The 144,179-nt window shown below is 37.8% G+C and overlaps 2 protein-coding genes across 4 annotated transcripts in view; both read left to right on the top strand.

Annotated features, from left to right (window-relative positions):
* The window catches only part of TBC1D19 (TBC1 domain family member 19), a 46,495-nt gene extending 42,428 nt beyond the window's left edge, over positions 1 to 4,067 (top strand). The window contains exons 18-21 of the mRNA XM_027686507.1: positions 850 to 941; positions 1,674 to 1,789; positions 2,619 to 2,689; positions 3,701 to 4,067. Coding sequence (XP_027542308.1) covers positions 850 to 941; positions 1,674 to 1,789; positions 2,619 to 2,689; positions 3,701 to 3,775 — 354 coding nt within the window. The 3' untranslated portion in view covers positions 3,776 to 4,067. The remainder of the gene's footprint in view (positions 1 to 849; positions 942 to 1,673; positions 1,790 to 2,618; positions 2,690 to 3,700) is intronic.
* Positions 4,068 to 20,825: 16,758 nt separating this feature from the next.
* Positions 20,826 to 90,860, top strand: STIM2 (stromal interaction molecule 2). Of its 3 annotated transcripts, XM_027686436.1 has the most exons (13): positions 21,342 to 21,429; positions 56,930 to 57,060; positions 69,021 to 69,135; positions 74,706 to 74,817; positions 75,480 to 75,595; positions 76,840 to 77,017; positions 77,929 to 78,106; positions 78,674 to 78,841; positions 79,041 to 79,141; positions 79,397 to 79,635; positions 83,176 to 83,380; positions 83,653 to 83,801; positions 84,183 to 90,860. In XM_027686436.1, exons 1-13 carry the CDS (start codon positions 21,345 to 21,347, stop codon positions 84,218 to 84,220), a joined length of 1,815 nt encoding a protein of 604 aa, XP_027542237.1. In that variant the 5' UTR covers positions 21,342 to 21,344; the 3' UTR covers positions 84,221 to 90,860. The 3 variants fall into 3 exon arrangements, with proteins under 3 accessions (XP_027542238.1, XP_027542237.1, XP_027542236.1); XM_027686437.1 differs by lacking the exons at positions 21,342 to 21,429; positions 83,653 to 83,801 and adding an exon at positions 20,826 to 20,912; XM_027686435.1 differs by lacking the exon at positions 83,653 to 83,801.
* Positions 90,861 to 144,179: the final 53,319 nt, after the last annotated feature.

Consider the following 144,179-nt stretch of genomic DNA (forward strand, 5'->3'; position numbering starts at 1 on the left):
GGGGGTAAAATATATGTATACAGATATTGTTTCAGTGATATCAAGTTAATGTGTGTTTGTTTAGCGAAGTATCTTGGTATGATGGCACATGCTTTTTAGCACTACTAGATGAATTTAAATAGTTTGGTTATGTTTATGACCAGGACGTGCTGTCTTGAATGTAAGACAATTGTAGAAATTGGCTTATCTTCAATTTCTGAGGAATAAAACCTAGCAAATATTATTTTTTTCCTTCAAAAAGTGCAGAAGAGTAATATTGCATTTTGAAAACATTTCCTGGTTAAAAGAAAATCCTTTCCTTGATATATCATTTCAAGGCTATGCACTGTGCTTTCAATCATTAATAGCAGGGAAACAGGTCAAATAGAATCTGTTCATTTATATTGTAATTTTAAAAAGAAAATTTAAAATGTGTTTCTATCTAACTTTTTTGTGGTTATCCCCATTGCTGTTTGGTTTTAGTTATCAGAGATACTTTTTCTCACATCCTCTGTTTTTTAGTGCAGCTGACGTCTGTTTCATCAGAGTGGAAATATTTCAAGTAGTTCATATTATAATAACCCACTAAATATTTATATCCTGACATACAAAACGATAAGTAACTTGGAGCTGAAAGGGACTATCAGAACATATGATGTTGTTGATGCATAGATAGAATTGTAGGAGCAAAGCTTTAGTGGCTGAAGGTATTAGAGCTGCTTGGGCCTTTTGTACCTGAGCTGAATATTATATAATTAATAGTATTCTATTGTTTGAATTAAAAATTCATGCATATTTACCTGCTGATACTGTTTTCTTGGATGTGACAGAATGAGTGTTAGTATTGTTTCTTTATACTTGTTTCTTTAGGGCATTGTATCATTGTGTTTGCTTTTTGAGACTCTTCTACAAACTCATCTGCCCCAGCTCTTTTATCACCTCCGAGAAATTGGGGCTCAGCCGTAAGTACTTCTTTCTGACTTCTTACAAATGTTGCAGATTGATTGTTCTGAAAACGCTGTTCTGTAGTATTTAATTTAAGATCTACGGGAAATTATTCAAAGGTGTGAACATCAGTGTGCCATTTTTTCTTGAAAGTCAGCTGGAGTCCTTTGAATATCTGTGCTTTGTGCATTTCTTCTGTATATTCTTTGAAAAAGAGAGGAGAATTGCTGTAAGACAAATGCTGCATTATTCAGCTAAGTTTCAGTAATTCATGTCAGATCTGATGGAACTAAGTGACTTATGTCCTGGGGGACAGAAGACACAGAGATGTGTTAGTTACAGGAGAAGGTACCAGAGAGCAAAAGGCTGTCACTGGATAGTGAACTCATGGCACCAAGTGCAATAGAACCTGAAAACCCTCTTTGCCATAATTGGTATCCATTTTAATAGCATAATAGCAGAGAGGATGAAACACTGAGGGTGATAATAGATGAGGATCACTCTAATGTGATTGTTTGATCAGAATGATAATGGAAAAGATAGTAGCACTTTATCAACTGAGGTGCTAAATAGCTTTATGATGTCTGTTGCAAATTAAAATATTGATTATTAATGCAGCAAGAAAAATGGCTGTTCTTCCTGGAAGAGAAATGCAAGAGGATAATGAAATGTTTTTAATTTATAGAGGATTCTTCTGATCATTATGGGAGGCAGAAATATAATAACTGTTGTTTATCCCTTGTTTGCAGGCTACGAATTTCATTTAAATGGATGGTACGAGCATTTTCTGGTTATTTAGCTACAGATCAGCTCTTGCTTCTGTGGGACAGAATCCTGGGATACAATTCTCTAGAAATTCTTGCTGGTAATAGAATTATTTTTACAAAACATTTTAAATCTGGGTGGATGTGGGGCAGATACATGTTAGATTCAATGTATTTTGTGACAAGAAGAAAAAAGCTCTTTGAATGCTGAAAGCAGATTACATACTTGTCAAATAACATACTTTTAGAAAACTAGAATTGCATAAATACTGCATCTCTAACTAAAAATATGCAAGATAATTTTTTTTTTTTTGGTAACACTTAAAACATGCTTATTGGTCTCTGAACAGAACATAGGATATTCTTTGGTGGTTTTGGTAAATGAGTTCATCACCTTTCACAAAATGCAAGATTCATGTTATTCATTTATAGCAACTACTACTTCAGTACTTTAAGTGACTGAGAGTCCCTCTGATTTTGCTGAATGATTTCTTCCTTTGAAATGGCATCTTTTAGGAGACTTTGAGAGTTTTGTACTTAAATAATGCCATCATATTTATGAAGGTTTAAGATGGGGGTTTTAAAGAAGACATGTATCTTCAGTGGGGTCAGTTTTTAAATATGAAGGAGTTGAATAGAAGAGTAAAGGTTTTGGTTCCATTTGTATATATAAGACAGCTTGTCCTTTTAATCAAAAGCTAGTCATCTTAAACTCAGGCATTTTCACTCAGACTAATCTGAAAGAATGTTGTGTTTTTTCTGTCTGTTTAAAAGTGGACAAAGAAGCTCAAACACAGCCACTTGTTTTACGTTATTCTTCAGAATCAAAATGATTAATCTAAGGGAGGGAAAATTGGTATTTTACATCAAGATTAATTCTAACCACTAATTAACAGGTCAGGAACTTAAATATTGGGCATTTTCTTTCAGTCCTGGCAGCTGCTGTGTTTGCTTTCCGAGCAGTCAACCTGATGGAGGTGACGTCACTGGCTGCAGCTGAAGTAAGGATAAGTTTCAGTTAGAGGAGATTGAAATAGTTTCTGATGCTTTGCCAATAGGAGTAACTTAAGCTTCACGTGGCACATGGTACATAGTGCAAATCTTTCTGTCTAAATTCTTACCTTAGGTACAAAGTAAAGAAATTGTGAATATGCAGTACATAATGCTGCTTTTCTGGAGTAAAAGGAAATAAAGGATATTTCCTACATAAATGCAGTATTATAAAATTATTTTGTACAATTAGATTTTTTTTCTGTTTTAGTATATAATCTGTGTTTGTGGGGTATATTGTTTTTGAAATATTGTAGGGGTTTGTACCTTTTTCCTCAGCACATTTTAATGGAGTTACCTCTGTGCTACAAATTACAAAGATTTTACAAGATTACTTTGTCAGTATGAATCTGAAATTTCACTGAGCATATGGTCATGGGAAATGAAGGAAATTAAGTCATTAAGATGAAGATTATTATTGTTTAATAATTAGTTGGTTTGGGGTTGGTTTTTTGTTGGTTGTTTGTTTGTTTTCCACAAAAATATGGTGATTGATTCTTTCCAAACTTTGAAAGTTTGTGATCACTTTCTTCGGGTTTTTTTTAAAACATAATTCATGAGAAGACTAACTATTTGAGGTATTATGCTGGACTTACTTCACAAGTACTAGCCAAGCCACAGGATAAGGATTCTTAATTCCCAATTATTTTTAGAAGCAAGTTGAAATGTTAGACCTCTTGTTCACCCATGATGCCATGTATATTTGAAGTAAGGCTAAAGGCTAAAATAAAGTTACTTGGGTTATATATGTAAACATATGCTTTTTCTTTGAAATGTTAGAATGAAAAATAATGCAATAAAGTTCAAACATAAACCAATATAATTTGTTTCTAGCAAGGTCCAAATCAAATTATTGACAATAATAAAGTCAGTATTAGAATCTTTTTCTGACTTCTTAACTTGCTTTAAGGAAATTTGATTCAAATGTCAAGTTTAACAAGCCTTTTTGGTTTTCCTCCTAGGCTGTACTTGCTGATCTTTCAACCCTGAAAGTTATGCCTCTTCTTCAAATCTTCTTGTTTGCTACTGTCACTTGATCTGCTTCAGCAATACTGGTACCACATTGCAGTCTTTCAGGAGAAGCTAAGCATCAACTATGCAATGTCTTCATAAAACCAAAATTAAACTCTATAATATCAATTTAGAAATCATTACCTTAAAATTTTCTAACTGAAAACAATAACTTTGCACACAATTGTGTGCAGTGCATGCTAATGAATTTCACTGTAACAGCAATTACTTGTACATTGAGAATGACTACTTCTGCAAATAAACAATATGAATCACTGTCTAAAATGCATGTAATAATAAAGTAAATGTAATTCATGATCTGAGTTTTGTGATGTTAATTTCAGAGTTGTAAATTCTCTCTTTTAATATGAAATTACTTTTTCAAGCTCACAGCTCAGAGGATATCAGCTCAAATACTGTCAGTTGAGAAAATAGATACTTAAACTTGCAAGATCTTTTTTTTCTCATTTTCTAAGGAAAAGATAGGATCATGCACAAGTTCTGCTGTCTCTACCTTATTTATTCTTTTCACAGAAATTTTGTCCATGTTCTTTCTCGTGTTGATTGCTCCTGTTTATTCTTTTCTTACCCAGAGATGTAGTCACGCGTTCCCCATCCACCTTTGGTTAGGTAAACAGCCACCTCAGGCGTCTGCTAAACTCCTACCCAGAGTCCCATCAAAGGCCCCGTGTCATAACATATGTTCCCCTGCTGAGAAGGCCTGAGCAAAGCTTCCTTCAGAACTTGTTGGAGCCAGTCCTTGCATGAGACAAAATATTCCCCTGAGAATGATGCCAAGAGTCCTTTTGCTTTGCTCCATGCCCTCTTTGGTACAGCAGTGCTACGCCTTTGACAGTTTTCCAGCCTCTGTGATTCAACAGCTCAGGCTTCAGTGCAAGATCCAAATGCATATCCATGTGTGACGGATTGTCACTACACTGCCAGGCTGGCATCATCTGTTAGCTGTCAGACCTTTTTGTGAGGTCTTTCAGATCTTTTCCACTGATACGTTTAATACCACAGTTGGAATCAATTATCTGATTTAAGTGCATCTTTAAATGCAAAAAAGGCTCAAAGTCAAAAAGTCTGTGATTCTTGTTGTCTATGTTGTCTTGTTGTCTCTGTCAGGATAATGTAGTAAAAACATACTGAACTTTTATAGACTGGTAGTAAATTTATGAGGCAAATTTTAAAAAAGGTAATGTTGTGGACTCGGTATGATCACTTCTTAAAGAAAGAACCAAACTGCTTAACAGGTGCAATGTATCCAGTGAGAATACTTGGGGAAATGTTGTTCTGGATAACAGAGAAAATTGATCTTTTCCTTAGTATTTGCAAGAAATGGTTTTGACCATTTAAGTAGAGGGTTTTCTATGGCAGTTTTTAAAAAGGCATGTGACAGCTTTTATCCTTTACAGCAAGTATTGCCCCTGTTTTATGTATGGGGAATGGAGGCATAGAAAGATTAAGTGATTTGCTAAAGATTACAGTGTAAATTCCTAAAAGAGGTAAGCAGTCTCTCTTCTCCTGAATTCCTGTTTACACTTCTGAATACTCAGTTTGTGTATTACTTAGAAGACCTTATTTCATCTTCAGAACAACACATAATGTACATCTACCTGTAGAAATGCAGCATTTTGCATCTTTTAAAATCTGTAAGACTGAGTAGCGATTTAGAAATGATAATGTTACAAAGCACTCACAAGGATTGTGGCTCAATAAGGTCATTACAAGGTTACCATGGCTTTTTAGAGAATTAAAAGTATTTACTAAATAGCAAGGGAGATTCCCTACAGGCCTGCTGACCCTCTAATTCCCATCACTGTGTGCAAGTACATGGTGCAGAATCCAAACATTACCCTAACCCACTGTCTGTACAGCCCGGAGAAGAGGAGACAGAGAGGTTGTAACTCATTGCAGTTACAACTTCCTTGTGAGGGGAAGAGGAGGGGCAGGCACTGATCTCTTATCTGTGGTGACCAGTGACAGGACATGAGGGAATGGCCTGAAATTGTGTTGAGGGAGGTTCAGGTTGGATATTAGGAAAAGGTTCTTTCCCCAGAGGATGGTTGGGCACTGGAACAGGCTTCCCAGGGAAGTGGTCACAGCACCAAGCCTGACAGAATGTGTTTCAAGAAGCATTTGGACAATACACTTGGGCACATGGTGTGACTCTTGGGGATGGTCCTGTGCAGGGCTAAGGGTTGGACTTGATCCTTGTGGGTCCCTTCCAGCTCAGCATATTCTGTGATTCTTTTTTTTTTTTTTTTCATTTCACCTTCCCCACTGGGGTACTTCACTCCTGTTCCTGACCCCCACCAATGTTTCTCCCGATGGCTGCACAGGGACCCTTATGCTCTACAGCTTGTGTGGGTCACCACACCCTCGTCCAGGCCACTGGTGTGGCTGCCTGAGTGGCTGTTCCGTGTACCTGGAGTGATGCTGTTCCTCTCACCTCTGGGGTGGCCAAAGGCCACAGGCAGCGCTTCAGCCAGGACCTGCTATAGCAGCAAATCTCTTGGAAACCTCTGCTGCCTTTTGTCAGGTGTTGCCTTTTTTGAGACACAGAAAGGTGCCTACAGACAGAGAGGCATGTATATAGGAATATTGAGTATAATTGCTTTAAAAATGAGATTAAGTTGAGATTAAAAAATGAACTAGTTCCTCACCTTAGGCTTCACCTATACTGTTAGATTTTTATATCTTTTTAAAAATCTGTTTTACAAAGTTGCTTTTACTGAAGTGATATTGTTTTCATGTTCCCCTCAGTTTCTCATTTAGTTCCCACAAAATATTGTGTTTCACATTCTGGCCAATACTTGTATTTTTAATCTCCCTTGCTTAAATAACGCCCTTTCTTTTAAATAGTTTATTCTTCAAATAATAAAATGACTGGTTCCTGTCTTGCAATGAGATATTTCTCTTGAATACATAGGTAGTATCAATTATTTAAGTTTTAATTCTTTAACTTTAGAGATCAGTTCAAACTTATTGATGTCTGTAGTCTCTTTTGACTTCCAAATTCCTAAAATTCCTTTTTCATTTTTGCTGTTTAAAGTAATGGTCAGATATGATAGTAGAATCATGTCTAAATTGATAATTAAATTGGTTTAGACAGGCTCAGTTGAATGTTCAGTGGGTCAGTTTAGTCAAATTGTTTTTCTTGGTCTGTTCTACCCTCTCATCTGAAATCAATATAAAGAAACATTTCAGTACAAGAACAGTTGTCTCCATATTTATAGATAAAGATCAATTTTTTTGCTGCTTACCTTAGGACTCTGGCTATGGTCTGTCAGGGGTTTCTTGTAATGTCAAATATACTGTTGTAAAAATGCAAAAGTAAATAGGCTTGTCTAAAAATGTACCCAAGTTGTCTTCGTTCAGTACTTCCAAAAATATGTTGAAGCTAAAATCTTGATGGCTGGGTAATGGAACAGTTGAATAACTAGAACAGTTTATAATTTTTAGTGGAATTTTTTTGTCATAGTAACAAATTTTATTATGAGAAACGGAGATAATATGAAGACTGTAAAACAGATATCCCAGTAAAAAGAAAAGGCTGGAAAGAGTCTCCAGTTTAAGACACATTTTTACTTGTTGCCAGAAACCAGAAAAAAAAAAATATGGTGAAGCTTGTGCCTCTTTTCCACCCTTCTGATGAATTTTATAAAATTCTTCCAACAAGACTGAAAGGATTCCTTGAAGCAGAATTGCTGTATAAAAATCAGTTTTGGGAAAGCAGTATAGCAAGCTGCTTATTAACACTAAATAAGCATTTTATAAAAAATACTGAAATACATTGCAAAACTGAAGGGCTATATCTTCAGTGAGGAAGGGGAAGAGCCTTTCAACATATTCTAACAAATCAGTAGAATATGCTGTCCAGTATTTTATGTGAGGAAACGGGAGGGAGGGGACGGATGCAGCCAGGGTGGTGGGAGCTGCTGGGTGCTTCCTTTTCCCTCCTTTTCTCCAGGCTGTTCCCGTCCATGCCTGGCTGCTTGCAGGTGCCGCACCAGTGGCTTCCATTCCCACAGCCCACACAGGAAAGGCAATTAGCCGAAGCACATATTTGAGATCAACAGGCTTCCTCCAGCCCCAGGAAGCTCTCTGGCTGGGCAGGGGAGTACAGCAGGACGGGGCCACGGCCAAGGTGAGGGCCCCTGGGAACGACCAGCAGAGGGGCATTAGCCAGCCTTCCTGTCGGACCCGGCAGCACCAGCAGGAGAAACAACCCCTGTGAACAGTTCCCCCTACAGTAGCCATAGGAACGATACTGAGTTTCAGAAGTGCTGAAGGGCAACTGTGGTGGGGTTGGGGTTCTTTTACGGGTGTAGGACTCAGTATAGGAGGGAAAAAATACCCCTTCTGAAGGCTTCAGGCTTTTAGCACAAGGCCACGCTTGTTGTGAGAGACTGCACGTCTGTGAGATGTTCTTCTGCAAGAACCATTTATTGTAAATAAACACAGAATAACCTGAAATCTCTAAAATCCAGAATAATCTGTGCTGCTATTTGAGATCACGGAAAGGTGTTTTTTCCTGCACACTTCATGCTCAGCTTTTTCAGTACCTTAACAAAATTGTTAATGCAGGGAAGATCATCTTGACCCAGTAGTGTGACAGTTGTGCTTCGCTTTAAAACAGTGTTAAAATGTCTCAGCTTAGTGTCTTTTAAGTAGGCAGTTAATAGTATGCCTACCGAATGATGGCATTACTGGACAATTATGATTTGGAGAACCGTCTCGGGATACTTGTCTCTTCTGTGGATGACACAGTGCAGTACAAGTCAGCAGATGTTACTGGGGGCAGAGTGAGTCTGTGGTTAGGACAGGATGTTTGTCTTGGGTTTACCACGCTTGGTAAGACTGCAGCACATAATCGGTGGTAATGCAATCTGACTGTGCTAAATACTGACAGGGTATCAGCCTTAAAGGGACCCCTGGTGGCCTAGTGGTTAGCATGCGGGACTCTCACCACTGCAACCCAGGTTCAGATCCCAGTCCCCCGGGCAGATGGAGCTTGTTAGCCCTGTAAGGCCATCCATCTATGAGAAGGTCACTCTAAACAAACCTACGTCCTGAGGACCTCACTGCCATTGTCCAAGCTTGCTTGGCCCCGGCAGATGAACCTTAGGATTAAAGGGTGGGCTCAGTTCAGCGCATGCTGTGTCTCACCTAAAAAACCCATTGCGCAGGCTGGAAAGGTAAAAAGACCTTTCCCAAAATCTTCGTTCGCGAAGACTGGCCATTATTATTATCAGCCTTAAAATGAATACAAAGGGAGAAATACTGCTTTTTGGCAATTTTTTTTTTTGAGGTTTGTTTAAGCCCAGGGAGGTTCACCTGCTTCTGTGTCTTGTCAGACAGTGCTGGTTATAGGAAGTGAATTTGAGGGTCTCTGAAGAAGGATGCAATGGGGCCTCTCGCGTGCCCACATTTCAAAATCAGCATGTTGTTGTAGATGTTGGACTACTGATATGTGCAAACAATTATCTCTAGAGAATAGGCTTTATGGAGGACCACAGTGCTTTGCCAAATGACATTGTATTTGGCTGAACAATTTGAACAAATTGTTTCTTTTGGGATTATGACCAAAATAAATGGAATACTTATCAAAAGAGTTAAAGATCACAATTTGTTCAAGACAAAGTGTATGACCAATTTCTGTGCTTTGTTTTAAACAAAAAAGTCTGTATCATGTTGCTAAGAGACAAGTTGGAACTTGATAGTCAAGAACAAAATATTATGTTATAGCCACCTAATATGTTTTAGTAGGTATCTGATAGTCCATTTATTCAAGAGTCATGTGTTCCATGAATGGTACATTTTATGATTTTTTTTCTGAAAAGGTCTACCTAGGATAGCTACAGCCTGAATACGTCCAATTATAAACAGTATATCAGCACAAATATATGTTGTAAAGATCAATAATATTTAATTTTCTGTCTGTTCAGTACTATTTATTATCTAAATTTTTTTGATTATAAGTCTAGTGTCACAAAATTTTCCCTTTTCTCCCATTCTTTTCCAAGTGCATCTGGGTTACAAAAACATAAGCGTTGCTTTGAAGCCCAATCATCGTTCATTAATGTTAACATCAAGTTCTAACTATGGAAAACTGGCATAGCTACAGCTTGTGAAGGAAGTTCCAGTTGCTTGCAGCACTCACATTAGTGGTGAAGAAATTCTCTCCATAATTTCTGACAATAAGACATAGTTAGATATTTAATTTTAGTTTGTGATACATTTGAGATATTCTAACTATAAGCAGTTTCTGAAGGCGTTACAGTTGACAGACGGGAAAGTGGTCTTATGAGTATTAATACCTCTCACCACTAACACATAGGCAGGAGAGCCTGTCTCCCAGCTCTGCCTCATGCTCATGGAATGCACTTCCACTATGGGGAAAGCTACTCTTGAAAGAAAGGATGTGTGGAAAAAGATGCTCAAACTCTGTAGACTATGACATCTGCAACACAGAAAGGGATCGTTTGCTATTTGTATGTTTAACAAAATCCACTTTGTTCTACTGATTTTATATTGCATCTTTATTCAACAATTAAAACTTATGCCAAAAGGTAAAAAGGTGTTTCTGAATTCTTTATTTTTTTATTTTAAAAACTCAAATAAGTTTTGTTGATCATATGAAAGATAAAGTGTCTTTTTGGTATGTTCATATAAATTTTGAAATTCAAACTTGTACCACTCTTTCTGTTCCATAGCTTTATCTTCTCCTCTCTTCTCTTTTTACGATATTCAACAAACATCCTTACGTAGTTTTGCCTTATCTGGTTTTCCTGTCTTTGTGAATTACAGTTTACAGCTTACAGAAAATATAATCCTTTATGATTAGGGCTCTTATCTTTCCCTGAGAAATATTATGTTTCTATTCTGTGGTGAAGGAATCCTGGAAAAACTTTAAAGTTTTGGTATTAGTCCATTTCTGCATTAGGTGGTAATAGGGATAAGGGGTAAGTGCTATAGTGGAGAGTCAGTTTACAGCAGGTATTATTTATTTAGGGGGGTAATCAATATTCAGACCTGAAAACACACAATTAAAAGATGGAAGTAGTAGATGCTTGGGCTTGCAACACTCTAGGTTAATAAAGACTAAATAAAGGTTTGAAATCTTAGAAAGCCAAATCCATCAAAGACCTTCCTGTCAGTGCAGTGCTCCCAAAACAGTAGGGACTGATGCCCGGGATGTTTTCTTGAACATCCTATGCCACCATTCTGAATGCAAACACTGGAGAAACTTTGCGGAAAAGGGGTGTGCTGCATGTCTGCCAGGCTTTCTGTTAGAAGGGGATAATGAGAGAGAAGCATGGAAGTTGCAGACACCATAGTAAGTGCAAAATTTCTCAGGCTGGATGTTAAACTATGTGCTCACTCAAAGGTGGAAAAAACCTGTCAAAGACCTCAGTGATCACCTTTCCTTTGAAAGAAGTCACACACAGCAGTGTTATGTACTAACTTTCAAGCAGGTAATGGAATATATTCCCAGAAAACTCATCCCTTTTACTGGACTTGGGTTGAGGGAAGGGCCAAGATGGTAGACTGCACAAATAAATTTCTTTGTTTTGTATACACTAGATCTTTACACAGTATTCTAGAACATGAGGCTAGAACAAAATAAAAGTATTGTTTTCACAGAAAAAACCAGAATGGTGAAACCTGGGCAAAGAGAAAGCCAAATATCATCTTACATGGTATGTACAATAGGAATCTGTGATGTTAGAATCTTTATGCTTTTTTCTATTTTGTCAAACTTTTCCTCGTCTCTGCAAAATGGTGAAATTGTCCCCCTGAGGTTTTTCAAAATATTTTTTTTGTAAGTAAAATGTAGGGGTTTTTTTAACATAAAGAGCAAGAGTCTCTCTGACATGTAAGGCCCATCTTTGCCTATTCAGATGTGATTTTTTTGTTTTTGTTGAATAACAAACTTTGTATATTATTATATGTATTTGTATTTTCTCTAGTTTAAAAGCATTAACTGTAATCTCACAGTTATTCTGTGTTTTCAGCTCAAGGCTGCTATTCTTCTAGCTAAGCAATTCTGAATGATATTATAAAATCTCAGTTCAGTCTGTTTTACTTTTATAAAAGAAAATATCACCTTTTTTTTCAGCAGCTCAAACACATATGCAATGTAAAATGTTATAGAAGAAATAGCCCCTCATAGACGCAGTTTTTTTGTTCACAAGTTCCAAACAGTTTAATGAAAAATATTCTGAGTTACATTGGTTTTGTAGTCCTGCTTTTGTAGAATTTACTGCAGATCTCTCAGGAACTGGGCACAACCCAACCGAAATGAGCATGTTCTCCATGTAAATGTAAGCCACCTTTACAATTTTCTCTAGACTGAAATGTTGCCCCTTTTTAGAAAACACCATGGTGAGATTATTAAATGACAAGTGCAGGATAAATTATTCTTTCCTGACTTCAGCCCAGACATTTAAACACAGAGATGGTTACTGATACTGCTCAGGAAATTGTTCCAATGCAAACAGGTCAAATCTGCTTTTCGTGGGACTGGGCCATTCAAAGGCAGGGCTATTATGGGACAGAAACATTCTTTCAAGACTCCATGCTCTATTAAAATTTTAGTTAGGATTAATGCAAGCATTCAAGATTTTTATTTCCTCCATAATGGATTATATTTTAAATTTTGACTACCCCCCCCTTATTTAATTGTGAGTTTTCAAGACATCAGTTAGATCTAAAAGAGGAAGTTGATAGAATTTAAGAAGTACATCACACATTCTTTATGGCTTAAAACTTAGGGACAAGGCAACTGCTCCACTTTAAGGAACAATACCCACTACCATACCTTATAGTTTACTGCACTCTCTCTCCAGTAACTCTGGTGTCACACCTGCCTCAAGCCTTTACAGTTCAGAAGCCATTAGCAAACTCCTAGATAACCTTTAAGGTCTCTTCCAAGCCAACCCATTCTATCATTCTATTAACCTAATTTTTTGGTTCTTGTAGCTAACTGTTTCTCGAGCTTGTCTATTTTTACAGATTACAAAAATATAAAGATTGAGTAGAAGGGACTAGCCCTGGAGTAATATTGAAACTTCCAGTATTGAATGATCACAGACACTGATTCCAGGTGAAGGAGAAGACTGCTGGTGTTAGCACAGCCAATCCCACTGGGAATACATCTTTGCAGCCAGATACTTTGCTGAGTCTCTCTCTAGTCCTTCAAGATTGGTTCTGAAGATATTCTCTGAAATTACTGCAGTGTAAATATGAAGGCAGTCAATAAATAATTAGGAAAAGTTTACCTATTGCTATTGGATATTCATTCAAACTCCTTCATGCTGTGAATACTTGCCTTTATGGTTGTTTTCTAGTTAGATCACCCCAGTAAGGCCCCTCCCCTCCTTCTCCTCCCCTCCCCTCATGTTTGAAAAGTTGTCAGATCTTAGATGCTTATTTTAGTAAGAAATGAACAACCTGAAGTTCCCATCACTCTCTATTGATTCTAAAGGGATTAGGAATTTACTGACTTCGATTTAGACTTTTAGTTGAACCCTTCCCCATGTTTTCTATTAACTACCATGAACAATTTAAAAAGAACTGCTAAAACTCATTAAATAGTAGATAAATAGTAAAAAATATGACCTGTCCTATACAGATCATATCAGAGAAAGCTAACAAACTTCATTGAATGCAGAACTTTTTTGTCCCACCCCTAAGCAAAACTCTCCCAATTTCATCATGAAGGCAGATAAAGGAATAAAGAAAAAGTCCAGATCTAAGCTTGTTCAACTCCCAGTGCTCAAGGATTGCATACAACCTCTTAAGTACCACAGCCTGCAAAGCAGGAACAAAAATGAACTGTGTGTACTGTTTCTGAAAATGTAAACAATGGATGAAATTTTACTCTCTTCCCTGAGAAATAGAGCTGTTTGTAGTAAGTCATAACGCCAAATGCCCAAGGTTGTGTTCTGACAGTAGCAAAACCATGTGTAATCAATGACCTTGTAACTAAGCATATGGTCTCTGATGCTTTTTCTCCGTTACCCAAATCAAAACATATAAAAATTGAGGCAGGGACAAAATACCTGTTATGTGATTTTCTCAGCAGTGGTTTCTACATCTCCTTCAACTTTCTGGGTGATTTGAGGCTACCTGTCTCTGCCTCTGTAGAATGATCTTATTTTTTATGTGCTGTGTCACTCACAGTACCTGGCAGTGCATGCCATGAATCTAGAGAGCTCCTGTTTACAGGATGTGCAACTTGCCTGCAGAAATTCCAGGAAACAGTCTGCTTGCTGTGACCTTAGAGCAGCCATTTCAATTTACCACAAACCATCAGACAATAGAATTGTATTTACACGATACATATGTTCACTAGGCTTTTTATTACTCCCTGTTAGTCACAGATCATGAGAATATAATCTCCCACTCACTGAAGCTCTGGCCTCTGATTGAGTGATTGCTCATTCCACTTTTCAATCAACAGCTGCAAAAACTACCAAAACCACACTTGAAGTAAAAGCTCTGGTCACTTTCTTCTTGCTTTTTCATAAGGTCATAAATATTCTTTGTTCTTATCCCAAATTGTCTTAAAGGGGGAAATGATTTCCACTGTAAGGCAGACTCCATCCTGACAGTTCCTGTTACTAGCAAGTAGGAACTATTTTTTCTCTGAGTGAAAACATACCCAGACACATCCCAGGAGGCAGCCTTCAATACTTGCTGCAATCATGAGTACATTATTATGTCCAAATGATATTTGTTAAAAATTGTGATTTTTATTCTATTTTTTTTCGCACAGTTGGTCAGTACGCTTATTATAAGATAAAAGCTACTCGTGTGCAGCAGTGACTTTCATCACCTCCTGATTGTGCTTTTCCTTGTTTCCTGTCTACCAGGAAGGGAGGGAATAAGAAGACACAAAGCACTGACTGTCTCTGCTTAGGTAATGGTGGATTTAGAGATTTACTGATTTTCAGGGAAGGTGAAAGAAAGATTATGTACATACTGGAATCTTTTTTTTTTTACATTTGGCAATGAAATGATCTGTACTCCCTTTCCTCTGAGACAGCCTTTTTCAGTGAGTCACCTCTATAGCTATCACTTCTGTGCTGACATGGATTGAATTCTCACATTGCTTGAAAACTGAAAAAGGGATCCAGCAAATTATTTTTAATGTATGGATTTGTTGTGTTAATATTGCTGTTCATTAAACATCAGGAGTGATTATATTGATCATTTAAAAACAGTATGAACTACAAATGAACCGATTATGACTTTACTGTAGATGCAAAATTGCCACAATCAAAACCTTCTTAAAATTTAATAAGATGCCCAGACTTTTACAGTCTGGCAATCAATTTTGGAAAAACCAGTTACCGTGAGGTATGTTCTGGGTAGATCAGATGAGGAGAGGAACTCTGTTACATCATGACCTCCAAGATTGTACCTTGGCAGTTTTTAACATACTTCTGATCACCTAAATCTGTATTGTATTCATTCCACAACCATTTTTGTGTTACTCCAAATGCCCTTTAACTGTCAAAACATCACTTTGTTGTAACCTAACTCACATGCCAAATAATACTGAGTCAGATGGCAAGATCCCTGCTCCTGCATCACTGGTAAGATTGTGTCCTGGCAAGCTGCTCGGCTCCTACTATAGATTCCAGAAATCAAAGTGCTGCCTGAAAGGTTTTATCCACTCATTCTGCCATTGTTTTCCTTCAGACTTCCTATCTCCGGATGTGCCTCCAGATCTTGTATATGCAGATTGAGTCTTTGTTTATTTTTGAAATAAACAGAATCCAACCACAGTCTGCCTAGCCAACATCTTCTAGCTGGAATGGCATCTTTTTTCCCATAAAGAATTCAACAAATTGAAAAAAGAATAACCAAAGCTTCCATGAAAATAGGAGACTCAGTTGCAATGAACATTTTGCTGAACATTGTATGCTCCAAGACTTCTTTTACATTTGTCTTTACTCCATAAATGTTATAGAAAAAAAAATCTTCTGCAATACTAGTGACAATGCTGATTGAAAAAAATATCTAAAATTAGGAGACAATCAAAAAGTTCTTTGCACCTCTGCAGATCTGGTTTTCACTTAATGACTGCTTTTTCTTGCTGATTGAAAGATGTTTTCTCATTTTCTTCCAGCATTTTAGCCTATTACCAGGCAATTTGCTCATTTGAGAGATACCCAGACTCTTAGCCATTGATAAGAAGATCATAAGTGCTAATACTCTCATCAGATAATGAAGATGTTTCATTCACTTCCATTCTCTCTGTTCCAATTTCATTATTGGACTGCGATAGCAACTATGACCCATAGTTTCTTAGTCCATTAACAGCTCGGAATACAGCACTACTTAAAATACTTGGTTAAGTTTCCTCGAACTAACGACTTTCCCTCTTCAAAAATAAATTTCAGTAACCCGGAAACAATTGAGAAGGGGTTTCTAAACCAATCTTCTCATCCTGACAAATACAAAGCCTATAAAATTCCATCTTCATCAGAGGTTGTATCAGTGCATGAAATCCGAGAACTAGAAAGTTTTGTAATTTGGGTGCAGATATGAGTAACTTCTCTAAACAAGAGAAGACATTTGAATTTTACTCTCAAGCCTGTTCAAAATTAATGCTTCTTTTCACATAATTTGTAGATTTAAATGTTTATTGGACAATTTACCAGTAATCTAGTGCCCATCGCTTATCGTAATTTGAAGTTTGTCAGTTTGTATTTGCATTGTTTTTTAATAAATAAATTTCATTATCTGAATCTTCCTTTCTGTAATGTGACCTTTCATCATTTTTTTCAGCTTGCGCTTTGTTTCTGTTTTGCCAACAAGGTTTCTTTCTCCTCTTATTATTATTATCAGCCTGGTTTATATTTTTGCTCATTAGTTCTCACATCTACCCAGAGGATTCACAGCTTGTACTTTAGAGATATTGTAAATAGCACCAAACAGCAGCAAGAGCATTTTTTCCCTTTATTCTACCATTCAAACCTGCTTCAGGGTTATTTTAGGAATGGCTGAATGTATATATTGTAAAGCACTATGGGCATTAAACAACTCTGAAGATTGTTTCCTCTCCCTTTTTCTGTTCAGATAAATCAATGTGGTGATTAAGGCTAGGTGAATGATAAGATTGCTGACAGAAATGGCAACTCAAAGCAGTAAAATACACACTAATGAAAAGAAAAAAAGGTTTTTGCTCCAAAGGTCAATGGAAGGATGGAGGACAGGACTCAAAAAAAGTCTCTCATGTTATGCATACAGCAAAGTACACTCAGAAAATTCAACCAAGACTGTAGGAGTCCATTAATACTGAGCAGGATTCATGACAGAAAATAACATAAATGGCCGAATTCTTAGATATTGAGACCAGTTTTCTTCCTGCAAAAGATAAACATACCCACTTGTGGGAAATACTGTTGCAACACTCTATCAACAATGTTGCACAGGCCAGTGCCAGACCTTTCTGCAGCGAAGTTGGATGTATTTAAAGCAGACCAGGACATGGGCTTCCATGAGCCTGTACAGCATCACAGCAGTGGTGACCAGGCTGCCCATGTGCCACAGCCATGTCTATGTCCAGATGCTGTTAGGTCCAGCATCCATTGCAATTACATGGGAGGGAAGTGACACTGGCTGTGAAGATCTCCTCATGACTTCTGGGTTCTTCTTAGGCTGGCAACCATGCACAGATTTTGAATATGCCTCTTGGTAGCCTTTAGCAGCTGATAGTGATCAGTGTCCCCATCCTGTCACACCTTGGTGAGTCATCAGGGTTTCTTCATTGCTCTTTTTCTCCAGAAAGGGGTGTCTTGTGAAACTCCCAAAGATGTACTGGGTGATGACCTGCTAATCGGGATCCCAGTAGCATAGTCCACGCTGAGAGCCCTCTCCCTGTTGTGTGCTCCATCCAGTGCCCCCACACGCAGATATTACCATTCATACTCCATTCACACCAATGCCAGCATTTCTATCACAGCTGTCTACACCCAGAGGCAGAGAAAACCATCAAACCAGTCTCATTACAAGCAAGCAACCATAAGAACCACAGGCTCTGCTGATGACTGGGCAGGTGACCTAGCAATGAAGGACCGTGAAAAGGCTGACATACTCAAAGCCCTCTTTCCTTTGTTCTTTACTAGCAAGGTCAGCCCTCAGGCCTCACAGAGCTCTATTTGGCAAAGTCTGGAGCAGGAGACGACTACTAACTGTAGAGGAAGGTTGAACTGGGGACACTCTAGCAAATTAGATGTTTGCAATTCCTTAGGACTGGACAGAAGGTGCTTGTGAAGGTACTTGTAAAGGTGCTGAGGAAGATGAGTAATATCATTAGGCTGCTTCCTATCACCTTTGAAAGGCTGTGGCAATCAGATGGGATTTCCAGTTACTGGGAAAAAAAGCAAATGTCACATCTATCATCAAAGCAAAGTGCAGGAAACTACAGAACAGTCATCCTTACCTAGCATCTCTCTTAGAGGAGATAATGGAGCAAATCTTTCTGTAAGCCACTTCTGGGATGATGAAAGAGAAGTCAATACAGAAAAACAAGTACAGTTCTACCAACACGATTGACTTCTGTCATGAGATGATTGGCTCTATGGTTGAGGGGATAAGAGTGGCACATGTTATTTTTAGCAAGGTTTTTGCCATGTTATTCAGAGCATCTTTGTAGTCCTGTAGGGACTGGGTAAGTGGATGAGGAAGGTGGAAAACAGTCTGAACCACTCTACTTGAAAAGTAGCCATCAACAGTCCAAAATGAAACTGGCGTGTGGTTATGAGTGGTATTCCTCAGGCCTGAGTAGGGGGGTTATATCAGATGAACTCAAAAGGTCATATATTTTTCTCTGATTCTGTGATCAAGCCTTATAGGGCACTCAGCAGAATTTGTGTCCTCATATTGAAACCAGAAGTTGATTAGGTTACTGTGGATTAACGGGTTAGGCTGAAGCCCTTCCTTGATTCTGAGCTCATGCAGCTGATTCTGCACAATATGAAGTGGCAGTGCATCATGAGGTGTTTCCAGCTAATATGCTTCTCCCTGTGAGATCTTCTGCTAGAATAACCTTCCTCCAGCTCCAGAACACAGGCATTGCTTGAAAACAATCCTTTTAATGCTTCCCGGTTTGGGTTGTAGTTGAAAGCAAGAGGTGAAAATGAACCGATATTGAAAGAGGATTTTTAACAAGGATAATTTTCTATTTCAGGCCCAGGGCATTTTCATTGAAGTGCTCTCCATTAATTCCCCCATCTCACAGCTATTCTAATGCATGGTTTTTCTCCATAGGACTCATGAAGTCCATATCCTTTGACTGCAGTGGCTGTCAGCTAAAATAGTTCACACTCCAGGAAATTTGCCTCTTCATGTACCCTTTATGCATACCTCTCTCTTTGTATTTTAAAATTAACTAATTAATTAAGTTAACAGCTGGTTTCTTCATTTCCAGCTGGGAAATTTACTCTGCTCCAGCTCCCCTCCCTAAAGTTAAACAACACTGAACAAGTTTTCTTAAGATACAGGCTTTACATTGTTCTCTTTGCACAAGATCTGCTCAGATACTGTTGGTCTCTAAAGGCTGTTGTATTAACCAACAGAAATAATAAGGCTATGCACAGACTTCACAATTCAAACACAACTCATTAGGTTTAGACACATTTTCCAAATCTTCATATGATTTACGAGTATTTTAAGTTTTGGTATTTTTTTTCCCATAAAAATATGGTTCAGCTGGGATGGAGTATGCACACCAACTATGTTGCTAGAGAAACTGTTTCCCGCTGCATTTAATACTATTATAGGATTTCACAGCTAGCTTCACAGATTTTGCTGACCTGCAGAAGTACCTTGTGCCGTTCCATTTCATGTTCCTGTCTGCTTAGGGTCTATGCAGTCTGCAAAGGCTTTTCTCAAGACCCTTTCAATCCCCTTCGGTTATTTCTTAGGTAATTGCGACAGTTAATAGGAAATGTAATGTTTATATAGCTTTTGGCATCCGTGCTGCATTATTTTCTCATGTATTGTGTACCTAAGATATTAGATTGAATTTCATCTTTAAAGGCTATGTTATTCTCGTTAAGTGGCTCTAAACAGAATGGTGGAAAGTCCCACAGGTTTCAACAGGAGAAATAGATTTTATTCCCATTCAGTGACTTGATGGATTCAGTGACTTAAGCAAAAGCCTTTTTTTTCACAATGAAATCAGGGGTTAATCACAATGAAATCGGGGTTTAATCTCTGTGAAGACTTAGTTTTGTTGATTTCAGTTTGTCGGATCAGATTTGAAACACCTCTTTTTTTTCGTTTTGTTATTGTTTCGAGCGTGCTGCAGCACACACCGAAACTCCTTTCGTACTTCCCGTTCAGAACGCTCCTCTCAGGAGCCTGACCGGCGGCGTAAAAAGAGCAATTTAACAAAGTCCGAAGTCTCGGTTTTGCGCTGTAGCCCAAAATGCTTTGTTTTCCCGTTGTGCCTTTCCTGAATTCGGCCAAGCACCCGGTTTGCTCTGAGGGGTTCAGCGGCCCGGGAGAGCGGCCCCTCCGCGGGGGGGGGGGGGGGCGGGGCCGCTTCTCCCGCAACCGGACACAACTTTACCACCGCCCGCCGGCACGGCCGCGTCTTGCCACACTCCGGGCGCGCCGGTCCGGTCTGCCCGGGGCTGAGGATCGGGGTCGAGACTGGGACCGGGACGGGAGCCGGCACTGGGACCAGACCCGCGCTCCACCCACCGCCCCCTGCCGGTGACGTCACGGCGCGGTGACGTGTCGCCCGGCGGCGCGGGGGCCGCCGGAAGCGGCGGGTGGTGGCGGGGCCGGCGCGGAGCGGGTTCGAGCCGCCGGGGCGGCAGCGGCGCAGCCGGAGCTCCTGCCCCTTCCTTCCTTCCTTCCTTCCTTCCTTCCCTCCCTCCGTGCTTGTGTTCCTGCCTTTGCTCCGCTGCAGCGCGGCACCGATGAGCGCGCTCCAAGCGCCCGGCGTGCGGCCGGTGCCGACCTGGCTGCTCCTGCCGGGGCTGCTCCTGCTGGCGCTGCTCCTGCCGGGGCTGCTCCTGCCCGGCGCCGCCGCGTGCGCGGGCTGCGACCTGGAGGCTGCGGCCGGCGGCGGCGGCCGGCGGGGAGGACGGGGAGGTGCCGCCGCCTCTGCGGCGGAGCCGGCGACAGGTAACGGCCCCGCGGGTCCCACTGGGCTGCCGGCGAGGGGAGGGAGCCTTTCCCGCTGTGTCCGTGGCGCTCCCGAACGTCTCCGAGCCGCCCCCTTTCGCCGCGGGGCAGCCGCGGTGCGGCTCTGCAGAGGGCGCCGGGCCGGGCTGCAGGGGGTCCGGCTGCGGCGGCGGCGGCACTGCGGTACTGCCCGACGCGGCCCTTCCCGGGAAGGAGCCCGCCGCAGGATGTGTGCCGGGTCCTGTTGAATAGCGATATTGTTGGGAGCCGGAGCCTGCGCTTCCGCGTTGGCTGCCGCGGTGCCGCCCGTGCGGGGTCTGTGTGTGAGCGCCGAGCGCGGCTGCGGGGCCCGGGGCCGGCGCGGTGGGACCCGCCCCGGCACCTCGCGGGTCCCGCGGTATCGGAGCGCAGCCCCGCGCTGCACAGGCAGAGATGTCCATCCCTGCCCTCAGGGGCGTTCAGTTCTCCAGGAAAGTGTGGAAAGCATTCCAGCCTTCACTTAATTCTGTTAAGAAAAGTGTGTATGTTCATACTGAAGTACTTTAGGGCAAATGGTAATGCCTGCAGTTAAAACCAGCAGTTGGGCTGAAAACGTTTAAAATAATCTAATTTCAGCAGGCTTTGATGGTTTTGAATTGTTTATACGCATTCTGAATCTGTCTTGTAATGAGTAGTAGGAAGCTTCACAGTTTTTCAGACAGTTCACTTAGGAGAATGGGATTTGCATGCAGGGAAGTGCTGTAGGAGTTTGTCATATCTCGTAATGTGCTTTTTAAAAAGCTCTGTAATTGGAAGGAGGAACATGGAAGGTGGAAGAAAAAGAATAACCCGTACCCTTTCATAATCACAGTAGTGTGGTTTCTTATCATCTTATCTGATGTTATTTGGAGTAGTATTGACACCCTGAGCTAAAATTACTGAACTTCAGTGGATGGGACATGCATGGATTTCTTCCCAGCCTAACACCTTAAAAACATGAATTTTAATTATAACTAATGAAACTTCAGCAGTATCCACGAAATAACTCTGAGATGGAGATGCAAGGCTACGTGATCTAGCAGTCTTGTTTGAGGACATGACATTTCTGAAATCTGAATTGTCCAATCTGTTGGCTTGCTGTATAAACTAAGGAAGTTGGAACATCCGCAGTCAGTGAAGCAGCAGTTGTATCTCCCAAGGGTGCTGTGAAAATGCTGTATTGGAACAACTCACTCTCTTTTGTTGGTTTTTTTTTTTTTAATCGTTATTAGTCTGGTTGTAGGTGGTATTAAATGTTTCTTACTATGTATAGTGCTGACGCTTTCTACATTTCATACTTAATCAATTTTGATGTGTCTGTATGGAAAAAAGTAATTTTTTATTTTATATTTTATGGACTAAAATACTGAGATGCCTGTCAGCCATGCCCCCTCCCTCTCAGCAGTGAAGAAATACAATCCTTCTTCTCTAGTGAAGAAATACAATTATTTGAGAAATCTAACATGTTATATGTGGGCTTATTGTATTACATAACATTTTGGTCTGGAAAATAAATATGGTTAAAAGCCATCTTAGAATCAGTTTTAAACTTTAGGAGGTTTCAATGTAGTTCTGTGTTCATCTGGTTGATCAATATGGTATTTCAGTTGGTCATATAAGTTTGCCTGTCAAGTAACTAATCCCCAAATAGCTTTAAATTACTTTTTGCAAAGCTGGAAGATCTCTTGAAGGTTGGGAGAAAACCAGATGACTTGTTCTGGAGGTGATTTTAGTTATATTGTCTGTCATTTTCTTGAAAGTTAAAACTTGCAGATGTGCCATTGAGTTAGGAGGGAATGCCAGCACTTGTCTGGAGAAGAATAGAATAAACTTTTAATTCAATAATTTTAACAGGTTTGGGAAGTACAACCCAAAAGTTAAAAAGCTGCTATGTACAAAATGCCACACTAGGAAGAGGCTGTAGGATGCTCAAATACAGATGTTTGGGAAGCAGAGGTGTAGGAAATAATTCAGGAGTCCTAGTCACAAATTGGTCTGTGAGCAACATGTAGATGGCAAAAGTGGATGTTATCCTTGGATATGTGGAATCAGTTTAAGTTACAGAAGGCTTTTATTTCTTCTTTTTGATTGCAATTTTGTGTTTAGTCTTGAGTATTAAACAACCCAAAAAGTACAGAGTGGATTGAGAGGCTCCAAACCCATGAATAATTTCTTTTTTTTGTCGAAGTATTGCATTATTTTGGTGTGGTGGAAAAGGCTGTCGGATGGGTATGTATGTATGCAAGAAATAGTTCACACAAGCACTGTTTTCTTTTTAAACTTTTTTTCTTTTTTTTTTTTTGTGGTTCTGATGTAGATTAAGAGGAAGTAAATTTTAGTGGGTGAGATTTAGATTAAATATAGGCTGGAAAGTTTTTACCTATAATAGTCAAATTACATAGATTTTTAAACAAGTTCCCATTATCAGAGGTTATTAGTGGGTTAGAGCAGAAGCTGGCAAAGATAATCTAAACACTTGACAGAAAAGAGATGTAAAATGAATTTTAGGACTAGGGAAGAGCCCAAGATTCTATTTTTGACATATTTCCTCAGGTATTCAAGGATTTATTTAATTGTTTATATAGATTATCATTACTGTTGTTTTGCCTGTGTATACGTGCCTTTTTAACAGTATTTTTAAATGACAGCTAAATAGGTAACATCTGACACTGTGCTTGAAGGTGTTTAGTTGTGGTTATGAAAATCGGATCAACAAAACTGTCTCCACTGGATGGAACACCATGAGGCTGTTTCCCTACTCTCGCTGGCTCTGCTTGTTCCCTAGTTAATTTGGTAGAAAGTTTTAAGGAACCTTCTGTTCTGAGCCTGCAGATGACACTGGGTTTTTGCATGCTGTGTATTCATTGACTTTTAAGTTGCTTTGTAATTCTGGATAATTTTGGATAATTCTGGATTCTTTTCTTGTTTAAAGTTAATCCATGATTGTGGATTAATTTACTGCCTTTGAGGTGAGACAGAGAACCTGGACCTGTATTTAGCTAATAAATTTCTCTCAAATTATGTCTTATAATATTGAGCTAGATCAGTTTTTAATACAGCACTACATTGTATTTACTGAAGAAACAATGCACAGCACAACATAACCTTTTGTTTAAAGTAATTCAAAGATTTTTCTTTTAATTGAGTTTGTATTCTGGAATTAGCCATCATCTTAACACTCTGAGCTCTTCAAATTAATCAGACTTTGGCATTTGAGAAGCAAAGGTTTCTGGAAAACGTGTTTTTAGCTGCAGTGTTACAATTGGCTTGAGCCATTCTCATGTGGGTGACTGTTGAAGTGTGGCTTTTTTCTCTGGAGTTGACCCCAGCTGGCTATGCAAGCTATATTGTTAGCACAAGAGAATTAGTAGGAGTAGGCATGCTAATCCCACTACTCGAAACCCACGAGGAGGGAAGGAGTTCATGCTCCCTTTCTGCTTTGTACCTGGGTTGCCCCTAGTGCCGATGAGCGCTGTCTGTTGCTTTAACTTGCTTGGATGTGAAAAAACCACAGGCAACTGGAAAAATTATGAATTTCTTATCCTGACTTGCTTTAAGCACTAACACCAGTGCAAAGAAGAGGGAGGACCGTGTGAGTGGCGGTCAACAGGGGTGAACAAGGATGGTCTGCTTCCTGTGATGGCACCAAGTGATGGTCTGAACAGAACTGCCCATAGAATTGTATCACTAAGGTGACTGAAACTGTGACAGTGACCTTTTGAGGCTTGAATAATACATTTGCAATTTGGTGGTTGTGTGTTAGACTTCATGTGTGGTGGACTAATATAAAGAGGATGATGAATTTGGTCACATAGCAAAATGCTTTTGCATGATTATTTTGGCATGCACTGGTCTTAAAAGTTTGTGAGCTGTGAGATTTCTGCTGCTTCCTTAGTAAACTGCTTTTTACGGCTAGTAGATTTTGCTAGTGATGAAAACTCAACATTACAGGTTTGGGATATTTTTAATTCCATTACTTCTGTTTGTTTGTCTCTAGTTAAACTTATCATGACCTGGTCTTACCATTTCTGTTGAGAGGACAGAAATTTCAAGTCCTCTCTCCTCTAAAGGATGATGACTTCAAGCTATCCTTTACTTTTTGATAGCATCTCAATACAGTCACCTGTCTTGGAAATCTAATTAGTTTCTCAGTTTAATTAAGTTTTTAGTTTCTTATCATATTCTTTATTTTTAGTGATAAAGAATAGGAGAAATAGGAGAGATCTGTGTTTGGATAGCTCAGTCAGCAATTGACTTGTCGTAACTATGGCATATAGCTAAAAAAGCTGGAGGTGGCTGGATTTGCAGAGGGTTTTGAAGCAAATATTAAAAAACAATTAACCAGGAAAATTCTTGGCCTTTAAATAGCTGAGTGGCATTGGACTCCCACACAGAGTTAAGATATCAGCACTTGTAACTTCCTTTGCCCATAGTTGAGTATTTTTGTCTTACAACCTTCCAGTGTTTTGACTGTAACTCTTCTGTGCTTCTGCTAGTGCATTCTGCACCTTCTGGTGTCCTGTGAGCTTTTTTCCTTGACCATCAGCTTCACCTCTTCTGAAGATTTGGTCTTACTGTTGTGATTTAGCAAGGTTAGTTAGCTGGTATTTTGTTCTCGTCTTACAGTAGTCATCTGTAGTGGACCCTTTCTTAAAACCCCTGTCTCCCTGAAACATTTGAACTCTGTGTCATCCCTTCCTCAGCAGGTTTTTGTGTTGCCCTTTTCAGCTATAAGCTTTCTGAAGACAGCTCTGCTTTTCTGAGGACCTCCTACCAGATTCTGGCTCCCTGGTCCTACACAACTTGGGCATGACTCATTTTCTTCTACCTAACTCCAGGGATACTGATCTATCATGACTAGATTGAGCTGCCATATGTTTGTCAAAGGAGGACTGTACCCAGTGACAGGAGCAGTTGATCTTGATAAGATTTCCCATGATGATACTATCACTATGAAAAACAAAAATACAGGGGTTTTCTAATGTTTGTGTGAAGTAAGCAGTTTGATATTCTTTAATTGATTTTTAGCTTACCTGCTCTAACTTGTATGTCTTTTTTGTATCTAGGATCTGTTTTCAATCAGCATTGAGGAACATGTTAGAAAGAGTTGTGATGTGCGAAAGCTAAGAAAATCAGTAGTGCTCCCTTTTTTTTTTTGTTTTGTTTTGTTTTTAAGGCATTGTCAGAGAATGCTCAGAAGTCAAGAATATGTTATTTTAGACGTAAGTGTTGAGTAATTTACTGCAGAAATCCTGATGTCTGAAAAGACTTCATTGGGATTAGTCTGTAACATCCTATCTGTGAAATGGACTTTTTAAAATACAGGGATTTCAGATGTTTATTTTGACCATAATAGGGTGTGTGTAAAGAATAAATAGCCACTGTGTTTGTTGTCCTAAAATAAGCACATATACATTTTAGAAACCAAGGTGAGTTTCAAGTTATTACATAAGTTAGTGCTATTCTGCCTTTGGTTACTACTAAGTCTCTCCTGTTACTATGGAAACAGTCTTCGCATATCTGAAAGGGGAGGGGTGAATAAAATGATAATGCGTTGTTAAAATTTAGAATCAGCATAAACAGAATGTGATGATTGTCTGGGTACTAGAAAATTTGCATTTGTTTACTTCATTCCTCTGAGCACTTCAAACTTAACTGAAGGGAGTTTTATTTGTGATAGCTTTCTTCCCCCTGCCCTTTTCTTCTGGATCTTGCTCATTTTCTTTCAAATCCAAAAACCGTGGCATTTTTCAGAGACCTGGTACAAACATCTTGAAATCTGTGTAATAAGAAGTACTCGAAGAGTTTTAACTAAAAACTGTCATGGAAATTGAAGGTAATGTGCTTGTCAGAACAGTTAAGAATTTGAGCTCACAGTGCTCAGAACTGTTGACTCATTTGATTCAACAGAATTTGAATTAACAGGTAAGAACCACTGACCTTTTAAATCTCATTCCTGTGGTCCCTTGCAAAGTTCTTGAAGTATATCTGGAGAAAATTTACTCTCTATGCAGACAATGTTATGCTACTGCAGGTGCATCTTGCTTCTCCAGTGATTCCTGGATGCTGAGGTGGGAAGGAAGCCCATCACTGACTTATTGCGGCTTGTATTGCCAACCACAAGCAGCACCACAGAAGCTTGTGTACACTGGAATGGTTGTTGAGGCTACTTGGATTGTGTGAAGCTTTAACTTTTGCAGTAACTCAGAATTTATAGGAATGCAAAGATAGATTTGATCTTTTTCCTCTAGGGAACACTTTCTGTTTTCTGCCTTTTCTTCTGCATCATGAAGCTTTTAAAAGCTGTCAGCAGCCCAGCCCTCTGGGTACTGTCTCCAGTTAAAATTTTAATACCTGATTTTTTTTGTGTGTACCATATTTCTGTGGTTAGTGTTGATTTGTAAGTAATTGGCGTGTTCTCAGCTTCTGCAACTGAGATGAGCAATAAACAGTAGTTTATCTGAACCTATTTAAAGCTGTGTTTAAAAGCCAACAAACCTTGTGGTAGAGTATTAATTTAAGCAAGGTTATGTTGAATAAAAAACTGATGAAGACATTTTGGTTTTTAGGCTCTGTGTACTTACTCCTTGAAAAGGGAAACCTTCCATACCTGAAGGTGTTGTATGAATGTTTTCTTGCTTTGTGGGTTAGAATAAAGTAAGGAGTTAATTGTATGTAATTATTAAGCATGTGTAGTAATGTGACACAGATAAAGGAACAGTTTTTCTCAGTTCCATCTAGTGTTTCTGTGTACTGAATTACTTAAAATTCAGAGTTTTCTGCAAGTTTAATATGTTATTTAGAAAGGAAATTTTCACACAAATACTGTTTTATTCCTAATAGTAAATACCTCCTCTTGGCTTCCCCGGAACTTGGTCAACATTAATTCCTGAATGTTTCTTGTTTGTGTGTTTTGGTTTTTTTTCCCATGTGTAGCATTTGATGAATGAGTGAATGGCTCAATAAATGATTTTTTATTTTTGAGATTTATTCTGTTTACATGTAGAAATATGTTCAGTCAGCTTTGCTAGGAAATTATCAATTTTGACTAATAACTTTTGTCAATCTGAATTTTTTTTTGCCAGCCACAGATTTTTACTTGAAATGCATTCCTACCCCCTGCCCTCACTAGATGCAGTAAGCAGGTGAATCTTTTGTTTGTATGCCCAGATCTAAAGCAAATAAAAAGAATGTCTTATGTTGTTTCTCTCTAGTAGTCTTAAAATGACAAGCTTGATTAGTTTTTCCTCATTTTGAAGTGCTACACAATATTTTTATTTGAATAACAACAAACAAGAAATATTATAGTGTTAACAAATAAAAACCACACCCAAATCATGTGTTCTGGGATGATTTTGAAACAAATATGAAAGGTAGTTATTCTGAGTAGGATACTTCCCTCTACTGTAGTTTTAATTCTAGATTGCTATATATAGAAGGTTGTGAGGTAACTTGCTGTAACATTGTATGCCTATGTGAAAAATACCTTTGGCTTAGTTATTTTCATTGCCTGAAGTATTAATAATTACTTTGAAGTAAAAATGAAAAGACTTTTTTAGTGCCAAGTATTGTTTACTGATTTTCTAAATATGAAAATTGGACTATATAGTGTAATGTAGTTCCAAAATTTATATTGTCATGTGTCAGGAAGGGAAAATATATTTATATCCTTTCCTACTTGTGGTTTTTAGTTGCAGATGAAATGCATGAAGGCAGCTCCATCTTTTTCAGCATGTATTTTTAATTTTTATTTCAAAAGCTTAACTTTGTCAGTAATTTTTTTGAACACGACTGCCTCAGTCTCTTGTTCATACCTGGTTTGTGTTCCCTAAATATATTTACTGAAACTATCAGTGCCATAGAGGGTATTGTAGTTACTTTGGAAACAACACAGCGATATGTCAGTCTAAAGTACAGATAAGAGCCCATGAAATGGATTCTATTGACTTCAGTGTACAAACCTCTATTATGTATTTATTCACTGGCATTTCATTCTAAGGCTGCATTTTGGTCTTGTGAAACTCCACTTGCGATAATTGGCCTTACTGCGTTAGCGTTGCAGGCAGCGGTGCCAGACCTGTAGCTCTGCAGCCTTTAAAGGATGTTAGTTCCTTACTGGTTTAACCTGACCTTGGAGTTGGTGGTTTCTCAGAAAGGGGTGCTTCTGCTTTCTGCTTGTTGCTTTCTCTCTCTCCCGGCCTATTCTGTGTGTTCCAGTTGCTGACTTATCACATCTGGAGTTGGACTAGTTTGGGGGAATTAATCAAGATGAAAGTTGTGACTGATTTTTTAATTTTTTTTTTTTCATCAGTATCAGGTCTTTGCTTCAGTTCAGTGCACAGCTGCACAACAGCATCTGTGAGTAGGTAACAGGGCTGGAGGAAGGTATAATTAACCATTTTAGTGGAAGCCCACTCATGGCAAGTAAATAGTGACTGAGAAAGGTGGGTAAGGGAGACTTAGGTACTCACAAAAAGGAATGTTTTACACATCTCATACCAACCGTGAATCTGAAAAATGACATTCAAAATTGATAAGGAAATACCGAACTATCCATAATATTTGCAGAGGGAGACTTTTAGATTAGCAGTAGAGCCATGATTTTAGTAGGGCCTCTTAAAGAGATTAGTTATTCTAGATGATACTAACTGATGTTAGATGATAGTAGGTAGTAAGCTTATGTAAAAATCCATGCTTTGGAATAAAACCTGTGTTTCAGGAATTAATTTGGGTTTTGCCAGTTGATTTATTGTAATAGAGGTCACTCTCAAAGCTAAAATTGCATGTCTGGCATAACTGTTTACTTCTATAAAGTAAAACTGATGAAATATGATTTTGTTAATACAGGATAATAAGAACATGCCCCATTCTGATTCAGCTGTAGATGTTTGAAAGAAAAAAATTCCACCTATCTGAACTCTAAATGCATCCAATTGACTACTTTTAAACACTCTTATAAATGAATCCAAGTAAAACTGGTTTGTTTTCTCTATGAAGTAAACATCCTAAGAAACTATGCATCTGTGATGTTTCTCTTTTGTGTCAGAAGCACTGGGAAGCTTGTTTTATGTTGCCTCATGTCTGTTTATAGTATCCTATGAACAGTAGTCAAGGCTCTAATTTCTCTTGATGTTGACGAGTGGTAAGACTTCCTTATTCCAACAAAATGGAACCTCTGTGTGCAACCTGGCCTGTGATCAGTTTAACGGAAATCGCCATTTCCTTACGAAAGAGTGATGAGCAATCCCAGGTACAGCGTTATCTTAATGGAAAGAAAAAGGATGCATCTTCACAGAACTAGAAGGTTACAAATGGAGCATTAGAAGGGAATGAAAGTTTGGTGTGTAGCAGGATGATGAAGTGGGACTCAAGGTAAACTGCTGTTGCTTGCAGAGATCTCTGATATTTCACAGTATGTGTGACTGTGACAGGATGATGAGATGGTAGTACTGAAGTGCAAAAAAGTGGTGTAGGGACAGAAGAGAGGAAGGAGCTTACTTTAATCAGTACTTTCAAACCACTAAGTGTATACTTGGACTGGATTTAACTGATTAATTAGATCTCTGATTAGCTGTTATACTTGAGATTTTTTGGGCGTAATAGTGGATTGTTCTTTGGAAAAAGCCTAGTTATTGCTCAGGAAGAAATACTACAAATTATGTAGACAGGGAAATAAAATGCTAATCATTGTCACTTGAAAGGATATGTAAAACTAGAAAATGTTTGAATACAGCTTGCCAGTCAGTGTTTTTATATGTATGTTTTTGTTAAGAAAAGAAAGTAGGACTTCTTGGTGTTAAAAGACCTGCCCTGTGGCTGTAGTTCTTCAAAAGCTAAAGACATGATGTGTTGGTGGCTGTGGTTTAGGCCTTCAGCCTGTCCTCTTCCTCACGCTGAGCTATTTCAGTTTAGTTGTTGGGTTAATTTTTTTCTGGAATAATATGCTGAAATTAGCTAAACAAAGGTTGAATGAACAGTGGACTGGCAGCAAGGAAGGCCAAGGAGAGGTGGAGGGGGGGGATGGAAAAGCACTGTGGCAGCCAGATGAGTTTTGGGTCTTAGGAGGTGATAGCGAGGATGTGGTAGAGCTCTTTGAAATCTTGAATATTGTAAAGGAGACAACTATAGGAAGACTGGTACTTATTTTCATGCCGTGAGGCCTGGAGGCATTAACTGAAAATCAGGAGAATGTTTAAAAATAGATATATCCCCACCCCACTTCCCAGTTTCCAGGGCAAAGGGGCAGAACATGCCTGCATGAACAGGTAGAATTGAGCTAGAAAACTCATTACAGCAGACTCTTTTGCAAAATAAAAATGTGTTGTTTTGGGGAAGGTTTGTACTTCCATCACCCTTTTTACTGCACCATTTGGTGCTAACTGGTCCTCTGCAAGGCTAAACTAGATGGACACCTTTGAGTCAGTGTGGCCAATTCACATAGTTGTGCTAGTCGTCTATGAAACTATAAGGTATGGTTGTGTTGTTTTAGACAAGACACTTTGACAAAATAGTTGCTCTTTCCATTAGTACTTCAGTTTTGTTTTTGTGCAAATGTTTAAATAACTGCTAAAGTGGAAAGCATAAGGATAAAATGCTTAAAGGAGAATGTCATAATGTTGTGGTAAGCTGCATCATAATTTATGTGGTTAGTTTTTGGGAGGTGTAACTAGGTGGGTGTTTTCAATTTGAGGACTGGCAAAATTTTTGCTGGCACTGGCTCACTTTTTAAATTGATTTTATTGAACTGTGTTTCTTTTGTTGATTTATATTGGTTTTCAGTCTCCTAAGACTGAAATTTCTTTCCTGCCAGGAGTTAGCAAAATTACAATGACTTTTTTGGTTTTGATTTTTTTTATCACAGTTAGTTTTCTGTGCCCAAAAGGTTGTCAGAAGCAGATTAACATTCTTACAGAATCCAAAGAACAAGACAGCCATTGTCTTGTTACCCAAATTATTGCTTTTATTCTTTAAATATAAATATAATAGTTGATTATTCATTTAAATTGAATTTTTTTGATGCTTTAGTACAAATGTTTTATAAAATGCTGCTTTAATTTTAGTAATTTGTTGTTTTGATACTGTATTTTTGGGATCTGTGAAGTGTTTGAGAAGGCTTTAGGCAGAGGACTAATCATACCAACTGAATATACTGAGTTTTCAGAATACTGTAATAATACTGTAATTTTCAGAATACTCACTTAAAGACTAGATATTGTCCCTTGCTATCTGTGATGGGAGAAGCAGTCTCTGGTTTTTCACCTTCTGATCTGACTGTGGGTGAAGATTTTAGGCAGCTGTAGTGTTTTAGATAGTAGCGTGGCAATTTTAGAGGTTGATCAACCCATTTTTGAAGATCATTCATCCAATTTGCTTTGGAAAATGGGCATTCACTCTGTAGTTCCTACCAGGCCACTCTTATTTGCAAGGTGTTGAGGGAAAATCATTAATTGTTCAGACTTTGTGGCCTCTTGTATCTTTTATTCCCAAGGCCCCCCCCCCCCCCCCCCAAAAAAAAAAAAAAAAAGGTTTAAAAGGCTTCTTGGAACAAAAGTAGTTGTTTCACTGCTTCTTGTATGATTGTCAATACTTGAAGTGAAACTGTCTGATCTTGCCTTGGGTTCTGCTCTGAAAACCGACTGCAGAAACGTTTCATGAATGTTTAGTTTGCCTTTTTCAAATTTTTTTGGTACACGATTAAAACAAAAGTGGAAGTGAAACACTCTGCTGGTAACAAGGACATCCTGCACATGAAAATTAAGAAAAGTATGGTGTTCCAAGGAGAGAAAATTGAATTTGCTTTTTCAGGTCCGTGCTGTATTTTTAATGATCGTAAAGGACAAGCTTAATTCTAGTGTGTTTAGTTTATTGGGAATGAAGTAAGAGACTGGTTAGCAGCTGGAAAGAAGCATGTATTTCATAATAAAGACAGAGCTATAATTATATTTTCCTTGACAAGTTTTGCATTCGGAATTTTGAAGAAGACTGACTTATGTATAAAATTCTTCAGTGCTTTTTGCACACGGATGAAAACAGCAGCTTATGTCCTGGGATCAACACAGAGGCTGCCATTTGTACAACTGCTTGAATATTTCAAACAGCTCCTTTTGGTTGGCTGGGTAGTGAATTTAACATCAGAACTTGACTACGGAGCATTCTGTATTGTGTGGAGCTAAAGCATATAAGGCATTTCTTAAAGTATTTTACTTAACCCCAGGGTTGTTGGACACCTAGTGGAGAGCGTAGTTCCTGAGTATTTTCTTGGTGTTGGTATGTGAAGTAAGTATAAGTTAGAGATGTCGTAAAGGGTGAATTATGATGTTCATACTGGTGTCAAGTAGAGCTGCCAACACCAATAATGAAGTTCTCAAAGTATTGCAGTTGTAAGTGTTAGGGCCAGGTAAATGCTGTACTTGTCCTGTGCATCCTGTCCAAGAGCTGTAAGTAGCCTGTAATATTTGCATGAATCCTGAGCCATTGGCTCTGACATGTTCACGTGTTTTATGAAATACCCTCACCTGATGGTCTCGGATTTCTCGCTTATAAATATTTTGAAACTTACTACCTCTTTGGCCTATCTTGAACTGTTGTTAAATAGAGAATACTTCAACGTACAAGTTCGAGTTGGTTTGTTAAATAGGAGAAATCCCTTGATTTCACTGATTGTAATTTTTTATTTAGCAATTAAAATGGATATGAAGTTTAATTGTAATGAAAGTAGCTTCAATTATTCTTAACCTGAAAGATTTTAAAGACAATAGGTATACCTATATATCTGAATATTCGTTAAATACTCCTATGAGAAATTATATTTTATTTTTCTTAAGGTGTCATCATCCAAAGGATGGCTTTCATGCCTCCTCCAGCTCTTGTCCAATTGTTCCTTTCAGAGGAAATAGGGAAATAATAGTGTGCATTTGGCAGAGCAGGCAGAAAGTTTTGCTGTTGGCCTCAGTGCTGGGTGAAGCATTTGTGGTGGTTACTGGTGAGGTACAGGGCCCAGAGTGGAGGAAAGCAGCCAGTCCAGCAACAGCTGTTACTGCCCACGCTGGATATATCCAGCAGCGAGCCTGCTTCCTTCTCCTTGGCTTTTCTGAATGGCCGTAGCTCATGCCAAGGCTATTGTTGTTATACTAACGCAGAAAGAACCGTGTCTTGCAGAATATACCACCTAAGGAGTCCTTCTGCTGTGCCTTTTGCAACTGGACGTGTCTATCTTGTATTGGCCTTTTTAGCCACCAGCGCGCTTGTAACAAACGTGGGTAGAGCCCTTCCCGAATCTTCGTTCGCAAAGCCTAGCCATGAATGAATAAGACTTTGAGAAAGCCAGCATCATTTGGGAGATGGTGATTCAGACCATGCAAACTTCAAGATGTGGTCAGAAAAACATACTTAGGTAGCCATTATTATGCACAGTTTCTGCTTCACCTATTCATATTACTTTAATTTGGTGTTTAACATTGTCAAGTTTGTAGGGCCCAGAGGTGTTGAAGCACATACCCATGGTGTTACTTGATCAGAAGCTTTAAGGATGGGATTCATTTCACATCTCTTGAGGTGTCACCATCTGGGCTCCTTCTCTAAGAGAGCAAACTTATTTTGCCATGAGGTAGAAAGCCCTGTTTCGACATATGGATCTTGTCACTAAGTCTGCTCACTGTTAGATTTCTGTTGAGTGTGAAGAGGACACTTAGTTCAGATACAGTGCAAAAATATTGCTCTTCTGGCTTTATATGAGAACTGTTCTAGAAGCAGTGCCTTATTCTGTTTAAGGAGCCTCTAATCTGTTTGGTTTTATATGTAAACTTAAACTCTTTTTAGTCAGGTATTTTTGTCGTATTTCTTTCATGTCTTTAAGTTTTTTGAATGCTACAGAATGAATAATTACTGCTCAGGTTGGATATTAATTTGATATTTATGTTTGCAGTGCTTTCTAAGTGCACTTAAGCTTTGTTTTCTATGTGATTTAGCTTTCAAATGCTGCAGGATAAGGTTTCAGCCAATCAGTAATACTACCTAGGAAGCTATAATTAATATGTTACTCAGGGAAAGGGAGGTAGTGTTAACTCCTTCTCCCCATCTTTGATAGCCTTGTTAGAAATAATTTATCACTTTCGGAAGGTTTGAGACTTCTTAGTATATGACTTATTTACTAGAGAAGATGATCTATGTTTGCATTCACTTCACCTTTTGAACTGTTTTACTGACTTCATCTGAATGTTTGGGTTGCAGCATAAGGACAATTTTTAGTATGTAATGTTTCATAATATATTTGGTAAAATTTTTAAAAAATGTTTTATCTCTTGCATTTGCCTTGCCTACTTCACCACAACAAATCCTGTGCATGTTTTGTATGTTCTGATTGTGTACCCCAACTCTCCTTAACAGGCTTTCTCAACTCATTTGATTTACCCCTTATTTTTTGTTCCAATTTAAGAATGGAAAAGGAATATTGAAAAGCTAAATACAGCGTTTTTCTACTGCTAAACTTTTGCTGCAGGAGTTGTGTGGGTCTTGTAAGATGCTGGGTGCAGTAGTACATAACTGAAAATGCTGTGTAGGTTCCAGAAAGAATTTCCTTGCTTTGCTAAATTTATTTTTTTTGTGGGTGTAAGATGCACAGCTGGTGCTGCCTATGTTCATAAGGAATATCAGAAGTAAAGAATAACCATCAGCTAGCTAATGTGCTTCTGAAAACTCTTAACAGAAATATTTTAGATCTGTAGATAAGACTGAAGCACAGCTATGGAAAAAGAAAAGAACAATTCCACCTCTGCGTTAATTGCATCAGGGAAATTCAAGTAACACTTTGTACTTCGTAGCAGAATGTTGTACTAAATTAGAAGTAGTGATATCCTCGCCCACAATTGTTCAGTATCATGCAACTGTGATTGGTTTAGTCACAAGCAGAATGCTGTGCTGCCTACTCTGCTTTTGAAGCTACCGTAGCCCTGGAGTTGCTCTTAGTGGTTCATTCCTGTTCGAACGTGTTTTGCAGTTTGAAGGATGAGAGTTGTGGGCAATGACTTTTCTTCTGATGGCATAGACTTGTCTTTGAAAGATATCAGAGAGACAGAGAAAACCCAGAATCTTCAAGAATGTTCCGTGACGTATAATCTGAAGCTTGTTAGGAGGCTACAGTTGTTCTGCCTTTGAGGACCTTTTAGAAGTTGTTGGGAATATTTTATAGAATTCTCCTGAGTGTCTGTTCATTTTTTTGGACTAACATTGGAATCTGCAGAGAAGTCTTATCTGTTATCTCTGATTAATGCAAGTTGTAATAAATGAACACTTATGCTTAAGTTCTGTTCTTAAACACAATGCTTTTGAGCACAGCTGAATGTGTTTCATGTAATTAAGACTTCTAGAAATCTGCAGGGTAACTCTTTATATGCAAATATTTTAATAACTAAATAATATATTTAGAAATACTGTTTTTTCTAGTATAGAATGACTTATTCTGTCATGTAATTTTTTAACTTAATGTATTTTATTTTTTCCTTGGGCAAAACTCTGTCTTTGGGTGCCTGTCCAACATGACCTTCACTTTTGGTCACACCCGTTATTTATTTCCTCAGTTGAATGTCCAGTGGAACTTGCTAAGCGAGGTGTTCAAAAAATATTCCAGGAGTAAATTTCTACACAGCTTTTGCTTTTATGTTGTTTATGAGGTGGTTCAGTTCAGATGGGGGGTAAATGATGTGATGGTGAGTACTTGAGAAATCCAGAGCTTTTTCTTAATAAATATGATGCAAAGCAATTTAGATTAGTTAAGGCCTCATTACTGCCTGAACTTATTTTGACTTTTTGTGATTTCTGCCCAATTAGTGAATGCCTGTATCATTGCAGTCAGTTTGATGATTGACCCAACACTTAATGTTGGAAATGATTTTTGTGTTCAGTTTAACACAATATATGCAAAAGGACCTTTATATGTTCTGTGACTGTGTTAATATCTCCTCTGAACTGGGACCTTACTTAGGTACAGTAATACTTGTAAATAACTGAATATTCCATGAATATTAAATATTCTGTAATTAAAAGTAGCATAGTCAACTTTCAACAAAAAGTATATCAAAGTTAAGTCTTCCATTCTGTCCATGCACTTGCTTGGACTAATATGTGATGTCCCAAGCAGCTGTCACTGTTGCCCTACCAGACTGTAGAAAGAAGAGAGTAACTAAGGAGAGGTTGCCAGTCTGGCCTTATGAATGTTCAACAGAAGATGGATACTTACTGAGCATGGATAGAGAAACTAAGTAAAAGTTGCCAGTGGAATAAGGGATGGGTCGAGAAAAGCTCTATAAAGAGAGGGTAGCAAAGATTGTCCATGATGCACAATCCATTGTTAAAAGGCTGCATTTGTTTAGTAAAAAACCCTCTTGGCATTAACAGCATGCTATCCTAGAGACGTGCAGGTGTTTAGGATAGCAGTGGTGACAGATTTGATCTGTGTAGGGTTTAAAGGGTTTCATATGCAGTTCCCAGCAGTAAACAAGTCAGGAAGCTGTGAAATGTTGCTCAGGATTATTCCTTGTCTGTCATTCTTTTGGTGTGTTTGTTCATGTAATTAAATAATAATTTTTTAGCTGTATAAAGTTTATAACTGCATAAGAAACAATTATAAAGCAAAACAGAAGTGCTAAATTAAGAAACATCTTTAATTATGTAGTTTATTTTTATATGAGAAATGTGGTGATTCTGAAACTTTCCACTCCGAGGGCGCCTGGCAGGTTACATTTTGTATTCTTTATTCCACTCATGGCGTAGTCTTGCATACTTTTGTTACATGACTGAAAGTTCTTAGCTAATTCATTGACAAAGCGCCTTTGTTTTTAGGGTAGGTTTACTTTTTAGAAAAACCCTTCATTTAGCAGAATTTATGTTAGTGTATGCATGAGAACAGATTGTCCAAAAATTACTAGTACTGAAAATACACTGCAAAAAACCCTAAATGCTTTTTTCACTTTTCTGTACATAATTTAGCTTTACTTATGACTATTTGCCTCCAAAGACTTGGATAACAGACAAGGAGGATGCACGTATCACATTCTTCTCGTTTTTTAAAAAGTATTAATGGAGTCAAATTTTGGATGTGATTGTAGATCTTCACAGACTATCAAAATATTGTGTTCAGAACAAAGTGGTCTTGGGCAATATTTTTACTGCTTTCATAAAAGAGCAAACTTACTCGCATTTCTACAGAGCATCTATCACTGTCTGTTATTCAGAACCATATTGGTAAAATTTCACTTCCTGTTAGGAGAGAGGATTCAATTCCTGTGGGATCAACTTTAACTAAAACATTGGTGTCTGCTTCTTTAAGCTAAAAGCCATGTATATTATCCATGATGGTGTAATGTAGAAATCCATGGAGACTCCTCAGGGAATTGTATTTTTTTCCAAAGACTGCTCTTTCAGACAATAATTGATGCTATTCACAAGTAGGCTTTTAGGCATATTATGGTGTGCTTCTCCCCCCTTGCTGGTCCAGAAGTAACTGGTTAAAACCTTGTTTAAGAACCTAATAATTACTTTACAAATTCAGAAAAATAAATAGCTTATCTAATATCTTGAAATAACCTCTCCCTGGAGCTTGAGAAAGGATATGGCAGGAAGTCTAGCACATAGTTGCAGCACAGCAATTTAATATAACTCTTCCTAACAAAAAACATTGACTAGTTGCCTTGTGTCCTAAAGTGTGAAGACTTGTTCCAGACTGCTTGATTTTTATCTTATCTAAAATAAACATGGCTTTATGTTCCAGCATGTAGATCTCACTTGAAAACAAGTTTGATGTCTTGGACATGATGATCAATAGAACTTATTGTCATAATAGTGTATTACACCATGTAAAGGCTGTTTGTCTCTCTCTCTCTCTTTTTTTTTTTTTTTTTAAATTAGTAGCTTTTTTTAAAAAACCTCACTATTTGGTTTACTTTCCTTTACTTTGTTTTCTATCATATGCTTTTTGCATATGAAGACCTTTCCTTTCTTTCTTAGGAATTATGCTCATTCTGTTTAGAGATGAGCAGAACAGCACATAGTAATCAAGCAAGGAAGGTGTAATTACCTCTGCTTTTCTCTGTTTAGCAACTTTTAATAGCTGCTTATTAAGCAAATAACTTTAAGTAGTTAACACCAATTAGCAGTCTTTCTGGTAAGAAGTTCTCTAAAACATTCCAATATGTTTAATTACCTTGGGTGACTTAGTGTGGAGATCAGCAGTGGTCAGCTGTTCTGACCCTTCCCCTCCACATCTCCCTCTGCAGCTCAGGCTTGGATTTCTCTGCAAATTGTCATAGATGGCATTTTCTGTTAACATACTTTCCTTTGTCAACAGCAAAACTCAGTAGGAAGGAAGATCATTATTATGCTCGATGTCATTTCTGCAATTGAACTTGTAGCTTTCCAGCACTGACAGGAAAAAAGGAAGTCTCAGTGTATGTTTCAGGTATAAACTGCATGGTTCTAAGCCTCTGAGTACAAAAGATCTGCTCCATATGTTGTGTTCAATATTTTTCTTCTGCATTTATATCCTGTCTCTGAAAATTGTCTTTTGTTTTGTTTTACATGTTGTACTCTCTCTTCTGTGGAGTACAACAGCTTATGACAAGGATTTTGTATGATTTACTGGCTGTTGAATTTGTCTTCAGGTAAAATACTATCTCACCTTCAAGAAACGAAGTTGAAGCTTTTCAGGCAGAATTGAATGTAGCTGTTTTTCTCCTAGAATACATTTATGCAATATTTATTGTATTGATGAGCAAAGAGAAAAACTCAAGGCACTCTGGTAGGCTGAGTAAAAAAAGGCATTAAGGGGAGAGGTAATTTTCCCATATTTGGTAAACATGTTAAATAGCAAACAAATGGAGGACATCATATCAGGAATCTGTGGCTCTGTGTGTCCAAGAATTCCTGTGGATTCAAACTGAAACAAGGCAAAATTTTCTTGATTTCTGCTAATAAAACATTTTACATACCAAATGAGGAATGGTATGTTTGGTTCTTTTTTTTACTAACTGCTTTTAAGAAGCAACATTCTATTTACATATTATGCACATTTTTCACAAACCTTCTTTGGTGATGTTACCTAGATTCCAGTGAGTTACAGTATCTCCAATTAAGTATGTAATTATGGGGATATTATTTCCTTTAGTTTCAACACATTTCTTGTCTCTCTTGTCCCCTAACAGAAGAGAAAGTATTTTCCTGGCTATGAATTGAGCATTGTGCAAAACCACAGGCTGGTGGTTCTAGTTGTAGACTGCTCAGCGATGTGCTAAAAGTGATTATGTTCACTTCGTAAGTCCTGCCTGAGGCGTGTGCAAGCTGAGTTAAATATTTGCACCCATACAGAAAATCTCAAGACTGACTTAGGAAATCATCTTTCTGTTATCTTCCTGATTAGTTACTGACTCACCAGAGACTGCAGCTTCAGCTTGGACTGGGCTTGTGCTGCAGTTTGTTCTCCTGTCTCGAGCTTGTGCCAGGGACCTGGGAGTGTCTTGGCAGTGGCCGGACAGGGAAGATGCTAATGAGAAGAGAGAGGTTTTTGAGTTAGCTTGCAGTCTCAGAGGTGACAGGAAGACACGATGCAGCAGACATAGCTGTATGTTTGGCCTGATTTCCTTGTTTTTGCTTGAAGCCTCTCTGAGGTGTGGCTTCTATCTGCCACATCTTCATGTGGGTGGGTAACTCTCTACACTGCAGAGACAGATTAAACTAATGTAGAGTGTGCAGGCAGAGCTGGGGTGGCACTTCTAGGTTTGGATCAAGATTACGGGGATGACTGAACAGATTCTAAATGGCATTTTTTTGGAGGAAAAATGTAAAATGAAACTGTTGCCCAGGTTTGTTCTTTTTAAGTTGCCATTTGGCCTAATTTTGACAAGGTGGAAAACCATTCTTGCTTCTGTGTTTTGCTGGGCTACTGCAGGTGTTGTTCCCATGTAGGTCAATGGGCCTGTGCTCAGATATTGTTGTATGAACTTGGCATGTACTGATGTCGTTTATTGTGTAGCAATACCTACAGGAATAATAATAAAATATTTTGAGGAAACATAAGCCTTCAGACCTCATTTGCATCAAGATGTCCCTGTGAAAAACTGGAGCTAAAATCCTGCTTGTCTTCATTTTAATTTTGTGCAGTTGCTTGTGTTCTGTTACTTCAGATATCTTTTATTTAGCAATTGTCTACACTCTTATTTGTCCTGATGAGTATACTGGGTTTTTTTTGTGCATACATAGAATTATACTATTCTGACAAATGCTGATCTAACTTGAAAAGTGCAAGTGGGTGTTTAAGCATATAAAAGCTTATTTCTTTTTATGACAGCCCTCACCCTTGTGCTGTCTCTTTTTTGGAGTCATTTCAAATAGGCCTGCAGGTAGAAAGCCCTTTCAGATAAGAAAAGCGTGTTCTTGTGTTCATTTAAGGAGTTTTTTTTTAAAGTGAATATATGATGTTGCATATGATGGAGTGTGGGCAGGAATTACTTGTTACTTGTTTTTAGAATAAATGGAATACTTGCTTTTAAAATAAAAGGGTGTAAAAATCCATGTTCTGGAGCTGGGTGTTTCATTTGTCACCTCACTGGTGTGCATTTATGGAATTTCCTGTATTTGTTTGGCCTATTCTGGAAAAGTACTGTAAATGATGGTATAAGAAATGATTTTTTTCAAAACTGTGCTTTGGTAGCAACATAGGATTGTATTTTTAGTAAAGTAGATTTTTTTTTTTATTATCTCTGCAGGTATTTGCGGAATTTTGTTGTAATTTGAAAAATTGTACTTTGCTCTCAACTTTCCTGTTGTTAAAGTTAGGTTTTTTTTTTTACTTGTTTGACAGTTTCTGTAAGTTTTTGGTATTGGGTACTTGGAATAGTATATACTTAATTTTTGCTGCAGTCTGGGACTCTTGCAGTCCTGTCTATGGCTTTAAGTTATGGTATAATATTTATTTTAATTGCCAAGCTAAAGGAATTCTAATAATCAGGTTTTACTACAACAGATAATCCTTTGTAAGGGATCAGTAAATCAATAACCATGTGATTTTGTATGAAACAAGGGAATTTAAAGAACCCAAGTGTTTAAGTTTGTTTGTTGAAACTTCTGTTGAAATAATTGCGCTTCTTGGGGGAAAAAATACCACAACAACAACCAAACAAAGAAACCTTTAGTGCTGAGATTAAATTTTACTGTGAGTAATTTACATTACCTACTGACTTCTACATTCTCCAAACCTTTAGATTTAAAAGCTCAATGAAACTTGCAGTTGTTTACACCATTACATTTAGTAAACTTAAGCAATGTTTGCTGCACTGATTTCTCTGTGTTAGTTTGCTACTTGAGACTGATTAAATATTGGTACTTAAAAATGTTAATAGCTTTATTCTGCTTACTAGGTAAGCTATTCCTGGCAAGTGTTAGAGAAAAGGTTTTAATTGATTGCATTAAAGCCTACCCTTAAGTAATGCCCAAGTTCAATGTGCAGTTACATGGAACAGCTGATGCTGTTCAGAAAAGGTTGGAATGAATTCTTGTTGGTGTTCTGTTTAAGCCCCGAATGTGTTTCAGAGTTTGCACCTTCCCTAAGATGATGCTGTGGGTAGTTACACACTACTGAACTCAGTATTTTTCATGCTGAGGTAGAACTTGTTTCAGCTTAAGAACTGATCTATTGGAATAGATTTGGATACCTTTTCAGAGTGTTGGTTGCATTAATTCTGCATATCTCCTTAATTTCACTTCAGTTTATCTAATTTTGATTGTTTCTCTTTATTAGTGCAATAATATATGCAATAATTTCTACAGCTTTCCAGTCAAAATATGGCTAAAGTCTGTTATCTAAAATTGCAAATAATTATTTTTTGTAAATATGTTAAATGTTTTTTGTGAGGTGGTTTTTTTACACTGCTCTAAGTCGATTAGTAAAACTGATGATTTACTATCTTATCCACACCCTTCTCTTTCCCTTCCCCTTGCTCTTAACTGCAACTTAGCTAACAGCATCTTGAATCTTATTTTTGATCAAGATTGCAGTTGTAGTGCAGTAACTTATGTAACACTTTTTCATTAATTACTTTTGCAGGTTATAAAAACAGTAAAAGCATTTTGAAAGAACCCTGTCTTTTCTTCCCTTCTTCTGCATATGAAAATTGCTAATGATTCTCAAAATATTTACCTTTAAACTTTGTAAATGGCATACAGCCGTTAAAACTTTTTTAATGTATTAGTCCCTAGAGAATCTCAGATGTCTCAATTTTTAAATCACTGAAAGGAAAGGTGAGGCTTCTTACCAAAACAACATGGAATCTTACCGGAGCTTCAGAAAACTAACCGTGACAATATTTCTTTGCTCTAGCCATGGCACAAATGTGTAGACTTTTGCAATTGATTTCACTTAAAAGTGTGGGTTGTCGTTCATTTGTGGCTAGACATGGCCATGTAAAGTAGATTTCTAGCTTTTTTGCCTTTTATAAGATTGTGTGTACGAAGTGTCTCTTTGTGTAAAAAGTATTTATTATGGAACTACAAGATGCTAAGTAATTTTATACAGCATAGTGTAGCTTTAAAAAACCCCTCATTCTTGAAACGAATGTGCCTGTTCTTGTTGAGATAAATTTTCAAGCTCTAGGCTTCTATGGGCATAATGATTCTTGACACCCTGTTCTCCTAGCATGCTTTAAGTTCAGCTGAAACTCATCTCTCTTCCTTATATACAATATACTGGTTATAGCTGATGTGATGGTAAAAACATAGAGATTTTACAAAGGCATTGCTTAGGAGAAGTTGATTTGTATACATGAATACTTACTATTGACATGAAGAATACATATACATGTTGTAAGGAAGTAAAACCTATGCACAGATGATCCTATTTGGGATTTAATCAGGATTTTCCAAGGGCTTCTTCAGAGTTGCCTTGTTCTTTCTTCTGCTTGTTATCATTAGGTATTTACTTCATACTTTGGGATGTAAATGTGCTGGGTAAGCAACTTCTTCACTACAGAGTGCTTCCTAGAGCATCCTAGGAACATAGGGTGAGGATACAATTAAGATTTTGTAAATAAGGTTGACTGCTGCAATTACATGTTTATTTGTATTTGTGAATTGGAGCACCCAGTATGGGGGGAAGAGAGCAGGAGTGACGATTACCCACAGCTGTTATTGTAGAATCGACCTTTCAGAAGAGATGCTGGAGATGCTGATTGAAGAGGGACCACTGAATGTCAAACTTGTGCTTTGAGCAAGAGTGTCACCTATGTGAGATGATGTCATCTGGCCAGGTCCTGAAAGCTGAGAGAAGTAAATCTGTAGACTTGTTTAAAAGAAAGGTTTCAGATTGAATTTCCGATATGCCTGGATGGAAGACTTTTCCTTTAATGCTATGAGACTTCCTCCTTTACATATCTTAAGAATACCAAATTTAAATTTTAAGCTAGAAAGGAAGGACAAATTGAGAATTTAACTGATAATTGCTAAGCTAGTAGAGAAGTGGGTCAGTAGCGTAGTCTGTCTGGTATAGGCCGTGTGTAATGTTATCATAGGTAAAGGGCATGAGAAAATAATTCTGTGAGATTGTTGTCTGCTTACAATATGGTGAGCAAACTAAGCTTTTGATTTGTGATGCTACCACTTTGAAGTAAACTATGAAAATCATGGTTTTCAAAGTTGGGTTCTGTTCTCTTCTTGTCACATAGACACATATTGCTGTTCTTTGATCTGTCTCCAGCATGTTTTTCCAGAGAGAATTTCTGAGTAGGAGGGAAATTTTCCCTGAACATATCCTCCTAGTTTGAAAAATTTTAATTCTTTTTGTTTTGATAATGTTAACTGAGTAAGTTTAAAAATATTTTAGAGGCAATGTTACCTGGCTTTGGTTTAGCATAGGTAGTAAAAATTCACTTGCATGAAGAGAACTTCAGGAAATGTTTTAAATGTCAGAAGAGGGGTTTTTTTATGTTTCTCTCTTTTCATGGTAACTGGAAACTTTTACAAGTGATACCTTACAGGTGTTAATTTAAATATTAGTAAAGTAATGAAATTTAATGAAAGGGAGAAACTATTTCCTTTGTGTTTTAATAGAACAAATAGAGAACGTAGCATTTTGTTTTGGAGAGTAAGGCATAAATATGCTACCCATTTTCTGGTATTCACTGTAGGTCTATGGTACTTGGTATTCCTCAGAAATACAGAATAGAAAAACACTGGCCCCCTGCGCCCAGCTGATGACTTGGTATAAAAATTGCTTTAAAATTGTTACAGACAAAAAAAGATTTAAAGCAAAGTTTTATGACAAATCACTGTGTTAATATAGAAAATATTAAAACATTTGTGCTGGTTGATAGATATGACTGACATTGAATACTTGATTTTTGGATGTCAGTTCTGTCAGGTATTGCATTTAGGGCATGAGAGTAGGCCTTGGAGATAAAGCCTGGAGTATATATGTCTTTGTATTTGATTAAACCAAAGTGAAATTACAGAGCAGAATAGTATTACAAAACATGCCTTTCTGAGATGGGAATGAAGAACTTCAGATGCACTTCATTGTCTATGAAAGCCATAAACCAGCAACAGGACACCTAACAAAACTAGACAGAAACCCCAACACTAAACCCTACTGGTTTAGTAAAGGTGTTTTTCTATATGGTCTATTTGTAATGTGTTTCAATGGGAAGCAGAAAGTGTTTTGTGAAATTAACTTCCTGGGTTTTTGAAAATGAAATCTAATTGAACGTATTGAAGTAGAATTAATCTTTCATGGATCTGGTTTGTTTTTGTTTATGTTTAATGGCAAATGACTTTTTTTACTTTATGAGGTCACTTGATTTTGATATTGAAAATTATGGACTGCCTATATGTGTTGATATTTGATATATTAAGACGTGGAAACACTTGTCTCTTGCAGTTTGACTCTGTGCCTGTTTTCCTACTACTGTCTGTTATGTAGAGCAAATAGCAACAGAAGCATTGGTAATGCTGTCCATGATACACATAGCTCAGCTCTGTTCACAGTATGTGTCCAGCAGAGTTTAAAAAAAAAATTAGGATATAAATTTTCATGCTTTATTATTTTCAAATATGATAGATACAAATCAGTATTAGTGTTTAAACTCTTATGTAAGAGTCTAAAATATAGACTGATATTTTATGTTTAAATAATTTATATGTATATATGTCATAAAGTATTTGTAATGACTCTAGGAAGTAAAAGTAGTCATCATCTGGAAAAAGCATACTACCCTTCATTTCATCTGTATGTCAGGAGCATAAGACGTAGGACTTAAGAGTAGATTATATATCACTTAGTGACTACCTTTAAAGATATCTTATACCAATTTTTTTTGCAGTTGGTTGTAACCTCAGTTATCACAGTCTTAAATTATAAAAGATCTTTATACTTACTTGTTCTTCCCTTTAAGCTTTCCCTAAGTATATTTCTGGCTGTTTCTTATCTTCAGAAAGCTGTCATCTCGTGCTGCCAGTAATAAAAATTTAAAAAAGGCTCCGAAGAAAGCAAAAAAAAATCCCCAAACACAAACTCATTTGGCTTTGTGTAGCCAAGTGTCATAGTTTGTCAGCCTTGGGATGGATTCTACTATGCTGCTTTTTTTATAGTCCTGTGTATTTAATTCTTAATGCATGCTCTGGCGCCAAGGTTTTGGAAAATGGATCTTGAATGAAGGCACAACATAAATTACAGCAGTATTTGGGGCAGACATGCACTTAGCAGACACCTTGAGCTTGCTGGTATGTGTTTGTAGAGATGTGGTGTCTCTCAAGACCAACTGTTTATGATGTGGGACTGACTGCCACCAAAGCCGGCTATGCCTAGAGCGTTTTCCAGGCTCTTGGGGAGAGCCTTGGAGAAAGGACAAATTCTGATTTTGCTGACAATGGTGGTAGAAGTTGTTTAGTCAAATGTTGTGGAGTTTTATTTGTGTTTGCTATTACTTCATCTCCTATAGCGTTACACGAGTCTGTTTTAGGCTTTATAAGGCTACAAAATCCTTAAAAAAAACTCAGAAAAACACTTGATAGTTAGTTGCAACAAGTTGTCTCGGAGACAGCCTCGTCCTATGCCTCCTAGTAGCAAAACCCAGGATCTAAAAAATGAGGTGGAGTTTTTCGCTCAAGTAGTGTAGATGTTGTTCCACTACAGTAATTCAATTTTTTCAGTTTACTGGTCACCTAGCATGTTGCTGGTTAGATTCAGTTGTAACATGGGGCACGTCAGGACCAGGGTTCAGCAGCAGCACTGGCTGTAAAGTGCACTTCTCTCTGCTTCTGCATGGATTTCCTCCTCCTCCCCTGCACAGTAGCTGTCACAAGTGTTTGTGCAGGCACAGAGAGAAAAAATTCAGACAGAATCAGTTTCCTGATCCTTCTTGCCACATGATTGCACAAATGTGCTTGTATTGGTACAAGAAAGGAGATAGTACAGAGACAGGATGGATGGTGGGGTGGTGGGGGCATGAGCAGTTAGGAATCCTTTTAGCATTAGTCTTTGGCTTATTCTGCCTTAGAGTATATGTGAAATTATTGCCTTGACTTTTCCTTGCATCCTGAATATGCTTGTGCTGTTGGGGAGCACTGACTGTGTTTGAAACTGTACAAGTAGTATTTGGCAATGTGTGTTGTTCAAGCAAATGCAGAGTTTTTGGGGACCTTACTGTTTCCTTCTCTATGCAACGACTTGAGGTTTATCTAGAGGTGGAATACTACTACTTTAAACTTGTATCCAAATGTATCTAACTCCTTTTGATGGGAAGAGCCATGTGTGAACTCGTATGAACTTTTTTTAAAAACAATCCGTCTGAGCTAAATCTCTAACATGATAGGACTTATTCTAGGTTTTGGAGTTCTTATTTAATTGAATCGAGTTTCTCTTTTTCTACTCTGAGTGATTCCAGTGCATGACTTTATGCACAGAGTATGTGCTGAGTGTGTGCTAATTCTGTAAGAATTGCCTTCTGTTTTATTCACCACTTTAACAGCTACAAAACACGTGTTGGAAAACTACAACATTTCCTACTGTTTTTATGGGCCCAGAAATACATTTGTTGGAACCGTATCGACCAAGATGTATCTGAGATATGTGCAACTATGGCTTATTCTAACATTCTGATAATTGTAAATCTTACTATTTGTGCTAAATTTGAGCCTGAGCATAATGATAATATGTTATCTCCAGAGATGTGTGACTATCTAATTCTTAAATTTTTTTTGCTTCCTTAAAAGATTGTTTTTTTAAAAGGCTCTTTAAATCTAATTTGCATCAAATAAGCCAAGGTGAACTGAGACACCATAAGTAGATTTGTCAGCCTGGTTTATCACTTGGTGAAATTCATCATGAGAAAAATATTTAGCAGCATATTAGTAGGAGCAAAACTGCCAGTTATGCAATCTGGAGTTGGAGTGCTAACAGCAGAGCAGTTCACGTAAGCTTCTGGAAGTAGGATAGTCCTTAACTAGCCAGCAATCTGTACCACTAAATTTTCACATAAGCTAATAGGACTATTTAAAGAAACTGATATTTATATATACTTACAATTACTGATATATTGAATGGTGCTAAAAGGAAGTGTTTCATTATGCTGTTATTGATTAAATAAAATGAATCTATGCACTCAGTGCCTCTATATTTCTGAAAGTATAAACACAGGCTGGCAATTTAATACTCAAATGCTAGAATCCTAACAGACTGTGTCTTAAAAAAAGGGCCCTGATGCTTTATTTCCATCTTCCTTTATTGTTAGTACTATGTTACATCTTTTTAATTTAGGTTTCAGTTGTATAATTCTGATATGATCTCTTAAAGTATAAATACATCCTGACAACATGTTGTTACAGGAACTTTGAGGGAACGGATGATGCTACAGATGGTGCTCACAGAGGATTAAATTTGATTCCTTGGTTGGAACAGTTAATAATATGCGTACTAGATCAGATGGTGTAGAAGAGTGAAGCAATTCAGTAATGCCAGCAATGTCATGCTTACATGCCTGATTCATGGATATAGGATATGATTATGAATCACATGTGAAAACAAATATATCAGAGGAAACAATGACGTGATTAAAACTTTAAGTTTAAAGTTATATATATAAAACATTTTATGTGAAAATAATTATTTTGACTTTATTACACTCCTGATTTTAGCAAATTTCACTTTATTTGTCTGAAAGTGTAAGATGGCTTTTAAATCTTAAAAACACATCTGTAAAACTTTTTATACCTTTTATTACACTTTTTACAAAAATTTATAACATGATAAAATCCTTTTCCAGTGCTTCTCCCCGTCCTCTTTTTCAGTCCTAAAACTTGTGAACTACCTTTTCAGTATGAATAAAAAAAATTGTAAATTTTTAAATCATCAGCTATACTGTCATAGTTGCTGTATTCGGCATATCACTGTCTTCCAAAAAGGAATTTAGTGAGTGCCTCATGCTCTTTTTAGCTCTTGAGCCATATCTGAATAGAAATTAGTACACTGAATATTGACTATAGGCTTTCACCAGGAGGCTGAAGATCCAGCTTCCAGATTAACGTGTTAACAAGGATGAAATTCTAAGCAAGAAAATGAGGTTCTAGTTAGAAAATGATTACTAGCAAGTTTGCTTTGGAAATCACATGAATATATTATCAGTCATTTGGAGATCACCTGTATATCAGTCCTCTGATTTCCTGGCCAAATTAAGAAAGTGGCTTAAATGCTACACTGCTGTTCTTTCTTAAGAGCTAAAAGGTTCTTGGGCAGATTACAGTATACCATCAGGGATATACTGCATTTTTTCCAGCTTCCTGCTGTTAGAAAAGGGAGGAAATCATTAGAACAGCAGTAAAATATATAATCAGACCTAAAATATATAGGAATTTAGGTCATATTCAAACCCCTGTAATTTTTTTTTTCTTGCGGCTATAATAATTTTAGCTGTTGATAATTGCTATAATGTGCAAAGAATACATCATACATTTTTAATGATGCATAAAGTAGTTTTTATTACCAAATCATAAAAACTTAGATTTAAACTACTTTAAATACTTCCCCTCTTGGTCTTGTACTAATAAATATAAGTAAAGTGAAAAAGACCTTACTATTGCTGAGAATAAGAATGAGACATCTGGAACTTTTTTTTTGCACTGAATATTCATATGTGTTTGCAGCTTTTTATAGTAAGTATCATAGAAGTACAGGTAAGGTTGGAAGGAGGAAAAAACAGAATTTTAGAGAGCTTGCGTAAGATGCATCTACCAGTTTCCTCTCATCCTGCTTTGTTAGGGTTGGCAGGAGTTCCTTTTCTAAATCAGTCTACTTTGACCATTGTATACAATAATTGTCCAACTTCCTCTTCCCTTCAAACTGTGTCATTGCTCAGGGAGGGTGTGGGAAGGAGATGGAAAAGCCATGAATCCATCTTCTCGATTTTTATGTAGTCAGAACAGTGTTGTAATTTTATAATTAATTTCCTATCAGTCTAAATGAAGTGTTTATACTGATATTTTTGTCTTGTCAGAATAATCCTTGGCATGATTAACATATTCAAACCCTTTTTGCAATTTTCTTTTAAAACAAGCATTGCTGATTTGGATTAGTTGCTTTTAATGCAGTTAAATTAAAGGAAAATTAGATTTGCCATCAAATATAATTCTCTGGAGAATTCTTGTCGTATCTTTTCCTTTGAGTAAATGTTTTTCTGGCTACAAAGTTCTTAAATAGTTATCTAAGATAGCGTAAGATGTTTTGAATGTCTTAACAGGTGATCAGAAAGTTAAGTGTCTGCTGTTCTGCAGTTTGTTTTGAGGCTTTTTGTCTAGGAAAGATTAGAGAAGCTTTAATCTAAACCTGTCTTAACACTTGATTTTGCTAATGACATTATTTGACTGAATTTCTGCTTTAAATAAGCTGATCTCACCGATTTCCCCCCCCCCTCCTCCCTGTGTATAGAAAATGAAGCTGAAGTTCAGAATTAGCCAGATTTTTTGTGGGTGTGGAGAAGGCAGAAATGAGCTAGTGGTGATTTAAGAAAAAATCAAAGCCTTGCTTGTCTCATCAAGTTTCCATGTGGGGGAAAGAGGGAAAGAATATAATTGATCTCTATATATTAAAAGATACTGAATTAGCAGAATAAATGGACGCTTTTCAGTAGTGACAAAACCAGGTTTGGCTCCCTCATGCAAAGATCACTTGTATACATAGTGAAGTTGTAATGATTTATTTTAAGGTTGTTTGACATGTCATTTTTTTAAAATGAAGAATGTTTAGTGCATTTTAAAAGAATCATGTCAACTTTCATGGGGCCTGACTGTAAATAGGTGGGATTTTTTGGTGGGGGGTGTGTGTATATATATATATATTTTTTTTTTTTGTTGTTAAACTGCAGTATTACCAGTTACTAAGTACTACATCTGTATTCAGAAATAAGTGCTCCATATACCAGACTTTGCAGTCAGGAGTTTAATTTAGGAGTCTAATCTGCTTTTATTGAACGAGTTTACAAACAGTTTGAGAAGTTAGTTCAATTTCTAATACAGAGCAGCAGAAAAACCTAATGTGAAACTTAACGCTTTCAAATTTTTTCGAGACAACATTGTTCTGAATCTCCTTTCCTGTTGCACCCCTTCCCCTTGCCCTGCTGTCATTAGGGTTATTGCATTTTCCTCTTCAGGAAGCTCAGTCAAGTAACATCAATGTTGTGATTAGAAGACAAGGTACTCTATGCTTTTTGTCAAAATTTTGTCTGTTTTTTAAACTGTTTTTAGTGGAAAGATGTGTTGCAGTGATGAACTTTTATTGAAATGATTGGAGTGAAAAATAATGCCATGAATTACTTTGTCAAGTTAACTGTTAGATCCTGCTCAGCCTACTTGCCATATGGAGGAGTTTAATTATTAAGAGTAGGAGTGATTTGCTTTGGGAGCTTCTAATTGAAAGATTAAACGAAGCTCACTGTGAGGCTGTGTCTCAAGCATTTGAAGATTTTTATTGACAACTTATGTAAGGGTTTAAGATAAAAACATGTTTATTGCCTTTACTGTGAATAGCTGTTTGAACATCAGGCAAAATTCTTGAAAACACTTGCTGTTTTTAGTAATTTCATTAATCCCTCTTGTGTTTAACACTCAGATTTGTACTCAGGTCTTCAAAAATTTTTGTTCTTTTACAGGTTTTGTGCGTTGAAAGGAGTCATATTTTGAATTGGTGACAAAACTGTAATGTGTTGAAGTAAATGTAAAACTAAAGCACAACAGAAATATAAGGAAATAGAAATTCTAGTTAGGCGAAGATGCATTTGGTAGGGGGTTGGGGGAATCGCAGATACCTGCTTTGTCTCTGGAAAATGCAAAGAAATCCACTTCTATCATCATGGCATGCTGGAACATGGTTATTTTAAGCTGAGAGTATGTACTTAGGAAACTGACACTGTATAGTGCTTGCCTTTTCTGTGAGGCTTCCCTTTATTCCAGATGGCTCTTTAGGAATGAGGAATCATAAACCTAGCACAACAGTGCTGAATTCATCAGTAAAAGGCAGTCATGGAAACACTGCGTGTTTCCATAGGACGGCCATATGTTATCGTAAAAACAGTGCTCTTCCTTGGTGAACACTGAACATCCTCACAGAACAAAAGGGATGTGTAGTAGTCAGTCTCTTCAAATAACTTCCAACTGCTAAGTTGCTCTGAGTGAACTAATGGGAAAATTTAAAGGCATTTAAATCTTAAATTTGATGGTGTGTACCTGATTCCAGGTAGCCCTGAAAAATCATGAAGGTTTTGTTTGTCCATTCACTCTTAAAAAGGCTCTTTCAGGCATTGAAAACACTTAAAGGCTCAGGCACTTTGGGGCCAGATTGGAACTGCAAACACCTGGTTGGGGGTCACTATTACAGGCTTTGGCACAGACATAGCTTTTGTGCTCCAGGGTCCACATGCAAAGGAAGCGTGTGAGAAAGAACTGCTGTTTGTTGGTCTGTCAGTCCTTTTCATTCTGAAGTCTGTTACACTCGCAGCAGTTTAGGAAAAAGTAAATGCAGGATAGATGAAAGACTATACAGTGCATATACCCTTTTGATTTGGAACCATTTCTAATGGTGTATCCCTAAATAAATTTCAAGGGCTTTGCTGACATGAGCTCTTGAAGATATCAGTGTAATTAATTTTCCTTAATGTCTTGTGTTGACAGTGTCACTTTCTAAGTTTAACTTCTGTTGTATTCAGGAAATGGCATAAAGGGCTGTGAATCTAAAGTTGAGGGGAATTTCAAACTGAAGTGTTTCCCGGAGTCTCGCTTTATTTTAGCCTCATTGAATAAGAGAGAAGGGGGAGTGGAGAAAGGAGGGGTGGAGGTAAGGGTGTGAAGTGTTATTTTCCCCTTGCCTGTAAATACAAAGTTTCCTGTATCTTGGGTTCGATAACTGTGCTTTGTTCATTATCAGACTGTCTCCCATGAGAGACTCTTGTGGACTGGTGAAGACTTTCTCCCCCTGCCTTAGAGCTGAGAGGCAGTTACTGCCTCAAGGCAGGAGAGGGGTTTGTTTCAAATTCCTCTGCCAAGTTTGTTGAGCCATGAGTTTGGCATTTAGTTTTCAGTAACAAATTGCCTCCTTATTATGACCAGTAGTTCTGAAACTTCCTCACTTCTGACCAACATGAAAAATTAGGCTGTAAAATAACTGGTACCTGGAGTGACATATGCTGTGCTTTTATGCCTCTTGTCCACCTTCTCTCTTTTGTTTGCTTTGCTAATTCTTCTGTGCTTTTTGTTAAAGGAAGGCTCAAATTCCAAGCTATCTGTTCATTCCATGGGCGAATTTATCATCTCTGCTTTTTTCTGTGATAATCATTTTGGACTAAGTGTATTTATGACAACACACCAGAATAGGACAGAGAAATTGGTCCAGACATGAAATTAGGTTTGTTCTTAAAGTACAGTAGAAGGTTTGGAATCCCAGAATACCTTCAATAGGGTGGATTCAAAGTGAAAAATAAATTATCAACTAGTCTTATGACTTGTTGCAGGGCCTCAGAGCTATATCTATGGTGTTTGCTGCATCTTAAGACTTTTCCTCTGGGCTTTTATCTTGGAAACTTCCCAAGTATCCAATTAACTAACCATACTTCATCTAGTATTAATTTGAATTGTTTTTACCATACAATTGAGGCAAAATACCGCATGATAGAATATTCTGCAGAGCTGCAGATGATTAAATTTCCATCAGCTGTTTTTTGGATTTGGTAGGGCTCCTTAGGTGTGTTTGTGAAATGCTTTTTCCTCGTTCTTTAGATTGGAGTGGCTTTCTAATTTGTTTTTGTTTTGAGATTGTTCTCTGAAGAAGGGAATGATGACCCGTGTTGTCAGTCTGGGAATGTTTAATTTTACCAGCTTCACAATAGTAAGTAGTTTCAAAGTAAATCTGGATTCCGTTTTGAGTGGGTTAATTTTTATTACAGTTAACATGTGGTCCTACTCTGTTTCTCAGTCCCAAAATGAGCAATTGGCACTCTATCGTTTCTTAAGAGAGAGATCAAGTGTTCTTGGAGCCAGCGCATGGGACATTTGAAGCACTAGCAGCCTGTTTACTTCTCTCAAGAAGAACCATAGCTCCTTGAAGTGCCTTCATGCTTAAATATCCTAAAAAGGCATATTTAAGATAAGTACTGTGATTAAGGAACTGATCAACCTCAACTGTGTGAAATTGTACTTTGAGAAAACCTTTTTGATTTGAAAAGCTGGGCTTTCAGCTGAACAAAATGGAAGAACATTTGAGTGGGTTCTTGCAAACTGTGAACACTATCTGACGTTTTCTTCTATGTAAGAATAGAACTAAATACAAATTAAGCAAGTTGGGTGTGTTTGGGGGACCTCTTTATCAGTTTTTGATGTTTATGCTTTCTTCTAACTTAAAGTACAGTATAGATCTAAACATGTAATACAAAGATGGTTCTTCTAATATATGGTTGTATTTAAGTAAATTCATATCCCTTGTTCATGGCCACTGGAATTTAATTACTAGCAGAGGTAATTCATTACGGTTGCAAGGGAAGCCTTTCTACAGCATTTCTATATAATCCTTTATTTCAGGGCTGAGTCCTTTAATGCCCCTGGCCATATTAATGTTTTAATTGCAGGGCAAAAATTTAAAGGCTGAGTATTGCAAAATTAAACCTTTTGTGATAAAACAAAGATGCAAAAATAAAATAGATATTTTTTTAAAGGTAAAAAAAAAGTTATTTGGTTTTTCTTAATAAAATATTAGTTGCATTCCAAAGTTGAAAATTATAGTTTGTGATTCGCCTGGTTTAATATTTAGTAATGAATTATTTAGTAATATTTAATACTTAGTAATTTAGTAAAGAAGAGATTTAGAAATTTGTCTTTCTGAATTACATAAATTATTTCTAAAAGCAGCATCTCTGTTCTGGGACAGTGTCAGTGAGGTGTTTGAGTTTTTTTAATGTTGATTTTTTTCTTTGTGTTTGGTTTGGTTTTGGGTTTTTTTTTTGTTCATGGACATAGATGACAGATTTATGTTAATTTCTGTATCATAAAACTTGACCATAAAGTAGGAATGCGTTGACTTGCATCTAGCCTTGGGAATCAGTTATGTTAATTATGCATCTGAGATTCCAACTATGTTGCAGTTGTTATCTTCATTCTTCTACTTTGTAGCCTTATGCATTCCATTATTTTTGATTTTTGATTATTTTAAAATTCATAATAGAAAAGCAGAATCATGATAATCCAACTAATATGAAATAGTAAAACAATAAATTAGTTTTTCTGTGCAAACTCTTAATTCTCTCTATTTCTGTATATGCTTCCTTTACATTACTTATATAAATGTGCCTTTTAATAAATTCTGTAGCAATATGAAAGCTTAATCCTCTGATAGACTAGAAAAAGCAAAAATTACTCATATGTTGCCTCAATTTGTATTTGCATTGATTAAAGTGTAGTGCACCAGTTTATGGGACTAGTCACTGCATTTTTATAATGGCTATTACAGTGGGAATTCAGTATCTTATTAAAGCTGAACTTTCAGAAAATGATTTCTATATCCTTCTCCACATTCTGTTCTTTGATGGTGTTGGGTACATCAGAATTAATGAAATAGTTAGCTATTAGTTAATGCCAAGGTCTGTGAAAGACCAGTGTAATGATGGTTGATCATCATGCACTGCAGATTTTTGGAGCATTTGGCATATGCCTTGTAGAAGGGAAAGAAGAGAGACTTAACAGGCTGATGTGGTGCAAGCCGAGCCATAAGCTGTGCACAAATCATGAGCCTTCAGTAATGAATGCAAATGAAAACGTACTATTTTTGATTTGGAAACCTGCTCCACGGCAACTGCCGTTTGTAATCAGAGGGTACATGAGTGATATATCATGTATTACATAGTCATATAAATACATCAGCTGAAATTTTTTTGCAGTGCACTTTCTTCTCTTGCAGTCCTCTTTGAATATTTTGTGTTCAGTAATACTACTGACTTAGATTTTTATCTGCAATGTGATTACCATCCCCTTGTTATCTGTTTATGAAGCTATGATTGTATGACATGACAGTTCTTTTCCTTCTCCTCTGCTGCTCTCTCTGTAGCCCAGAGGTTCAGAAAGGAGGCTGGGAAGTGCAGTGGCTTTATTTGCTATTGTAGTGACATATTACTGAGGGTGGATGATAGAAGAAAAAATGGAAATAGTAAGTTACTGGGGTGGAAAAAACAAAGTGTCAAAACTATTCCAGCTTATTTTTCGGGATTCCTTCGTGGATAAAAAAAAGAGTTGATTTACACACACACCCCTTTCACTTTTTTTGGTAATAATTATTATTTTACAGTTAAATTTGACGTCTATTACCTGGTGATTATGTGCAATGAAGTACAGATACACAATACAGAAATGTAAACCCTTTCTTCTGCTTGGGAGCATTATATTCTGGAGTGACACTACCTAATGTTTCTGGGTTTTTTTGTTTTTTTTCCCCACTTTAGATCCCTGCAGTTCACTTAGCCCACCATGCTTTACTGAGGAAGACCGATTCAGCCTAGAAGCTCTCCGCATGATCCATAAACAAATGGATGATGACAAAGATGGTGGTATTGAAGTAGATGAAAGTGATGAGGTACGAATAAAAAAAAACTTCACTTGTGCATGCATGAGATCTCTTTTTCCCCTTCATTGTTTTGTATAGCTGCTCTTTATCTTCCAGCACTTGAGTAGTCATTACTGTTTTTCTAAATTCAGCCCTTCCCTCAGCCAAATATGGAAGGAAAGTCTAGTTTCTATAATTGTCTGAAATGGCATATTGTTGTCCATTGTTCCAGCCTACAGGAAAGTTTTGTACGACTATGTATAAAAGGTGTTATTTTTGTGATTGGTGTAAGAAGTAGGCAAATGGTGTTGGCTTAGCTTGCAGTGAGGTTGATGTGTTACTGTGGTATTACATTTTCTTTGCTCAAAGTTTTCTTGCTTAAGGCATCACTGGCTTTCCTATTTGCCTTTATCTGTTGCAAGTACTTCATGGTGCAAAGCAATACCTTTTACAGACAGCAGTTTAGAAAGATTTCTGGTTTCGCTTACATTTTACAGGCAAGTAGTAATCACCTCCTGCTATAGGTTAATGGTAGATTAAGACCTATGAACTAAGGAAGGTTATACAGACCTGCTTGAAGTTTTTTGTCTGTGTTCAAATGAGTGTGGTAGGCAGGCTACTGGTGGTCCTGGCAAAGGACATGCCCTTGCCCTTACTTAACTTTACCATCAGGATTCTCAAAATTACTGGTAGGAGTGGAAATATCTGTGTAGTTTTGTTGTGTTTACTTTGCATTCTGGCAGTTGTTAGGCACAAGCTTGAGAAAGGAAGGAGAGTGAAGATGTCCCCTAAAAATGAGGGTATTGTCATGTGGCTCTGATACCCATTCTCGCTGTAGATGAATGGGAGAAGAATCTTGCCCTTCTTTGTCATCCTTTTTTATAACATCTTGGGGAAGATTGCTCTCCCTGGATGAGTTAGGTTATGAATTATCATTTGTCAAGTTTAATATGATGCTACTTACTTTTCTGTGTGCCTGTGTGCAAACAGCATCAACAGGCCCCATCCAACCTTACCTTGAGTTCTTTCAGGGATGGGACATCCACAGCTTCTCTGAGCAACCTGTTCCGGTGCCTCACTGTCCTCTGAGTAAGGAATTTATTCCTAACATGTAATCTAAATCTCTCCTATTTTAGTTTAAAACCTTTCTCCCTTGTCCTATCACTACTTGCCTGTGTAAAAAGTTGTTTTCCCTCTTTTTTATACCCTCCATTTAAGTACTGAAGGTCACAATAAGATCTCCCTGGAGCCTTCTACAGGCTGAGCAATCTCAGCTCTCTGTCTGTCTTCGTAGGGGAGGTGCTCCAGCCTTCTGAGCATCTTGGTGGCTTTCTCTGGACTTGCTCCAACAGGTCAATGTGTTTCTTGTGCTGAGGACCCCAGAACTGGATGCAGTAATCCAGGTGAGGGTCTCACAAGAGCAGAATAGAAGGGGAAAATCAACTCCCTTGACCTGCTGGCCACTTTTTTTTGATGCAGCCCAGGATATAGTTGGCTTTCTGAACTGTGAGCGCTCACTGTTGGCTCACATACAGCTTTTCATCCATGAGAACCTCCAAGTCCTTCTCTGCAGGGCTGCTCTCAGTGAGTTCTCCCAGTCAGTGCTCATGTCTGGCTTGGCCCAACCCAGGTGCAGCACCTTGCACTTGGACTTCAGGAGGTTCTCCCGGGCCTACTTCTCAGGGTTGTCCAGGTCCCTCTGGATGACATCCCTTCTTTCTGTTGTGCCAACTGCACTGCTCAGCTTTGGGTCATCTGTAAACTTGCTGAGGGTGCATTTGATCTCACTGTCTGTCATTGATGAAGATATCACAGAGCACCTGTCCTGACAGAAGTCCCTGATGGGCACCACTCATTACTGGCCTCCACCTGGACATGGAGCCATTGACCTCAACTCTGGCTGTGTCCATTCAACCAGTTCCTTATCCACCGAATGGTTCCACCCTTTTAATCCATCTCTCTCCAATTTGGTGAAAAGGATGTTATGTGGGATCATGTTAGAAGCCTTTCAGAAGTCTGGGTAGACAACATGGGTTCGTGTTCCTTCTCTGACCGCTGCATTCACCCTGGGGCCACCAGGTTGGTCAGACACTATTTGCCCTTAGTGAAGCAGTGCTGGCTGTCTCCAGTCACATCATTGTGTGTGCCTTAACATTGTTTCCTTGAGGATCTGCTCCAGGCACAGAGCTGAGACTCACTGTTTTTTAGTTCCCCGGTCTTCCTTTCTTCTCATTTTAAATAGGAGTGATGTTTCCCTTTTCCCAGTCAGGGATTTTGCCTGACTACCATGGCTTTTATAATATAATAGCTCTGTTATTGCAAAATGTTGGGTGGTTGTCATTAATGTTTGGGATAGGCACAGTCCAGTCTGAAAACTGAAACATCAGTGATGGAATGTGATCTTCCTAATGAACTTCCCAGCACTTTGATTGATTCTTTTGACTTGTACTGCATTTATTATACATGGAAGCTGAGAAAGTTAGAAGAAAATACAGAAATATTTATACATTGGAAACTTTTTATTAGTATTCAGAAGATCTGTCCTGGTTTTCAGTGGACCATCTTTATATCTGACCTTAAGTTTCTTCCTGTTGCAGAGGAAGCAACAGCAGCTACTCTTAAGACCTGTTTAAGTGGCTGAAATTAGAACAGTTGATGAGGGATGCTGTTTCAGCTGGGGTAGTGACAGATGAGTGAAACTGTGTATTCAAACTACTCATTGTGCATAAAATAAGATGGCTGAAATGTAGCCCTTGTTTCTGCTAGTTCATTTTAAACTATTGAAGAAATATTTAGTAACCCCCTCCCTGCAAAGTAGCTCTACACATATTTTCCATGCAAATCAGTGATGAATATGTATTTGCATAGGGTGTTTTCTTCTAAGACATTAAATACAAATCTGAAATTATTAAGAAATGCAGTTTAATTGCAAGTTCAGCTAGTAATTTGTATGTTCTTCTATTACTTAGTAGTGCTTTTACTGGATCTTTACAATAATCTTAAAAGATCTACATTTCAACAACATAGTTACATAGTTGTCTGATTACAGTAGGTCTGAATATATGCTAAGTGTATCCTAATATACACTATTTCAGAACCAGATTTTTTTTTGTTCTGTCACAGTGGGTAGTGCTGCTTGCCTTGATTAAAAGTGAGGACTGATAATTAAAAAATCTTTATTAGACGTAAAGCTTACATAAAATGCAGGGATTTTACTTAACAGCAGGGAATGGATTTTCTGTTATGCTGCATGGTTTTTACTTGCAAGACTCCTGGAAGAGCGGCATATTGAGTATGTTGGTTAGATATTCATCAGCTTTTTCTTTGGCAGGAAGAATGTCACAAAGTAGAATAACTTTCTGCTGTTTTACTAGCACTACAACACTGTTACAAGTGTATATTTACACCAAGGAAGGAAGTTCTTGTAAATAAGTTATTTTGAGAGGGAAGGTAAAAAGAGCTAAAGGTGAACTATTTATTTTAACTATTTTAATTTGCTAATCCAGTTAACTCCCAATGGTGATTTCAGACACTTCATCTGCACACAGTTTATTTTTCCTAATGTTTTCATGCCCTGTTTTATGTTGTGGTTTGTTTTTCCTCTGTAAAATGAAGGCTTACATAAAATCATTCTGTAGAGAAGGAGTTTTTTTTGGATATAAGAAAATTTGAACTTGTTAGAAGAAATTTCTTATTTTCTCAGAAATGGTCTGATACTGGAAGCCTGTTGGACCTACTTTATATGGGCTGGAAAGAAGCTTGTATTTGACCTTGATGACATTAATGTGGGGAAACCTGATCTAAATTTTTAGCACGGGATTTAATAGTTACGGAAACACATGAGGGATTTGTTGAAGTCTTCTAAGGAAGTTAGAGGGGCTCTAGTCTGAGCATAGACTAGTTAGATTTTTTTCTTCTTTATTTTTTGGTATGGTACAGCAGAGAAAAGGAAAAAGGGGAAGGATGTGAAAAAAACCCCAAACCTATGCTTATTGTTAGGGCAGTCTAATATGAATTTTTCTATCAGATCTAGGTCCTGCTATTATTACTTTATTATTAATATGTACAAGATTGCAATTGTTTAAACTGGTTTCAAGAGATAGGCTGTAAATGGGTAACTGAAAGGGAGAATGTAATATTACTAACTGAGATTTTAGTTGTGTTGTGGGAGGTTATCTGCCTCAGGAAGCATCTGTTGCACCATGTGAACGTGACTTGTTTTAATGATGAGGAGGCACAAGAAGTAAGACAGACTTATCATATGTTCACTATTTACGTAGGTTCTTCCTGTTTCCAAAGAACCTCCATATGTAGGTCCTACATGAAGTAATTTCCTCAAGGAACCTCTCTATAGTACTAGAATAAATCGACGTTTTTGAAATATTAGTATCTTACTGTGTGTCTGATGTCACACCAAGCTAATGCCACAAATTTACACCTTTGCATGGGCTATTTGGGTAGGTCACTTAATGTATTCATATTTTATTTAACTTTTTTTAATGAGGGAATTTGCATTATTACTTAACAAAAAAACCCCCAAAACCAAACAAACCCCACAGAAAACAAACAAACAAACAAAAGACAAAGTACAGTATGGAGAGGAAAAGACTGCAGCATTGAAAGCATTGAATGGCTTTTAACAGGATGGTCAAAGAAATTCAAACTGCAGAGATGATATACAGAAGTGCCTGACTTAAAAATGTTGTCTGGAGACAAGAATCAAATAGAATCTAGCTTTAGTTGCCTAAACCAGGGAAGATGATTGTCTTCTATACAGTGATTAAAGCAGGAAAATTAGCTAGTATGATCTGATCTGGAATAGTAATAGTAACATAGCACTTTGGCTATAGTAACTCTAACAGGGGCAGAATGTTTGATAACCCAAGATCTTCCTTTTGAAGGGACTCTTTCTGAATGGATGGGCTCTGTGAAGATAATTGTCTGAGGATTTGTGTTCATATTTGCATCCATGATGTAAATAATCTGAGTGGTTCAACAAACCTGATATCTTGAGAGAGAGCATGCTTTGTTTTTTGAGAGAAGAAAAAAGGTCAAAGGAAGAATCCAGAAGGAAATAGAAATTGATAAAATACAGAGGTCGAGTGTAAACAACTCAGTTAAAAATTTAATAATTTATAGAACTGGGGTGAGTTCAGAAACATATGCTTCAGTATATCCTGCCTTTAGTGCTAATTTGTGATGCAAAGTTTTATAGTAGAGAAGAATCAGTCCATGCTCGTAATACTTATTTTTATTACGTAATTAATTTGCTAGTCATATTTTTGGTTGTTTATGCATCCTTTCTTTTAGCAGTTAAAATGGTACATGCACTGGTACATCACAATCTATTTTATAAGCTTACTAAATTAAATTATTTTGCACCAGCAATACTATTTTTGGACAACTCAGAGAAATAAAATTTAACATCTAACTTTGCAATGTCAAATTATTTTCTGAATTACTACTGAAATAGGTCTGCCTATTCAATTTGTGTGACAATAAATTGGTGATAGAAGACTGTAGATATCTTTGTTCTTTGTTTAGTTCCTTAAGAGATATAAAAAACGAATGAGACATGAATTACTACTTTGGACCAGAGACCTATTCATTTGAATAATCTGCTCTGGACAGTAGTGAGCACCAAACACTTAGGGCAAAATTGCAAGAAATTCCATGACGGGAAATCATGAAGAACTAGATGCTGAGATAGTGTGGTGCTCCCATTTTAAGTACGTGTATTTTGGATATCAGGAGCATAAAGTTGAGGTGAAAAAACATTTTGAGAATTTAACATTAAACTTGGAATGATGCTAATTGAATAGCCCTTCTGTCTTATTGAACAGAAGCAAATTCTTGTGCACAATTTGTCTTTCTTTTGATCTTGGGGGGAGTAAAGATTTAGCAGAAGATTTTGAAGAGGAGGAATTACTACTATGTATGGAACAGATGTTAAAAAGTAACAGATGATATAGTTCAGAAGCTTGATTTCCATTTCTTTAGTGCATCTTAGGCCCTGGTTAAACTTCAGGAGCCTACCTCAGGTGTTATTTCAGCTGGGAGAGGTTCTGCTGTAGGCCAAGTTCTTAGTTCATTTTGTTCTCCGCAAATATGCTCTCATCAAGATGTTAAATGTCCTTTAAAATTCTCTTAGTATTCTGGTTTTGTCCTTGTCATTTATATAATAAAGGTCCTTAAACTGGTGTTCATATTTCTGTAAACTACTTTGTATTTCAGTGTCAGCTGGTTAGGCAAAATTCTGCATGTGGAGAAGTACCTGCTGCAGTGGTTCAGCAACTGAAAACATCAGAACTGTTCTTTTCATGATACTGGGATGGCTCTTGAGCATGTTTTACATCTCACTGTGCAAGAACATTCTGTTACAAACACTGATCATTCAAATAAGTGTTTTGAACTTCCTAACCAGTGTCTCAAACCTTTTCCCCCAAAGCTGTTTGGTTACTTTGATTCCCTTAATTTATTGTGACTCTCTTAATAGAGGCCTTTTGTGCATTAATTTTTTTCATTCAACTGCAAATGTATTTGTCCCCAGGCAGAGTGTCTTTTAGTCTCCTGAAGTTTTGTGAGGAATTCTGAATGTGTCTACACTGTTTTTTCAGAGCAAGATAAGGAGCCAGCACTTGTCTGAAAACATTATGAGTGTGTTAGTTGACAGCTAAGTTGTGCTAAGTCCTGTAGAGAAGCAGTGTGTGTTATCATGGGTACAGTTGCATGGAAACCTGTTCCAACGTGATTTGGATCAGACCTACCTCATGCCTTGCCTCCTTGGAGGTACTTAAGCTAATAATATGTAGCTGTCTGCACCTGTTTATGTAGCACTGTGGGCATTTATTCCTGCTACAATGGAATGCCCCCTTGGAAATTCTTTGACTTTGAAGGGTTGCAAAGTTTACTTTGCAGTAGAATAGCTGCAGTTTGTTTTGACCTGCAATAATCTTTTTTCAGTAGAATGTGTAGATTACTTAAGATATACTTGTAGAACTTTCCTTATTATGTCCTACGTTTTTCTAGTAATGTTTTTATTATGCTTGAATACATTTTCTTATTTTACTGTGTAACATCTTTAGAAGCCACTTCTGTAGGGTAGGCAGTTGCAAAAGCTGTCGTACCTGAATTATAGTATGTTGCCTTTTAAAAGCACATTTGCCATTATTCAGTACATGTGACATTTCAATAGCTGCAACAAGTCTGGTTGCAATAGATGGGAAGGCTGTCTAGCAATGACTTGGGTATGTCTGAAGGTTTATAGGAAATCTGAAGGGTTATAGGAGAACTGAAGTTGTAACTTTTGCAGGTTTCAAGGAATAAAACTGAAGGAAATAACACTGCTTGAGGAAGAGAGTAATACTTAGCCAGGAAATATTATTAATTACTCTTAAAGTAAACTTGTCAGTTAGAGGGTCTATTTTAAGTTGATGAAACTGAAAATCATGAATTTGAGCCTTCACCTAGAACAAAATTTAAACAGCATATGAGTGCTTCCTGCTGCAGCGAGTGAGCGTGGTTAATTTTACTTTTCTGCTGGCATTTGCAAAAATATGCAATTTCTCATTTGCTCTTCAAGGAGCATCTCTTGCAGGTTCCATATTTTAACTTGAGTTTAGTTTGCAAGCACTCTCTCCGATACCAGTCAAACCTGTATTGGATTTTGGGGTGTCTTTTGACCTCTTTTACAATGTTCAGATTTTTTTTTTTTTGGTGGTTCTTGCTTCAGGTTGGTCTTTGTTTATGAGTTGACTGGATTTTGGTGAAAGTTACAGTACTAAAGGCTTTCTGAAGAGGAAGGAAGGTGGCGTGTACCTGACTCTGGAACTTCTCCAGGGCTCCACAAGTCCTGTCCCCTCCAGCCAGGAAGAAGTTTCCTCTCTAGCTATTACACTGCCGAACCTTGAACTTTAGGATGTTGATCTTTGTAGAGGTATAGTTGTTATGGAGTTTTGGGATCAAGACTCCATTTCAAGTCTAGGTGTGGTGTTTTTTTACAGTCTACTTGTTTTTGAAGTAACTACACTGACAAATGATTTTTTTTCTCACACAGTTTTTAGGTAACTTATCTATTGCTTTCTTGGTTTCAACTTTGTAGTCTTAAAAGGACTTCTCCTTCCTGAGTAATTATGTTGGCTAAGATAATCCCTAGATGTGTTTTTGTTAGAGCTTATTCTTTTAGCCTCCCTATTTAGAGTTATTTTTCTAACCTTTTCTTTGTATACTTAATGACCAGGGCAACAGAAGAGAGATTAGCTGCCATGACAAAGAACAGAAAAATCCTCTTTTTACTAGAGTTGTTCTGTTTTTGTCTTTCTTCAGTTTAGGACACGGTTCTTTTTCATGAAGAAGTACTTCCATATTAGGCCAGTTTCGAAACAAAGATCCTTTAAACTAAAGAAAGATGTTTGATGTTGTTATATACTTCCTCTTTAGTAAATGCATTCATTCTTGGAAGCACGATGGCCTCTTTCTAGATATGTGTACTCTTAACTTTAGTGCTGGGACCATGTGGTGCCAGAGAACCTTGTTGAGGAAGCCATCGTGAGTATTTTCACAAATCTGGGAGCAGTGTGGGTAGGACAGAACAGAAGAGGGGCTTTTCACTTGGAAGAAGTTCTCATTGGTGTAGAACCTCTCCCCCTGAGCAATAACTGTACTGGTTACTGACTGCAAGCCGCTCACAAGTTTGAGTGCTGACAGCCCCTTTTTAAAAAAGGACGTTAGTCAAATCCGTCTCTCCATGTAAACGAGGTCCACTATCACTCTCTCCTCCCGGGAAACGCCGTGCTGCGGGCTTGGATCCGTGCTTCCCGTGCCGCTGCGGGCTCGGGAGCGCGGGGGCTGCTGCGCCCTCTGCGGGCGGCGGGGCCGAACGGCAGGAGCGGCTCCGGGTCTCTCACGCTGCTGCCGGCGCTGCTCGTCCGGGTGCCGAGGCAGCCGGTGTCCGTCCCGTTTTTAAATCGCAGTGCTCTCTTAAAGTTCCTTGTAGTGTTTAGTTTGGGGTGAGGTGTAACACCTTGAAGCTTTTCTGTTTATCATTTGGCATCTTCCTTCTGTCCTTTACTTCTGACCACGTATGTGGCATTGTTAACAGCAATTAAGATTTTCCTTGACAGCACCTCTAACTGCACAAGTGTTCTCATCCTTCAGTTTTACAGCCTTTGCTGACAACTAGCAGTAAAGATAGGAGCAAGTTTGTACAAACAAAACTGATCTGAGTTTTAGCAGAGAAGATGCGAAATGGGCTTAAGCCTGTACATGCAACATATGTATGTGTATACATTCTGTTCCTCTTTAGAAATGCCATCACCCTACAACAACAATTTGTTTTTAAAACAAATGTCCATACCTGACATTTGGAGTCACCAAGGGCAGTCTTATCATCATTCACTAGAAAGCTAAAGAGTGTTAGCATTTACCTTAACCCCACATGAAGAGAGACAATCTTTACAGGGAGGGACATAGAATATATTTTTTTGCTGAATATTTAGTATATTTTTTCCAAGTTCACAAAAGATATGCTGGGGATGTCAGCTGATAGTAGGTACTTGCAGTCTGGAGGGAAAAGGTGAGGTGGGCAAACATCAATTCTTTCCTGATGTTCCAGCTGTGAGGCTACTTTAATTTGGAAAGACTTACAGACCCAAGTGGATAAGAATATTATTTTGCTTGTTTTCTTATTGTTTAGTTCCTGCTTTTCACTTTACTCTTTGATAAACATGGTATGGGAACGAATAAGATAATCCATCTTTGGTTGCACATTGAATGATGGTTGTAGAATTTTCCAGCTTCATGGTAGTATTGCCAATGTGGGAAGGTTTCAGAGTTCCTGCTTGGACTATGGAATATGCAGCAGATATTTCTACGTTTGCATTCATTTACAGCATACAGTTCTGTGTTTATTAAACACTTTTACTGCTGCTGGTTTCAGAAGTTCTGTAATAGCCCTTGCCCAACAGGCTGCTCTTTTCAGTTCTCATATATTTCATAAATTTCTCCTATATTTCTCATGGATATGCGTGTTTGCGTATATATTTTTTTATATCTGAATTTATGCCATTCGCATGGGGAAGAGGAGTTAAAAATGCTTGTGCAGTTTGTATGGGCTAAATGGAGCTATTTTAGGAATCAAAAGGCATAGAAAGCTAATGTCTGACAATCAAAAAAAGTTTTGAAGTAATAGATAAATGAGAGAAGATTTGCATCCAGTCTGTATATGGCTCTATGGTTGGCGTAGAGAAAGCAACTAGTTTTGTATCCCAAGTCAGAGGAGAAACTAGAATCCTTTCACATAGTTTTACATTTCCTTACATCCTAGTAAAAATATTTTAGTAAGGGAAAATTGATAAGTTTTAGCTTTTGCTTGCATATTTCTGCTGTCATACTCTATATCTTGTTAATAAAGAGTTAATGTTATGGTTTAGCATCGGCTACTTTTCAGTCTCTCCTGCAGTTTCTTGAATTGTATAACCTCTAGATTTGTTAGAAATAGGGCCTGTGCAGGAAGCTCTGTACATAAATTATTACTTGGACTAAATTTTAAGAATTGGGCTCTTCAGCACTGCATCACTAACTTGTCCTTCTTCCTCCCTTCTGCTTGAAGTGGTGATGACATATGACCAGCCACATAGAAAAGCTGGTTTTTACTTAGCTGTTATATTTGTCTGTTTTTAGCCACCAACGCGCTTGCAAGAAACGTGGGTAGAGCCCTTCCCAAATCTTCGTTTGCGAAGCCTAGCCATGATGATATTTGTCTGTAACTGGTTTTGTTTGAGCAACTTCATCCTTCAGGAACTGAAGAAAGCAAGCTCTCTACTGTGGAAGATTACTTAGTTTTCTGGTACTGTTTGTACCAAATGTTAGTTTTCTGATATGAATACTAAGGTCTTCACCCACGGAGACTGCTCATACTGTGATTTTAGGGACTGATACCTATGCAAGGTTTCCACTATTAGTGGGAGCTTGTTTGCCAACTGCTATTCCAACTTTTCTAGGCCTGTATGAAATAAAAATAGAGTGGGTTTTACGGTTCCATGGGGGGGTTTTCTGCATGTATTTGGAGAACCTGTTTGTAGTGACTTGTGAAACACTAGTACAACACTGCTGTCATAAAATCATGGAATGGTTTGGGTTGGAAGGGACCTTAAAGATCATTTAGTCTCAATCCCCGTGTTGTAGGCAGGGACACCTTCCACTAGATCAGATTGTTCAAAGCCCCATCCAACCTGACCTCAAATACTTCCAGGGATGGGGCATTTACAGCTTCACTGGGCAACCTGTTCCAGTGCCTCACCACCCATTATGTTTGACATGATTACATGAACTTCTTTTATCATGTTTACTAAAAGGCTTCCTGTTAATTACTGAAAATGAAGCAGCTTTATATAATGCTTCTGTGCTTGGAGTGTAACCACTAAGGAATGATTAGTGAGAAGAAAATTGGCCCTCAGATGGCTTCTGTTGTTTAATTTGATGAAATAAAGTCAAATTTTTGTTGTCTAATCAAAAGACTTTACTAATACTTAGTCAACAGTTTACTTTCATCCTCAAACAGTTGGATTTAACTGGTGTAGCAGGATTCAAGGATTACTCATCCATAAAGGACTGATGCACTTTCAAATCTTACATGGTCTTATTTTCAAGTAGACGAAGTTGGTTAAATGTCTTCAGAGTACAAAAGTATGCAGTATGACTTGTGTGGTGCATTCTTGTAATCACTGTCAATCTAAGGCATACTAAAAATGTTGTTAAATCTAGTATACTAGCAACTGAACCTTCAGTTTTTCTAGGATGTGATCATGGTGAAAAATCTTGTAAGAGTATTTAATGTGCTTTCTAAGTCTTTTTAGAGAACTTAAATGAATTCTGTGTTGCTCGCATGGGGAAGAGATAGCAAAGAAATCTTGTCTACCTGATTTCCTTCTAGTTTCTGTTCAGAAATTATTATTTTGGCATTTAAAATGATGTTTTTCCTTTTTCTTCAGTTTCTAAGGGAAGATATGCAGTACAAGGATGCCTCTAATAAACATAGTCACCTGCACAGAGAAGACAAACATATCACCATTGAGGATCTGTGGAAGCGCTGGAAAACATCTGAAGGTAGGTAAAGAAGTATAGCTAAAAATGATGGTGGTTACTGACACAGACATAAGTCAAGAATTTTTCCACCAAGTATAGAGTAGTAAATGAATGACTTGAAGCATCTTCATTAATCCATTTTGATACTTTTATTTATAGGCACATGTAAACCTGACTAAGAACTTATTTAGTACAGCTAGTGTTAATTTTCTCTGCATGTGCTTGGTGCATTGTAAGTAAACTAAGATAGCTTACACACTCATCTCTATGATGTTCTAATTTATCAAGGTGACTGGTGCAAGTGCTGAATTCCAGATTAGCATATTTTTAATTTAATAAACCCTATGGGTTGCTCTCAAGCTATTTTTAAATATTTATTGCATGTTGTATTGAGTTGAAAGTTCAATGTACTTCCACTTCAATGTAAATTTTATTTGGGTTATAAGGAGCTAGAATTCTTAGTCCAAAGCATTTTTGAAAATCCTTTTAAACTTGGGGCACAGTAAAATGGACTGACAACACCACCAGCCCTCCCTCATGCTGTTTTAAATGAAATAAGTTGAGCCAAATATTCCAAGTATCAAAAGACAGTATTTAATGTACAGTATAGTGTTCATTGCCAAATATGTTCCAGGATATAGTGATTTAAAAGAAAATTCCAGATATCTGAAATGTTAGAATTGTTAGGAGAAAAATACTTAACTTTTTTTTCCCCTCACACCATTCTGAAGGTGTTGTGCTGTCCTGGTTCTGGCCAGGACAGGGTTAATTTTTTGCAGTAGCTGGGAGGGTGTGTGGCTAAGGCCCCTTATGTTGTCCATATCCCCTAACATTGTTGCTGGGGGATGGGAAAGGAACTGTCTCTCTTCTGGGGAGAAGGGGCTCCTTCTATGAGAAATGTGGGGGATGGACCCATATTTGTTTATTGTGGGGGGGCTTTCTGTGTAAATAGTTTCTTTTTTTTATACCTTTTGTTATTAATATTGTTGCTGTTACTGTTAGTTTTCTTATCTCATTGCCTCTTACAGTAAATTGTTCTTATCTCAACCTCTGACTTTGCCTTTTGTGCCTCCAATTGGAGCAGTAGGGGAAACCAAGTACTATATTTGAGAATACCATTCCTAAACTAGGACATGTGCTAATGGTGCACATAGAGAGATCTAAAAGTTGGTATTTGTCAAACTAGAAGTAGGAACAAGAGAGGAATGGAACTAGGATCATGCCATTGTTCATTCTGTTTATGTAGGAAGTCATTTAAGTGCAGTCTGAAGTAAGAGGTGTTTGCTATGTAATAAATATCTGTTTTAACTAGTGATTTTTAGCCTCATCTCTTCAAATATTCTGTAAAGACTTATTTGCTGAAATTCTTTTCTATGAAAGTATTACAACTGAATTATCAGCAAAAATTATCTCCCCATAATTGTTGGTTTAACTCATGAGTAACTCTTCAAAAATGTAGGCTATAATGATCCCAGAAGTATCTAATTTGTCTATTGCGTATAGCTTTATTTCATGTTTCTTGAATATAGTGAGTAGTGTGAGTAAGACTCAAAAGACTTTGAGAGGAATGTCATGTCTCATAGTGTCTGCATATAGTGGCTTTACTGGGCATGCTGTTGAGAGAACTTAAGTTGCACCACAGGGAGACCTTTAGAATGAGACTCCTGAGCTGTGTTACCAGTGCTGTGCTGACTGTTAGAAAGCAGGAAGCCCCTCAGAAAATGAACTACCTTCATTTGATTTTAGGTGACATGGAAAGTACTGGTTTTCCTTTCTAAATGTTTTAGGAATTTTGATTGATTTGTTTTCTTATGTGCTGCTGTTTCATAGTGCCAGTTTAATGCAATTTGACAACATTAAACAAGAGGAGGGAAGGTAGTGTAAATGACAGTATCAGTAATTTGAAACTTAAGTACTCTATTGAGACTGTGTGAGAATTGCAAGCTCTAAGTAGTGCTCTTGACACTGTATGCAGAAACATCTTATGGATCTATTGCTGCCTAGTTTATGCTGAGTAAATTGCACATTCGTTGACATAAAGCTTGCTTTATGTGAATGTTTGTCTTAAGTATTTGTCAAATAGCTTAAAGGTGCTTTCTGTTTAAGATATTGGTGATGCAAGACAGATAAGATTTGAGGGAAGAAAGTGAAAACGTGCCATTGCTGTTTGGTGTCTCTTTTTAGCATTAAGGAAAACAGAGTTTCCTTTTAAGTAATTGCTTCAGAAGGATCTTATACAGTGAGTAGAACCCTGAGGATTGGCTCCATTCAAAGCTTTAAAAATTGCCTAATAAAAGAAGGAGCTTCAGAATATTGCTTTTTAATATTCCTGACACTGAGCAGGCTTTTGGTGTCCTTGCCTGGTGCAGAATCTTCTAGGCATAGTCTATGCTGGTGCAAATTAAAGGAATTTCAAGGCTGCTGTAGGTTTTACCTGCATAGAAGGAATCATATCATAACTTGAATCAGCATCCAGATTTTGTTGCTGTGTTGCCACACAGTTTGAGTCCTTGAGTACAAAACAAGACTTTAATTTAATTTAGTTTAGTTTAATTATAATATGCTTTTTGTGACCTTTGAAATCTTCTAATCTCATAGTCTGATTCCACAGAGTGCTTTATTTAGAGGAGTGACTATGACCTAGCACACCTGTTTAAAACAGAAAACACTACTCTCTGAGTCATCTGACTTACTGTGTTACTGCTCTTTAAATGTAAATGCCAGTATATGCTTGTTGTATTCTTTGACTGCCTTGTCTTCTAACTAAGCAGTATTTATACATGCACTACAGAGCCCTTCAGCTGTTCAAAAGTAATAAGCTTAGTAGCTACTAAGGTTAAAATCAAAGGAACATCTTCAGTGCTTTTTCTGCTAGAGCCTTGAAGACCTAGAGGTTTTGAGTGCAGACAAGGAGGCAGATGAGCATTTGTTTTGATATCTTAGTACCAGTCTTTGTACAATTATCTTTGAAAGTTCTCTCACTCAAAGGTGCCTGCCTTCTCTTTTTGCCCCTGTGATGGACCATGATCATACAAATTTTCTGTCTGTGCTAGGTGGGTAGGTATTTAGTCTTGGTAGCAAGAGAGAATGTAAAATCAGTGCAGGGCCTTCAGCTGGGTAGTTCTCTGACATGTCTCTGAGTAGGATATGGTGCTGCATTCTTGGTGATGTAGCATTGTCCCTTGGGACTTGATTTTGTAATAAAGTAAACCTGTCACGATCAAACCTGGAGTTCATGAATGGCCAACTATTGTCAGACTAATTCAAATCCTACCAAACCTACTTGTTACAAACTGCCTTAGAAAAGAGTAACTTTTTTTACCATTATGGCATATTTGAACTTTATTGTATAGTATGTCCTGTAGACTGCCCTATAATACAAAAAAAGCTTCTCCTTTGCCTTGTATTGGTACCTTTTTGTTTTCTTTAATTCTCTTTCCTTCTCTGTGAAAAATAGATGGTGAACTAAAGTCTGGTACCTTATTTATTAGGGTAAAAAGGTAAAAAAATAGTTTTATGTTTGTATGTGTGATCATCTGTTGTATTCTGATTTACTGTTGCACAACTGGGACTAAACTGCGTACCACAAAGGCGTTATGGTTGCCTTGCACTTTAATCATTTGGTTTCTCAGGTTTTAAATATCTGGAGGTTAGAAATGTATGCAAGCAGAGGTTGGCTAAGGATGAGTTACATAATGCTGTGTGCTGCTGATGTTACTGTTGAAGGTTCTAAAAACTAAGTTTTGAATGCTTTTGTATGCTTGATACAGAACAATCTTGTGGTCAGCCTGTTCTCAACTTTAAGCTTCATGTATGGCTGTCATTCACTCCTTGCCATGAAATACTCCTATAAAATGTAATTTGATTTCTGAAAGGAGTAGGAGGCCCATAAGAGTACTGAGACTGACACTGCAATGTTACTTCACTTCAAGCATCCCTGCCTGGAAGCACTGTGCTATGTGATAAATATTAAAAAATGATCTTCTAATCGGCCATTAACGTGGGTTAGCAAGGACCAACTTTCAGACAGGGCCAGTTTAAAACTACTTTGGCTGTCTTCATCTTCAGCATGTTGATAGGGCAGTTAAAAAAAAGTAGGAAAAAAAACAACTCAATAACTTGTGATCTGAAATAGAACAGCTGATGCAACTCTAGAGACTAAGTGCTGCTCTGAGGTGTAAACACTGTAGCTTCTACACCTGCCTTCCCAAGGCATGTTGTTGGCATCCTCTCTCTCAAGATATCTGTTTGTGAAAAGAGGTGTGAGAGGGAAGGATGTTATAATTACTCTGTAATGCTGTATGCATTTAACTTGGAGTAATTGTGACTTGCTACTCCACTGTGTGAAGCACTGTATTCTTTTTTGGTGACTAAATTAAGGAAAAGTTACAACCCCAGCTAATTAGTAGGAGTTGGCACATTCTAAGTGGCAGTGCTGATTTAGATGAGTTTCAGCTGGCCTGCTTGCCCTTCAGTACACCTGGTGTATATCACACTTGCCTTGTGTCGTGTTTCAGTGGGCTGAAACAGCTTCTATTGAAGGAAGACCAGTTTGCTTTTCGGTACTGTATGCTGTTGTAGAATAAACAAATATGTGTTTCATAAGGTCTTATTTGAGATAAGTGAAGCAATGTTTTTACCAACATACAGCATATAGAAGATACCAACAAAAAGAAAATGAGTGTTTTCACTGACAGAGTCGGAAAGGGAGAACAGAGTAGTTTAGTCTGCGTCAACCTGGAAAATTTGGGGATTTGCAGACACCTATACTGAACTTCTGTAAATGAAGTATTACTTTACATCATAAATCTAAATTTCTCGTAAAATACGTGCATGAGCAGAGATTCAGACCGTGAAATCTCAGAATAAGAGATGACTATGTATTGATAGCTTAAATGATGAGTGGTCGTTTAATAAGACACAACATAATCAAAGAAGTAATTGATATTAATTTTTAGGTAAACAGGTATTTTTGCATTTAGTTCAGCTTTTTTGGGCACATTTAAGAGAGATTTAAGTGTTTTCAGGTTATATTGTTACTGTCTTTTGGTGTTTTCTTTCAGTCTTCTCTCTTCATCTCTCATTGGCTCCCGTTTTGTGGTTGGTAGGCATGAGCCTGTAAGAAAATTCTTGTGAAAACAAGTTCTTAAGCCGCCATCCAGGGAAAGATCTTGGTGTGTTGCCTCAAATGACTACATCACCAGCTGATGTGTGTTTAGTTCTGCAAGGGTAGCAAGGACAAAGGGATTGAGGCTGAGATCAGTTTAAGTAGATCAAAGTCACAAGAGATCACAAAATGCTGTCCTGATTTAAACTAAAGCAAAAGACTAAATTATTCTGTGGAATTTTTAATAAAGAAATGTTTCTATTTGTTCCATGCTTGTTTTTTTTATAGTTAGCCTAAGCTTTTACTGAGAAGCATATAATGAAAAAGGCAAAATGCCAGAAACACCTCAGTGCTAATTTTTCTGCAATTATATTTGACTAAACTCTCTTGGTCATTGTAGCCTGCTTTTCTACTGCTTGTCTTCTATGTCTTGCTGTTAAATTTTACAAAAATGTAAGGTAATTAAACTGAATTTTTCTTTCAGTTCATAACTGGACTCAAGAGGACACTCTTCAGTGGCTTTCAGAATTTGTTGAACTGCCACAATATGAAAAGAATTTCAGAGAGAGCAATGTCAATGGAACAACACTTCCCAGGTGAATGTTTTTTCAGGATTAGTTTCAAATAATTCTTTGTAGGTTTCTCCTTTAATCTGTGTGTGGGAACAATGATGTGAACCTAAAGTCTAACAAGATATGGTCAAATGCTAGAAAAGAAAAACATCCTTGCAATTTTGAAGAGGTGGCTGCATTTTTTTTCCTACCAAAATATTTTAAAATATGACTTTCATGAAAGTTTTGTTTCTTGCTGTGGAAGCTTTTATCAAAGGTTACATAATTCTGTGTGGTAGCAAACTTTCTTTTGAACATCTTCCAGTCTATTGTATGGGTATATGTAACAAACTATCTGTAGAACCTGTTTCCTGGAGTGTGACTACCACATCTGAGTATATTGCATGTATTACAGAGTTGGTGTCACAAGTCTGCAAATATATCTTTACCTTTAACTTTGCTAAATGGATTTATTTCATGATTTTTCCAGAAAGAAAAGAATAGGTAAATGATTTTATGTTCCTTTTTGCCACATTCTGATATGCTTTTTTTTCTAGCCATACTGTCATATTATATTTCTCACTCTTAATTGGTTATCTGTAATCTGTAGAACTATGAGAAATGTTGTGGATGTCTTTTTTTTTTTGCACAGACTGATTCTGAGTATAATTTATGGTATAGGTAATGTTTTGTCTTATCATTAACAGGATAGCAGTAAATGAACATGCTTTCATGATCTCTCACTTGAAAATAATTGACCGGAGCCATAGACAGAAGCTTCAGCTTAAAGCCTTGGATGTGGTTTTATTTGGACCTCTTACCCGTTAGTAACTTTTTGGAGTTTTTTTCTTATCTCTTAGTTATAAGAATTCAACAGAGCATATTTTCAATGACACTTGATACTGTAGATAGGACAGCTTATCTACGTTGTGGATGTACTGATGGATTGCTTGGCGTGTGTTGTGGAAGTCTGCAGTGAATTAAAAAAGCCAGTTGAGGTGCTGTGACCAGGACAAAGGTTCGCTTCTGTGTATAAGATCATGTAGAAATTTTAGTATGACCCCACTTCAAAGATGGAAGTTGGCTTTTGTGTCACAAGAAGTGTCCTCTAAATGGTTTTGACTGTTTAAATTACACTTACAGCTAATGTTACATTCACTTCCCAGTTAGCTTGGACAGTGCAGCTGGGATGCTGAAATGAGAGGGGATGACCTTCCCAAGAAGAAAAAAGGAGAGGGTGGTGCAAATCCAATAACTGCATCTTTTGTGCAGAGTTGAGTTTAAGTGCAGTTAAACTTGATGCAGCAGTTCCACATCTGACCTATTTTACCATATGCAGACATGTCTATACCACATCAGCAATGCTCTGCATTCTTGCTTGTACACAGCTACAGATTTGTTGTGGTGCTGTGCATGTCCAGTGTTCCTGAATCAGTCAGGCCAGATCTGAGTTGGGAATTTTTAGGGGGGAAAAAAATCACTTTGTATTTGTATTATACCTTTAATGCTAGCAGAAAGTCTTATAAAGGTGCAAATGACTAAAATTGTACTAACAAAGATGTGTACGTGAATCTTGGATATGATAATTTGACGATCCAAGTTTTGCTTTTAAGAAGGGCTGCTGTTAGCCACTCACCATTTTAAAATGTACTTTATTTTTTCCAAGTGCATTTTTAACCCAGCATAGGGTTGCACCTTTCCAGAGGGTGCAAACTGGAGAAAATTTGCTCAAACATAATTAAAGCTCTTACTGGCCTGATAAAGTATAATTGGGGAACTCTATTTAAATAAGTAAAAATAAAGATACAGAGTATGTACTGTAAAGGTTTGATAAGCTTTTCTCAGTCTAATGAATGTTTTAGTGTAGATTAAGTAAATTGTATTAGAGCAGAACTGCTTATGTTGTAGGGAAAATGCTCTGGAATACATTTGAGAGGTAATTATTGGGGATAGTTTGAGGTAATTCTGTTTAGCATCAGATCCTGTCACCTTTTAGGTCAGGGAGAAGGCCTTAGTCTGTTGTCTGTATCAGTGAACTAGTTAATGATGGTGTTATTCTCTGCACAGGTCCCCCTCACAACTGGATGAAGGATTTTATATTAACAGTTTCTATAGTTATTGGTTTTGGAGGCTGCTGGTTTGCATATACACAGAACAGAACCTCAAGAGAACATATCACAAAAATGATGAAGGACTTAGAAAGTCTTCAAACAGCAGAGCAAAGTCTTCTTGACTTGCAGGAAAGGTATAAAACCTAAAAATAAAAAAAGTTAATGTCTAGTTGTCCTTTTGTTTTGAGGTTAAATACTAACATAGATCCTTTACAGTCATAAATTATTTGCATTAAGCTGCCTTTGGATTTTGTTCATCTTCCCTTTGCATGGAAATTGTGATTTCATTGATGCTGGTTTTATGGGTAGAAATTGCACCTGGGTATTTTCGCAGGCAGTATGAACTTGTGGATGAAGGTAAAGAAGGTTGTCTTCTTTACCTACAGATTTACAAGTATGTATTGTTATTTTCATATAATTACAATTTACTTTGGAGTATTTACATACAGGGGAATGAGAACATTTCTCCTGTTTTTAAGCTCTTAAGATTGAAACAAACCAGGACTGATTACTTTCTACTGCTTATATAGCAGTGTGAGAATTGAAAGTCTTCTCTGGTGCACCTGTAACTCAATTGTATATAGTCTTGTATTTTGATATTGCACCTTTAATGGTAGTTCACTTAAAAGCTTGTGTATTTTGCCTGATGGGGATATCACACTGTGTGATGCAGTTGCTGCTGATTCATGAAGCTTGCAGAGTCTTTATTATCACAGAATGATTGAGGTTGGAAGAGACTTCTGGAATTCATCTTGTCCGGCCCTTCCTGCTCAAGCAGGATCATCTGGAACAGGTTGCCTAGGACCATGTCTGGGTGGCTTCTGAATATGTCCAAGGATGGAGACTCTACCACCTCTCTGGGCAACCTGTGCCAGTGCTCAGTCACTCTCATGGTGAAAGTGTTTCCTGATGTTCAGATGGAACCTCATGCTTTGGTTTGTGCCATTGCCTCTTGCCCTGTTACTGGATGCATTTTCTTCTGAGGACTACAACTTTTAAACAAATATGCTGTGTATTTTCTTATACTTTTTCTTCAATTGTCAAGGCTTGAGAAGGCACAAGAAGAGAACAGAAATGTTGCTGTGGAAAAGCAAAATCTGGAGCGCAAAATGATGGATGAGATCAATGATGCAAAACGGGAAGCTCATCGCCTAAGGGAATTGAGGGAGGGAGCTGAATGTGAGCTCAGCAGGCTCAAATATGCAGAGGAAGAATTAGTACAGGTATCTGCAAACTGTTTATAACTTTAGTGTTGACTTTGAATTGGTTGTAGTTTTATTAGATCCTTAGGAGTGTTTAAAGCAGCATTCCTCAAATGCTAGGTTTTAATGGAAAAATTCTAAGCGCGCTTAGTGACTGTCTTTCAATCATACTAGATAAAAGTATGATTTTATCTAGTAAAATAATCCTGAAACTATAAAAAGCCGTAAGCTTTGTATATTAGCTTATCGTAATGTTTTTGGATTCACTGAACAAAAATATATACAAAAGCTTTTTTTATCTTGTTATCAGAAGAGAGATGGTAGCTTTGTCTCCTCTGAAAAGCAATAAATTTTGATTTATTGTACTAAAAAAATGCTGTCTTAAAAAAAAATTTAAGCTTCAAATTAGGAACCATATATCAAAAGAAAAAAAAATCTGAGTATAGTACAGTATATGGTAGGTCTTATGCCAGATTTCAGAAATGCCTGATCTGCCTTCCTGGTATAAGGGTGCTTATACTTCACTTTCTTCTGCTGTCAGTTTTAACGATACTCTTGGTGACACTCTTATTTCTTATTGATTGCTAGGTTCGCATGGCTTTAAAAAAGGCTGAGAAGGAGTTTGAGTTGAGAAGTAATTGGTCTGTTCCTGAAGCTTTGCAGAAGTGGCTTCAGTTAACACATGAAGTTGAAGTACAATATTACAACATCAAAAGACAGCATGCAGAAATGCAATTAGCAATTGCCAAAGATGAGGTAATAACTTATTCGTCAGCTACTTAAAGACTTTTCTGATCTGTTGCTAGATACATGAAATAGTAAACACAAAGCAGATAAGCATTTGGGTGTTTTTTTCTTCTGAGTTGTTTGCTACCTCTCAATATTGCTAATGTTTTGTCATCTGTTAAGTATATTACTCCTAGTTTTATGCATTTCATTTTATCTTGCCTTTTAGGCAGAAAAGATAAAAAAGAAGAGAAGCACTGTATTTGGAACATTACATGTTGCACACAGCTCCTCCCTGGATGAAGTGGACCATAAAATTCTTGAAGCAAAGTAAGAGGGTTACCAGGACAGGCTGCATACTCTTTTGTGCTTACTTATTCTTGAAACAATGTCATTTTTGAGAGTTAAAGAATTGAGTGTCATAGAGGTTTTACATTTTAAGAAAAGCAGTTTAAAATATATTAAAATCTGAATATTTGAACTGTCCCTAATGGATCTTCTGGTATGCTGGAATTAATGCACTTGTGTTGCTTTGCTTTATCATTAAGAACAGCATGTGTAATTTTAATGTGTGCTTTTCTTCAGGAAAGCACTCTCTGAGTTGACAACGTGTTTGCGAGAGCGTCTTTATCGATGGCAACAGATTGAGAAGATTTGCGGGTTTCAAATCGCACACAATTCTGGGCTACCAAGCTTGACCTCCTCTCTCTACTCTGATCACAGCTGGGTAGTTATGCCTCGAGTCTCCATTCCTCCTTACCCAATTGCAGGGGGAGTTGATGACTTAGATGAAGATACTCCTCCAATAGTTTCACAGTTTCATGGTAAGTGGTGAGCTCAGTAAAAAGAAGGGGAAAAGTTGTGGGGTCATGGGAGTTCCCAGTTAGGTAGGAGGAGAGTGCTGAAATCAAACAGGATTAGATCAAAGTCAAAAGGACCAAAACTCTATCTAGCATTTCAGATGCGAGGTCATGTGGGATTTAATGAACTGAAAACTGAGTTTTGCAATAAACTTAACATGAAGAAGAAACCTTTATTCTGTTTCATTGGTGGAGTGGGGTAAATCCAGCTAAGGTTTTGAAACTGCTTGTCAAGCTTGGATTGCTACTTACAAAAATTCGTAATGAATACTGCTGAATTTCTATTTGCACATTTATTCTTTCAGGTGGAAGAGATGGTGTTAATCTAGAGTCCTTTGAGCTATTAGGAAGATCACACCCTTTGAGAGGCCGCATGCTACATAGATTTGCAAACGTTCTTTAGTGGTTGGAGCAAAATCCTGTTGACAAGGAAAGCTTTCAGGCAGAATGTTTGTGTTTGGATACAGTGGATTGTTTGAGTGCAAGGCAAAGAAGCCAAGTGCTGGAGGGAGGGCAATTCAGCTTTGGTTAAACTATGATCAGAAGATATACACTGGGGACTCAGACCACCCTGGTATCATGAGTCATTGTGTCAGTACAAGAGCCTGTTTTGTGGAAGCTTTGATTAACTGGACTCTAGAGGAAAATCAAAAAGATGAGCTCCCATGCAGCTATTCAAACAACCAATATCAAGCTGAGGAACAAGTAGGGAAAAAAGCTATCATATGAGTATATTTTTCTTCCAGGGCTGGGATTCTCAGAAGAAGTACAAACTGTATTTTAAAATAGCTTAAGATCACCACTTCGCTGGCTTCATTTAGCATGCCTTGGGCACATGTTTTTCTTCTAAGTGTACCAACCTGTTTTCTACAGACCACATTGAAAAGTTCATTGATCCCCTTGCAACACTACTTACTACAAGTTCTGATCACTTTTAAGGCATGCTGTTTCTCTAGTTGTCTTCACTGTGAAGGCTTTGATTTAAACCCTAGCAACAAATTTATTGGGTGGCCCAATACAATATGGATACCTAAACTTCTAATTCAATATAGAGAAACCTCTGCTCTGATTTCAAAATGAAGAGATCCATTTATTATCATGATTTTCCAGATGGTCTAAAATGACTACACTTGGATATGTATATAAGACATCAGACTTGTGTTTTTTTTTCATCATTCTTCTCATTCAGCTCTTGCTTAGAAGTGAAGCCAGAGAAGAGAGTGCAGTTGGTTCAGAGCAACTACAATTAGAAAAGGACTGTAGTTTGTACGAACATACTTAGCTGAAACTTTACTGTATGCTTTTTCAATTATGGTTTAATTTCTGTGTGTTAAAGTTCAGTTCATTTGGAAGTGTTTCTGTCTCATTGATGAAAGTTATCTGAATCTTAATAACACTACACAAACTTTAATTTTAGTAAGGCCCAAGAGCCTGATGTTGTTAAAGTGATCACATGAAGGAAGTAGTTTATCCTTAATTTACTAGCTTTTAAAATTTCTACTCAGTAAAAAAAACCTGTAAACACTTGGGAGTGGGGAAGGAGAGAGAAAATATGCTAAGTGATCTGTTGTTGAAACTAGTTTAGGAGTCAAATTATTGCAGGTTAGTTTGGTAACTGCTGAATTACTCCCATCCTTTAGAGAAAAATAACAAATGCACGCAAGGAAGGACAGAAGCAAAATGGCTTGTCATGCTCATGAGGCTTCAGGCAAAATGCAGCATGCAGAAGGTCAGTTAAGAGTGAGACGATTACAGTCTCTGGATCTAAACTGAACCGGGCTGTTACCTTGCCCCCGCCCTTTGATCTCGTAAGATTGACAAAATTTGAAGTCTGTCAGACAGGCTTCTTTGTGCCAGAGCAGTTGGGTTCATAGGCTGAAATGGTGTCAAGTAATAGAGTGGTTTGATCAATCTCAAGCTGAAGAACAAAAGGCGATGAGAAATAGATGTACGACACTGGAACAAAGACCTTACAGGAGGGTGATAGTGAAACTTCTGCTTTTCCATGGACTGATCAGGATTCAGCTGGTTCCTGGATTTAGTGACTTTCATTAGCACTAGAAAATTCTATATGTTAAATTGTCATAGCTGAACCCTTCATATTCCTGGGTATATGCACCTACAAGGAATTAAAATGCTTGTGACTTCTCTCGAAATTCACTGATGGTGCAATCTAGGGGGTTTTTTTATACCAGTGAGTAGGATGGTATCTGATTTACCTGGACATGTAGCACAAATTTGCTAAAGGGATTCTTATTCCTATCTCAGTTCACATTTGCTCTTTTAGGAGTACTTTTATAATGACACAAGATGGTTTCTGAGCTCCCAAAACCTGCTTTTAGGGTCAGTAGGGAGTTCATAAAAAGTAAAATGAAAAGTTTGAGATACATGACAACTCTCATGTTGGGGCTTATAAACCTTTCTTTTCTGCTCAGGAACGGAAATGAATTTATGTGCTGGCAAAGGTGCAGTTACTGTTTTCTAAAAGTTGTGATTTCCTGTATTAAAACGGAGTGACAACCTTTTCTGAGATTCTAGGAAGCGAATCTATAACTTACCTGATGCTAAACTGGTATTGCGAAAAATAAAATATATTTTGTCCGGCTAGACAGAAATAGTTGAATTTTTTTATTGTGTTGTGTTTGTTAAACATTTTGAACATCAGTAAGGGTCTGGTGTGTCTAACGTAAGCAGTGATGCATTCTATGGGACAGTTTGAGGAGGGGTATGAAAAATCCTGAGACTCATAACAGCTAGCCTGAAAACAGGTCTGCAGCTTTATTTCTGTACTAGTATTGCTGCCTAAATAACCTTTTGAAGGAGGAATTGGATTAGGAACATTTGAGTTTGTCACTTCCTGTTGAGACTTTCCTGGTCAAGTCTTGTGTTGCTGTTTCCTCCATGCTTATATTTTTGTTTCTGGAAATTCATAGTTAGCCTGACAAAAGAAAGTGTCATCTAAAAGGAAATTCTTGAGCTTAAAATGAGGTTGAATTATATATTTTCTATCCTGTTACATAAGTGAAATTGGTCTTCCATGTCTAACCTACTTTTCAACTAATGCAGTGTATTTCAGTTGGCTGTTTGGTTAGGTGTACCTACCTTGCAAAACTTTTACGTATTTTTTTTAAATTCCAAATCACCACACAAGTAAAATCCAGGACATTGTGTAACATACTAATTTCAGCACTGCTATTTTTAGTGTATAAGGGGTTGTGAGTTTCAGAAAAATCTTTCTCTTTTTTTTTTTTTCTCGAGAGAGCACAGTGAGCCAGAGCTTTGGTGTGTGTGGTTAGTGTAGTATTTGGCCGGCACAAGCTGCTGCATCTAACTGTAGAATGTATAAGGTGTTCAGTCTTTCTTGCTCTGGAACAGTCAAGCAATGTCAAAGTTGTTTAAAAATCACTGTCACTGAAGCATATACCTGCTATTTAGGCTTCAGAGTAGATATTGTTAACATCAACGTAACTTGGAGGGTTTTGGTTTGCTTTTTCTATGCCTCAGGGTCCATTGTGAAACCTCCCAGCAGCACACTGGCAAGAAGCAGTAGCTTGTGTCGATCAAGACGCAATGTTGTGCCATCATCTCCGCAGTCTCAGCACGCTTTGCACTCCCCTGACCCTGACATCCTTTCTGTGTCGAGCTGCCCAGCTCTTTATCGAACTGAAGAGGAGGAGGAAGCCATTTACTTCTCTGCTGATAAACAATGGTACGGAGATTAGCAAACAGCACTCGGAACTCTGATAGGATTATTGAGACTAACAGTTTAGAATTAGAGGTTAAACCAAGCCAAAAGTTAAAGTAATCTATAGGATAATATAAACTAATATAGTCTACATGGAACAGAGAGTTCTTGTCTGGTATGTGTATGTAAATAGCTAGCTTGTCATATACAGTTAAGTAATGTTACAATCCAGGGTGCACTGAACTAACCCTGATTCTCCATTACAATATGTTACTGGCTTTTACATCTGAAACTAGGATCAAAAGCAATGTCAGCTACTGGGCGAAGAGAAGATGGATGGTAACACAATTCTTACAGCATGTTGAGCGTGTACCTACTCTTGTTACATGGCCTCATAGGAAAAGGTTAAATTCCTTTTGGAAGGAGCAAATGAGCTTGTTGAAAGGTAGGGACACTTGTCCTGAAGAAACTTTTTATGTATGATAGGCTTAAATCTCCTTCTTTCATTTCATAACTTTTCTGACTTCATGTGCCAGAAAGATAGTTTTGTTCTTTGAAGTGAGATACAAATGACTGATTCTGGGCAGATGCTGCTGCCCACAAAAGCAAGATTGCACAGATTAATGACCTTAAGTTTAGATAATAAAATGATGTAATGCAAGTTTTAACTTAATGTTTAACTTTATGTTTTTTGTTTAATTAACTACTAAGGAAAAGTGTGGGTGGCGCTTTTAGACTAACGTTATTGATTCTAAATTAATTTCCTTTTTAACTGTATGAAGGAAATAGTTTCATTATGTTTTCTCTTCTCTTTGCTCTGACTCAGGGAAGTACAGGAAACCGGTTCGGAATGTGACTCCTTAAATTCATCCATTGGAAGGAAGCAGTCTCCTCCAGCAAGTCTTGAGATGTACCAGACAATTTCTCCTCAGAAAGTATCCCCAGAAGAATTCTCACTGGAGGAATCATCTACGGGAGACTCCTCTTCTTTAACTGCAGATATTTCTAGGGGCTCTCCTGACTGTGTAGGCATGGCAGAAACTAAGAGCATGATCTTTAGTCCTGCAAGCAAAGTTTATAATGGAATCCTGGAGAAGTCCTGCAGCATGAACCAGCTTTCAACTGGGATCCCAGTCCCAAAGCCTCGGCACACCTCGTGTTCTTCAACCGGCAGTGATAGTAAACCCAGCCATGAAGCTGCATCTGTCCCCAGGATAAGTAGCATCCCGCAGGACCTCTGCCAAAATGGTGAAAAAAATAAAAAGCCATCAAAAATAAAAAACCTCTTCAAGAAGAAGTGTAAGTGAGATGGGCAGAAGAAAACCTATAGTAATATTATGAGAACTCTATTTTTTACACCTTTAGGAATGTAATTCCATTTGAGCATTCCAGACTGGATGCCCTAATGGAATGCTCAGTAGGTCACCTATATTTAACTGACTGTAATGGTCGTGCCAGCTGTCAATGAGAAATCATTAAAAAGTTCAGACAGTTTACATTAATTTCTGCCTATTTATTTCTTTTTATTTTAGTTTGTCTTTTTCAGTGTGTTTTTTTTTTTTTTTTAATTTGTTGGTTTTTTTAAAGTTTATTCATAAACCATTTTTAAGCCACTTTGGACTCCTAAGCTTTAATGGACTAGTAAGCCTTCCTGGGCTTGCCAAAGTTTCTTGTTTACTGGAGCATCTTCCTATCTTTCCATAGAACTAGGACATTTGTCTACCGGACTTTAACAAAAATAAAAGAAGTAGAACTAAATGAATTGCACTACTGTTTTACAGACTGGAACAGTCTCTGCAAGTGAAACTGAAAGACTTGTATTTGACTGAGAAGATAAATCTTTTCACTTTTAGATCTTTTGGGGTTTTTAAGTAGAATTTAGCATTTCTAATTGACTTGATTTCTGGAAATGGAAATGTCATGCTTTTATTATGGGAAGCTTTGTTAGATGCATTTATTATTAGAATGGTTCAAGTCCTGCTGTAAAGATCATTTTTTTCCCAGGACTTTCACTGTGATTTTACTTCACTGCAGGCTGTATGACAAAAAAAAAGTAATTTATCAAGAGAAAAGGCTCTTGATTCCTTATGCAAGTGATGGTTGTGAAACTTGACTGAAGACTGAAAATATTCACTCTCTTACAGTGAGGAGAGGAAATAGTAGCTTTTGTTTACAGACTGAGAGACAACGGACATTTGGGTTGTGAAAGTTTGTGCTGTGGTAAAGATAATAAATTGGAAACATTATTGTGCTTGGGAATGTTCCAATTTTAGCTGATGCTTGTTTCAGACATGTTTCAGAGTTCCTGTTAATTGAAAGCTGTTGTAGGCTACATTGCTTATGCTTACTGCTGTGTATAAGTTATTATTATATTTTTGGAATTAGCTATTATTGTCTTAATGTCCTCCTTTTGTAAGATTTCATACTTTATTTTTGTATAGTTTGAAGATCTAGCTGTTCAGACATGTCTGAAGTAAATGGTATAATTTTATAATGCATACTGTCATACTAACTCATAATTTCAGATATAAAGATAGATATAAAGGTGAGACTTGACATGCTTCAGATAAAAGCAATTTTTGTTAAGCTTTTATAGGGAGAGATGAAATGACTGTGAGGTAACAAGGAAGCCTTCTTAGGGTAGTGGTAGCTAGTTGTTCAAAAACATGTTTTTATTTTTTTTAAACAGTTGGAGACAAGAAATATACTACTTAAGCAACAGTGCCTTTTATTCAGTTTGAAAATATTAATACTGAGCAGGAATTTCTTTTGAGACAAATTCCAAAGAAATATTCCCTGCTCTAGTAAACACAAGCAATTTACCCAATGATAACTAAACGGTTTCAGCTCTTCCATAGGGGTGTTATAGTTGCCTCAGTAGCAGGTGCCATTGCCAGGGACCTGTGATTAGGGCCTCACTTCTTGCCAATATGTACGTGATGTACTGTACGAAAGAATTAATTCACTGAATGCCTAAATTTTTTCTAGCACGGAGTCTTCAAAACTTGTAGCTAGTTGAAATAGAGTGATACGTGTATTTTCTTATCATTCTCTGTTTAGGTTCCACTGTACATAACCAACGTGTTAGTTCTGTCCTTGAAGTGGTGGTGATTTTAAGAAGGCGTTTACTGTGGCTAGTGAAATGGTTAGAAGAGGGCGGTTATAGAATGGGATGGAGACCTTACATGTGCAAGTACCTTAAAAGTCCTGGTACATTGATTAATTCCATAAGAGAACACAATGAATCCAGAATTGTACTGTCTAACAAAGAATGATTGTATACCATCTATACAGAAAAGCATAAGAGGAATCAACTGTTTGGCAGAGTTTGGAGAAGAAAAAATTGGGGGGAATAGAAAATAATGACAGCATAATATTGTTCCATTATTCTCCAAATCATCAGATTGAACAGCCATAGCTTCAAAAAAAAGTCATTGCAAGGTAACAATGGTCCCTTTGAACAAAGATTGTACACCCTGTACATGGCAGAGAAGAAAAGCAGCGATGCAAAAAGACTTGTGCCAGAGAACCACCTCAATGCTAAGCCTTCAGAGTTGTAGTTAAAAGCCTGATGAAGTACTTGAACATCTACAAAGGGAAAAATTACTTTTATAAACTTAGGGAACTTATAGTGCCTCCCCGACAACATGGAGAAGGCTACTACCAGAAAAGTGTTGATGCAATTGAGAAGTCTATAGCAATAATTGAGTTTAAAGTAAGATCTAGGACTGAGTAGTAGATCTTGGTGTAAGGTTTGAGGAACTCTGTCTCTATCATTATCAAAAAGATGAAGTGGCATTTTGATACTGGAGAGTAAATATTTACACATGAAAAAAAATCTGGTACCAAGGAGTGGAAGGTCAGCTCTTCTTAATCCTGATATCAAAGTCAGGCAAACTCAAATACTGGAAGCCAAAACAGGCAAATTCAGTTTTCTGTAGTAAGTATAACTAAAAAATTAAATGGAGGACATGTTAAACTCATCATTGGCTGTGAGTTTAAGTGTTAAGTATCTTTTTAAAATAAACAATTTAACTATCTTCAAGAAAAAATATGGTGTTGTACAAACAAATCAGATGAGAATATCATAGTAATAGATTTTGGCTTCAAAATGGCAAACCTTTGGAGAACAGACTGCTCTCAACACTCAGTTTATTACCAGCTGTCCTCTAACTTTATAGCTACTTCTTAATAAATATTAGATATCTAAAAGCTTAAATTAATACAATCAGAAGTGGTGAGTACTGTATGTTGGAGCAGAAACTAATTTTAAGTTAATTGAGTTGGATTTATTTTTTAATTATTTTAATAGACCGCTTCCGTTTCTTGCTGCCTAAATTTGTCTGCAACGTAAGTGGCTTCCACTGCTTCTATTGCGGCTAATGCAGAAATTCCTGTCTTGAACCAGTTAGTGTCCTTTTAGTAAGGGGATGTTGAGAGCACTGACACTAAGGTAGATCCTCATTGGCAAACGTCAAATCCAATCCTGATGTTGAAGTACCTGGCATGTATCAACACATCAGAAGTGAGACAATGTGCTTCAAAGGTCCTCTGTTCTGACTCCATTTGCTTACCAGTGTAACTTGAACTTACTGGCAGTCAGTGAGTCTAGCCAGCGTTCCAACCACTAGGATTTCATAAGACACATCAGTCATTCTAGACAATCATCTAGTGTCATTAGAGATTTTTTTGTTTGTTTTGGGTTTTTTTGTTTTGTTTAGCTTTTATAGCTAAAATCCATGTTTTATTTTAAACTCTCCAGTATTTCAAAAGGTGAGGATCTTTGCTTTCTTCAGTATTTTGTTAGAGTATTTTGTCAAGACAGCAGCCCCTTTGTGGAAATTGCCTAAAAGGCTTCTCCCTGAAGAGGTTACCGTTTAAGTCTTTTACCTGTAAAATGAAGAAGTGTCAAATGTGTGGTTCTATACAAAGAAGGAGAAGAAAAACCTTTCCACAGTTCTTACTAAAGCTATGTGACAATTGTTTACTAAAAGAGTAAAGGTTTTGGAAAGGCATTTCTAGTTGCCATGGGAAATACTTTTGACCAGTTTACAGTGGACTTAAAGATTAAAGCAGTTGATTTTTTAAAAAAATTTTATTTTTTTTCACTGCTTGGTGATTGAATTTAAAATAGATCATTGACAGTTCCAGGCCTATGCCAACTTTTCTTTCCCCACTGGTACCTACGTAGCAGATTACCCTCTACTTCCTGATGGACAATTTGCTGAAAGAGGGAAGATTCTCCATCATAGTCTAGGTAGTATTGTTGTAGTAAGAATACAGTTCCTCCTTTGGAAACCTTGAAGATGGTGAAGCCAAGAATACGTGACTTCAGTTTTGTTATGATATTTATGGATGCCAACTGGAGTTAGGCATTAATTTGTGACTGATTATCTAAAAAGATAAAATTAATTAGAAAGCTTTCAAGATTTTGCCCTTTTGCTTCCCAATATATAGGAACATGGCATGCAGGAGGGAAATGAGCTAATTAGCGTTTCTCATACCACCAACTTTTAGAGCTTCAGGATAATTTCATTCCATTTCCAAGATACATTGTTGGAGAGGGATTACTACCTTACATAATGTATACAAAGAAATATTTGTTTTTCATTTACTTAAAAGCATATTTACAAGCAGTGGAGAATGTAATAAAATACATTTTTTTTTAAATCAAATAGAGGAATTACTAGTTCTTGGACTTCTTGTCTATTTGCTTATCTCCTTGTACAATATGTTAAGTAGGGTGAACAAGCTTTTCTAATCAGTTCCAGTTGCTCTCACTTAAGGGGTGTGTGGGTGCCTTACTATCATGTTTGAAATACTGCTCTAAAGTGCTTGTAGGCATTTTAATCCTGGATGTTGCATCTTCATTGATTAACAGTTAAGCCCACTGTGACTGTTTCATTCTAACTGCTACTAAAATTGTCTACCAGTGGCAGAGATTTTGGGATAACTAGTAACCAAAAAAGGCTTTTACCTGTAGAGTTTGACTGCCTGACAGTGTGTAAATGTTTAGATAACCATTCTTTAAGGCTTCTGTAGCTGTTCAAAGGTGTCATACATATGTTTCATTCCCAGCCCTGTACAGATGGTGTTTATCTGACACTCCACTTAGTTCTCTGTTGCATAAACAGAATGCACCAGTGGTTACAATTGTAACAATATTAACCTTTAAACTGTTATTCCTAGGTGCTCTTGCATCTGACATTGCTTAAGCAAGATGGCAGTACTCACAAGTCCGCGCATTCAGAAACACAGTAGATTTCTGTTACCTTTTGATTTGCTCTGCAACTTTGAATCTCATGTTTACCAAATAGTGTGTGTGTGTTCGGTGTATTTAATGTTCCACTGAAATGAAAGTGGGAAGGTTGTTCTCAATTTAGATGTTAGGGAAAGCACATTTGAGCAAGGTAAAAAGAAATTCCTCTTGCTCATTGCAGAGGATGAAAAAGAGTTCAGAGGTATTTCATCTGCTCCTAAGTCAGAAGACTAGGGAACACTCACAACTTAGATTGCTGGAGGTAAAAGGTACACTCAGTCTCAACCTTTCCCATCAGTAACTGTTTATCCAAGAAAAAACCCCCACTTTCTTCTTTAGGTGTACTCTTCAGGGCATTACCTTTGTATTTCTAATTTCTATTCTGTTTTTGACCTAGCATTAAGTTTAGTAGTCACAGCACTAACTTAGGTGATTGCCAGAGCTCAGAGCAGTTTCAGATAAATTTCCGTAGCATGTCTTAATTTTGTTTTAATATGTGCTAAAGACATCTAAATTAGAACTTTTCCCTTCACATTCCTTTTACTTTAATTCAACTCAGTTCTTTGTGATCTCTCTACTGTTAAAAAAATAAACAGGTACTGATAGTTGTTTATAGTTTAGAGTACTATAATTTTTTTTCAGTTGGGAATTACTAACAGATAAATGGTAAATAGTTGCCTTTTAAAGACTAGATCATGGTTGGATATTATAAAAACACTGCTGTACTTTAGTTGAACTAGGTAGAGCACTGACTGGTGCAATTTGTGAATGAATGGTAAATTTATCTTTCTTAAATAATCCTTTGTTTGTTTATATGTGTCTAAAGTTAATGCTGCACAATTATTTTCAGACTTGAATTCATTTAAAATTAAGGTCTGTATGTCCAACCCTACAAAAGTCAGTCTTCAGTTGTCAGCCATCACTCCATTCTTACAGACATTAATTACAATCTTGAATATTTGTACTAGCATAGTAGGTGGCAGAATGGATTCCTGTAAGTCTTTGGGTGGAAGGCACAGAACTTCTGAAGTGAACCCTGTAACCTGTGTTCTTTATCAGCTTTCAAATCCATCTCTCAGTAAGATGGAGTCTCCCCAGGGGAATGTAGATGTACTTACTGCTTGGAACTTTGTAGTTAATTATATTTGGCTCTCTAATTCTAATAACTTGCATGTGCGCTATGCTTGCTTGCTTATCAATGGCTGACAAAAGCTATAGGAGATCTTGGGGGTTTGTTTTAAAAAATTGCTGTGGGGGAAAAAAAGAAAGACTGGCAAGAGAAATCTGTCAGGCTGTGAACTGAACAGAACCTAGAACCAGCAAAGATCCCAGCTGTTTGTCAAAAAGTACTATTTAAGTAATTCTTAATGAAATGAATTGGGTAGCACGTGTATTTTCACATTGCTCTCCTCCAAGCAACAAACGTAATTAAAATACCCTAGACTTCAGCAAGGCTATTTGGGAGATGTCTTGCCCTGTTTTTATTTTTAATTTAAATAACATTGAGTAGTAGTGAGTGTTCAGCATATTAATGCCTGACTTAAAAGATTAACAGAATTTGAATGACTTGCATTGTTTTGTTTAATTACTGCTTTATAAAAATGTAGATACTTGCATAAAGCCCATCATTGGATCTGGGTATGTTTCAATGACATAGCAAGAAGAGGACCAAGACAAGTAAATATATGCACAATTTGAATCTTAAGATGCTTTACTGTTCGGGGAAGAGATGTTGTTCTCCATGCAGATTCTGCTCTTCCTCTGCTTGCTCTTGGCTTCTGTTTGTTTTCATTAGTTGAACTAAAATAAGAAACAAAACCCTCAGACTGACTAGTTTCTGTCTCTAATATATACACTGTACTTGCTTTTAACCTCATTTACTGCATGTTGTTAATGCTGTACACAAATGCATTTGGAGTATTTCTTTGGTGTTGTACAGCATGATGCATTTCATTCCTTTTTCTAGTTTACCTCCCATTAGCTATATATTGCTTTACAACTGGAAAAAACTGAGTTTTTGGGAATTGAGTCTGTTTGCATATAAAAATATTTTTTTTTCTTTTCTGTGAGTCTTATGAGAAATGTCCTGCTTGGAGAGTCTCAGACAGTATTTTCCTGTGTTTATTCATGTTACTTTGCTTTATTTTATAAGTGGAAATTGATTTTATTGATTTCTGATGTGTTGTTACACTTAATGTTGAATAAATCTGACTTCCATTTTGAAAAGTGAAACTGTGTTAGTGAAAATGTTATGTAGTGTTAATCTTAGACTATTCCCTAAGTATAAAAACTTTGATTTGATTTTTTTAAATTTTTTTTTTTATCTTGAGATAAATTTTCTTTGTTCTGCTTAGGATTCTGGCCTATATTTCTTTGCTTCATGCTATTATTAAAACTTGACAGCAATATTACTGGGAAGGGAAAGGTGGAGACAGTTGTTTGGCAACCAGGGTGCTACAGTTAGGCTTAGAAATCCTGAGTCTTACTGCTTTTGCTGGAAAGAACCTTTCTGAGTAAGTTGCTTGACATTTTGAAGATTTGGGATTTTGGTTTTGTGGGTTGCTTTTTTTTTTTCCCTGAACAAGCTGAAAAGCCTTTCCAAGTGACTGCTGGAATAATGAGTAGCCTTGTGATTTTGAGCATGAGGATTAGTTTGAGAACCTGTGGCTCTACCAAAAAAACCAAATGTCTTTGTGGTTGTTTAATATTCCTTTTAACTTGTAGTGGCTCTGAGAAGGAAGAAGCTCAAGAAGAGCTTTTTAAAAGTGGCTTCTCTTGTAACCAAAAATCCCACCTATGTGGAGGTGACAAGATTGTAGTGAGGTAAAGGAGTGAGTGACAATTCAGGTGTAGACCATGGGATCACTATGAGTCATGGTTAGAGAACTTACAGTGCAAAATAAATTATTTTTTCCTGGATAAAAAGAAAGGACAATTGAATCTGTATATAAACTATTTTCAGCTGTAGTTTTCTAATACAACCCACTTCAGAAGCAATAACTTGATGTGTGTGAGTTGATCACTACTTTCACTTCAATTTGTCCTTAGTGCTCTTGATTAAACAGTGGTAACTGTTTATCAGTGGGAAAATCATATAGGCTGGCAAAGCCTAAATCAGCTCGACATCTTCAGAGCTAAATGCCTTTCTTTTGGGGACCTGCTGTTAATTTCTTCTGCAAATTTTGATTGAGCTATTATAGCACAGCTTATATTAAATGTCTTATTTTACTGCAAGACTTGGCACCCAAGCAAGTGGAACACAGAGCATTCTAATCCCATAGGACATTACTGAACTTTGGTTAATTAACAGCTTTAGTAAGCTGTTATGCAGTTACTGAAGTCAGGGTTTGATTTGTTGGTTTTTTTTTCCTAGATGAACAGCTTTTGATTACTATTGAATCAAAGTCTTGCCTTACCTTGCCAAAACTAGGCTTTTAAACTGATAGTTTTTCTAACTCCACTGGGTAATGGCATCACTTGTGAAATTCTATAGCACCCTGCTTGCCCTCAGTGAGATGGAGAAAGTGGAATAGGGTTGAAATGGGACAGGTAATCTCCTCTATGGTCCTTTGGGCATTTAGCTGTTCCTAGCCACAGAGCGCTCCTGATTGAATCGGTTCTGGAGCAGTTTCAGAAAGGTCACCCAATACTTCCTGTTATTTTGAATGCCTTGTAAGGATGTGCTAAGTATCCACAACCATAGCTATACAGTCGAAAATATTTCTTTATTCAATGAAGTTACCTGTATTTGAAGAGAGGTGTAGCTGAATTTTCTGTCGACTTAATGCTGCAGTACTTGTCTACTTCAATCCTTTCTCTCCTACTTCTGTACTTAAAATTATCACCTTTTCCCTAGTGTTTGTAAGAGGAAGTTAAATAGTTGAGTTCCAAAAGCCACATGTATTCTATGAGGCCTTATCTTTCAGCTAGTGGCTGGTCATAGTCTGGAAGTGATTTCTGAACCTCATGTTGGATTTCCTGTTTGTTCTGTGTACTACTAAGCTACTCACTCTCCAGTTTTTCTCATTGGTTTTATACAGAGGACACTTAGCAATAGAGAAATATTCCAGAAATTGTATGTGACAATTGCAACATGGGGGTGAAGGCATGTGAATATGTGTTTGGGTGAAGAAAGAGACTGGGGACAGGGACATAGGAGAAACAGTATACCATTAATTGTTTGTACTCTGAAATGCAAGAGTCTGGAAGAATGATTGAAGGGATAAGGTTTGTACAACGGAAGTTTGAACACAGACTATGCAATTGTAGCTCTAGTTTCTTTTTCCTCTCCCTTACTCCTGCTTTCATGAAATACACCCATTTTTAAGGTTTAGGTACAAAATCCTAAGGAGGATTGTGAATGGAAATACTGCTTTGTGGGGAAAAAAAAAAGGTCCATTCTGCTTTCTCCTCAGCCTATAATTTGTATAAATCATTTTGTAGCAATTTTAGATAAAATATTTTGAGAAAGATAAATAAAAAAACAGAAGTAAAATCTGATATACCCCTGGAGATAAAATGTTATCTACCAGGAACACTCCAAGATAGATAACTACCCTAAATTTCTACAACAACAACAACAACAAAACAAAAAAGAAACAACAACAAAAAGCACACAGCAAAACCAAACAAAACTCAAACAAAACCCCCAAAACAAAACACAAACCAAAAAAACCCCAAATCCTACAGTGTTTAAGGTGTTTTCTTTCTTTTTAGATTGCTGTTGCCTAGTTAGAGCATATAACAGCCTGGATAATTGCAGTTGACATTGTCAGAGACTTTGGTTAATTTCTGTTCAGGGTGGAAGAAGCAGCAGAGACATAAGTTTTGATGAAAGTTGGTGAAGTTAGTGTATCACCAGTACCTAAGAAGCAAAGGGCTTCTGAATGTGGACTTTTTCTAATTATATTCCTGTCACTTTAAAAAGCCCTTGCATTTATGCATCTAGACATTGCCGAATTGTTCAGCCACAGGGGTGCTTAAACTGTGTAGTTTCTGCTTTGATGTATGACTTCTGATTTGTAAACAATAAAACCTCTAAAATTAATATGTAGACGTAAAAGAAAAAAAAAGGCAATTCCAAAAAAATCAGTTTAGAAACTTTGAGTAGAAAAGAATACATCCTCTTAAATTTTCTGGTGTAGACTAACTAAATATGACAATTAGTTGTGTGTTGGTGATCTTGATTTCTTTCAGTAAGCAGCTCATCCCTCAGTCCCACCATCTCCCTCAACGTGGTTATGTTTTGTAGTGAATCTCACTTTTATCTTGTGTAATAAAAGTTTCTGCAGTGCAGTCTAGGCCCTCCAGTTACCTCTGCATTCTCCAGTGTCTAAATCAGGTCTGGGACACCTCTGCTGCTTTGCTGTTGGCGATATATCTCCTCATCTTACAAGCAAACCCAAGTTTTCTGGAAAGTTCAGATTTTTTTATTGGAATTTTGTTTAGTTGAGCCTGGAATACTTCAGTCGGGCAGGTCTGGCCAGAGCTGCTGGGCATTGTTAGTGATCGCGTGTCTGAGTCAACTGCTGTAGCTACTTGGTGCCATTGCTAATATTAGCCATAGGCAAGTATATTAGTTGAGGCTCTGCAGGCAAATGGAAAAAATTCTCTAATTTCAAATCATGCCAATATAAATTAAGGAAAAGCCTTGAAGGAGTTCTAGTTATTGCAGTCTTGAATTAGGTTCTTTTCTTGAAAAGAAAAAATTAGTATTATTTTGTTCTTCAACATCCCAAAGTAGGGTGAGTAAAAGGAAACATAGTAGTTCTTCCGAGAGGTGTGCAAGCTCTGTGTTTGTGACAGTGTTCATGACATAGCAGCCAGGAATTAAGAAACTAAAAGGAGTAATATGCTTGCATAGCTGATAGGAACAGTGAAGGCACCTTGATAGATTTACCAGTCTTTAATTTCACTAAAGATAGGAAAGATGGAATTTCCATAAAAAAGTGTAGAAGAGCAATTAGATGATCAGTTTTGATAATGTCAACTACTTTATTCCCTAGAGTGCTCTAGATGTCATTTAGATCTCAGGAAAGAGACTTGGCAGCCTCATGTAGGATTTGGTGTTGAGCTGCTAATGAACTTGAACTTGCCCGATGTCGGGATTGGAATTAGGTGTGTAGAAAATATGATAAAGACACTTATAGTGTGGCCAGTTGTGCAAGGCAATCATTAGCTGCTGTGATACTAGTTTCTCTTGTAAGAGTTAACTTTACTCTTCTTGAATGAATCATATTGAGAGATGTAATGTATTCTTCAGCATTTAAGCAAGCTAAAGAAAAAAACAAATGGGGCTCCTCCACATTTCTCCTGCTGTTCAGAGCCTCATTAGTAACACTGAATGGTAATAATTTGAGAATTATCTGGAGATTCTGTAATTAAAAAATAAAGGTCCTGCAGGAGCCTGTGAAGGAGAGCTGAACAAAAGCAGAAACTCCAGCTGGCATTTTCACAGCTTAAAGACTGTATACTTTTCAATGCCATGTTCTTGGGTGTGTAGCAGAGAATACAGCTCTGCCGCTCATGCTCCCCTTTTTATGTAGAGCTATTGAAATCAAGTGTAAGATCCCCAATAACATATACTCATTCAGTCCTTTATCTAGATTCTCTTAGAAATGTCCTTTGCCGAAATTGGGAAGAATATTTGCCCCATGCAGCCTTCTTGCCATACACATCTGTAGATAAAGGTGGTGTCTTTTGGTTCAGATGATCATCTGATGTCTTTTTTGGCTTCTGCCAGATCTTTCAGTATTCCTGTGGAACCAAACTATTCTGAGATTTGCATGGAAATAATTCAGCCTTCCTAGCTACTAATTTACTGAACTGCAAAGGCTATTTTGGATTTATATCTACTGTAGTTAAGTGATCTCAAGTGTCCTATTTTCCAGGGGAGCTCAGACAAACCTATCATCAAAGAGCTGTGATTGATTTTTTTTTGTTGCATTACAACCAAACATTAATTTTCTTCTTTTGTTCCATAGGGAGAAGGGGGTGTATGTTTTCCATGTCTTTAAAGACGCTCTCCATCTCCAAGCACTGTGTAAACCGGCATATGTTAAATTTCGAACATCAATGGAGAAAGCAGCACTGTAATTCACACATTTCGATTTGACAGTTAGGTTGCAAATATGCTAACGTTCAACTTGTTGGTTATTATTGCTGCTCCTTTTCACGAGGGAAAATTAGTATGCACATTAGAGGATGACTTCTCTGCAAAGAATTACATAAACTAGGCAGGCAGCTCCATTTCTTAGCTGTTTGTGAAAAAAGCCTTTTACTTCTTACTGTATTCCCTGCCTGGGAGAAGTCAAACATTCATTTGAACAGAAAGGCTTGGAAATTAAACAAATAGTTCCCTCACTTTAAATGCAGCCTGAACTCTGCTAAAACATTAGCTATTTCCTCTTTTTTTCTTCAGGGCCTTGCACTGGTGAATGACTGTTCTAGTGCTGTGTTCATGATATGGCACATTCATAATTTGCCTGCTGAAGACTTAGGGAAATCTCTGTGTCCTACCAATAGATGCTTTTCTAGATAAGAAAAGAGGATTGTAGCAGTAAGAGATATCTGCTTTGATCAGTACTCTGTTGTAGGGTGTAATAGGAGAAATGAAGAATTTGGGGGAGAGAGAATAATAGAAATGGCAAGAATTCAAAGGTCACACTGATACTAGTTTTCAGGAAAATACTATTGGATTGTGAAACTATAGTTGGAAGTATCCTTGAATTTTTATGGTTTACTGGTATAGACACCAGAAAGATTTACTGACACCAGAAAGATTTACCAACTCCTGTCATTTTTAAGTTGGTTTAAAATATTATCCTATAAATTGGAAACACTTGAATAGCGCTCCATCAACTTGCTGACTTGAAATTATAGCTTATGTAATTTAGCTCAGTTTATTTCTTCCAAATAAAGTGTTTTCCAATAGGATTATTACTAATGTTTCTATTCATTTCTACCCCCCATGTGGTCAGCTGAAATCAACAAATTCTTGCCAAGTCCTACTGGAAGTGCAACTAAAGCCTTAGTTACTGAATCTTTATTTAGACTTTCCACAACACTGTAGAACTGTTTTGTAGAAGTAACATACACAGGAAACATCTCTTGTGTATGAAGACACAAAGTGCAGTCTCAAAGTGTAAGAGTATAATTTACTATTACATATATTCTGCACTATTGCAACTAATTCCCCTGTCTTTAGTGAAAATGAGGTAGAGTGGTGTTTATTTCTCTTTTTTTTTCAGTGATAACACATAGCAGTAATGCCTTGCTCACAACTGGGAAGAAGTTTGCTTCATGAACCTTTCTTTACACAGCTCTCTTCATCTTATGTGGTGTTGGCTGCTCTGGAAATACTTGACAAAAATAGAGGTCTTTCAAAGCTGCTTTTGATGAACTGGCAGGACCTTGTTCTTTTCTGTTTCAGGAGCCAGATAAAGCAGTCCCAGCTGAGGTTTCACAGTGCACTCCAGCTTAGCATTTGATCGCTCTGCCTAGGCTGCTGCTGGCTGTGCTTTGTATGGTTTGTGAGCCGTACCCAATAGAACCCGACCCTGAGCAGATCAACCAGGTTTAGTCTAGATGAAATAGCTACTGCCTAACATGGCAATCTTCACGGTAACATGACAGGAAAAAAAAAAAACCAAACTTCAAAAGCTTCCTTAAAAAATTGACATTGTCTACTTCAAACTCCATCTAATGTGTGTGTATGTATTTTATATATATATATATATACATATGTATGTATATATGTATGTATAAAATAAATATATGGCTAAGTATCCATAGAAATTCCCACTAATACCTTAGAGCAATGAATCTTTCAAGTGAAAAATTCTGTTGTTTTGTCTATTGTCACTTTGAAGTGAAAGATTTCTTTTGTCTTCTGGCCCTTCAAAGGTGAGTATTGGCAAATGTAGTGCCTTTAGATCTTTGCTCTAATGAATATAAATAGATAACATAACATGTTAGTTAAACTTCAGAAGTTGAAATCTAGTTCTCATTGTCACTTATTTGTTTTGTGACTTTTAATTTGACAGTTCAGTTGTTCTGTAACATAAATGCAATAGTGACTGGCTTCTTGCAAGGGGTTGAATGAATGTTAAGCTTCTGTTAATTAAAAGAACTGTTCTGAATTCACCAGATTAAGGGATAAAACTCTTCTGAAAGCTAAGCATTTTCCTTTGCGAAGAGAAATGTTGATTTTCAAAGATACATTAAACTCTCTTCTGTCTTTCAGAATACTCTATCCTATTCATATTTGGGGAGGGAGTGGGGGGGAGTGAATAGAAAGTAAAATGAAAAACCAGGAAGGAGTATAATGTAAAAAGCAGGTTTCACCTTCCTTCATCTTAAACAGGGACTTTCATAGTGACATGATGGGGGAATGGAAAAGACACAAAAGTACTGAGGATGTAAAGCATAAGTGGTACGAAACCATCAGAAAGACTTTCAATAGTGCTCTCTATGTATTTCACATCTATGTTGGTAGTTATTCTGAAAACCTCTATATATTAATGGAGTACACACAAATAGGAGAGAGGAAAGCTCAAGCTTCCCTGTCATTTCTGCTTGTTAGCTGATGACATTAACATAACGACTTTGCTAAAGCATAGTCCCTGTTTCTGTAGCTTGTATTTCCAGTTTTGAAAAAATCTTGCAGCTTGACTTAATTGGAATTCAACGTGCCCAGTGAGCCCACCTAGTGTTTCAAAAGTGTTCTGACCTTTTGTGGGTAAGATGTCTGATGGCTTAACCTGCTGGTGGATTGCAGTTACTGTATGAGAATGTCTGACAATCTCTGATCTCTTGCCATATGTTGAATTTGAAACATATTGAGGAACAGTCAGTTTCCTTTTTTAAAAAACATTTTATTTCATTTTCATCTTTCTTGATTACCAGAACATGGATCACAGAATCACAGAACCTTTAGGATCAGAAGGAACCGCTGGAGACTGTCCAATCTAACACCTCTGCTGAACACAGGGTTACCTATAGCAAGTTGTTCAGGACTGTATTCAGTTTGGTTTTGTATGTCTCCACAGATGGAGACTCCACAATGTCTCTGTGCTGTAATTGCTCCAGTTTGTCCATCTCTCCCTTGTACTGTGGAGTGCAGGGCTGGTATCAGCACCTATGATGTGTATCAGCACCTATGATGTATATCAGCAGTGGAAGCACCTCTTCGTGCTGGCATGGCTCTGCCTAGTGCACCCTGAATGTTTCAAGGGTACAGTGGTGACTCAAGTTCAATTTCTTGTCCACCAGGATCCTCCAGCCCTTCCCTACAGAGCTGCTTTCCTTCCAGTTGCCCCTCCAAGCCTATGCTGGTACATGGGATTATTTTTCCCCAAATACCTGACTTGAGATTTGATTTTCCTGAACTTCACAGGTTTCCGTTGTCTCATTTCTCTAGACTGTTGAGGTAGGTCCCTTGGAATGGCAACATAGCCACCTGGTGTATCAGCAACTCCTCCCCAACATTTATTGTCTGCAAGCTTGCTGTTGGCATGCTCTGTTCCATCTTTCAGTTCTTTAATGAAAACGGTAAACAGTACTGGCCCTAGTATCAACCTCAGAGATATAACATTAGTGACTGACCTTCAGCTAGGCATTGTGCTGCTGACCACAATCACCAGTCTGAGCCTGGCAGTTCAACCACTTTTTAATCCGCTTTATTATCCATTTATCTAGTCTGTATTTTGTCAGTGAATCTATAAGAAAGTTATGTGAGACTGTCAAAAGCCTTACAAAAGTAAAGATAAACCACATCCCCTACTCTCTTCTCACTTGCTAAGCTTATCACTTTGTTGTGAAAGGCTATTAAGCTGTTCACATGATTCCTGCTCTGTAAGTTTGTGCTGACTCATCACCTCCCTGTCCTTCATGTCCTTGGAAATATTTTCCAGGATTATTTGGTATATCACCTTGCCAGGGTTTGAGGTGAGATCAAGTGACCTGTAGTTTCTAAGATCTTTCTCCTTGCCCTTCTGGAAGATGACACTTGCTGTCTTCCAGTCCTCAGAAACCTTCAATCACTATGACCTTTCAAAGATCACTGTTTGTGGTCTCACAATGACATTGTGCCCTCTCAGCACTTGCGGGTGCGCATCCCTTCTCTATTGACACTATTCTTCCCTGCTCTAGACTTTTCTGCTAATTTCAAGAGACCGAGATTTCTGAAAGGCAGATTTTGCTAGTAAGGACCAAAGTGTGGGAGACATTGAGTAACTCAACCTTATCTGTGTTGACTGTCCCCCATTCAGCAGGTCCACACTGGCCCATGTCTTCCTTAAGTTGCTGATGTGCCTGAAGAAGCCTTTTTTTATTGCCTTTTCTGTCCCTCACTGGGTTCAGCTTCAGATGGGCTTTGATGTACCTAGCTCCATCACTACACACTTGGACAGTGTCTCTGTATTCATTCTGGGTCACTTGTCCCTGCTACCATTCCTTGTTTTGTTTCCTTTTTGGTAGATGAGTTTTTGCACATTGAGTTAGACAATTATTGAGCTTGGAGGAGGTGATCCTTGAACAAAAATCAACCAGTTGCTATCAACCAGTTGCTATCAACCCCTCTTTTCTTCAGAACTGCACTCCACGTGGCTCCTCCAAACAGGTCCCTAAGGGAACCAAAAGTAATCTTTCCTGGAGTACAGGATTTTGCTGTTTGCCTTGTTTCCTCCTTTCTGGATCTTAAACTCCACACCTCCTGATTGCTTCCAGCCTTCATACCCCCTGTACTGGGTCTCACTGGGATGTAGTTAATTTTCCTTACGGCAGACTATAGGGTGGTGTGTTTTGAGTGGGTGTCCAAAGTGATGCTGATTGCATGCCAATATTTTCACTATTGCTGAACAGTGCTAAAACAGTATCAAGGCCTTCTCTGTTTCTCACTCTGCCTGCTGCAGTGAGTAGGCTGGAGATGGACAAGAGGCCAGGCCAGGACACAGATGGGACAGCTGACCCCAACTGACCAAAGGGATATTCCATAACATATGACATTGTTCTCAGCAGTAAGACTGGGAAGGAGTTTTCCAGGTAGTTTCTGTTGCTAGGGGACTTAGCAAACAATTGCTTTTGCTAATTTTTATCTCAACCTTGTTTTTTATCTCAACCTACAATTTTTCTTATGTTTGCTGCTCTTCTAATTCTCTCCCTCATCCCTCTGTGGGGGTAGTGAATGAGAGGCTGTATGGGGCTGAGATGCCTGTTCGTGGTTAAATCATAACACCCCCGATTATTTTTTCTTTCTTTATAAGTATGAAGTCCAGCAGAGCATCTCCCCTTGTTGGCTGCTTGATTAGTAGTATCAGAAAGTCATCATTAATGTGCTACTGAAACATCCTCAATCTCTTGAGCTCTGCTCCATCATAAATTGAGGTGATAAAAGTCTGCATGAGCACCAGGGCCTGTGCATGTGAGGCTTCTATAGTTGTCTGGAGAAGTCCACAAATATCTAATACTTTGGATCAGGTGGTTGATAGCAAACATTTGCTACAGCACTACCAGTTTTGGTCTGCCCAGTGATTCTGACCCGTAATCTGTCAACTGGTTTATCATTCATCCCCAGGCAGAGCTCTTATCCAACCTCTGCAGTGCTCTCGCGTCCAGGGCAATTCCACCTCCTTACCGTCATGCCCTGTATCCGCTCCTTTCAACAGGTGAGCTGTGTGAGCCACCTCACTATGTCTCCATGGTCCCAGTGAGATCGTGGCCCTGCTGACTTCGTGCAGACCTCTAAGTCTTCGTGTCTGCACACTGTGAGTGTTGGTGTACAGGCATTCCAGAGAGGTGCTCTGTCATCCTGGCTTCTTGTTGATAACATGACTGATGCTATAAAGACCTATCATAACACGGAACACGCCAGTTACTGAACAAGTCAGGGCACATTCTTCAGTGTGTTTCTGCTGTAATGGAGATTAGAAGAAAGGAAGTAGGAATGGACAGTGAATGCTTACTGCTCTTTGCTCTCAAGATCCACTATGTCTATTTACTCCCTGTTCCTAGCAATAGGAAATGATTTGCTCCCCAGGGAGTCAGGAATGATCAGTGCAGTATTGAAAAATGTGGTAAAGGTTGAGAAAGGAAAAATGTTCTCTGACTTCTGGAGGGAAATGTCAAGTGAATGAATTTGAGGTATAGGGTGTTTGGAGAAAATGTGATACTCAAAGGTCAAATGATTGGAAGTAGGTCAAGACTAGCAGATTTGAAAAGAAATGTGAATGTATTCAAGGTTAGGAAGATAACAGAATATACAGAAATAATAGTAGGACTGGGAAATGCTAATAATACATAATCCTGCAAGTGACAAGAAAAGAAAGGAAGGTCAGAAGAAACCAGTACTTTTAAAAAGTATCTATGCTTCATAAATCACATAAAAATCACCTGCTCTGTTCTGAGTAATCCTTGACTTTACTTTCTTTGTCCTGTAGGTTGATGTGAACTGTAATGGAGTCATTGTGCTTTCAAGGGCTTGCTTCCCTATACTTTGATTCAATGGCTTTCTTTCCTGCATCCCTTGGGTGTGATAATGGCATTCTGTGAATCATATTAGCAGTGCAGAGCTTAATTAATGTTTGCAAAACACTTAGATCCTCAGATGAAGTGTGCTATGTGCATTCGGTGCAACATATTATTGCCAATAAGCACAGGCTTTTTTTAATTCCAGCAACAACTCATTTTTGGTGCTTTTTTATCACAAAAGCAACCACATGAGGATGGCTAGGAAGGGTCGTGCCAAGGTTCAGCTATCTCACTATCTCAGCTTCAGGAATAGCAGGTGTTTTAAGGAAGAGAACTGCAAAAAAGACAGATGCTTTATCTGGCAAACTCTCCTGGCTTCTAGCAACAATTTTTTAAAGACTTTGTGATCTGAAGGTTGCATCCAATACCTGCCTCTGAAGGGAATTCTTGTCTATGTCTTTTCAACCAATATGTGGTGAGCCACAGGATTAACCCTGCATACCCTCTATAGGGTGTTCTCCCTTCTCTGAGATAGAGAACCTAGAGGAAGAAAATAATATTTTTAGCCTCTTTAGTTGCAAGCAAATCTCCATCTACCATAATGACAAATGTATTTGAGTCACTAGTGGAAAAATTATGTGCTATTTGGTACTTTGACATAACTGCTCGTGGAAGAGCTCAGCATATGTCCTTTCAGCCCTCAGAATGGGATGATTTATTGCTTTAAATTTATCAGAATCTTTAAAACCACAGATTTATATTCAAGGAGACATAAGTTCTTCATCCTTGTGAGATAGAAAACTGGGTGTAGATGCATTAATTCATACTAATAAGATGTTAAAATCCTAGCTTTTATATAAATTAAACTGAAGATCATCAGCTCTTTGTAAGGAATTGCTTTGCCTTGTCCCCTCCCAGCTAACAAGCAGTGTTTTACATATCGAATGGTAGCAGTTTTTGGCCTCTGAAATAGGAATCTTTAGAAATATAACACACACACACACACACACACACACACATATATATGAAGGAATGAACTGGAGCCATTTTTCAGTTCAATTGGATTATAATTTTCGGATTTGCCCAGATAGGCTAATTCCTAATTTAAAACCTTGTTAAGGGAATTCTATCCCATATATATGGGGAAATGGATAACTACTTTGTGAAGTTGTGGAAATATTTGGAGATGTATGTAATGAAAGGACCAATAAAAATGTAAATTATCTCAACTGTATTTATTATATATTTCACCTGGTTCTCTGGCAATGCTGCTGATTTTGATAGCAAGCTGCTGACTAAATATTTGTAGCATGATTTAAAAAAAAGGTGAATAAATCCATAATATTTGCATTTAATTATCTGCCACAGACAGTACCTCTTCCATTTCAAATTAGTCAAGCATGTAGTGCATGTTCACCAAAATCTTTTTATCTTGGACCTGGATTTTTCTCTAGGTGGCAGAATTGCTCTACCTACAGCACATGAAGAACAGATTAAGAAACAAAAAATGGTTAATGATATATATCTCCCTAGTGTGAATAATTCTTGTTTCCTAAATCAGCTGCCTTATTTTTCCAATAGTGTCAAATGTATCAGTAAGCAGGTAGAATTCATAAGCTGTGTTTTTTACGAGGGGAAAAAATAATAAAGCACTTTTCTTTGTAAAAACTGCCTGGCTCCACTAGAAGCTGCAGAATTTTTTGTAAAGTATAATTGCTATGAAACGCTGATACTTGAAGCAACTTTGAGGTAATATGTATGAACTGCCACGTATATATAGTTTCCTAGGAGGGGTTGAGGTTGGGGGAAGAGTTAATCTTTCCAACAATGTTGTGTCAAATTCTTTGCATATGAAGGAATTAAATTCTAACACAAAATGCATGCTAAACAGGGAAATGGGGCACTTTAGATACTGTAAGGAAACTGTTCTTTCAGCCTAAAATACATGTGCATAAACTGAGTGAGTATGGGCTCTATCTGTTCTGTGCATTGTAAGAGCCTAGAAGGATTGAGCTGCTCTGATGATTACCTAGATTAACACTGACGAAAGCTCCACCCTGAATCTTCTAATTCCAAGAATATGGTTTTGAAATATTGGAGACTATTTCTTTAGCCAGTGTAATATATTTTAAGCATAATCTCTTGTGTCTTCCTGACAGTGTTTCTGAACTTTAGATTACAGAGAAAATAATAATAAAAAAAAAAGTGGCAATAAAAGCTTTCAGAAGAAGAGAGGATTAAATTAGACTCTTTAGAAGATCAGAATTTGAAGTCTAGAAACTCTTTCTGGAACTGTGGAGCGGGGTAGAGGATTCCAAAGATGTCATGTTCTTCCTTCCCCATCTTTAATGATGCTACTTTTGTTTAGTATGTGTTTTCCCTGACCATGTTGTTAGACTCCCTGTCCATCCTTAGTGAGTATGTTATTGCTACTCCTAAATGAAAACTAGAAAAAAAAAATCTTCTCAGTGTGCTTAGCATTTGTTCTGGATTTTGTAGCAGGGTTGCTGTTGTGGGAGTTGTAGGCACTATTGCATAGTGCTACCCTGAAACTGATATTGCCCTTCTTTGCAAGGTGACGAGAGTGAGCTGGGCACATATTGAATAGAGAGTTAGCTGGGCAAATATTGGAACATGGGGGAAAGAAACAATACACTGTCTTTCGAAATTGTACTATGTTTTACCAAAAGCTTTCTACATTTTTAGGGGTTTAAAAAGAGAGTGAAGCGGTTATAGCATTGGCTTGCTTAAAGTTGCAGAAAGTATAATAGTTTTTTTCCCCCCTTCTCATAGAAAATAGAATTGTTGACTATATGCTTGTCTTTGGTTTGTGGACTATGTAGGCTTTTTTTTTTTTCCCCTCTGAATGGCTGTTGCTGTATAATCTGTATAGTCTGCCTTGTATTTTGAGTTGAAAGCACCCTTTACTCATGCTAAGTGTTACTTTCCTTCATGAAGGATCCATTGGAATAAAATGGAGATGCTTTGAAAATGCAGGGAGTGTAAATTCTCTACACAAATGTGAATGCAGTCCTTGCCTGAGCACACCAGAAGCGAGAATAGAAGGTGGAAGACTCCCATGACAATTTATCCATGGATACTTTTGAAGTGTATTTCTTACTTGATTTTGCTTCAATCAGCAGTTTGTAAGGCTATGTGGGAGTATGTAGGGGTATGTCAAACTAACTGATAAAGAATGTGGGGAACATGGGAACACTCATTTCTGTAAGATTATCTGGTCAAGGGCCTTCTCAAATGTGATGTAAAGGACAAGGGGGAAGCAATAACTGAAATAGAGAGACAGAACTGGCAGATAAACATAATGGTACAAAGGCAAGAAACAAAAATTAATGAACTATTTTTAAGCAAACTGGGACATTGTAACTGATAAGGTTGTAAAACCTGAGGGTCCAGGATGTTGCATGGTGGTACTGCTCAAACTGGTGAGGGAATGTGCAGGGGAAGAGGGTCAGGGAGGAGTAATGTGGGTGTAGACAGAAAGGTGTGTGAAAGGGATTGGTCACTTGTAAAACAGCTGGTCAGTATGTTTGCCTGACTGAGCCCTGCACCTGACCACTGCAGTCTCTCCTGTCTTCTGGTTAAATTCTGTTTTAAAGATTTCTCTCTGTAATCTCATTTTGTGTGAGTGCTGCAAGGAGCATCTGCCAGCTGCTGAGGCCCTGTGTGAATGGATTGGGGGCAGCTGGAGTCAGACTGGGGGTGTGGGCACCCCTGGCCTGTGATGTCAGCCGGTGGCATCTTTGTGCCACCCACTGGAGCAGGCGGAGAGGTCTCGTCTCCCACTGCTGGGCCAGGAGCAGTGCGAGTTAGGGGCTCAGTGCCCGCAGCCGGAGGGGGAGTGTGGGTCAGAGCCGGTGTGCCTGATGCCGGGTGCTGCTGGTGGGGTGAGTGTATGTCCCCCAGATCAGGTGTGAGTGCGTGTTCACTGGCAAACCTCAGGCAGGACCGGCTGGTGAGTAGGGACCCTGTGGGGTGGGTAGTGGGGCACAGGACCTGGGCAGGGGAGTTGGACAGAGAAGCTGTGTCGGTACTTGAGGGATCCACAACGGGGCATGTTTGAGTGCTTTCATTAGCGACCTTCTGTCTCTACCATCTGGAGAGGAGGAGGGGACTTGGCTGTCTGGCTTGTGTTTTATGAGCTCTGTATGTAGGTGCTGTTGAAGGCAGCACCTTGTCTGTGGCAGCCTGTGTGACCGGCTGTGTCAGTGTCCTCTGCGTGTGTCTCCGTGTGTGTGTGTGTGTGTGTGCATGTGTGTCTGGGACACATGTGTAGCTTCACTACTGGTTGAACCTGCAACTCAGAAAGCAGCAGCCATGTCCCTCAGACCGGGCAGACCCATGGGTCCCCAAGCATTGGGCTGGGCTCCAGCAACCAGGACAGAAGGTGCTGGGCTGGAGATGCTGGAGGTATCTGCAGCTCTCAACCTCTCTTAACAAAGCTCTTTTTTAAAAGAAAAAATTAGGAGAACCATACTGATGAGGTTTTTGTTTGTTTGTTTGTTTGTTTGTTTTAAGAGTGAAAAGTGAAAGGAAGTATAAATAATAAAATTTTTAATGTAAAAGTTTCAGGAAAATATGAATACTTGAATTTATGAAAAATCCATCATTCAACTTGGCTCGAAGACTCTTAAATATTTTTAAACAGGAGTGAAAGGATGCCATGCCTGTTTCTGAGCTTCATCTTTATTTATGTATAAATCCTCGAAGCTTATAAGTTTAGCATTTCTATAGACTATAAAAGCAGCATTTTATTGACTAAAACTTGTATGAATTTGTACTCTTATTGCTTCTAAAAAAAATAAATCAACCTGATTACTAAATAAAATTGAGGACTGACTTCAATTGCTCAGTTTGTTTGTAGGAAATCTGTTTTGTTTACTTTCTAAAACTTTCCAAAATCAGTGATATATATTTGTGGGAATATTTTGGCTCTCAAGGGATTTTGGCACTCTGCATGCTAACTAGTGCTACTGCAACACAACCATTTATCATTAGGGAGTCTTGAAGGTCTTCAGCATTAATGCTGATATGCACTGCTTGATATGACAAGACTGGTGTTTCTATAGATTACTCATACCCTGTTGTCAATGGGAAAGGTCATACAAAACTGAATTCTTCCTAATGTAATCATATTTCTTAATTCGTAGTTTCTTAAATTTAAACAAAATACTTTCTCCTTGCTATAGGAGAATTGAACTAATCCTCCTTAGCTAGTTACTGCAATTCTTGTGCTGTTCTATTTTGGGAGAATAGGTTTATATTATCACTTCTCTATAAAACTATTCAGAGGTCACCTTTTGCGACATCATTTTTCTTCTATCTTGCTCTAGTCACCATGAGAAGATTCTGTTCTCTGTGAAGCAGGAAGCTCTATGCTAATATTGTTTAATGTGTTTTCCATAGGGGTTTGCTATCAAGTAACATAAAGTGATGTTCAGGAGGTGAGGGTTACTACCTTTGTAGCTGTTCTCTGTACAAGAAGAATGTCATACTTTTACATCTTTTTAATGTTAATGAAGCTATCTCTTACAAAAGGCTTTTGACTGTGTTTTATGAAGCTATCGTACAAAAGGTTTTTGACTTTTCTTTCTCTGGGAGCAAATGCATCAGCAAAACCTTAACACCCACCACTTTACCAACTATTGCACACAATGTTATTTATGTGAGCTGCAAACAGTATTGGTGTCTATTCCACCCTTATTAACATAGCATTAAATAAAAGCGTCTCAGCTTCTCCCTGAGATGTCAGTTTGTGTGCTTTGACCTTCCTCTGTATCAATGTTCCCCTCATTTTCCTTCAGCAATATTCTTTCAGTGTTTTAGTACTCAAACACAATGATTGAAACGATTTGTCTGGCCTCTTGAAACCAATGTGCTGTGCTGGTGACTGCCCACCTGGGTGAGCCTCCGTGCTTCTGTGGAGCCCATCGAGGAAAAATCTGTTGAGATGTGTTTCCAGAACCTAAAGCTGGTGTCTGGTGTGACTGCTGTAATTTCACTGAGAAAACCTGAAGACAACTTAGTAATAAATATTTGCTCAAATATTTTGCCTTTTAATCAAAAGAGAGAAGTTGGTTTTCAGAGGGTTTTTTTTCTATTTTAATTTTTTGTATTCTCAATTTTAAGCTTTCTCTGTGGAAAATCCATTTTAGCATAGGCTGTTTTAGGTAGTGGTTGTTTGTGGGATGACCTGCAGAGGAAAGAGAGGTGTGAGAAATCTGTGCTTGCATAACAATGAAATATAACAAATTGTAGGTCTGATGCTTTTAGACCTACAAAGAGCCCGGAGAGGCAGAAAAAATAATTTAAAGTTGAGTAGTTTTCAAAATATTATCTGAAGAAAGATGTGAAGTCTATGCTACATCTCAAATCCAGTTATTAAAAGGGAGCATTACAATACTGTAAATGCTGAAAATGGAGTAAATGGTGAACCCCCTCATGCGTTAATGGGGGTTGATCAGAATAAAGATAAATATTTTGGAATTAAAAGATGTTTCAATGGAGTTTGATAATGCTGGAATACTGCTTAGTTATTAATTGACACATTTCATCATTGTTAGAGTACCTAAAATGTGTCCGTAGCTAAAGCTTATGGCCTTGCCCTTAAAAATGCTGTTTATGGGACAGCAACTCTCCTTATATTTTTAAGGAGGAGAAGGTCTGGTCTTCTTCCTGCAGCCACTGGCAATCATTGCCTGCCCTTCTGCCATACAACGGAGATATCACAGAATCACAGAATATTCTGATCATTGAGTCCAACTTGTAAGTGGTCAAAGAGGGATCAAACCCACAATCTTAGCATTATTAGCACTGTGCTCTAACCAACTGAGCTATTCTCAGGGTTGTATGTCTGGTTTGCCTGTATTTTTTACCTGAATTGGTTTTCTCTGTCTGGAAGAAAAGAGAGCATGTGCCTGTGTTGTTACTTTCATTTTAAGGGACAGTTCTGTTTCAAAGGGAGGTGAAACTAGGATTTGTCATATTGGTCATATTGCAGGGACATAGTTTATCAATTTACAACTCTTTTAAGGAAGGTAAAACAGGAGAAAATCAGCTTCCAGGGATAAATAATGAACAGAGTCTTAGGGTATAGCTGATATATTCTTATCCTCATAAGGAGGAGAGGAGCCAAGGGATTTGCTTTAAAAGTGCTAACTGTGATTCCTTGACTGATGAAAGAAGTATTTTAACTCAGTCCAGGCCCAGTAAGATGACATGTTTTTTGGGAGAGGGGGATCACCTTGCAGCTAATAAAGGCTCAACCTTCTACTTCAAAATCCATGCAGATGCATCATTCGTCTATTGTTGAAGAATAATTAATATTAGAATATTATTAATGATTAAAAATGGCAAAGTTGAGATTGGCTAGGTGGCACATGTTGGAAGCTGAAGGATCATGAAGGATTATTGTGTCAGTAGGGGACTGGAGATCCTTGAACAAATTGGATCCATTTACAGGATGGATTTTCAGGAGTTACGGAAATTTTTTTTAGGTTTTTTTTTTTTTTTGCTTGTTTGTTAAAAAAAAAAGCAATCCAAGCAAAGATGCTACCTGAAAACTAAACAGCTTTAAAATTTTATTTCTCACAACATATTTTTCCTGACTGAGAGAGGCATTTGTGCTTGCAGTCTTACTTAAAAAAATTGTAATGATGAGTATTTAAAATCCAATTCACGGGAAAACTAATTCTAAAAAATGAACTTCTGGGATAGAGATAGAATGGGCAGAAACAGAAAATTATGTGGGGAAAAAAAGAATACTCCATTTTAAATCATGCTTAGTCTCATAAAACTCTTAGAGCAGACTGTGGCTGCAGGGTGTAGTTTGTAGTTTTTTTCTGCAAACAGTACAAAAATGGGATTTTTAAAGTTTGTGCAATATGCTAAAACTCTCTTCATCTCATCTTGGAATGGGTTTTTAAGCTTCTCTTGATGTAGCTCAATCCCAATTTGCTTGTATTTTGGTAGTTTTTATCTTTTCTAATGGCTGCTAAGTAATACATGTGAATACTTGATGTTTTACTTGAAAAGGTCTATGTTAGTTCTTGAATCAACGTGGAAAAAACCCCCAAACTAACAGTAGATATTTGGGATGGGGGAGATCCTTCAGGCCTCGTTTTAGTCCATAACCTGGAAGGAGTATGCCCTTCCACCCTGCCCCCCACCACGTGGCCCTGGGACCCCAAGACGGAGCACTCGCCAGACCACCAGGGGAGAGAGGACGAAAGAGGAAGTTTAATTGTGGGAGGGGGCTTATATAGCCTTTGAGGACCAATCACAGGTGAGGGGTCACAATCAAGGTAAGGGGTTCACAGCCAATAAGGGAGGGGTTGACAAAGGACCAATGGGAACACCTTGGGACATCTTCCCAGGACACTCTGGCCCGAGAGATAAGGGATTTACAGTGGAGGTATAGGGGAAAAAGCAGTGGCTCTGTAAAGAGCCCTCTTAACATGAGTTTAAACAACATTAAAAACTTCTGCTTCATCAGTCCACCTTTGGCAGGACTCTTTCCAAACATCCATTGCTACACCAAACATTTCAAGATATAATTGCAAAAATAATTTTCATGTACTTCATCTGCACAGATTCTTAGAATACAATATTTATTCATAGTGTTTGGAGTAGATGGATTTCAGACAGCAAAGAAACCTATCCTTCCTAATATTGAGGATGCCTGAATTTGTCTCAGGCTCTTTCATTTCTGGCAATGAGGATCTGCTTGCTTTCCTACATATCTAGATTTGCTGTTTTGTTAATTTTTCTTTTGTAGGCTTCAGGGATTTTGTCGTTTTACATTCTTCCTCTTTTTTTGATGGTTGCTTGAATGGGGAAGGTAAAAGCAGAGGACATTGCAAGCAGCCTGGTGTAAGCCCCGAAAGCAGCTTACCTGGCATATTCACCTCTGGTTTCAATGGGTCTTTGTGTCTCCAAAGAAGCTCCTGAAGCAGCACATGTGGTCGGTCGTACAGAGCAGGGATGTCTGTATAGTCTGTGGGACAGCTTATGCCCACAGGGAGATGAGTGTCTCTGGAGAGACTATACAGCTCACATACACAGAAAAGAGAATATAATAATATCTAGTACAGCTACCGTGGTTGTAGCTTGGTATTCTACTTTCATTGTCACATGTTTTTTTCAGATTTTTTTCTTTCTTTTTAAAGGTCAAATCCTATTACTTCATAAAGTTGTGGTGTTTTAGGTATCACCTGCACTCTCTTGTGTGCATATGTCTCTATATGAGAATTTACTTACACAAATTCTCCTGATTTCTGGGTACTGTTTTTGAAAATTTTGGTGACTACAAGTTTGTATTCATTGCCTTAATCCCAATACATGCAATGTTACTTCTATAACTGAAGTTCTTTTTTTTCAGCTATGACAACTGAAGAACAGCAATAGGGAGAAAAAATATGTGGGTGGGAAAAGGGTCTAACATGTTCTTTAAGCTCCTACAGAAGTCAAACAGTCATCTGTAAAGACTCCCTTCTGCTGTCGAGCAGTAATTTGGACACCACCACTTGTGGTGAATTTGTACCCTAGTCATACCTATTCAGTACTGAAATATATTTTAAAGCAATTATATCCTATGTATTAAGGTACTGCTCTGTCATGCTGTGTCAAGAGTATAATACTCTGGTGGGAACAGGAAGGGAACAAAAAAACCTATTTCCTGTTCTACACACTGAAAACTTCCTAAAATTTGTTGTTGTGGTGTTTTGGTTTTTTTTTCTTTTCTTTTACTTACTATTGGACATACAATTTTAATGCTATTAAACTCTACTGTCTAAATTGGAAATCCTATTTTTTTTAAATTATTTGTGAGAAGAAAGGGAATCTAGCTCATCTACAAAGAGAACTCCAGTGCTGGATCAAGCCAGACTCTCGTGTACTTGGTTCATCCATGTGACACCTTGAAAAGCAGAGAGAATCAATAATTTTTGGTTTTGACTTAATCTAAGTGGTATTCAGTCACGTGACTCTGAATGGGGAACAAATTTGCCTGGAGATCTTCAATAGGTCCCTTCTGAGGGGTGTGTTTAGTCTGTGGACAGAGCAGGATTCTACAGCCAGTGTCATTTTCCAATGACGCCAGAGTTACCTTATTTCACTGTGTTAGAAAAGCTCAGAGATTGTCACTAGAACTACTTTTTATTTGGACAGACTCTTTAGAGTTCTGGAGACTGAGCTCCATTATAGTTAATTAAAAAAAAAATTCTCACCCATATAGCCAATTAAAAAAACCCACTTATGCTAAGAACACTAAAGATGGCATTAAACACTGCCAGTAGCAATGTTCCCCAACACTGCTGGCCTGGAGGTAGTGATACTGAATGAGTCATGTGCTGTAGGCCTATTGTACTTTGTTTTTCCCTTCAGCTAAAATTCAACTTTATAATTTCCTCTGCCTATGAGGGGTGTTGGAGGGTACCGTGGGCAAACAGCGCTCATGAGCTGTAGGGATGGAGGGATGGCCTACGGTGCCTCTCCCTTTGCTGCCTCTGATCTGTCACATTTGTGCTACTCATTATGGACTTATTCCCAGAGTTAACTAAATTCCATGAAAAGTTTCATAAACTGAAAACTGAGCTGGCAGAGAAGTGTGTGGCATGTGCAAGGTCTGTCATATGATGATGTTACTAATGTGCACAAGCGGGCACAGTTATGCTTTCCCATGCAATTTTAATGTCTTAATAACATCTCAGGAAATTAAGCAAACATACTCCTGTTCTCTGAAAATACTGGGGTATTTAGTACAATAGTATGTTAAGCTGTTCAAATTCCAAGTTGGCTTTTTTAAGATGCTAAACTTGTTTTTAAATGCCATCTCTCTAAACAATTACTAAATCCAAAAATAGATTTTGGATCTTGTACGAGTAAAGCCTGTCATATATAGGTACGTTGCACATTAACACGGCACTCTAACTGTGAATTATGTGATCAGTTCTAAATTGTTGGTTTTCATCCACATTAAACAATTACAGATGATTCTCATGGCCCAGCTTTCCTTCCTCATGGGTTGTTGAGGCAGGTTAATGTAATAATCTGTACCATCTTAACTGTCTCATCATCATGTTGTGTAGTTTAATATTTACATAGATCAAAATATTCACTTTTTCTTAGGTTCTTTGATGTCCAAAAACCTGATACTAACCCAGCACAATTCATAGTCTGATGGAGAGTTGTTGATACTACTAGAAATGAGTTTGGCACACTGATTCATGAACACTGTTTCTGTCGTGAACTCATTGGAAAGCTCATGTCACATTAATGTATGCCATCATTTATATGAAGTGTTGGGTAAACCTGGAGCTACTAAAACTTATTTTCCAGGCAAAAATCTGCTCCTCTAGAAAAACCCTATGGATTTGATTGTGTCTGATACTTGAGGCCAGATCAGATGTAGTGTCTAGTTTAGAGTCAACGATGTTACATCTTGCAAATGTGAAGCTAATTTAACCCCAAGTAGTGGAAAAGAAATTCCTTTCAAGTCAAATTTCAAGGATGCCTATTTCATGAGCTTTATTTAATTGTTTTCTCTCTTCACTAGAGAGTTGGTTCAGATATGAACAGATTTAGGCATGAAAATTTCATCCTAAGTCCTGAAGTTTTTAGATAGCGACTTAAATATATATATATGGGTGCGTGTGTGTATATCTATCTATATCTGTCTCTAAATGTGCTAATTCCTATAGTCCTCAGTGCTATATCTTGTTTTCCAAATGACAGTAAAGTGAGATTTTTTTTTTACATGCACTGAAGAAAAGGAGTTGTGCCTGAATTGTCTCTGTGGCAATTTATTTGAGTATGCAATTATTATTTTAAATACTGGCCAGCTATGTAGCTTCACATAGCAGACATCATCTTACTGAAGGCCAGCAATAACCATTTCCCCTACCCTTGGTATTTCACTGCTTTGCTTGGGAAAATAGATTTGTATTTCACTTGGAAATGTACTGAACACCTTTCTGTGAACCTACTAGAGAAAGGGCTATTTCTACCTATATTTGGAAATGGCAACGTACAGTAGAAAGTGGTGTTGCCCTGGAAAGGTCAAGACTTCAGTTTAAAAGCAAAATGCTTTTGCCAATAAAGCTGGTGTAAAACAAGCTTGGGTTTTTAGATGTTTGCAAATCTAGGGCCTGCTGACTGCAGGATGCTTCATGGATGCAGTATTGTAGCGTTGATTTAGCTAAAAGTGCTGATACATGGTTTGGCACAGGCTTAAGCTTTTACTGTGTGTGAGGTCTAACTGGAAACCATTATTGCTGAAGGAGAGAATTGTTTATATTACATATTCATTTATATGTAATGAATTTTATGCAAGATGAAATAATTTTATACATATAAATAATTTTCAATATATATACACATGCATACGCTTGTCAGTGCAATGCTATTAATTATAGGCCAACTGTGACTGTCTGATCCTACAACATTATAGTATTCTCAGGTGTAACACTTTACGGGTTCTGTTGATGGGGATTTCTGCAGTAATATCTGTATTTCTTTCAGACATAATGCCTCAGAGCTCTCTAAGAAAGTCTACAGATTCTGAACTTATACTTGCCTACTGCAAAAGACCACCATTAATTTTTAGGGAATAATTGAAATAAAGTTTGCAAAAATCTAGGCATACCTATGTTATTATGACTGTACAGATGCAAAAAACCCCTTCATAAAATCAACGGGTATGATTTTGAGCAGTAGATAGATATTTATAATTCCTTTGAATGCAGTGAGTTTTGAAAATAGGCTACAACACAATGGAGTTAGTGGCTTGATTTTCAGGACTGTTGAAGTTAAAGCTTCTCCTCTGTTGTCAAACAGGAAACTCCTGTATGACAAAGATGCTAGCAGTTTCAGGACAAGAATCTTTCTGAGGGGAAAATGGTTAACCAATTTTCATCTCTGACCAATAGGAAGCTGATGCGAAATCTTTGCTATAGCAGTTCCCATGGAGGTGATGAGCTGCTAGATGAAGGGTTTATACTGGTGTTATTTTCGCTCCTTCACTTGTGTATTATGTGTATGTGACATAAAAGGGACTTGAATGCTTTCTTTGTTTCTTTTCTTCTGCCTAGAGGAGCTTGCAAGCTTAATTTTTGGTGCATGCCAGAGAGTCTCCGACTCTGATGACTCTTTATTCACAAGAATCCGAGTGATGTCTCCCAAAAACTGCATGTAAGTGGATGTTGCTGCCTGAACAACACCAACTGAAGATTTTTTTGGTGTTGTTGATGAAAGGAATGCTAATCTTTTTGGCTATGCTTTTTGTTGAATCTGAAATTATCTCTGAAATGATATTTATGTATCATGATTGAATAACCACATTCACAGCTTGGGGAGTATACAGAGGCAAATTACTGTAAACAGTAGTCAGATAAAGAAAAAAGACATACCCAGATGGGCTGTGATTGCTAACACTACAGTCAAGCACAATGAACATGCAGATCAAAAAAAGTATGGCTTGTAGCTGTTTATGGAAATAAAGCTAGGAAGAAGCTGTGAGGAGCAAAGTTTAGAGATAAAAATGTGTAGGAATCCAACTTGCAGTTGAGGGCACAAAAATATCTTGGGGACAATAGATATTCCTCACTTCCAAAAAGGCTTTTCTCTTCTTCTAGTCAAATATTTTATGAGAAAAATACCTCACCTTGGAGCAGTAATATGTTGTAATATTCCTCAGTGCGATGAAAATTTAGGAGGGGTTAAGGCAACTTCTCCAGATGAAGTTGATGGAAGCTGTTGTGTCTGATCAGGAAATGATCAAAGGGAAATGATTTCTAGAGATGTGAGCTTTCCTTTTCTCTACTACTAAGCCAAAGAATGCCTAAATTGTTTAGTTTCTGAGAAATATAAGTCTGGAAGCGTTGTTAAAACAGATTTTGCTACTGTTCACTGATCTTATTGATCTTTTTAGATAGCGTACATAGTAATGGTAGAAACAGCCTTCAGCAAAAGCTAGAAGAGACCATCAGAAATGATGGAGGGAGAAGTTGAACCTGGTGACTCTTGCACTTAATGAAAAAAACTTCCCTTTTACTAAAGTCCTGTCCTGTCTACATGACTGCTGGCTGTAATAACTGAGTATGTTGTGTTTAATCAGCTTTCTTCATGGAATCTGTGAATATCCATTTATAGATTTGTGGAAGAGGGGAAATAAGTTACTTAGTATATTTGAGCATCTCAGGGTCTTTGCTCAGGATAATAGCAATTTGATTATCTGTTTAGGCAGAGCTCTCCCTGGTTTCATAAAATTCTTGATGTACATGAATGGAAGTGTTGGAATTAATATTTTTCTGTGTCCCAACCAGAACAGCTTTCATAAAGCCAACAAAATTGGACTGAGTACCTTATATGGGTGTTTTTCTGTGAATGTGAAAATGTTAGTTTTCAGAAGTTTTCAAACTGGCTGATGCTGATATTGTGGTGTATCTGGCAAATATTTAGGAAATACTTCATTTAATGACAAGACTGTCTGCAGCTATGAGCTAGGACTAGGGACATTAGCTCTGTCCTTGAATTGCAATCTTATCTTGCCATCTATTGATTCTATTTGTTACTCTATACTTCTACCTTTAAAGTGGCTTTTACTGTCTCTCCTACTGGATGTTTTGAAGGCTGGCACACGTATGCTGCCTTGAGCCTTTCGGATCGACAGCAAAATGGAATTGCAAAGGTTACTAGCTTTACTATTTGCTGGCAATCTGGAAAGAGCTTGTATTCCTAAGGGTTAATACAAAAATAACTTTAGCTTAGCACAGTTGTCAGCCAATTTAAGGTGAAGATTTCAGAGATTAGTTCTGACAATCCTGTGGAACACACCATATGTCATCTTTTGAAAACTGAAGAGAGTATTCCTTCTGGTCTTTGTTGTGAACTTAATGAGGTTAGAGAAATGTCCTTTGTCTTTTACAAGACACAAGGGTAGAAGGCCTTGATTTGAAGAATACTGATCAACAATGTATCTTTAGTGAGAAAACCAATTGAATTATGCTGCTGGTTTTGTTCTATGGTGCCTCTCAATAATAGTTTCATCACAAAATTGTTTAATTGTAATTGCTCATAAAACCCACAGTTTATTACAAGCCAAAGTGGAATCCAGTAAGGATGACTGATTATTAGTTTTGTGTTTGCTTACTGCATTTTAGGATATCTAAGCCTGATGGGACAGACTAATAGCTATAACAAAGGTGTAGGATCTCTCAGCTGCAGAGCTGTTTCTGGTTGGGAATCACTGGAGGAATGAGCCACAATCTTCCTCTGACTGAAAGAACTGACATGTCAGCATCCCTCAGGCCAATTACAGCATGATGATGTTTTCATCTTTTCACGGCTCCAAATATAATGAATGTTGCTGCTATGACAGAGAAGTAGTCTTTATTAGGGGAAAAGAGACTGAAAATAAATTGTGCATCCAGCTTCCTTGGTGGCTGTATTTTTTTACTACCTGGGTCTCTTAAATGACAGCTCGAAAGCTACCTAGTTGCTGCACTACCAGCTCTGATCATTTTGGGTATATACATCTCTTTCCCTTACCACCTAGTTAGCCAAAAATGCTTCTAAGTAAAGTTTTAAATATTAGAAGATCCTGAGGAATGAATCTTTAGGATTTGACTGTTGTTCTTATGTAATTAATATTATGTACACCAAATTGAACTAAAATGTTTGTATCTGTCTCTAGCAAGTTACTGTTGACAAATACTTGTAGATATTTTCCTTCCTTTTTTAATAAAAATTTCCTCATTTTAAACAAAAAATGTCCACAATTTCTGCTATTTATTTGATCTCTTCTTTTTTAATCCAACTTAAATTTTGAAATACAGGATGTAGGGATGATGATAGGTTCTTCTTTTTAATTTAAAACTAAACCAGGAAAATAAAGGACAGCTTGTCACTTATTTTTAATTTCACATTGAAACTATTTCAAACAACTGAAATGAGAAATATGTCATAAATGAAACCAAGGTGATGTTAAAAATAAAGCACTTTTTGAGGCTGTTGGATTTAGATCAAGAGATTGGAAGTTTTTCCAACTTTCTGATTTCCTAGGTGATGGTGTTTAACTTCTCTGTGTGTTTCTGCAGCCACTCTTATCTCATAAGATTTTCTTATACTTTGCATCCATATTTTTTTATTAACTGATATGTGGAGGGAGGGGAAAAGTAAATAAGGTGCAGCGAGAGACACTGACTCCTTACTTATCCAAGTGCTATCAAACTATGAGAAAATGTACTTTCTGAAAAGAGTAATAACCTGCAGAATACAACACTGATAAATCAAATGGATTGAAGTCTGTGTATATTTAAGATGAATGATCAAAAGAGCCAAGTGGCACAAAGCAGAAATGGGATGAGAAACAACAGTAATAATGATGGCAATTAGTTTACTTTCTCTGAGAGAACAAGATGCTTGCTGCCAACTGAATATCAAATTGCCTGGCAGCTGGGGACGGCGCATGAGGGGGCAGGAGCAGAGTGGTGAGTTGGCAGCAGTTATACTTTTCTCTGTTTCCCGGAGAGGTTCTGGGCCTGGAGCAGATGGGAGAAGGACATTCCTTCCTGCACATGTAGGGCTGACCTGCCTTCTGGGACAGAGAGGTCTTGCGGTGGTGAGCTGAAACTTCCTGCAGGTAGCACTTCTCAGGAGGTTCTTCTGGAAGTGCCTGAAGCCCAGATCCCAGGGATGAATTAGTACTTTCCTAAAAGCCAGAATATCAGGATGCCTCTAAGTCTGATGAGATGAGTTCTTGACAAGGTGAATGAGGTGGAGACAGTTCAATGAGTAGAAATGGATGTCTTCCAGAACACGAGATTTGGATGTCTGATTTCTACATTGAAAATGTAGCTCAGGGTGATGGCTCAGTCTGCCTGTGATGTGAAACACAAAGTAAGAAAACAGCGATGTACCTGCTGAACAGAGAAAAGATAGAAGGCTAGAAATGGTGCCCTGGGGCTGCTGGCTTGTAGGAGTGGATTATTAGTAGTTAACTATCAACAGAATTTAAATTCTCCAATGAAACTGTCCTTGGACAACTTTGTAGGAAATACATTTGGGTCTTAAAAGGCAGCTAAACTAAGTCATCCTCTCATATTTCAGAAGCTAACCTGTGATGAAAACTCTTTTCATTGAGCAAAGCTAACATGAACAGCTTTATTTTTTTGCTGATAGTAAAGAATGTGTGCAAGGTATGTTTTTTTTTTTGTAACAAAAATTATTTACCACGTCTTTATGATGTAATCACTCAAAAATGGCAAAGTTCAGGGCCTTCCTAGCCCAATTTTAAATAAATGAAGTGCGTGAGATCTATGTCTGCTTAACAGAAACCCTTTCTCATGTGGAATTATTATCTAAGTTAAAAGTACTTCGATGTACATTTTGTACAGAAAAAAACAGGAACAGAGAGATGAGCCTTTGCTTTCACAGCATGCATATGATTTATCATGCATTGCATTCTTTCCCTAGGGAAAGGTAGGTCAGCTGAAGCATGCAGTGGGGGATGTAAGGTGTTTTTATGGGGTTGCTTTTTTTTTTTTTTGCCTCATTTCTGTTACCTTCAAGATATGCTTTGTAAACACTCATCAAGATATCTTTTGTTAAGACTGCTTTAGAATTAACACTATTAAAAGCAAACTATTGGATTTAAAATTTCTATGTTGCTAGGATGAGTTCTCTGTTGTGGTAAAAAATTATAAATTATTTTCACAGAAAAGACAAATGCATGAAAATACTTGTTACTGTGAGAGACGACAGTTCTATGGTATTATATTTCGAAAAGCTGCCAAAAAAATACTGTATGAATAACTAGCAATGCTCTGAAATGTCTAGTGCTGTGCCTGCAAATTGCTCCTTGGCATGAAATGTGTTTTGCAGCTGTTATAAAGGTACATCAAAGCCTGGGCTGGGGGAAAATTCAAACTGGCAAACAAAGAAAAAAGTCCTGGGTGCAAATAGTTGATCTGCCCAGAGTGAGATGAAGCCAAATATTGTTTGTTCTGCATTGTCTGACAGAAGCATTGAGCAAAAACTACACACAGGCCAAATTTCACTGCTTGCGTAAACAAGCTGAATGTCACTGGAGTCAGCTGTTTGCACCAACAGTGAATTTGCCTTCCAGGTTTTAAATGATTCTTACATCTTTTAATGTCAGAACATAAAACAACACTCATTAGAGGGTTTAAATTAACTAATTATGCACGTTTCCTGTTTCTCACTGCAGAGGTGGGAGTAAGGCTCCTTGTTCCATTGGGGAGCCTCCTGCCCTGGTTTGTGTCACTTGGATCTGGCACAGGGACGTTCTCTGTGGATCTGCTCAGGGGAAAATGGATATAAAGGGTGGGGATCCTTGCCCGAATGCAAAGACAACCCCCTGGCTAAGCCCATGGGGTGTGGAGTGGGGGTCAAACTGGAGAACACAAATGAACTGTGAGGCTACAGTAGGAGAGGTGAGAAAATGTTTTGATTTTTTCTCTCAACTGGATCAGACTTGGGGCCCTTGGGTGCTGCTTCTCCCGACTTGTGCACATGCCACAGCTCTTAGCTCTGCACTGTCAATTCAGATCAGTCCTAGGGATATTTTGAACAGACTGCTCTAAGGCCCGCCCTAATTTTGCTTGTCTTTAGCCCTGTTGGTTGGGTGGGTGGTGTTGGGAGCCTACATGGAGGCTCAGTGAGGGGCCAGAAATAGACAGAATTAGTGTTGCTGCCACCCATGTCAGCCTTCCCTCTCTTCCCTGCTCTTGTCCTTTTATCCTGCAAGATGTGGAGGTAGATGAACAGGAGAATAACTTCTAAGTAGCTAATACTTTGCAGGATGCATCCTGACGTAAGGGACTCGATCCTCATCACATGTAGAAATATGATGGTAATTGAAATCTGGTTTATTTTTCAAATCCCTAAGTATTAATACTAACATATTACTTAATTTACAAGCAAAGATAATAGTTTTGCCTGATAACAATGGCGTAATATACCATCCACATCTGTTGGTAAGGTCCTCTGGGATCTTCTCTCTTTTTAACTCTCTGTGTAATCATCTTGCTTTCACTGTTGTTGGGTTTTATTTAATTACCTATCTTCCAACAAGGGCAGAAATTAGTCAGGGTTTTTTATTTTATTTTAATGGTTCTGCTTTAAGTGACTTGATGTTTTCGAAGGACTGATTGTTTAAAATGAAACAATATCAAAAACCTTAAAACTCCTTAAAACTACTAAATTCTTTAGGAGGGACAAAAGCTTGTTTTTTTTATTTTCCATCTGGCCATCTGCAGAACAAAAATGTAATTCTTGTTACTTGTTGAACATAATTAGTTTTCTACAGAATTTTTTTAATACATACAATTCTGTGTTTTGCACAGGCACAATGAAACATTTTGCTTCAGAAAAATAATTCATAGTTGAAATGTTTTGGGATGAATTCCACTTAATCTTGTTCTTATCAGCTTCCAGATGGGAACTAGATGGAACTCATGACTGATTGCCTTGCTTTGCTTTGTCTTCCATGGCATCATGTCCTGCAGGAGGGAAAACCAATAAAAATAAATTGGAAATCCTTATGACATGGGGAAAAAGTATTTTTCTGATTAAATTGTGTCTGCTTCTTAACCTTTTATTACATCTTTTATTGATTATTAGTGTGTACTTTGCTTTATATAACACATGACAAAGACTACCCTGTGTGGCTCCTGTAAGATACCTGACTGAAAAACCAGGATGAATGAAGCTTAGTGAAAGATCATGGACTTAGTTCCCCACAATCACGTTTCAGCAAGGTGAGTTTTTAGGAAATATTTGAATGAGAAGTAATAGTTTGATAGCTGTAGAGTGCTAATGAGGGGAAGAGCAGTTTTCTATTTGCCTGGCAACAAAAATTTAAGCTCCCAAGTGAAAACTTGGCACTGGGGCAGAAATTGTGATTTATTTGAAACTGATTCTGTATATAGTTAATATGTTTGTTCTAAGGATTTAGCTTCAGTAAAAGACATAAATTATTTGGCAGATGAGGAGCGTTTGCAACATTAAATAATGACGGTTAATGTGCCAAAGCCGATTCCCATGTCAGTGCTGCCCTAGAAAACAAACTGTACTTGTAGAACCTGGAATAGGACTTTGAGAAACAGGCAATTACCCTCTGATTTAGGATGAATCCCCATCCAGAGCCACTGTGGAACACACTGGTGCCACTGATCTGAAATACTGACGTTTCCTTGAAGGAAGCTGTAGCTTTTTATCTAGGAATGGTACAGAGACAAATATGTCACAAGTGCCTGAGTAAGTAGGAGATTTAAGAGATGGGGATGAAAAAGCTGGTTATATGAACTTTGTGTTTTGGCTTAGTAGCTTCCTTTACTGTGACAGAATTTCTGTTTGTGAGCATATTTAAGGGCTCAAATTTCTGTGTATAAATGAAGTTTAATTCTATACATCACATGCAGGTACTATGAGGAAAACTACTTGAATGACTGAAGTGATCCATTTATCAGTAAGTGTTGTGCCTTAGAAATGACTCATGGTGAACACAACCACTAGAAAAAAAACTAAATAAGCCCTCTATTTATTAGTCTGTTTCTGCATGATTTTTCTTTTGCACATAAATCACAGACTCAACCTGTTGAGTTTGAACTACTTTGGATCAGGCCCTTAATGTGATATACTCTAATGGAAGTAGATCTAAATCTATGTGGAACAATGATATTTTGAAAACCCTGTTGTCAGTAGGTCCCTTCTTCAGCTATATATCTTGATTTTCAGACCACTACAGTCAATACATATATTTTTCTACAGGCTACCATTAAATCAGTTGTATTTCCCAACTGTTTTTTACTGCAAAGTGATATAAGAAAGAGCTTTAATTTTTTTTTATTGGAGACAAAGGCAGAACTGCTGGGAAGAGGACAGAGAGGCAACCATCAGAATTTCACATAGAAAATATGAAATCAATTTGATAAATAAGGGAAAACTCTGGGGCTTTGATCATTATATTTTCTGAATAGAATCTCTCTGGAGCCTGTTCATTTTACTTGGCTTTATTTCAAAAGTAATACTGTAAATTTTGGGAGAAATTGGCGGTATAGCCTCCAGATTAATGGCACTTTGTAAGGAAGTTGCATTCTATTTAATATGTGTAGCTGGATATTTCTAAAGCACTTCAAAATACCTTGTAGATCTAGGTCTTAAAAGTTTCATTTCCATCTGCATTGACTGCTTTAGTAGGTCTTTGGATAAAATGTCTAAAGAGCTTGGAAAACAGAATAAGTATTTGATCCACTGAAATCTTCAGCTTTCTCACAGAAAAAGATCAAGTTATGAGCAAATACTACTTTTACTGCTACTTTCACATGTATGAATACTACTGAAAAGACATCTATAATAATGTTCAAGGAGAATGAGTGTTGCATCTATTATGCAAGTATTATAGTGTTTCTAAACCAGATAAAAATAATGTACTCAATAGACACTACAAAATGAACTCCAATCTAATTGCTCTCAACACTATATTATATCACTTCCATTTGCACCTCGCTAATGATTTCAGATGTTCAAACAAGCCATTTTTAAACTGATCAAAGTCTATTGCTGTTTTAACACTGATTCATTTCACCATCTAATCAGGTCTCCGACAAATTTTTGAGTACTCATTTCCTTGGAAGTAATTTGCAAACGGTGATACTCAGGATATTATGAATTGGTGCAACATTCAGCTGCTTGTTAAGAGATACAGTGAAAAAACTGTGTTTAGAAGAGCATAAAGGATAGAGCAGACTTAGCATGTATACTTGAATGTGGCTTTGCACCTTGAATGTATTTTGTAGACACACAGCTGTCTCAGCATCTCAGGATATCGATGTCTTTAGCATTCTTGCTCTTTGAAATGATCGACCACACTGAAGCTTGTTCAGAGGAAGGTCAAAATGAGGCAGCACTTCTATGGCACCATCCCATACACATGTATGACAGATGTATGAAAAGGATTTCTAAAAGTCTAGCTTTACTGGACAGGAAGCAGTTTCTGTGTTTGTGTATTCCAGACCTTCTAAGTCTATCGCTAACTAAAATTCTCTTGGGCTTCCACCATTCGTTCTGTCCGAACCTCACGATCTCACTTATTTTTTCCAAATACTGCATTTGCACTAAATTCCTGGGGAGTTCACTCTCACCTTGCCTACAAGTTGTGCTTAAACTGTGTTTTACAAATTGGTGTCTTGCACAACAGCTTTGGGTTTTGCAATGTGTTCTTAAAGGAGTGTGTATTTGTTCCCTCATCTAAATGGATTGGCTAGTGATTGCCATAGATAATACATCTGTCTTTTTAAGAGAAACATGGCATTAGTTTGTGCACAGTAAAAACCTCTTAACTTGACCATGGAGTTTGCTATAATTGTAAGGTTCTGGTAACCTTCAGTTTGTACTGTTATTTCATTAGCTCTTTGTCTTTCACATTGAATTTCCCTCCACAGAAGACTGTTTAGTTTTGCATATTGAGGAATTTGCAATATTAAATTGAACAAAGAAATGATTTCCAAGAATTTGATACTGCTGTTTTTCAAGGAAGATTCAAGTACGGCTTTATTTAAAGTTGGAAATTATTGCTTTTCATATCCATTTTGCTGGTTTTATTGACAATGCAATTTCCAGCATTTTAATGGTTCAAAAGTGAGTTTGCAGTAGGGAATTTAATGATGTCAGAGCTCAGCTGACATCACTAAAGTAGTGCTTGCTAGCCTGCCACTTCTTCTCAGGAAGTGCTAATAAATCAGACTAGAACCACTTTGGATGCCTACATGCAAAAATTCTGGCTGTTCTTCACTTGTTAATTAAAGAGACAAAATTCTATCCATAGTTAAGGTTAGATATTGTGTTAGCTAATGACTTGTATGCGTTGACTGAAATACTGCTGATTTTTTCTCTTAGTGATCTTTTTAAAATACTTAAAATTGAGAGGAGATTGCCAACTAGATAATAATGGTATCTGCACATAAAATTAAGTTCAAATATGCCATGCTGTTTACTTTGATTTAGGAATGATTTAAAGTTCAAACTTCATAAAATAACACACATCAAATCTGAAGAACTCAAAGAATTTTGCAGATACAAATTATTTAGATAGAATTAAACACCAATGGGAGAGGATTTAAAACAGGAAATGCCTTCAAAGAAGAAACAAATTACAAAAACCAGCAAATGGACTCTAATTTTGCTGTAACAATTGACAAGGTAGTTAAAATGCCTAATGGAGAATACAGAAAATGACATGTAAAACCAGTGGAATTGTGGGGATTTTTCATCTCTAAGTCAGGACCACTTCACACCTTCATCCTGGTTCCCACATGCACACGCATTTTGAGAGAGTTCCTTCTTGTGGGGAAGCAGGCACCATCCAGGGCAGAAACTTTCACACAGATCTTGTGGACTTTATCTTGTAGAATTAGAGATGGCACTATTCCTTTACTACTTTGAGATGGGCCTGAAAATACAGACACAAATCCACACATGTATTGAAAATACTGTATTTCCTGTTATAAGCACAGTGAAATATTGAAGCATATGAACAGCATGAATTTGCTGTTTGATGAACAGCAGTAGGGTGAAAGTTGTGGTGCTTTTTTTTTTTAAATGATAAATCCAGAGCTATGTTGAGAGATAGGTGGTGTGATTGCTAACTTTCCTGTAGTCTGGTTTTTCTAGCCATAAAATCTCAAATATTGTGAACTATATTTACACTTAAAATGAAATAAATTTGATTTTTGGCAACAGAGGGGTTGCATGGATATGGAATAGTGTACTAGCTGTACCTCCAGTCACAAAATGGTTTTGTGGACAAGCTACGCTAAGCCCATTATGAGAAGAGCTACAGCAAGTTGTTATGGTAACTGGATCTGTACAGTAACAGGGTAGGATTAAATACTTGATCTTTTTTTTCCCCCATGTGGACTTCTGTGAAGCATTGTTTTCCACATACAAAGAAGAAAAAGCACTTCAGAAGAAAATTAACGAGAAAATAGGCCAGTTAAATGTTTGGGTAAATTGGCTGTTGTACTTTCATGAAAGGCCTTGCCCCTCATAAATGATAGGTCTTGCCTCCTTTCAGGCAGAGATGAATATATTTACTCCACTGAAAGTCAATGTTTGTTTCAATTGTATATTTTTAATACATTGTCGCTTTTTGCTATTCCAGTTTTATTATTTCTGATATAGTGATTCATTTACTGTTTCCACAATTTGCTTAGAGGGTGTTTGCATCATGAAATTTTGTGTCTCTGGGAAATCATGCTCGTGTTGCCGTATCACTGCAACAGGGGCCTGGAAGTCAGAAGGACTCAGAAAAGTGGTGGTCAAGACAATGGCTGCTCCCTCCATCCTTCTTCCAAAGCCTGTCGTAATCGTGTGGCACTTTGGTTATTTTGAATTGTCTTTGACAAGGATATCTTTCATAGCTGAAAACTTGCTTGAACCATGTTTAGCAGTGACATAAACATATGTTTCTATGATCATTTTCAGTACAAGTAATTTGTTTGGCTCCTGCTTTTGTGTATAAGTGTGTAAGACTGTTTGTTGTCACTACTGTTGTATCTGTTGGATCTCTTTCATGTGTATTTATACATTATTTTTGAGGTAGATGTAATTTTTAAAGCAGTATATCACAAGGTTCAATGTGTTCTTATTAAGTTCTTTGTCTTATGAGAAGTCTGGTTACTTTTGTTTTATGAAGCACCTTTTTAAATTCGTTTTGCAGATTAAATATGTTGACAAACCATACAGCACTTATTATCTGAGTTCTGACCCTGATGATCTGAGGCTCTTTTACATTTAAAATGATTACTAATATATTGCTACAAATGCTGAACTGTTTAGAATTCAGGTTGCTAAACAGACTCCACAAATTGCCTTTAACCCACTGGTTACCAACTCAGTTGGATTTGAACTGATCAATTTTGTCATGAGTGTTTTTTCTAAAGCACTTCACTCTTCACATTTGCAGTCCACTTGAATTATAGCACTGCTCAGAAATAAGAGTTAAACTTTACCGACCATCAGAGAAATCCTCTGGTACCCTATTAGTTTCTCCCCTCTTTGCATTTAAAAGCTGTAGCTGTATAAAACACTATACAGCTATACAAATCAAAGATTGAGTCCATGTCTTGCAAAAACAAAGGGGGTCTCCATTATGTTGGTATTTCTTCTGATGAATTCCCGTCTTCAGATGCATAAATTTAAGCATGTGCCACTTAAAAATTTAGGCTTACAGATTAGGAAACATAAAGCAGACAGTATATATAAAATATGCCAAGAAATAAGAAAAGAATAACAATGTGGATTACAAGATATCATCGTGGTGGAGAATGATAAAATATGCATGGTTCAGATGACAATAACACAAATAAAGTGAAACATTTTACGGAAGTGAACCACAGCTCCTGACATAGCTCTGGCACTAGCACGAGACTGGTGATTATTCCAATGTCTCCATGATTAATTCAGTTTGTATTGATGCAAATAATCCTAGAGGAGACCTGTGAGAGCTAATGCATTTTAGTTCTGTGGCTTTCCATTGATAACACAAAACAGCAAAGAGGAAAGTAATTTTCATGATATTAATAATGCGATTGCAGAATCAGGTCATTTAAAAGAATGGTGCTGACTCAGCTGTAGTAGTGCAGGGTTGAATGTGAAGATTAATTCTTGAGCATGCTACATAAAAATCCGCTGCTGGATATCTCATTGCACTAAAGCATATTTCCTCCTTTGTAGGAAATATTTAAAATGACAGCAGTTGATTTGATGCCTTCTTCCCTGCTGTTAGGAATTCTTTTATAACATCAGAGCTCTTTCTGTTGAAGTATTTACCTTTACACTGTGAGAGGGGGCTTGCCTTTCTCCCTCCTCCTTTCCAGGAATTGAAATTGGTTCCTTCTTTTCTAATTCCCTGAAGGTCAGTGAAAGTCTGAGGGGATCATAACTGCTGTGCATGAATAGCTGTCTCAGCCAATGAATCTTATTAAAATCAGTGATGAGAGGGAGCAAACATTTCTTTTCTTTGAAAGGACATCTTCATAGATGTCACTGGAGGCAGGCTCCTGGCTGGCTCTTGCTACCTTAGGTAATTCTAGCATTAGACATCTGTGCTTTTATTTTACTTTTTCTTTTTTGAGCAGACCAATAAGCTTAACAGATATGCTGAAAGATGATTCTTGCACAAGTTCCTTGGAGAGAGAGAGAGAAAAGAAAAAACACGTTGCCATTGATTTTGGTTTTTTTTGAAGTGCAAGTTACAAATGCACCACATAAAAATTTTGTTCCCTATGTTTAAAAGTGCACCATGGAAAAAGAGATGTTTAAGTGAAAAATACTTAGAACAAGCCTCTACTTGAGGTGGTTTTTCTTGATGTGGAGTTCTTGGGGGCAGGCTAAAAGAAATAGGGAAAAAATTTCTATACATTTGCTATGTACTGTTTCTGCATTAGTGATATTTTTGCTTGCTTTGATGTAGAGAGCGGGAAAAGCCTATTTTTCTTTTGTGGAACTACAAAATTAAAAATTAGTTGAAAGTTAAATGCACATTTGTCCTTTTATTATTTATTTCTAATATTACATTTTTCTGATCCCAACTAATTTATGTTTAAATAATATATTACTTCTAAAGTAAATAAGAAAATAATATAACACAATCTAGGAAAAAACCCCATTTCTATATGAAATGGGGTTGGTTCATGATACTTGTAGTTTAAGCTTGCTGGTGATCGGTGAAAAAAATGAGAGGAGAGCATTAGGGAAGGATATTAGGAACATCATCTAGTAATTAGAGACATGAATATTTTTGAGATTCTATAGCAACATTGGAAGCTGAGAGACTTATTTTCCTCCTTAACATCTTGGGTGGTAAATAATTGAACTACTTTGGCCTCCTTGCACTTGCAAGTTAAGCTCATATTTTCTTGCTGAGAGTTATTTCCACATTTTGTGTTTTAAAATAGGTCAGATGCATGCCATTGCCTTTGGCTCTGCATTGAGTCATATCACATAGCTGCAAACTCACCATCTTTTCTGAGAAAGTTGCAGTTTGCAGTCTGGGAATACAGGCTTTAGCTGGGAGGATTGATTCTTACCAGGAACACAGTATGATGGTTTCACTCCCACAAAGACTTCCTCCACAAGTATCATCTTAAGTTCCCTTCCTGAATGCCAAGATACTTTTTGGGTAGGATTTGGATAGGGGATTGCAATAAAGCCTTTGATGTTGATTCAAATCATCTGACTCTTTCATCACTCTTGCCAGGCTGGATTTGTACCTTGGTGCATTGCCAAGCATGGCCCCAGCTGCCCTGCTGATGCCCAGCCCATAACAACCCCAAATGCTCTCCGTTCAGCTTCACTGACCTCACTGACCCCTTGGCATTCCTCCTCTGAGAATAGGTCTCACCCGCTCCTCTAGCAGTGTTAGAGGGGGTTAACACTGTTGGGTGCCTTCCTGACCGGCTCCTGCAGTCCAAAAAGTGTGAAATGCAAGCCCTTTTGAAAGGCTTCTGCTCTCTATTGTTAATGTCCAGACCATAACCATGGTCTTGCTGCCCTGAGGGCTGTCACAGATCCATGTGCAGCCAAAGGGGAAGGGAAGGAAAGAGCCTTGAGAACCTGTACTCCTTTGTCTTGCTCAGATTTTTTAAATGAGATTTAGTCATGAATGGATCATGATTTTATGAAAAACATAGTTGAATGCCAAAACACTACTATGTGAGCCTGTACTAAGCTTCTGCTGAACTAAACTGAGGTTCTGTGCTATTGAATGCTGACATGTGTGAAATTTGGCTGAGTCCAGGACAGTTGTTACCATATTTGTCTGTGCTGAAGGACTGGAAATTGGTATATTGCCTCAAAGTTTGCACAGGTGGGAGAATGATGTGGAAGAGTGAGCCATATCAATTTGAAATAGGAAAGGAGGCTGAAAAGGATTGTTTTAGTATTTGTTTTTCTCGTTGGTATGACTCCATTTTTAACTACTTTATTATCCTCTGTAGTTATTTTTTGCAAAGACATTTGCCAAGGATTAGTTTTTGTCTGGTTGCAAATACTGTATGGCAGCTGGAAGCCTTTTTCTGCAGCTTTCAAAAGCTGAGAAACTGGTTGTCAATGTGTGAAAAGTTCTTTCCTGGTATTGTAAACTGCCTTTCATTAGGATGTTGTATACTTAATGATTGCTAGCCCAATGGGGCATGTAAAATTTCCTGCTGTGGTCTTCTGTAAAAATTTATTGGATAAAGACATTGGGAAATGTTGCTGGTGTGCAGTGATGCATAGAAAACATTCACATTTGTGTAAAAGTCAAGCAAATCCTCAGGAACAGTTGCTAGACTAAAACTAAGCCAAAACCTTTGTGATTCTAGATGAGTTATCTGCACACAGATACTGGCAGGTAGGGTAGATGTTAGGTTTTTGTCACTGCCTTTAGGCAGCCAGAAAACTTTCAGATCCAGGATTAAATTGTTTTTCTTTTGGGAGAGAAAATTAAAATGTTGTTTTCTCACTTATTTACATGCATGTGCAAAATTACAGAACAGCCACTATAAATTGGACCATACAACCTACAAATAGAAGTCCATCTTTCAGTGCTTAAAATGAAATTTTGAGATGTGGTGTCTATCATAATTCTTGTTGCAGCTTTCTCTGTTTTTCAAAACTTATTTGTCAGAGTCTGTGATTTTGTTTGTTTGTTTGTTTGTTTGTTGCCATATTGGAATAGCATGGCTCTCTGAATGCAGATGTCATAACAACCAGTGAACTGGACGCATTGGATCAAATAGGTCTGACTGAGGAAAATATGATATAGCTCAGGCTAGAGTGGAGCTGACATAGTTCTGAACTAAAGCTACTTAAGTCGTTTTCTGAAGTCAAAATTTTCAGGGATAAAAAGGCAATTTTTAGACCAGTGACTGGAAAGGAAGTGACTGACACAAGAGCCGCTAGAAGGACATCTCATGTTAGCCTAAGCATTAGGTGATATTCAAGGGGTACTTTCCAGGCCAGATGCTGCTGCTTTTGCTTTGAGCTAAACAGTAGATTGTATATTGAAAATACATCCCACATTCTAATTCCTAGCCTTTCATTTTGTAACGAAATTGTGACTGTGGTTATTCTGCTGATGTGTTCACTTCAGATTTTAGTTGTAAATACTGGACTTGTATATATTTGGTCCAAGACAAACAATAGTATCAAGAGCAGTATGCTTCTGCTAACTGATCTTTCACATGGCTCTATCCTCTCAAGAGGGTCAATTCTCTTCCAGACCTACTGAAAGTTTATCTGGAGTTGTTACAAAGATCCATTATAATGATGTAGTTTGCTGCGACATTATGCAACCTCAGAATATCTAGAAAGAGCTGAGCTAAGATATGATCAATTTAATGCATGGCATATGGCATTGTTCAGTTGTGTAATGTGATATGACTCCCATCAAAATGATCCAGGGGTGAGTGTGAAGCACAACTATATGGCATGTTAACAAGATACATGCAAGGATTTTAGTTTAGATTTAAACTGTATTTTGAGGTAATATCAGCCACTGTATAGTGTTCACTGTGAAGAGGATGAATTTCTCTGTGTGAGTTCTTGCATAACAGCATTTGAAAAGCCCTCTACCATTCTCTCTACTGTCCTGTCCAGCAGATGATGCCTTAGCTGCAGCTTTGGAGTCTACAGCATTACAATATGTTTAAACATGAACCTCAGTGACTTAGGAAGTTTTAACTCAGATCACAGCCATGTTTCAATTAAGTAAATACATAATTTAATTAGTGAGAGTCTGTCAGTGGGCCATCAAGATGGAGTACAAGGCATGTGCCCTTTGAGGGAGCTGGGCTTGCATACAGTCACACAGAGTCTAAGGAGTGATCTAGTAGATGCCTACAACTACTTTAAGAGGGGGACTTATGAAAATGAGAGGATCAAACATTCCTCAGAAGGTACAGATGATATATCAGGGGTAACGGCCGCAATCTCTGCATGGGGAGGGTCAAGTTAACCCTCCTTTCTTAGGAGTGCAGTGCAACACCCAGCTAGGTGACCATCTTTTTTGGGGTTTCTATTGATGACTTGATTCAGTTCTGCTGATAATTCTGCTTGGAGGATAAGACTAGACTTAAGAGCTTCAGCGATCTCTTACAAGCAGCACTTCAGTGATTCTGTTCTCAGTCTTCTTTACCAAATTTGAACCCCTTGAGAACTTGAAGGTGTTTAAAGGCTGGGTCCATGCAGCAGTCCACCAAGCACAAGTTTAAGAAGAAAACATTCAGACACAGACACTCTGTCTCTTCTGGCAATTAAGGTCCATTTCAGCAGAGGTTTTTAATTGATCTCCTATAGGAAACTCAGTGGGAGTTGCTGCTTCAAATTGAAAGTACACTTTTTTGACCTTGACTTCTCTAATATAAGCACACAGCAGCATGTATATATTTATGCAGAGAAAAACAATCTTACCAGATCCTACTTTGCATATGTAATTTGGTTACAGGGAAGAGAATGAGAGAACAAGCTGCTTGTGGCAAATATAAATAAATTAATTCATTACTGCATAGCACTTCTTGCTGTGACATTATAGGGTGTTTTCAAACCTTGTAGAACAAAGTCTTATTGTCTTGACCAGATGGACTAACAGTCTTTCGGGTCCTATTATCTGTGGTCTGATGACGCTTTTAAATATTTGGATTCTCCACTAGACCAATTTTAAATATACCACTAAAAGACACATATAAAACTGCTGCTGGTAATTTTCTTGGCATTTTTTGGGTGTGATTAGTGCTATACGAATGTAAAAAGGTTATTGCTGATAAGTCTTTGTGAAGGTGGTACTAATATAGAAACTCAAATGCAGAGACAAAACCACTTGCCATTGACCACACAGCAAGTCAGGTGCTTTTCTCTTCATTAATTCTGATGATAAATGGATGTGAAATCAATTTTTACACTGATCTGGAACAGCTGTTGAAGATATTTTAACAGAACCCAAGTAGGAATAATGTCAAGCCAAAAGAGCTCTATGAGTAATTAGGCACAAATTAATAAAAACACAAAAGGTAGAGTCATAGTATGAACTCTGATTTAATCCCAAAGAAAAGAGAAAACTGAGAGGCGTTAAAATATTCTTGATGTATATGTGCAGTGGCTTTTACCTGGGAATTTATATTCTTCTCATTGGTGTAAATGCTAAATATCTAAACAGGCAAGATCGAAGTGGTTACTGTGAGGGAGGGATGGGGAAAGCAGATGCTGCTGCCCTAATTATAAGGACATCTTTTCACAGAGTTTTGCCAGCTGGATGTATTTATTGATCCTCAATTGGTTTTGGGTTTATATGTAATAGTGATGTCCAAAGGACTCTCTTTTTTTTATTATGCAGCTGAAAACGTTGTAACAGTTTATTTCCATTTGACTTCCATACTGCAGTATAATTTATTTTCAGAAAAGCTCTGCAGAAGAAATTAGCTTATCACAATGTATCACAAAAGATAGGTAGATCTCTATACATCATGAGCAATATTTAAGCATTTAGAAACAAGCTCTTTCATAGTGCTGCACTGTTAAGGTTATCAGTAAATGAAAAGCAGAGATCATTTTGGGTGTACTCTGTTTTGTAAGGGAGAGAGAAGTCAGGTAGCTAAAAGCTCAGGGAATTTCAGATTTTTTCATGTAATTCTTGACAGGATTTTAAGCCACATCTCTTTATCTTTGTGTTTAAAAAGGGATAATCCATCTTTTGTTTTCCTTTACTGTGTCACAGAGCACTAGTGATTTGTTCACTCCCGAGGAAAACACGAGCAGTTAGGATGATGTGAAATGCTATGTCTGCATGTGGTTAAATAACTGTAGTTTTTAGCAGTATCTATTGCTGTAGCTGCTTACTTTGATGCAGCCAGCTGTGACTCTATGAATGGTATCAGGCCCTGTCACTCTCTCCCAAAGCCTCAGAAGAGTTCAATCCATTCCATAAGTTTTGTTTTCCTAAATCCAGAGCCATAGGGTCTTATCCTTTCTTGCTGAGTAGAGGAGAGAAGGTCTGGATATTCTCTGTGGGGCTGTTGGCCCCTGGGTAGGGTCCAGCCTGCTGTGTTGGGTCGATGTCACTGCAAGCATCCTGGTGGGTGGGAGCCAGTGCTGAGAGCTGGTCCCAGAGTGCTCCAGCCTTCCTGACAAGCTCTCCCTCCTCTGTCACAGCTGTGCAGGTTAGAAAGGACTAGTACCTCTTCTTACTTTACATCAATCCAAGGCCTTATTGGATTAGCTTCTACTAATATACATTCCCAGAGATGCAAAATCCACTTCAGCCACTGAAATTTGATGAAATTGACTGTAGGGAGATAATGAAATGTTCTTACATGAAATAAAATCTACCAGAATGTTCTGTGTGCTCAGACCTGGCATTGCTGTGTTAGGCTGGGATATTGCCTTAAACATGCACTAGGCGGCACTTTAAGACTGTCTAAGAGAAGCAGAAAACTTTGCAACACTAATTCCACATCATCATGAGCAGAGTAAACAGTCTGGTGCAAAACAAAATATAAAAAAAACATAAGCAATTAAATATGTATTTAGCAGCAAGTGTGATTCGATTTCTGTTTTTCCCGCAGCAACTGCACTTGCTGAAAGTGGACATGCAACTGAAAATTACATTCTTGTTCTAAACAGATTGTATCTTTGTCGTCTTGTTCTCCTAAATAAATGGACTTTGCTTTTCAGCATCTAGCCAAACACAGGATCATATGCTATATTTTTTTCGTTAATCAGCCTGAGTCTCTACAGCTATCTGTCATGGTAGGTTTGCAATTTTTTCATTTCTTCATAGGAACTGCTGAAGTTTCTATTCTAGTTTATTTTATTTCCTTGAACTGGTTTTATCTGATTTAAGCCCATCCAGAACTGAAGTTCTGTTCCAGGACAGCCCTCTAGGGTGTCTCCTGAATATGAGAAACTGGTTTTGCTGCCATGTTAATGTCCATTCCCCTGCAATGGATATATGTTGCCAAAGTGTTTGAATTCCATAATGATTTGTCTTGTTAAGCACATTAGAATGACATAATAATCATAACTCCTAATTCTAACAGAGTTTTTTCCTTCTGAATAGTTTAGGAAAGCTTAGAAGTAATCAGATTAATTTGCTAGATGCAGATAAAGAAGCATAGTTTTGTGATAGATTACTTTCCACAAAATGACAGATCATCCTTTTGTGAAAAATTTGATTTTGTAGTATCAATAAGCTATATAAACTGTGAAAAGGTAGATAATAATAACCCATTCAGATCACAGCAACAGGAAAATGTACAGTAGTAGATGAGGTGACTTAAGATCTTGCAACAACAATAGGTTTACACTGGTTAACAGATAAAATAGCCAGGCAATAAATGCAAACCTTTTTTTGAGTTTAATTTGTGGGCTACGTTGTCATTTTTTGCCTTTTTTCCTGCCTTTACTATGCATTTGACTGCAGTTCATTGTTTCTGATACTGATGCTTTTGCTTATTTTAAGAAACTGGTAGAATTTTTCAGCATTACTGGATGCACCATTTTTTTTGTCAGAAAAAACTATTTTGTAGAAGCTGAAACATTTTGTGGAAACAATGATTTTAAAACTTTGTCAGGAAGGTGTCTTAGCATCAGGAATACTGAGGTATTGCTAAAAATATATTCACCCAAGAACAGCTGACAGACAGTCACTGAGGATGACTGTTTCTTTGAGTTTGGTACTTATACTATACAGAGGCATCTATACAACCCCTATATAAGGCGTTATGTAGCTATAGCTACCCCAAGTGCCATCCCAACCTGTTATGAAGAATTATTCTAAGAAAAGTCTGAAAACGTCAGAAAAGTAATGTGAACAGAGAGCTCTGCAGGCACGACCCGAGGGCTGCTTTCTACTGTAATATCTGCATAGTCAGGTGTTTGCTCTGAGCCAACTTCAGCCTGAAGCTTTCAGACCTGTTAGTGTGCAGCTATGTCTGCAATAAAATGCCCTGCTCCTCACGTGGACTTCTGGGTTTGGGCACAGGCACAGGCAGAGCTGTGTGCTCATGGGGTTGCCAGGGCTGAGCTGGAGCGGGCTCACAGCCAGCTGCCATGGGACACGTGGGGTCACAGTTACTGCTTCCTTTGAGCAGGGAGGAGGCATGTCTTTACAGTAAACAAGAAGAGTGGAAATCGATAGGTTGAACTTAGCAGATGAGAAATGAGGTCTAATTGGTGATTAAACAACAAGGTGGTTGAAACAATTAGATGTCGATCCATTTACCTCTCTCCTTTCTGGAGGAAAGCTAGGTTGAAGAGCTTAAATTTCATAGCTCCTGCCACATCCTGGGATCCTTAAAAGTATTCTGGGCTTTGGGTATGCTGGACTTGGGAGAGAGACAGAGACTGATCAGACAGCTGGCGTAAGAAGGAATCCCAGAGGATGTCTGGTTAACGGGCCTTGGTTGACTGAAATTAATATCTTCCTCTTATAGGCTCCCCATACCTCACTGTGACTGCTTCTTAGCCAGGTGAGACTGCATCATCTGAAATATTGTGATGTGAACCTTTGAACAAAGATGCAGATAGATGTTTCTTAGGTGATAATAAAAGTGGTATAAATTTACAAAGTCGCTGCCTCTTTGGCAGCTCTATAATCCGCTCCTTCTCTTTGTCCATGGGTGATTTAATGTTGGAGAATATCTTTCAGTGGTACTAAATAAATATGCCTTGTGACAATATATGAGGTTAGTTTGAAACATTCTGGTCCAAACAGAGGTATTATTATTGCTTTGGAAGTGTAGGTCTTGGTAGGGATTACCAAAGGGTCTTGAGTAAGTTTCTCAAGTAGGTCTCCCAGTCTGCACTGAGATGCTGTGATTATGCTGACAATTACCTAGTTAGCTTAAAGCTATCTTTGGTGTGTCTATGCAAACAGGAGTGATACTGCATGTCACTGTGCATATGTGTGGGTAAGTGTACATATATCATATAACTAGAATTTGTGGAGGTATAAGGTTCACAAGCAGCTATTATATCAGTTATTGTATGTTCTACCTTTCTCATGTTGTAGGTGCTTATTTTATCTTGTTGGTTTTTGTTCTTATAATTAACCTAGTTCATCCCACAGAATGCTTTGCTCTCCTAAAAAGGACTTCTGTTAACATTGTAATCACCCTGTGCAATGTCCTTGGTGGTAGAAAAAAATCCTTTGTAAAAAACAAACCCTCATCTAGAAATACGTCCCTTTAGATTTCAACTTTTTTTGTTTATTTTTCTGTTTTACATAAAATGTTAAAAAATTATAATGGTTATTTTCTGCTAAGAATACTAAAGTGTGCAAACTTAGAACTGATTTATTTCAGTGCTTGATATTGTAAAGGCATAGTAAAGTCATATTAGCCTCACAGACTTTTTCTTTGCCTAACATAATCCACTGAATTAACCCATAAGGCATTAACTGGGATTCTGAAGACCAAACTTCAAGTCCCTGCTTTGTTTAATTCAGAGCAATAGAATGAACCTCCATCTCTACTTTTCTTTGCAGGTGCCAGAGTCAATAGGATAGACTGAAGTGGGATTTTTTTTCCCCCCCTCCCAATGGTTTCTGGTTCAAAAAAGTGAAAATAATAATAAAAAAAATCTAAAAAATAGAAATATTTTGCAAACTAGACAGGTTATTTTTGTTCATAGCTGGTTCTAGTGAATGTGTTTTCAGACTTCCTAATTCTTTTGTTAGCAAGCACAGTCTTGTATGTAATCAGAGTAGAAAAAGAATGCAAAAATACTACAAAAATATTCCAACACAGAAAACTTTCCTCATCTCTGCTGTTATATTATGAATTCATAAGAATTTTTTTTCGTGAAGTTTGAAATCCTCTGTGGAAAATTACTGTAAATCAGAGTAATTCTTCCTGGGAGTTCTACTACCAGCAAATATAGCTTTGAATCTGTAGCTAATTATAACATCTCTGCTTAGGCTTTTTAACTAAAAGAATCTACTCCATCAGCAGTTCCCAATGTTTCCGGTGCAGTGCGGCATACACATGTTCCTACAGCACTCCAGGGCTTATAGGTCGTGATCCTCTTCTGTTACGGATATGAATGTATTCTTGTAATATAGCTAAAACAGAGGAGTGTTCCCATCAAATGAACACAAATATACACGACACAACAAAAGGTCCCTGCATTTTGGTCACGTGTTTGGAAAGGCAACCAAACTGATCACGGAACCACAGACTCATTGAGGTGGAAAGGGACATCTGGAGATCGCCCAGTCCCGTTTCTCCAAGAAAGTGTCAGCTAGAACAGGTTTCTCAGGGCTGTGTTAAAGCTCATTTTTAATATCTCCAAGGGCCAAGACTCCACAACCTCTCTGGGAAACCTGTTCTAATGCTTAATCTCCTTCCCACTAAAAATGTGGCGGATTTTCTTTCTTTTTTTTTTTTTTTTAATGGTTAAACAGAATTTCATGTATTTGAACTTATGGTTGGTACCATAACTCTGTCTCCATCTTCTTCACTGACTGGATCAGGTGTGAGCCTTCTTTTTCTAGAGTCCCAGCTCTCAGCTTTTCCTCATAGGACAGATACTCGTCTCCTAGTCGTCCTCATGGCCCATAAATGGAGTTGCTCCACTATGTCCATGTCTCTCTTGTACTGGGGATTCCAGGAATGCATTCAGTGGCTTCACCAGTGCTGAGAGAAAGAGAAGGATCACCTCTCTCAGCATTCTGGGAACACTCTTCTTAACACAAACCATGAAACCGCTGGCTGCATTTGCCACAAGGGCATGTTGCCGGTTCATGGTCAGCTTGTTCATTCCCTCCTTTGCAGAGTCTCTGCAGAGCTGCTTTCAAGCTAGTTGTCCCCCCAGCCTGTGCTGATGGATAGGATTATTCCTTCCCAGGTGCAGGACTTCTGCCCTTTCCTCTTCATGACCTCCCTGTTGGCTCAATTTTCCAGGCAGTTGAGGTGGCTCTGAAATGGCAACACAACCAACTAGTGTACTGACCACTCTTCCCATTCATGTGCATGCAGGCTGATGCTCCAGATCATTAATGAACATGTTAACCAACACTGGCCCCAGAATCAACCCCAGGGGTACACTCTTAAGGATTGGTCTCCGCCAGACCTTGTGCTGCAGATCAGAGCCCTCTGGCTGGCAGTTCAACCAGTGTTCAATCCGCCTTACTATCCACTCATCTCCTTTGTATTTCATCAATATATGAGAAAATTACAGGAGAAAGTGTCAAAATCCTTGCTAAAGTCAAGGACAAAATGTCATCATAAAAGGCTCTTAGATATCTGCTTCATAAATGCATACTGAGTACTCTCTCCTTTTCTTTCATATTTGTGGAAATTGCTCCCAAGGTTATTTGCTCCATTACCCTCCCAGGGACTGAGGTGAGGCTGACTGCCCTGTGCCAAATTCAGCTCCAGATGGGTTTTGGTGTACCTAACAGTATCACTCCACACTTGTACAATGTCTGTGTATTCCCCCTGGGTCAACTGTACCTGCTACCATCTCTTCTTTTTTTTAATAGTTGAAATTTTCAAGAGTCCCCTGCCACCTATGCTTGACTTCCTGCATATCATGATGGACCATTCTTGAACGTGGAGTAAGTGATCCTTGAAAAATCAAACAGTTCTTCTGGACTCTTCTTTTCAGTGTCATAGCCCATGTGATTGTTCTAAGCAGGTCCTTGAACAAGCCCATCGTCTGCTCTTCTGAGTTCCAGGCCTGTGATCCTTCTATTTGTCTTCTCCCTCTTTCATGAATCCTGAGCTCCACATCTCATGGTCACTGTAGCCAAGGCTGTCCCCAGCCTTCACACCCTTGATCAGCTCTTCCTTGTTTGTAAGTATAAGTTCCAACAGACCATCTCCCCTTATTGGCTGCTTGACCATAGATGTCAGAAAGTCAGCATTAAGGCACTCCTGAAACATCATCAATCACTTGTGCTCTGCTGTATTGTCCCTTCAGCAGATATTGGAGTGGTCCAAGTCTGCATGAGGACCAGGGCCTGAGCAAGTGAGGCTTGTTAGAGCTGTCTGAAGAAGGCCACAAAATCCAGTATTTCCTCTTGATCTGGTACTTGGTAGCAGACATTCACCTCAACATTACTGATTTTGGTCTGCCCAATGATTTTGACCCGTAAGCTGTCAACTGGCTCATCACCCATCTGCTGTTCTCACATTAAGGCCAACTCTACCTCCTCACCATCCTCACCTTCCAAATGGTGGATCCATCTTGATCCACTATTCCTAATAAGGCTTCCTAATAAGCCTGTATGCACCTGTTGCAGCACCTGAGTGTACTTCTCCACATCTCCAGCCAAATGAGGTTGTAGCCCTGCAACTACATACAGATATCTAATTACTCCTGTTGTTGTTCCCTGTGCTGCAAACTCTGGTGTTCAGGCACTTCAGAGAGGTACCAGTTTACTTATTTCAGAGGAAACATGTGCAACCTGCTGTCCTTTTGGCACTTCATTTTTTTGCATATACTTGGGGCAGCCTCTTCATCTGAGACTGAGGTGTTTTCTGCCTATATCACATTGCACGCTTTACTTGCCAACCCCATCCATCACTTCCTTTCTGTATTAGGTGTTGCCATCTCTTTTGGTCCCCTTGTTCCTGGTTTAAAGCTCTCCTCACTAGGCTGTCCAGCCTGTTGGCAAAGATGTTTTTGCTCCACTTGGTTGAGTGGATCCTGTTTCTTCCAAGCAGTCCTCAGTCCTCTAAGAGGATACCAGGACTAATTGCTCCAGTCACTGGTGAGGATTGTGCCCTATGTCATGTCACTACTGCTGGCTAGGCACATACAAAAATTTTTTTGCCCCCCTTATGCAGAAATTAATGCACTTTAGGTCCCTGCTGAAAGGGTGCTTGACCCTTCCTAATATCCTGATTAGGACTATAACTTAGGACTTTGATCAAGAGCAGCTGTGAGATCTTAGAAGCTGTTAGAGCTTGCTAGAGACTTTAGTCTCTGTAGCTGTCTTTTCCTGGCAGCAGCTGGAACCTTGATGACGCTCAGAGTACCCAGGAATTTTCCAGCAATCCCATATGTTCAGGAAGATCTAGAAGCAGAGTCCAGAAACTGCTGTGCAAATTGCTGTGTCTGAGTTCAACACTGAGGAGGTCAGCTAGAAGCAGATTGTAATTGCCTGTTTGAGGCATTCATTTCCCCTCCTGCCTATGCCTGAGGTGCCCTGACTGCAAAACAGCAAATGGAGAGGTAGATGAATTGTACTTATGCACTATCTCTGATCCAAGGCTGTAGGTTGACTGTTTCTTTTGTGTTTATTATACACAAAAGGATAGGACGTGGAATGAAAGACTACCCTTGAATTTTGTCCTCAGTTGACTAGGTCTTTTTAATAATTTTCTGTATGTTTCAAGTTGCTCAGAGGCAGCCTACTCTGGATTTAAGAAAACTAGCAATATACCTAATACTGTAGATGGCAGGAGACTTTGCCTACTGCTGACACTTTGTACTGTTTTGTCATCATAAGTACAATGGAGAAGCACTCTTGTTGTTAAAAGTTTTCTTTCCATCTGCTCATTCTGACTTCAAGCATAAGCCTGCTTAACACAAAGGGAAGGCATCCTATTTAACAAGGAGAGGTTCAGGAGGGTTCACTGTAAACAAAATGATGGGGTGAATGTAAACAGAAGCAATATATTCTACTACAGATGGCTACCCCTCCCTCTTGCCTTATAATTTCCATGTTCATAATGAAATATTTTTGTTCCTTAGAATCCTATAACAAAATGTGAGTTAGCAAAAAATGGAATTTTGAATATAGGGTGGAATTCTTCATCTGCCACCAGTGACAATAGATGACTGAAGAATTAAACCCCTGACTTCACAGCTGACCTTTATTTTGGAATGAGGTTGAACTCGATTGTCTCCTTCTAACTGGAATTTTTTTGTGATTTTATGAATTATCTCCTACATAAGATGCTATAGCAATATTTTTCAGTATAGCAGTTTGACTGCACCAGTGTAGATCTTAGCACCACTACTAAAAAGTGTATCTTACCTAATTTCTAACCTTTCTATTGCATTTCTTCCATAAGTTGTTACTGGATAAATGAAGGAATTTGTGATATGTTCTACTTCTATCTAGAAGATAATTTTCAGCTACTTTAAAGATTGTGAGGGAGATGTAGCACTTGTCCTGTAAGGAGAGACTGAGGGAACTGGGTTTGTTCAACCTGGAGAAGAGATGGCTTTGAGGGTACCTAACAGCAGCTTGCAGGAGGAAGAGGAGGTCATTGGGAAGACGGAGTCAGGTTCCAGGAGTCTGTCCTCAGAGCTGGCTCTGCTTTGAACAGGAGGTTGAACTAGAGACATGCTGAGATCCCTTCCAAACTGAATTACTCTGTGATCATCATATAACAGGCTCTACATATGTTCAGAAGATAATCATAATTCCTGTTATGAAATATCAAATCTTATCCTCCCCCAACAATTATAATATATAAGGTTCAGGACTCAGGATTTTTTTAAAATTTGTTTGTTTATTTTTTAAACCTGGCAATAATATGACTTTAATTAAGCTTGGATCTTTGTCTGTCATGTTTCTTGTCCCCCTGGTTATGAGAGGAACCATTGTAATCTGTGCAGTGATGTCATCAGAAGTTTGTGAAGAGAATACAATGGAAGGAAAGATTGCAGTTGATGAATTCAAGGGAGTTGATGATGGTTGCCACTTTTGGCCCCAAGCAGAACAGACTTCTCAACTTGTGATGGTATGGTTTCTCAATTTAGTTCCTAATTGGGTATTCTGTGCCAGGCTGTGGCTAGAGGAAGAAGGTGTAACTCACACTTTCAGGCTAGTGTTGCTCGTGGAAGGAATAATTAGTATCATAGCTTTTTGTTTCTGATCTTCCTGCATCTATGAATTTCTTTCTTGCTTTTTGAACTTAATTCAAACTTAAAGGATTTCTCTGTAATTGTGATAGCCAGACCTCTGCTTTTTTTGCCTCCCCCTCCTCCCCCCCGCCCTGAAGATGAAATTCCATAGAATCAGAATAAAGGTGCAAAAATGTGCAGGAATCATGCATGATCAAG

Source organism: Neopelma chrysocephalum, unplaced genomic scaffold (genome assembly GCF_003984885.1).
Source record: "Neopelma chrysocephalum unplaced genomic scaffold, ASM398488v2 Primary Assembly neopelma1_71, whole genome shotgun sequence".
Classification (NCBI taxonomy): Eukaryota; Metazoa; Chordata; class Aves; order Passeriformes; family Pipridae; genus Neopelma; species Neopelma chrysocephalum.

Excerpts from the sequence above, each read along its gene's own strand:
- STIM2 (XM_027686435.1), top strand. The coding sequence starts at position 21,345 with ATGTCCATCCCTGCCCTCAGGGGCGTTCAGTTCTCCAGGAAAGTGTGG. Across the intron at positions 69,136-74,705 it reads GCGCTGGAAAACATCTGAAG|TTCATAACTGGACTCAAGAG; the intron begins GTAGGTAAAGAA and ends TTTTTCTTTCAG. Across the intron at positions 79,636-83,175 it reads AATAGTTTCACAGTTTCATG|GGTCCATTGTGAAACCTCCC; the intron begins GTAAGTGGTGAG and ends TCTATGCCTCAG.